The sequence below is a fragment of the Oncorhynchus masou genome, chromosome 6, assembly GCF_036934945.1.
Source record: "Oncorhynchus masou masou isolate Uvic2021 chromosome 6, UVic_Omas_1.1, whole genome shotgun sequence".
NCBI lineage: Eukaryota > Metazoa > Chordata > Actinopteri > Salmoniformes > Salmonidae > Oncorhynchus > Oncorhynchus masou.
Genome location: NC_088217.1, coordinates 55,589,376 through 55,733,554, shown reverse-complemented (window position 1 = coordinate 55,733,554; position 144,179 = coordinate 55,589,376). Strand labels below are relative to the sequence as shown.

At 41.6% G+C, this 144,179-nt stretch overlaps 6 protein-coding genes across 7 annotated transcripts; 3 read left to right on the top strand and 3 right to left on the bottom strand.

Moving 5' to 3' along the window:
* Positions 1 to 29,178: 29,178 nt before the first annotated feature.
* On the top strand, positions 29,179 to 33,762 carry LOC135541160 (trypsin-like). The gene is made up of 5 exons (XM_064967273.1): positions 29,179 to 29,233; positions 29,521 to 29,671; positions 29,925 to 30,066; positions 30,193 to 30,450; positions 33,610 to 33,762. Exons 1-5 carry the CDS (start codon positions 29,179 to 29,181, stop codon positions 33,760 to 33,762), a joined length of 759 nt encoding a protein of 252 aa, XP_064823345.1.
* A 2,295-nt stretch (positions 33,763 to 36,057) lies between these two features.
* On the top strand, positions 36,058 to 42,206 carry LOC135542318 (cytidine deaminase-like). The gene is made up of 4 exons (XM_064969199.1): positions 36,058 to 36,343; positions 37,306 to 37,417; positions 41,401 to 41,458; positions 41,646 to 42,206. Exons 1-4 carry the CDS (start codon positions 36,154 to 36,156, stop codon positions 41,784 to 41,786), a joined length of 501 nt encoding a protein of 166 aa, XP_064825271.1. The 5' UTR covers positions 36,058 to 36,153; the 3' UTR covers positions 41,787 to 42,206.
* LOC135542317 (dnaJ homolog subfamily C member 16-like) lies at positions 42,129 to 70,949 on the bottom strand. The gene is made up of 16 exons (XM_064969198.1): positions 70,851 to 70,949; positions 69,930 to 70,147; positions 64,466 to 64,532; positions 63,989 to 64,131; positions 63,444 to 63,622; positions 62,840 to 63,024; positions 59,883 to 59,987; positions 59,637 to 59,795; positions 59,349 to 59,479; positions 53,837 to 54,014; positions 53,543 to 53,725; positions 52,756 to 52,832; positions 46,164 to 46,244; positions 45,017 to 45,106; positions 44,746 to 44,916; positions 42,129 to 44,475 (listed from the first exon to the last, which is right to left on the bottom strand). The coding sequence occupies exons 2-16, from the start codon at positions 70,106 to 70,108 to the stop codon at positions 43,914 to 43,916; spliced, it is 2,490 nt and encodes an 829-aa protein (XP_064825270.1). The 5' UTR covers positions 70,109 to 70,147; positions 70,851 to 70,949; the 3' UTR covers positions 42,129 to 43,913.
* A 10,876-nt stretch (positions 70,950 to 81,825) lies between these two features.
* Positions 81,826 to 130,886, bottom strand: LOC135542316 (mitogen-activated protein kinase 14A-like). Its single transcript, XM_064969197.1, has 12 exons — positions 130,273 to 130,886; positions 109,123 to 109,252; positions 105,157 to 105,215; positions 99,644 to 99,755; positions 99,491 to 99,520; positions 98,993 to 99,040; positions 91,777 to 91,891; positions 87,489 to 87,560; positions 86,537 to 86,616; positions 85,459 to 85,537; positions 85,161 to 85,334; positions 81,826 to 85,018 (listed from the first exon to the last, which is right to left on the bottom strand). The coding sequence occupies exons 1-12, from the start codon at positions 130,389 to 130,391 to the stop codon at positions 84,951 to 84,953; spliced, it is 1,086 nt and encodes a 361-aa protein (XP_064825269.1). The 5' UTR covers positions 130,392 to 130,886; the 3' UTR covers positions 81,826 to 84,950.
* Positions 130,887 to 133,784: 2,898 nt separating this feature from the next.
* Positions 133,785 to 136,927, top strand: LOC135542315 (protein kish-B). The gene is made up of 3 exons (XM_064969196.1): positions 133,785 to 133,923; positions 134,572 to 134,703; positions 135,060 to 136,927. Exons 1-3 carry the CDS (start codon positions 133,914 to 133,916, stop codon positions 135,140 to 135,142), a joined length of 225 nt encoding a protein of 74 aa, XP_064825268.1. The 5' UTR covers positions 133,785 to 133,913; the 3' UTR covers positions 135,143 to 136,927.
* Positions 136,928 to 137,760: 833 nt separating this feature from the next.
* LOC135542314 (beta-1,3-galactosyltransferase 6-like) lies at positions 137,761 to 142,705 on the bottom strand. Of its 2 annotated transcripts, none has more exons than XM_064969194.1 (3): positions 142,343 to 142,705; positions 141,513 to 142,062; positions 137,761 to 141,337 (listed from the first exon to the last, which is right to left on the bottom strand). In XM_064969194.1, exons 2-3 carry the CDS (start codon positions 142,050 to 142,052, stop codon positions 140,858 to 140,860), a joined length of 1,020 nt encoding a protein of 339 aa, XP_064825266.1. In that variant the 5' UTR covers positions 142,053 to 142,062; positions 142,343 to 142,705; the 3' UTR covers positions 137,761 to 140,857. The 2 variants fall into 2 exon arrangements, with proteins under 2 accessions (XP_064825266.1, XP_064825265.1); XM_064969193.1 differs by having other exon boundaries at positions 142,392 to 142,705.
* Between the last annotated feature and the right edge of the window lie 1,474 nt (positions 142,706 to 144,179).

The window sequence follows — 144,179 nt, the reverse complement described above, 5'->3', positions numbered from 1 at the left end:
AGAATTACAATTTCATACTCATATCACAACACCCATAAAGCTAGCCAGCTAGCTGACAAATGTTAGCTAGTCTGAACTTTATGATTAAAAAAATTGCATAATCATTTGTCTCTACATTAACTAACATATTCCTGTCAACTGTACATTTTTTGCATGATTCGTTATGACATAATCACTAACCCATCATAGTATTTTGTCAACCATCTTTGCTGAAGAAAGTTTCCAGTGTATCATGATACACTTGCACAGGATGCCGCATGGTGAAACACCGCTTCCCATTCATTTCAAGTGAAGGAAAGCAATGAGAAGCGGAGAGGGCGGGACACCTTTGGGCGGTGAGAAGGTGGCGTGGGAGGCAGCGAATTTTTTTTACTTTTATGCAAATCACCAGGGGCGACCTCTGGGCAATGACCAATCATATCGAGTAGTTCCATGCCGAATTTGATGCTATGCGACCAAGGCTGGAGACCTTCTCCAGCAAAGATGGCTGACAAAAATACTTGGATTGAAGCAAATGTAAGTGATCGAACGGATCAACCCTTAAAGAGATGGGTGGGGCTAAGGCTTAAGAGAGTGTCAACAATGCTGAATGGATGTAGACAAAGAAGGACTCTCCAATAGTAGAACCAAAAACGTTGAAAGACGATTTTCTCAAAAGTGAGTTTACAAGTTGATCAACTTTCAAAGCAGAATGACTTTCCCATTGTTTCCTCAAATACAGTGTGTGATATACCAGTTGTAGTTCTGAGTATCTGCTTTTATCCAATGTAAAAAACAGAAAAAATGTTAAAATGTTTCTACATAAGACCGAATCCAGGTGGTGAGTCACATATTTTCACTCACACTCACACTCAGGGCCAGGTTAGTCCGCTCTATTGGGAGACGACAGTTTTCAAACGTTTTGTTAAGGCAAGCCTAAAAATATTCAGTGGTAAAATTGTGCTTAACAAGTCACATAAGTTGCATGGACTCACTCTGTGTGCAATAATAGTGTTTAACATGATTTTACCTCATTACCTCATTTTACTTCTACCTCATCGATGTACCCAACACATACAATTATCTGTAAGGTCCCATGAGCAGCGAATTTCAGACACAGATTCAAACACAAAGTCCAGGGAGGTTTTCCAATGCCTCACAAAAATACTTGGATTGAAGCAAATGTAAGGGCACCTATTGGTAGATAAAGAAGGGCACCTATTGGTAAAAGAAGCACTGAATATCCCTTTACCATGGTGAAGTTCAAAGCAAATCTAATTTTATTTCACACATCCACCAAATACAACAGGTGTAGACCTCACTGTGAAATGCTTACTCACAAGCTCAATTCAGTTCAAGAAATAGAGTTAAGAAAATATTTAGTAAATAAACTAAAGTAAAAAATCCACTGAAATCAAAAAGTAACACAAAAAAAGTTTTAAAAAAGTAAAAGTAACACAAGAAAATTATGAAAAAATAACGAAGCTATACACAGGGGGTACCTGTACCGAGTCAATGTGCATGGGTACAGGATAGTCGAGGTCATTTGTAAATGTAAATAGTCTGGTTGGCCATTTGAATAATTGTTCGGCAGTCTTATGGCCTGGGGGTAGAAGCTGTTAAGGAGCCTTTTGGTCCTAGACTTGGCGCTCTGAAACCACTTGCCATGCGATAGCAGAGAGAACAGTCTATGACTTGGGTGACTGGAGTCTTTGACATTTTTGGGGGCCTTCCTCTGACACCTCATTGTATATAGGTCCTGGATGTCAGGAAGCTTGGCCCCAGTGATGTACTGGGCCGTACGCACTACCCTCTGTGGCGCCTTACGCAGGCGATGATGCAAGCAGATGTTGCAGCTGAAGAACTTTTTTGAGGATCTTGGGACCCATGCCAAAACTTTTCAGTCTCCTGAAGGGGAAAAGGTGTTCTCGTGCCCTCTTCACAACTACAAACAGCACCCGGTTCAGACAAGGGAGGAAAGGAGGACAAAACAGACTGAAGACAGGAAGCAGAAGAAAGTGAACATGCTTGGAGCCAGACGAGGCTGGAACTTGAAACTCTCAATCCGGTCCACTTCAGCCCCGTCAATGTTAATGGAGGCCTGTTTGGCCCTCCTTTTCCTATAGTTCACAATCAGCTCCTTTGTCTTGTTCACAGTGAGGGAGAGGTTGTTGTCCTGGCACCACACTGGCACCACCCTATAGGCTTTTTCATCGTTATCGTAGATCAGGCCTAGCACTGTTGTGTTGTGAGCAAATATAGTGATGGTATTGGAGTAGTGCCGGCCACGCAGTTGTGGGTGAACAGGGAGTACAGGAAGGGACTAAGCACAAACCCCTGAGGGGCCAGGGTGTTGCGGATGAACGAGGTAAAGGAAAAAGGGATTAGGTGCCGGCTAGTAGACTGGCGACGACGACCGCCGGGCGCCGCCCGAACAGGCAGGGGAGCCACCTTCGGTGGGAGTCGTGACAGTCTTATCTGCATAATATGCTTATATCATATGCTTGTTATTAAAATGTATCCCTTCGGACTCTGGAGTTGGCAGTTGCACTTCCTCCTTCAGCTGGGGCTCAGTCAACTGGGGCCCAGAGAGGGGAGAAGTCAGACTTGTCTTTCACATGTCTCTGGTGCTATGCAGAATATCCGAAAGAGAAGAGAACATTGTCTTCATACAGTATGTGAATGTGTCTTTACCTATTCTAAACCATGTGAAGGGATGGAGTGATTAATGGGGAACTACTGACTTGTCTCCACAATGTCAGTGAGCCAGTCACTCCCTCCTTTGGGGAGATAAGATCTGAGAAAAGATCGGTGGGGTAGTGTCTGGAACCATTGTATGTCATCTCTGATGTGGCACCTATCCTGGGGTAGTGTATGACCTAGAAGCTCACTAACCTCAGTGAGCTTGTCCAGGTGTGTGGTCAAGAAGGGGTTTTACTTGAGATGGGAGTATCTGGAGTTGACAATTGATTAATGCCATAGAATGAATTGGTGTTTCTGTGCTATGAAGTACCAGGAACAAGATCGGAGCCTCATCTTAGGGGCCAGACTAAACAATAATAACAGTCTTCAAAGCAAATGCTATCTGGCTGTGGGATACTCCTTTCTCATTTATCAAGTTTCACCTTGTGACCTATTCCATACAGTTTTTTGTTTATCAAGAAGACTACAAGGTCGTATCTTTTCTATAAAATATATTTGTGTTCTTCATATGTCAGAGATACTCGCCACACCACCTGGAAGTGTTGAGCCGACCAGCCTCATCATTATAGAAGCAATTGCTCTATGCTTTCGTTATTAATACGTTTTGATTAAAGTAACATCCTGATTGGTGATTGACCTTGTCTCTCCTCGTTGTTGATGAGAATTTCCACCACAGTATGCTTGTCATCGGCAAGGACTAAGCAGTTTTTTGGGGGATAAAAATAAATGGAATAGAGCTAAGCACAGACAAAATCCTAGAGGAAAATCTGGTTCAGTCCGCTTTCCAACATACACTGGGAGACAAATTCACCTTTCAGCAGGACAATAACCTAAAACACAAGACCAATTACACCCCTGGAGTTGCTTTGCAAGATGACATTAAATGTTCCTGAGTGGCCTTGTTACAGGTTTGACTGAAAATGGCTGTCTAGCAATGATCAACAACCAACTTGACAGAGCTTGAAGAACACTTCAAAGAATAATGCAAATATTGTACAATACAGGTGTGCAAAGCTCTTAGAGACTTACCCAGAAACACGCACAGCAGTCATCTCTGACAAAATGGATTCTAACATGCAATGACTCAGGGAGATGTTTGAGATATTGAGATATTTCTGTATTTAATTTTCAATAAATTTGGCTAAATTTCTAAAAACATGTTTTCACTTTGTCATTATGGGGTATTTGTATGTAGGTTTTGAATTCAGGCTGTAACACAACAACAAGGTGGAATACGTCTAGGGGTATGAATACTTTCTGAAGGCACTGTACCTGACCTTAAATGAAGACTAAAAAGCACATATTTGTTTTCATGATTGTGACTTTGGGAACTAGTGGAAGGAAACCCAAAAGAGCTGATCAAAGACATTTGGTGATAATGGCTACCACAAATTACAAAGGGTATGAATACTTTTTGAAGGCGCTGTACTAACACATGAACACTGGCAGTGGTATAAGTCTACCAAGTTTGGAACCAACACGCCCCTGAACAGCTTCTACCCCCAAGTCATAAGACTACTAAACAAGACTGCTATTCATATGGCTACCCAGAATAACTGCATTGTCCCTTTTTTACCCTCTTGCACTGACTCTATGCACACACTCACACATACTTACACTGACATCTCAATACACACACACACAGACCACATACGCCCACACACTCATAGCACGCACACACATGCAAACTGATGCAGCACACAAACAAACAAGCACACACACACACACTCAAAAACACATTCCCACTCACCACATATACCGCTGCTACTGCCTATTACATTTCTTTTATCGCTTTGGTACTATTTTCACAAGTATGCGGATCATTTTCACAACTCTTTGTACAAAACTCCAAACTGGTAACACTTGTAAGGTACGGTGGAAAAGGACAAACTCTGTTATGCACATGCGGTGTACAAGCCTTAAACCTGTACATTTCCACTGTCTGTTTGAAAGTCTTGTAAGAAGAAGCTGGTATTTTCCCACTCTGTTTCTGTTCGACTTAGTCACACGGCTAGAGACAAAGAGCGTCAGAGTGACCACAGTTTTTGGTCCATCCTTTTTGGTCATTGCTTGAGTAGCAGTGAGAATTCTATCAGCAGAAAGGATTAACAAAACTGGCGTTATGTTCCCGCCATGCTCTCGCACACCTGCTAAAACTACCACGTAGACTAATGTTATAAAAGCTGAGACACAACTCTTGTCGTTGGGCTCTTAACTTTGCGCCTTTTGAGTTATTGTAAACCAGCTCCTGATTTGCAAATCTTATAATAAAAAGTTTGGAAGAATCTACAGTCTCTCTTCCATTTGATTAGAATTTCCACGACAAACACAGCCAGTCTTTCATTCAACACCTGTCATTGGGCATACATTTGGATTTGTAAACCACACTCACCACACAACCACTGATTCAAAATGTACATTTACTGCAAAATGTAATGGAAACATTGGTTTAATCACCGAAACACAACCTGATTGTAATGGTTTTCTTTTGGTGAAGGAGAGGCAGACCAAAATGCAGCGTGGTTTCTATTCATGGTTCTTTAATGAATGAAACTATACATGAACAGACTAACGAGAAAACCTAAACCAGCCCTATCTGGTACAAACACAGAGACAGGAACAATCACCCACAAAACCCAACACCAAACAGGCTACCTAAATATGGTTCCCAATCAGAGACAATGACTAACACCTGCCTCTGATTGAGAACCATATCAGGCCAGACATAGAAATAGACAAACAAGACATCCAACATAGAACGCCCACTCATATCACACCCTGACCAAACAAAACATAGAAACATACAAAGCAAACTATGGTCGGGGTGTGACACTGATATCTTTTCCATTTGGTTGTTTTAACTACCAGTTAATCCAATAGCAAACAATGGAAGATATGGTTCGCCCTTAGAAGTGCTGAAACTAATATGCTACAATATTGTCAATTACAGTGGATTAAACAGTTTTTACATTAGGCAATACACGTACATTACCCAACAAAATGGACAGAAAATCTATAATTTCAATAATATCTAGTAATATCTGTAATCAAAGATTTAGATTTTTTTCAGATTGGGGTGAATTAATCTGGCAGCCTCTGCCATGGTAGGGCCTCTGTTTACCACATGGTCAACGACGATGGCCCAGACTTCATTAGACACAACAGTTCCCTGCCGTCTGCCTCCCTCTCTCTGATGTCCACCTCTTTGATGGGGCCCATGCCCACCTCTCTGATGGTCCCCTTGTTCACAAACACTTTGATTTCTTCCTCTCACTTGCTGTCTATTCTGCTCCATGTTGAAATAAATTGCAAGTGTTCACAACACCCTTTTTATATGGTGACCAATTGCGCTTACCACTTTATGAAATCAATTAGCAATAATGTGAGGTCATTATGTATGGTTATCATGTATCATACATGTCATGTAGATGTTTATACTTTCTATGTTTATACACACACATTTCATTTTTGTAGTTCTCAAAATCTATTTATAGTAGACAAACCAGTTCAAAATCTATAGGTTTACCAAACGGTTTAGCGATTAATCATTAAGTGGAATTAGGTGATGTTCAAATGTATTTAAATAAATGAGAAGAGAATCATATGAAAGTATTGTGAGCGTTGCATTGTGAAAGGCAATTACTTTATATGAAAGGTATTTCTAGATGAAATACAGATTAGGTTGGTGTAAGAGTCACCTTATATCTCTGCACATCAACTCAGGACTGGTACCCCCTGAATATAGCCATGTTACTTTTACTCATTATTGTTATTCACTGTATAATTATTCCTCGTCACTATTTCTATTTTCTTTTTAATCTTTATTTTAAATCTGCATTGTTGGAAAAGGACCCATAAGTAAGCCTTTCGCTGCTTGTCTACACCTGTAGTTTACGAAACATATGACAGATAACATATGATTTGATTTGAATGCATGCACGCAGTTATGAAACCTTGAGATGGCGAGCGAGAGGGAGGATTTAGACAGAGAATGAGAGAGACAGAGGTATGATGGTGAGTAAATCACAGAATATCATTTCTCCCTCCAGAGTTCCAGTACAATTCCCCTCTCATTGTGTCTCTATTACACATAGGTATTGTTTTACAGACCTTATGGAGTGGGAGAGGTGATGAAACCACACACGCTAAAACCCAGACACCTTCAATATGCCGTCAACTATTCATAGGAGAGGCCCAGCCCTGTCCCCTAGGACCCACAGGAGTCAGTTGAGAGCCCAGAGATTGGAGAGATGGCTACTGTATCTGATGTCTGTTTTATAGCCTACTATACTAAAAAGAAGGGTACTGTGAGTACCATGGTGGTCATATTGTGTATCATCCAGTATTAATGTATGAGTGGATTATTCATGTGTTATAACTTATAGCATTTCGTAATGTATTATATTAGTTAGTAGATAACTTAGTACATGTCTTATTAAGGATGTGGTGTCACGGCCGTCAAAAGAACTGGACCAAAGCGCAGAGTGGTGAGCATACATTTTTCCTTTAGTAAAAATGACGCCAACAAAACAATAAATAAATACAAAACGACCGTGACGCTTAAGGGCTATAGTGCCACAAACAAAGACAACTTCCCACACAGAAAGGAGGGGAAAGGGCTACCTAAATATGGTTCCCAATCAGAGACAACGATAGACAGCCGTCCCTGATTGAGAACCATACCCGGCCAAAACAAAGAAATACATTAACATAGAAAATAGAACATAGAATGCCCACCAAATCACGCCCTGACCAAACCCAAAATAGAGACATAAAAAGGTCTAAGGTCAGGGCGTGACATGTGGTTAATTCATGGTTTTATACATTGAATATGTACTGTACAATACTACCACCATCCATGATACCATTGGGACTACACTGTACCTGAAGGCTAACTGCAGTTAATTCATTCACAAACAAGTAAAAACTATTTTGAAAAGTGAAATTAAAAAGAAAAATACGTTTTTCGATGTGTTCATTTGTTGTTGTTTTTTAAATGATGACGATATAAAAGTAATAAAAAAGCAAAATAGTGAAGAATCCACAAGGTACCATTTCAATCATTCAAAGAATATATTAATCAAAAGATACAGTCACACAGGCACTTCTGACTGGAGCCTTTCTCAAGTACCATAATCACTACCTCATTTCATTAACCATGAGTATACAAGGACTTGCCTGAGTTGTCTCTAGTAGCATCAACACCTTGTATAAGTCATTATACACTTCTTCTCAATGAGAAGAATAATGTGGAACATTTTCATTGAAACTCCCATGAACTTTGACACTGCCATGTAAACGCTGGGAAAATTAGTGTCTCCACAGCCGTTATCCCGGGATACCACGCCATAGACAAATAGGACATTTTACATTCAAAAGTAATTGTTTGGTTTCATCAGGTTGGATAAGGCAGAGGTTTTCAAACCTCTCCTTGGGGACACCCAGCCATTCCATGTACACTGAACCAAAATATAAATGCAACATGTAAAGTATTTGTCCCATGTTTCATGAGCTGAAATAAAAGAACCCCAAAATGTTCCATACAAAAAGCTTATTTCTCTTTCATTTTGTGCAAAAATTAGTTTACATCCATGTCAGTGAGAATTTCTCCTTTGCCAAGATAATCCATCCACCTGACAGGTGTGACATACGAAGAAGCTGATTAAACAGTGTAATCATTACACAGGTGTACCCTGTGCTGTGGGCAATAAAAGGCCACTCTAAAAGGTTCAGCTTTGTCACACAACAAAATGCCACAGATGTCTTAAGATCTGAGGGAGCGTACAATTGGCATGCTGACTGCAGGAATGTCCACCAGAGCCGTTGCCAGAGAATTTAATATTACATTTCTCTACCATAAGCAATGTCATTTTATAGAATTTGGCAGTACGTCCAACCGTCCTCACAATCACAGACCATGTGTATGGCGTGGTGTGGGCAAGCGGTTGTGAACAGAGTGCCCCATGGTGGTGGTGGGGTTATGGTATGGACAGGCAACGAACACAATTGCATTTTATCTATGTCAAATTGAATGCACAGAGATACCGTGACGAGATCCTGAGGCCCATTGTCATGCCATCACCTCATGTTTCAGCATAATAAAGCACAGCCCCATGTCGCAAGGATCTGTACACAATTCTTAGAAGCTGAAAATGTCCCAGTTCTCTCATGGCCTGCATACTCACCAGACATGTCACCGATTGAGCACAGACATTGAAGAGGAGTGGGAAAACATTCCACAGGCCACAGTCCACAACCTGATCAACTCTATGTGAAGGAGATGTGTCGTGTTGCATAAGACAAATGGGGGTCACACCAGATACTGACTGGTTTTCTGATCCATGCCTTTACCTTTTTTTTAAGGTATCTGTGACCAATAGATGCATGTCTGTACTCCCCAATCATGTGAAATCCATAGATTAGGGCCAAATTTATTTATTTAAATCGTCTCATCCTCTTATATGAACTGGAACTCAGTAAAATCTTTGAAATTGATGCATGTTGTGTTTATATTTTTGTTCAATATACTGCATTTGAACTACTCTAGAACTAGCACACCTGAACCTGAACTAATTATCAAGCCCTTGACTAGGTGAGCTATACTGAACAAAAATATAAATGCAACATGCAAAAATGTCAAAGATTATACTGAGTTTACATAAAGGAACTCAATCAATTGAATGACATTTTTTAAAAGTGCCCTTTTATTGCCCCCAGCACAAGGTGCACCTGTGTAACGATCATGCAGTTCAATAAGCTTCTTGATATGCCACACCTGTCAGATGGATGGATTATCTTGGCAACGGAGAAATGCTCACTAACAGGAAAGTAAACAAATTTGTCCACAGAATTTGCAAGAAATTTTGGGGATTTTTTTTCCCAGCTCATGAAACATGGGGCCAACATTTTACATGTTGCGTTTATAGTTTTGTTCAGTGTAGTTCAGGGCTACAACAAAAACAACATTGTGAAACATCTGAGGAGAGGTTTGTAAACCACAAGGTTTAGGGATATTTGTATGAGGCACCAGCAGAGGCCTTTCATATATAGGCCAAGTTCCATTTCAATCCCTACTAGCCCCTTCCATGCACCCCTACCAGTTCAATAACTCACTGTAGTTCTCTTTCATAAAACATGGTGTCAGCTCTATCAGGTCTAATACCCCCCAGCATTGTAGTCAGCACAGATCATGTTGGAGTTGATGTTCCCGTTGAACGACTTTCTGCTGTTGCACCTGGCCGACTACACTATGGACAGTTTGACCATCCGCAGAGTAGGGGTGATCTCTGAGAGAGGGTTACCCCCAGCCCGACATCACCCTGTACCCTGTCGAGGGATGGGGGCCAGGGCCAAGTAGCTACCCATCGCCATTGGTAACCCTCAGCTGCACAGGGAAGGACAAAAGAGATAGAGCGGGGAGTTGAATTAATTGAGTTAAGTTTTGTTGATTTGACTTGAATTCATCTTAATTGAATTGAATTGACCTGAAATGCATGTACTTATTAAGTTATTACAAGGTAATTACAAGTTTACTACTGTTAGGTTCTAAATAAGCAGTGAAATTCATGGATGACTAGTAAAGCTCAAACCAAGTTTATTCACCCACTGGGTCACACAGCTGCATAAGACAAAGACATGTTTACACAAGCACTGGTATTTATACCTTCCTCCCATGCTAAGTCTCCCCCTTACACATCTGGACAGCCAATACATCTCTGTTGCTAGACAGGACTTTAGTGATGCCTGTTCTTTCTCACTTCATCTTACCCGACCTCGTCACAAATTCCTCACTCCTCCTCAATTCACGGCGGTCCTGTTGACTTGTACCAGACTGTGGCCGTTCTCCTCTCCATGGGATACTTGAGATTTAACAATGACATGTTCTGACAGAACGTACACTTTCTTCATTCCCCTCTCTCCCTCGGTAACATGAATAAGGACATTTCATATTTCAAGTTTAGAAGTCAGTATAACCATCACTACACAGGTACACTACCGTTCAAAAATTTGGGGTCACTTAGAAATATCCTTGTTTTTGAAAGAAAAGCTAATTTTTGTGCCCATTAAAATTGATCAGGAATACAGTGTAGACATTGTTAATGTTCTAAATGACTACTGTAGCTGGAAACGGCAGATTTTTTAAATGGAATATCTACATAGGCGTACAGAGGCCCATTATCAGCAACCATAACTCCTGTGTTCCAATGGCACATTGTGTTAGCTAATCCAAGTTGATAATTTTAAAAGCCAGTTTGCGCTGTTCTGTGAAGGGAGTAGTACACAGCGTTGTACGAGATCTTCAGTTTCTTGGCAATTTCTCACATGGAATAGCCTTAATTTCTCAGAACAAGAATAGACTGACAAGTTTCAGAAGAAAGTGCTTTGATCTGGCCATTTTGAGCCTGTAATCGAACCCACAAATGCTGATGCTCCAGATACTCAATTAGTCTAAAGAAGGCCAGTTTCATTGCTTCTTTAATCAGCACTACAGTTTTCAGCTGTGCTAACATACTGTAATTGCAAAAGTTTTTTCTAATGATCAATTAGCCATTTAAAATGAGGAACTTGGATTAGCTAATACAATGTGCAATTGTGACACATGAGTGATGGTTGCTGATAATGGGCCTCTGTACGCCTATGTAGATATCAGACAATGTGTACACTGTATTTCTGATCAATTTGATGTTATTTTAATGGGCAAAACATTTGCTTTTCTTTCAAAAACAAGGACGTTTCTATGTGACCCCAAACTTTTGAATGGTAGTGTAATGCCATACATTCCCCAGCTCATTATCCCTGCCTATTATAGAGCAAAAGTGTCTCCATGCATTTCTCTTGACTTAATGACCCAACCTACTGAAGCTCTCTTCCTTTGGAAATCAACTAAATTCTCAGGAGTGATAGCCGCAGTGCACTCTTCAGTCCGCCAAGGAATCACCTTCCTTTTCTCACCCACTTCACTCACTGGTACATATACATTTGCAGCACTCAAAATCAAGAGAGGTCACAGAGGCAGCACATACATCAATCAACCTCTCGGAAGACAACTGTCAAAAAGACTTTTAAGCAATGACCACCAAACTTTTACCAGTCTGCTATGTGAAAGCCCCATCTTCTGAATGGTACTCTATCTGGGATCGTACATCACAGTTCATGGTACACCAAATCAGGAAATGATCACTTCCAGCAGTAGAATCATTCCTTCCATTGCATTCACACATAGACACAATAGAGTCAGAAGCCATTGTGAGGTCCAGGCAGGATCTAACCCCTCTAACAGCATCAACTCCTTTACCACGTCCGTCGTTAAGACATACAAATGCTTTTGTTTCCATCCTATCTTCCACAATAGTACCACTAGCATCTGTATGTGTGCTTCCCCAGAAACTACTATGTGCATTAAAGTCGCAGCAAGAGAGCCCAATTCTCCTGATATTTCATCAAACATCTCTACAGATAGTGGACGACAAGGGTTGTACAAATTGTGTAACTAAATATTACCTCCGGCACTGTAGATTTCCACCATCACACATTCATATTCAGATGGGACAGTTATACTACGATATACAAGGCCTCTTATGAACGTAGCATAGCCACCACCCTATCCAATTGATCTATCAGTTCTGATTGAACAACAAACTGGAATAATAAAATCAAGATGTGGTCTAAGCCATGTTTATTGAACAAATATCACATCAGGTTTGTTCTGTAAAACTATTTACATATTTCTTAAACTCCTGACCGTAAGCAATAAGGCTTTTGGCATTCCACTGAAGGATGACAAAAACCATGACTCTAATTATCATACTGAGACATTCCATCATTAGCATTATTAGGAGTCAACATACCAACAAACATGGTGACAGTAACATCTGTTACTCCTAAAAACTCTGCTGCTGCTTCCACAGTGATCTTCAACGTGACAGTTGTTCTTTCCACAAACGCAGTCAGGTTGATAACCTTTCCAATGAAGGCTACAAAGTAAATTTGATTAACTATTAAGGTGTCTTTGAAACAACACATTTGTGAGAGCAAGATTTCTGAACAGGTCTCGTAACCATGTCAGGACTAGCATAAGCAACCTTTCCTACAGTAGATCCACTTATTCCAGGAGTAATCCTGGAATAATCCTATTGTCTACATCATTCTGCCTAATAGTTTCACCAATCTGCCTGGCAGCCTCTGCATAAGAGACATTATGAGTGAGTTTCTATCTTTGGGCCTCTCTATCTTCTTTCTGCACCTGGCATCTACCAAATGCTGCTCTGTGTTCCCCCCACGATTACAACATTTACCGTTGACATTGTTCCCACATTCCACACAATCATGTTCCCCTATACATTTGGCACGTCTTTTCCTTCCTTTGCACAGAGCCGCTACATGTCCCATTCTTTGGAATTTAAAACACCTTAATGGAGGTGGGACAAACTCTTTAACAGTGAAATCCAGGAAGCCCATCCAACAAATTTACAAAACTTAAAATGTATTAAAATGTCAAGTTACAAGTTTGCAACCATTGTTAAATCTTTCACAAATCACAAGGTTGCAAAATTAAATTACACAGTTGCAAACCTGAAAGTGCGACCACGAAATTCAAAATACAAACTCACATAGTTTTGCCGTCATTATAATCCAATCATTTTCTCGTCTGGATCCTCTAATGTCTAGAAAACATAATTTTTACAAGCCCCATGTTATGGAATAGGGGCACACTTAACATTGACAGAAAGAGGAGATTGAGCTGCAGCAACTGCAACAAACGGTAAGTCTAGCATAAACACACTGCGAGCTATTAAGTATTCAAAATGAATATTGCACTGGTGCATCAATCAACTCTACAGGGAACTGACCCTCTGGGATCACTCCCTCAGGACTTCCTGGATCCACAGCACCAAGCCTGAGTTGACATTTAGGTCACTAAGGCATTTCAGTAGCAGGAAAGGTTGCACTGAGGAAATGGCGGAGGAAAAGCCCGTGAATAAGACAATTTTAAGGCAACAATATTCATGTTTCGGGGAAGATCTATTGACAGCATGGAAGATATTTGTCAATTCGTCTATTTAAGATTGTTTTTGCTTGTTATCGGAATTACATGAGGGGAATCACAGCTTTCCAACAGTGTCTTAATATTGAGCGTTGAGACACTTTTTTAAAACCAGAGTAGGCCTATGTAGCATTGGTTTATTAACAGTCCCATTCATCAACTGCTTGTCAGGCATTAGCGTTACCAGCCTCAGAAATTCAACCCAAATAAATGCTTCACAGAGTTCAAGTAACAGACACATATCTGAATCACATCTGATTCACGCAGTCTCCTATTCAGAGAAGACTGCGTGACTCAGGCCTTCATGGTCGAATTGCTGCAACGAAACCACTACTAAAGGACACCAATAATAAGAAGAGACTTGCTTGGGCCAAGAAACACGAGCAATGGACATTAGACCAGTGGTAATCTGTCCTTTGGTCTGATGAGTCCAAATTTGAGATTTTTGGTTCCAACCGCCGTGTCTTTGTGAAACGCAGAGTAGGTGAATGGATGAGCTCTGCATGTGTGGCTCCCACCGTGAAGCATGAAGAAGGAGGTGTGATGGTGTTCAGGGTGCATTGCTGGTGACACTGTCAGGGAATTATTTTGAATTCAAGGCACACTTAACCAGCATCGCTACCACAGCATTCTGCAGCTATACACCCTCCCATCTGGTTTGCACTTAGTGGGACTATAATTTGTTTTTTAACAGGACAATGACCCAACACACCTCCTGGCTGTGTAAGGGCTATTTGACCAAGAAGGTGCTCAGCATATGTGGGAACTCCATCAAAGACTGTTGGAAAAGCATTCCAGGTGAATCTGGTTGAGAGGATGCCAAGCGTTTGCAACTCTGTCATCAAGGCAAAGGGTGGCTAATTTTTATGAATCTCAAATATGAAATATATTTGTTAAACACTTTTTTGGTTACAATGTGTGTTTTTGTGTTGTTGTTTTTTTCAGAGTTTTCACAAATTTTTTTATAAAGAAAAACCCTTGAATGAGTAGGTGTGTCCAAACTTTTGACTGGTACTGTATGTGAAAGTTGTGTGATTGTGTGATATGATGTATCAAGCTGATTGAAATTTGGATAATAAGATGATTGATTGAAATTTGGATATGAAGTATTATGTATAATGGGTTACTAGAGATAAAGTAAGACAACATCCAATTTGTAAGTCGCTCTGGATAAGAGCGTCTGCTAAATGACTTAAATGTAAATGTAAATGTAACATTGAGTATAATGGGTTACTAGAGATCTGATGAAGTAACAATAGAAAAAAGTATAATAATACACACTTTGCACACCCACACTTAGATGTATGTGAGTGGTGTAAAAAGTATTCTGAGAAATGTTCAGAGTGGTCTCTTTATGGATCATTTGTATGATAAGGTTAAAGCATTTTGCGGGACTTGACTTACCCCTAACCAATAAAAACTATAAATTCTTATGAGATTTCCTCCACCCTGCTATTAGATTTGGAAATAATCCCCATACCGTGTTAAAAATCCGCAATAATGTTCTGTGTTCACCGACTCAACTGTTTAACTTTCTAGGTAGAGACTTGTTATGGACAGAGCACCATGCCATCTACAGGGGACTGATAGAAGTGCCAGCCCAGTTAAAAGATATTGATCCCTCCAAGGCATTACATATGAATCTTAAAATATTAGACATTCAATAAGTGTGAAGTAACAAAATGAATGATAATTGGCTTTCAGATAGCACTCTAATAATGCAATGTCTTAGTAATTTGAATAATTAAATGTTTCAATACTAGGTCACATGATGAACAGAGGGATTGAGCTTTGGGACTGATATTAAATGAGGCCGCCATCTGGTGTTTGGGTCAGAGATAAGCTTCCTGTGGAACAATAGATCGCCGCCAGTACACACTAAACTCAAACAGGCAGTGGGGGAATTTGGGACAGAGGTATGAATGATTGAAAAAGACACGTTTTTGACAATTTACTACTCAATTATATAGTTTGGGTAGCACCGGTGATGTAAGTAAGAATGTCATGTCATCTAAAACAATAATCTGTTTCCATTACATGGAACTGTGTCCAGAATGAGTACATCCAAGTAAATGTTTTAATACTGAATATTGAGCTGATAAGCCAGCACCAACTCTTTGAAGGTCCTAGCAGATTTGTTAAACAACATGTTTCCTATTTTGACTAGTTTATGTCCCCGGGACAGTTTGTACAGAACTGTATGTCAATGGAACAGGTCAAAATGACAATGATTACAAGAGAGGGGCTCTGGGTTTGTTTACTTTAGAAGGTGCATATTCGCCTGACGGGTAAGGCCTGGCCATTTTATTAGTTTTTTTACCCTGGGATTCTTACCACACACATGCCAGCACCCACACACAACCCACCTGTTAAGGAATATTTGTTAGTGGTTAATACTCTGTTTGATTTATTGTGTGGGATCTTTTTATTTTAGTTTTAGTGGGTTTTTCACAGTTTAGAATGGATGCAACTTAAAAGGGCACACAAATGAAATTCTCTGAAGTTTGTCAGAGTTTTGGTTGCACATATATACACATTCTCGTGATAAGAAATGTACTGAAAAACCCAATGTAATCCTGATACACAAAATGCTTTGAAATATCTTTAAATAATGTCTGGGGTACAGGGAAAGAAACACTCACTTAATAGGGCTGACTGACCTCTGTTCTGACTTTCTGGTGAGGCCTGATCACCCTCACTAGAAAGACTAGAGACACTGAGTGAGATTTAAATGGGCTATGTAAACACTAATAATTGGAAGAAGTTTATAATGTATCAATAGTCCTATTTGTGATTCTGAGAGAGAGAATGAGGGACACCTGTCTTTAGTCCATTCTTTGAATGGTGCAGGATACCCAGCCAGCACATAACATTCCGAGAACCATATGTTTCTTAGGTGGGAATTTCAGTACATCAGCATAAGGTTTCCTACAGGTTTCCTCATGGTTCGTTTTAAAGTTATGTTCTCAAATTGTTCAGAGAACAATGTTCTTCTGTGGAAATGTCAATACTTCAGCAAACTTTACAATATTATTCATGATACATACAGTTGAAGTAAGAAGCTTACCCTACACCTTCGCCAAATACATTTAAACTCAGTTTTTCACAATTCCTGACATTTTATCCTAGTAAAAATTCCCTGTCTTAGGTCAGTTAGGATCACCACTTTTTCAGGATCACCACTTTATTTTAAGAATGTGAAATGTCAGAATAAACCATTATTCATTATAACCATTATATCATAGAGAATGATTTATTTCAGCTTTAATTTCTTTCATTACATTCCCAGTGTGTCAGAAGTTTACATACACTCAATTAGTATTTGGTAGCATTGCCTTTAAATTGTTTAACTTGTGTCAAACATTTCGGGTAGCCATCCACAAGCTTCCCACAATAAGTTAGGTGAATTTTGTCCCATTCCTCCTGACAGAGCTGGTGTAACTGAATCAGGTTTGTAGGCCTCTTTGCACGCACACGATTTTTCAGTTCCGCCACACACATTTTCTATAGGATTTAGGTCAGGGTTTGTGATGGTGACAACTTTGTTGTCCTTAAGCCATTTTGCCACAACTTTGGAAGTATGCTTGGGGTCATTGTCCATTTGGAAGACCCATTTGCGACCAAGCGTCCACTTCCTGACTGATGTCTTGAGAGGTTGCTTCAATATATCCACATAATTGTCCTCCCTCATGTTACCATCTATTTTGTGAAGTGCACCAGTCCCTCCTGCAGCAAAGCACTCCCACAACATAATGTTGCCACCTCGTGCTTCACGGTTGGGATGGTGTTCTTCGGCTTGCAAGCCTCCGCCTTTTTCCTCCAAACATAACGATAGTCATTATGGCCAAACAGTTCTATTTTTGACCAGAGGACATTTCTCCATTTCCCCATGTGCAGTTGCAAACCGTAGTCTGGCTTTTTTTTATGGCGGTTTTGGAACAGTGGCTTCTTACTTGCTGAGCGGCCTTTCAGGTTATGTTGATATAGGACTCATTTTACTGTGGATATAGATACATTTGTACCTGTTTCCTCCAGCATCTTCAAAAAGGTCCTTTGCTGTTGTTCTGGGATTGATTCCGCACCAAAGTACGTTCATCTCTAGGAGACCGAACGCGTCTCCTCCCTGAGCGGAATGACGGCTGCGTGGTCCCATGATGTTAACACTTGCGTACTACTGTTTGTACAGATGAACATGGTACCTTCAGCCGTTTGAAAATTGCTCCAAAGGATGAACCAGACTTGTGAGGTCTTGGCTGATTTCTTTTGATTTTCCCATGATGTTAAGCAAAGAGGCACTGAGTTTGAAGGTAGGCCTTGAAATACATCCACAGGTACTCCTCCAATTGACTCAAATTATGATGTCAATTAGCCTATCAGAAGCTTCTAAAAGCATGACATACTTTTCTGGAATTTTCCAAGCTGTTTAAAAGGCACAGTCAACTTAGTGTATGTAAACTTCTGACCCACTGGAATTGTGATACAGTGAATTATAAGTGAAATGACTCCAACCTAAGTGTATGTAAACTTCCGACATCAACTGTATGTTGATGTTGGGGATGGTGCTGGAGATGATAAACAGCTTTGTATGAGTAATAAAAACATAGCTAGCTCCATCCTGGTGGTGCAGTGGACTAATTCCATGGATAGAGAACAGAAGATCCTGTATTCTAAAAAAAATTTTTTGCATGGTTAATGTCGAAGCAAATTCGTTTCCATGTGTCATATCTGTGCTTGGAGTTCTAAACAGTTAAAATAAGCTAACAGTGTACCTGAAAGTCTTATAGAAACATGGTTTTAGAAAGTTATTTAAATTACCTTCAAATAACCTAAATGTTTTGCTCTCAGAATGCTAATAAAACGTTGCAGGAAAACCTTCAGGGAACTGTAGTAAAATGAACCTCCCTGCAACCTAAACATGTACATTCCCAGAACAGGTGAAATGTTCACTTCTGTTCTCAGAAAACGTATGGCTTTGTTCCCAGAACTAATGGGAAACCAAAAACATTCATTCCCACAACATCCAAGGAACCAAATGTGATAGATTGGACCATTTAGTTTCTTCAGAAAGTATTCATACACCTTGACTTATTCCAGATATTTTTTTCTCTCACCCATTTACACACAATATCCCAAAACAACCAAGTTACATGTTCTTAGACATTTTGGCAAATGTATTGAAAATGAAATCCAGAAAAATACATTTCATAAGTCAATACTTTGTAGAAGCACCTTTGACAGCGATTACAGCTGTGCATTTTTCTGGGTAAGTCACAAGCTTTCCACACCTGGATTGTGCAACATTTACACATTATTCATTATTCATCAAGCTCTGTCAAATTGGTTGTTGATCACTGCTTGACAACGATTTCCAGATCTTGCCATAGATTTTCAAGTAGATTTAAGTCAAAACTGTAACTCAGACACTCAGGAACATTCACTGTTTTCACAGTAAGCAACTCCAGTGTAGATTTGGCCTTGTGTTTTAGGTTATGAATGGTGAATTCATCTCCCAGTGTTTGGTGGAAAGCAGACTGAACCAGGTTTTCCTCTAGGGTTTTGCCTGTGCTTAGCTCCATTCCGTTTATTTTTTTATCCTGAAAAACTCCCCAGTCCTTAACGATTACAAGCATACCCATATGCAGTCATCTATGCTTGAAAGTATGGAGAGCGGTACTCAGTAATGTGTTGTATTGGATTTGCCCTGAACATAAATTTGTGTCCTGACCACAAAGTGTTAACTGCTTAGCCCCATTTTATTGCAGTATTACTTTAGTGCCTTGTTACAAACAGGATGCATATTTTGGAAGATTTTTATTCTGTACAGGCTTACTTATTTTCACTGTCAATGACATTAGTCTTGTGAAGTAACTACAATGCTGATCTATTGATCACATCCATTGAACTCTGTTTAAACTTTTTAAAGTCACCCTTGGCCTCATGGTGAAATCCCTGAGTGGTTTCCTTCCTCTCAGGCAAATTAGTTTGGAAGGATGCCTGTATCTTTGTAGTGACTGGATATATTGATGCACCATCCAAAGTGTAATTATTAACTTCACCCTGCTGGGTGTATTGATACACCATCCAAAGTGTAATTATTAACTTCACCCTGCTGGGTGTATTGATACACCATCCAAAGTGTAATTATTAACTTCACCCTGCTGGGTGTATTGATACACCATCCAACGTGTAATTATTAACTTCACCCTGCTGGGTGTATTGATACACCATCCAAAGTGTAATTATTAACTTCACCCTGCTGGGTGTATTGATACACCATCCAAAGTGTAATTATTAACTTCACCCTGCTGGGTGTATTGATACACCATCCAAAGTGTAATTATTAACTTCACCCTGCTGGGTGTATTGGTACACCATCCAAAGTGTATTTATTAACTTCACCCTGCTCAAAGGGATGTACCCATCTTCGAGAGGCACTGGAAAACCTCCCTGGTCTTTCTGGTTGAATCTGTTTGAAATTCACTGCTCGACTGAGGGACCTTACAGATGTGTCGGGTACAGAGATGATATAGCCATTCAAAAATCATGTTAACCCCTTTAGGTCGATGTCCGCGCCCCCACGGAAATCTACTTAGCATAATAAAAAAAATCCCTGAAGAAGACCTAAGTGTCAAAACATTGTTATAAATATCACCTGGGAGCATGAGCAGCAGTGCACAGCGTGTGAATACTTTCTGAAGGCACTACAGTGGGGAGAACAAGTATTTGATACACTGCTGATTTTGCAGGTTTTCCTACTTACAAAGCATGTAGGGGTCTGTAATTTTTATCATAGGTACACTTCAACTGTGAGAGACGGAATCTAAATCAAAAATCCAGAAAATCACATTGTAATATTTTTAAGTAATTAATTACCATTTTATTGCATGACATAAGTATTTGATCACCTACCAACCAGTAAGAATTCCGGCTCTCACAGACCTGTTAGTTTTTCTTTAAGAAGCCCTCCTGTTCTCCACTCATTACCTGTATTAACTGCACCTGTTTGAACTCGTTACCTGTATAAAAGACACCTGTCCACACACTCAATCAAACAGACTCCAACCTCTCCACAATGGCCAAGACCAAAGAGCTGTGTAAGGACATCAGGGTTAAATTGTAGACCTGCACAAGGCTGGGATGGGCTACAGGACAATAGGCAAGCAGCTTGGTGAGAAGGCAACAATTGTTGGCGCAATTATTAGAAAATGGAAGAAGTTCAAGATGATGGTCAATCCTCCTCCATGCAAGATCTCACCTCTTGGGGCATCAATGATCATGAGGAAGGTGAGAGATCAGCCCAGAACTACACGGCAAGACCTGGTTAATGACCTGAAGAAAGCTGGGACCACAGTCTCAAAGAAAACCATTAGTAACACACTACGCAGTCATGGATTGAAATCCTGCAGCGCACGCAAGGTCCCCCTGCTCAAGCCAGCGCATGTCCAGGCCTGTCTGAAGTTTGCCAATGACCATCTGGATGATCCAGAGGAGGAATGGGAGAAGGTCATGTGGTCTGATGAGACAAAAAAATAGCTTTTTGGTTTAAACTCCACTCGCCGTGTTTGGAGGAAGAAGAAAGATGAGTACAACCCCAAGAAAACCATCCCAACCGTGAAGCATGGAGGTGGAAACATCATTCTTTGGGGATGCTTTTCTGCAAAGGGGACAGGACGACTGCACCTTATTGAGGGGAGGATGGATGGGGCCATGTATCGCGAGATCTTGGCCAACAACCTCCTTCCCTCAGTAAGAGCATTGAAGATGGGTCGTGGCTGGGTCTTCCAGCATGACAACGACCCGAAACACACAACCAGTGCAACTAAGGAGTGGCTCCGTGAGAAGCATCTCAAGGTCCTGGACTCCAGACCTGAACCCAATAGAAAATCTTTGGAGGGAGCTGAAAGTCCTTATTGCTCAGTGACACCCCCGAAACCTGAAGGATCTGGAGAACTACAGGAAACGTATGATCTCTGTAATTGCAAACCAAGGTTTCTGTACCAAATATTAGGTTATACTTTTCTGATGTATCAAATACTTATGTCATGTAATAAAATGCAAATGAATTACTTAATCATACAATGTGATTTTCTGGACTTTTGTTTTAGATTCCGTCTCTCGCAGTTGAAGTGTACCTATGATAAAAAATTACAGACCTCTACATGCTTTGTTAGTAGGATAACCTGCAAAATCGGCAGTGTATCAAATACTTGTTCTCCCCACTGTAAATATTTGTCTTAATATCGTTGTTTTTCTTTTATACACATTTTGGGATTATGTGGGTATTGTATTGAGATATTGTTGCATTGTTTGAGCTAGAAACATAAGTATTTCGCTGCACCTGTGATTTCTTCAAAACTGTGTAAGTAACCAACAAAAGTTTGATTTGAAATAGTGTTGGGCACACGTACGCATCCCAAGGCCACCACACAGACAAGGTTAAAGGTTCAAGGCTATTCAAAGATTTGCAATGTATAAAATATCAGGTTCACAACATTCACCCACACACTCCACACCGTCCAAACGCTCAGTCCCAGTGATAAGTTCATGCTGCTGGAGGTCCACCACCCATCAGTCACTCGTTGGCCATCCAACGTTCACCCATTGGTAGTCGGTGGCCAGTCGTTCCTCGCCATCCGTTGTCCTCAACAGTCGGTTGGCTCCCAGCCCTTGGTCTGGTCCAGTGAAGGCGACAGAGGGCAAGAGGAAAACATGTATTGAGCAGTGTAGAGGCTGCTGGGGGGAGCTATAGGAGGACATGCTCATTGTAATAACTGGAATGCCATAAATAGAACGAAGTCAAACACATCAAACACATGGAAACCACATAAGACTCTGTTCCAATTATTCCATTCCAGCTATTACAATGAGCCCATCCTCCTATAGTTCCTCCCACCAGCCTCCTCTAGAGCAGGGAACCATTCTGAACAGACGTATTCGACCACACTCACACACGTTTGGTCCCCCTCTGGCTGCAAGTCATCGTCGGCTGGTTGTTATGTGGTCCCAGTGACGGTAGCGGCAGTAGTGTGGTGAGGTAATCTTTGATATGTACACCTCACATGCAACTCGAAATAAGACTATGCAATTAGCCTATTAAAATGTTTATCTAAATCCATAAAGATGATTTAGCAACATGCAAGAGACTATAGTTGAGTTACAGGAAGTTGGAAGGTAAAAGAAATGTCTGAATGGAATTCTGAAAAGTGTATTTAATTACTTTGTAAAATGAAGCATTAACAAGCGTTACAAGGGGTAGGAGAGAGACAGAAAGGGAGAGCGAGAGATTTCAGCAGGTCAGGAACAAAGAGAAACAGACAATGAGGCCCTTTATAATACCTGAATATTCCATATCTGAGTTGCTGACCAATAGCATTACTTTAAAGTTAACCTCTAATCAGATATCAGACCTAAAGGATGCAATGACAACAGAACCTCTGCTACCCAGAGGCGAGACAGTGAGGGTGGTGAGATGATGAGGCATTCCTAAGACAACACAAAGGAATCCTTGCATGCAGCTGATGAGTGACTTTGGGGACGGGGCTACAGTAGCAGCAGTAGGGGTTCGGAGTTGGTGTTATCCATACAGCAGCATACCAAGAGTCTTCTTTTTCGTTGGGGTTTTATGGCGGACGACATCCCAACTGTGCAGGATGAAAATAAGGATAAGGATAAATAAGGATAAAAATACTAATTAACTACCTGAAAACACACTAATCAAAATGCTCCCCTACTTCCTCGGTTAAAACAATACTCCATGAATGATCCCGACACAGACTCAGGAGCCTGGGAGGGCATCACATCTTCCGTGGCCAATATCCCTTGCAAATCTTCCGGTCTGAATTTCTGAGAGCCCCAGATGCTTTTCTGCCTCAGCCAAAATGATGACCAATTTTGTTGGACTTCCTTGATACTTGAGCCGTGCAGTTTATCGCAGTTGCAATGAACACCACAAATCCACTTTCTTTACATACAGCTTGTCCTGTTCTTTTGGTTGACACATTCACTAAAGGCTGTGGTGCATCCCCGACCATTATCTTCAACACGAGTGTCACTAGCTCCCTCAACTCTGTTAATTGTCTCCACATAAGAGATCCGATGGACCGCCCTCACTTTTGCCACCCTTTATTTATTTAATTTAACTAGGCAAGTCAGTTAAGAACAAATTCTTATTTACAATGACTGCCTACCCCGGCCAAACCCTAACGACGCTGGGCCAATTGTGCGCTGCCCCAGCTCAACCCCCGTCATCCTTACAGGGCACTCCCACAAAGACTGGGTCATGGTCCCCACTACAATTACAACACGGCCACTCTTCACTTTTATCTTCAGTATACGCCTTCCGTCTGCACACATTTGAAACATGGCCAAATTCTTTACAGTTTTTGCATTGCAGTGGTTTGGGGATAAATCCTCGTACTTAGTACCTCATATATTCTATCTTTACATGCATAGGGAGGTGTTCACTATATATATATTTTTTAAATAGCCCAGACAAACTTTCTTATTTTTCTCCATGCGGGTCATTCGACGGGCACTAACCACACCTGGGATTCTCGTCACAGGAAATCCCTTCTTCATTTCCACCAACAACCCACAGATGACTCCCTTAGCAGGTGCCTTAGTCCAGAGTTGGAAACCCGATACTTTGGATGCCCACTGCCTTCTTCCTCTTTCCCCCAGACACACAATTTAATCAACTCAAGTCCACTTTTGGTCACTCTGATTGATCCCACTTTTCCCAACACAAGATTCACCTCCAAACAGATCTCCCTGGTAAACATCCTTATCCAAACGTATCCTTGGTCCGACACACACAAGACTCATTTCGCCCTCGACATCAACTTCCGCCATGATCTCTCGCTAGTTCAGCTTCTCAGGCCAAGAGTGAACTGGATGCTCCATTTTAAGATTCTCAGGCAGACCTGGGCAAACTCCCGTCTTCAAGCCAAGACGGATGAGTCTACAAAAAATCTATTAGAAAACACAAAAGGAGGGAGAGGCACAGCACACCATAGAAATTCATGCAAATTAGAATAAGGTAGACATAATAAAAGATCACTGAAAACTCAAAATAAGTAATAAACACACTCAAAAAGGGGGCTCGTTTCCGACTGGGGGAAAAACAAGGGAGGGTAGCACGTGACACATACACACACCCTGTTTTTGCCTGCAGCCAAGTTCTCTGAGGAGAGGGGGACACACTGTCACCTTTCACCTTCACTATAAGGAAGACACTTGGGACACGACACGGCTTGCACACAGCCAGCTAGTTTGTATTGTATTGACCCATGATGGGAACAGGACATGGGAGAGAAATATGGGGACCCACAGAGCACAGACACAAAATAAAACCACCTTCTGCATAAAAACGTAACGCTTTTACTTTAAAAATGGAAAGAAAAAAATGTCACATATTTGCCTGGACTAAGTGACTTGTGTGGTATTTGTATACAATTTCAACCGTAACACAATCACCATTACTTTTCAGATCATAGGCAATCTAAGGAAGGCTGAAGAGAAGACAATGCAGAGGGTGGAATGGATTGAGCAAAGAAGGGACTAAAAGACGGAAGATTGAGATGTCAAATACATTTGTAGAAGATACAAATAGTTCAGGTGGTCCCTCTCCAAGTCTTTCCAGATTTGTGACAACTCAACCTCCTCCTTGGATTAAAATGAGGGGCGTGCAAACGTGATAACAGCAATTAATTAATCCAATAATGCCACTGTCCTTTTCCCCTCCTCTCTCTCACACTGACACTCATACATCCGACCAAACAACACAATAAACAAACAAGCCTGGAGACTGAGGCGACGTATTCAGTTCCACCTCTCTAAAGAATCTATTTTTCTCCTCACTAATAGCAGACAATGAATGACAGAACACAAACAATCAAAGGTGAGTTCCTAGAAAGGACAAGGGGGAATAATAAAAGGAGAATATGGCTGTCTTTGTGATGTACTAGGTCAGTCTCCGTTTTGTGCCTGTCACATAACCATCTCAGACCCAGGGGCATTTTCATTAGGCACCAAATGGGAGAAAACAGACTGAAACAGGGAGGACCTACCTGCACTTGTCTAATAGGAAACAAAAATGTTTGTTTATCGTTGCAAAACGTTTTGTTACGGTGTGCCCTGATGAACAGGACAGGTAGATAGATACGGTGTAAGGTAGGTAGATATGGTGTAAGGTGGACAAAAGCACTAACAATAGGGGGGAGCAGGCGTGGTTACAATATAAAAGGCGGTGGAGGTTTTTCAGGCATTATGTCTGGGGTGTGAGAGGAGTGTGCATGAACCTGTCTGCAGTGCTTGGCTTAATCTCGTAAAGGTGAGTAGGCTTGAAGACAATATAACTTCTGTTGTTTGGTCTTGGGTGAAAACTTACAGAATTGTAGAATACTGAACACATTATTGATATAATATTGAATGCACCACAGATAGATCCCAATTACTGTATTTTCTAGATGCACGGAGTCTGAGCATGCCCAGAATGTTCTATTATCTCCAAAATGTGATATGTTATGGATGTGGTCGTATGGTTTTATGGATATGAGAATTACAGGTAGCACACTGTAATAACTCCATGTAATAAACCATTTGTAATGTAAATACTTTATTGCTCATTACTCCATTCATAATATGTTTAATATAAGTCCTTATGAACAATTGACTAATCATTAAGTCTTGTTGCATGGCCTCATCTAAAGTGTGGGCTATTTATGCTTCAGAAATGTTTTGAGTGACCCGGGTGTCATTTATCACAAAGAAAGATGGACATGCCATTGGGAGACATTCCAGCAGCACCTGATGCTCGTTAAGGTCTCAGAACAGTCATGATAATGTTGTGAACCTCGAAGGCAAGCTGATCATAAAAAAAGGAAGATGTAGCCGACGCAAAACAGATGATAGAAATGTTACATGGGTAACATTTAGACGCTTCCAGGGCTTCAGTCGTTTAACCACAGACTATTTTCACACATGGCTTTGTTTGGCAGCACATTTACTGGACCTTTATAAAGGTATAAGCTCTTTAAACATACCAGGCAGTATATGGACTGCTCTTAATGTCTTGTGGACAGATTCTGTGCATATTCTCCTCTTATTCTGTTTTGTTTTAAATGCAGGTTGGCAACCAAAATTTGCATTACTGCCACCAACTGGACTGGAGTGTAAATATATTACACTTTGTGATACAAAAAAATAAATAAATGGAAAAACAATTACCCTGCCAACTAACCATTCACATATTAAATAAGCTAAATAAAACCCACTACCTCATTCCACTACTTTGACCCTTTCTGATCCTACACCAGGCCAACAGCCTGGGAGGACGGGATACTACAATTCAACACTCCTTGTAACTCCTCTGCAGTAAAATCTCGTAATCCCAAGTACCTCTCACAGCTGCCGCCACCACCACACCTATTTCCTGTGATTTATGATCCATTTCGGTGGTACAGTTCATAGCCATGGCAATGAACACTAATATTTCATCAACCACTCTGCCACCGGGCCTGCATCGCACCAAATGGCAGGCGTCACTGACACAGAGAATCTTCAACTTGAGTTGCTCAACCTCCACCCACACCCCAGTAACTCACTTCTTCCAATAGTTCCCTTTTGCTGAAAGCAAGGTAAGTAACAGGTATTATCACAATTTACGTGGCGCAGAGCACCTGCTTCCTCTGGGTGGAAGAAACAGTCCACTTCGGGTTACCTTCACCGATTCAACAGTGCCCAAATCCTTTTTCACCCAACCTGAAACCACGTATGGGTCAGCCAAAAGGCAGGGGTCCACTTGAAAAAAAAAAAAACTCCTGCCGGACCAGATTCTTCACAGCACCTCAAGTACTTCATCCTCATTCTCTTCTAATTCACCTCCAGAGCTACTGGAGAAGAGCTCATTCTGTTTGGGCTTGAAGTCTATCTTCCTCAAAGCCCAACATCTCTGTCATTACTGCTAGCTTTTTCTGAAAACACGTAACCTACTTCCAGCCATCTCTTCATTAACCCCAAACCTGGGTTTATCATCACTGATTAATTGGATATATTAATTGGCGAGGGAGGTGCTTCGCATGTGTGGTGAAATTAGTGAAAGTGGGGGGCGGCTTTGACAGAGTTCCCTTTTGCGAGGGTGGAGACGCCAACTCCCAACCAGTGTTAGGAAGTAGTGAACTACATGTTGTTCAACTAGCAATTAAACTTTATTTTGCAGAAGCTTAGTGGTAGTTGATCATAATTAAAATCTTGGTAGTGTTTTCAGTAGTTAATAGTTGTTTTTGTTGCTATGTAGCGGGGAAGCTAACTACTGGACCTACACACTAAGAGAAGGGTGAAATAGGCAAGCATTTCCTTTCTTTTTCGGCATTTCTCTTTTTCGGCATGCCTAATCCTCACTGGAACATAGTTTTTGTGTTTAATGTTTAATAGACACATTCTCTTAACATCTGACTCCAGAGTGATCTGTTCATTCAATATGCAGTCTGACATTTCTGATTAAGATATGATACATTTTTCACAGGAGGTTGGTGGCACCTTAATTAGGGAGGACTGGCTCGTGGTAATGACTAGAGCAGAATAGGTGGAATGGTATCGAATACATAAAACACATGGTTTACATGTGTTTTGATGCCACTCTGTTTGCTCAGTTCCAGTCATTACTACGAGCCGTCCTCCCTTCAGCAGCCTCCACTGAATTTTTCCCGAAGTAGCTAGCATGTAGTGTACTACTTTTTTTTAAAGTAGCTCTAACTATATTTTTCTTAAGAGTCGCTTTGGTGTATCTTAACTTCTTCTAGTGTGAAGTAATTGGTAGTTTGATAAACTATGATTTCACTTATGGACTTTACACACAATTTTAGTTCTGGGTTACCCAAGATTACACTGTTTTAAAGAGTGACTGCTTATGTTAGCCTTTTCGGACAAACCCCCCCGCTATTTTACTCAGCAAAGAGGGTGTCTGAAGTTACACATCCCACTACTATTACAACAGCGTGACTATTTTAGAGAAAAAAAAGTTCAATATATTTTCTTAAAACATCCTCTGTATTGTGTGCTTAATGTTTTATAAGGACCTATATTAAACATCTTATGAATGAACTTGTGAATCATTATTAAATACTTTAAAAGCTGTTTATACTATAAATGTGTGAATAAGGTTCCTAACGGGTACAATTAAATGGTCCATAAATAAATAAACTATTTACTAACCAAATATAAATGCTTTAATACGTGGAGTTTTTATTACGTGCTACTGAATTGCACAAATATGTTATGTCTACATTAGTGGTACATTTAGAAATATATAGTCTTTAATGTGGCATGTTCCTGAATGTTTAATGGCAGTAAAAATATGGAGTAAAATATTTCCCAGTGTGCTTTTCTGTCTGCTTTAGAACCGACCAATCCAGTCCAAATAGACCAGACAAGCCAGATCAGACCAGATAACCATGGCAGAATCATGTCATGTATCACTGATCCTACTGGTCATCCTCACAATCAGAGGTATAGAACCAATGTATGATACTGGGCATAGAAATTGTTCGGCAGATGTCAATCTTACCTTTAAGAACCTCCTCCTCTCTCTCTCCCCCTCCTACCGTCCTTCATCTCCCACTCTCGCTCCACCTCTCTTCCCTCCTCACCCCCTATCCTCTCTTCCTTCCTCCCCCCACCTCTCCTTCCGACCACCTACCCCTCCCTCACTACCTCCCCCCCCCCTCCCCACTACCACTCTCTCTTGACCCCTTTCCTTTGTCCCTCCTCCACCATCCCTCCCCCTCTCCTTTTAGGAGTACTGGGCCAGAGGATCATTGGGGGTCTGGAGGTAACACCCTACTCTATAACCTACCAAGCCTCCATCCAGTACAACAAATTACACTACTGTGGAGGGACCCTCATACACCCTCAGTGGGTGGTGTCTGCTGCCCACTGCTGGAGACCGTGAGTAATTCAACTTCTATTTCACCTTGTACAGTTTCTTTGACAACCTCTTGTACTACACCCACTATGGGTTATGATGGGATAGAGTAGGGCATTTCTAATGTATATTCTTCAAGAATCAATAGATATACTATTTATTGAAATAACCATTGAACAGCAGGACATCTTACAGAGTGTGTTTTTAAAATTAAGTGGAATGATTCATGCTAGTTGCCAGATTGGAGTCCTAACTTCCGCTTCTCTCGATCCACAGGGCATACCTGATCAAAGTGGTACTGAGTGAGCACAGTCTATCCAGAGTGGAAGGCCTTGAGCAGGAGTTCAACGTCTCCAATGTGCTGGTCTACTACATGTATAACTACAGGACGTTCGACAACGACATCATGCTGCTCAAAGTAAGCTGATGCGATGGACAGTAGCTTTGGTTTCCCTGTACTCCCTCTCTGTATATTATCTATTTGTCTGATTAATTGATGGATAAATTAATGAACACGTGAATCAATTCTCCATCCCTCCATCAGCTGGAGAGGCCCGTGAATCTCAACGCCAACATCAAGCCCGCCATCCTGCCCAGAGTGGACATGTCCCCGTTACAACAGGGAATGACCTGTACGGTAAGCGGCTGGGGGGTCACCAATATCTTCAGCTACTACCTGTCCCCCGTGCTCCAAGCTGTGGATGTTGACGTTATCACCAACTGCCAGAACTACTACTACTTCAGGATCACAGACAACATGCTCTGTGCCGGCTCTCCCTTCGGAGGGAAGGACTCCTGTCAGGTGAGAGAGAAGATATCTGTGGCTCTATTTCAGTGTCCATAATACACACAACTATACTACTTAGAATTAAGCAATGTATCGGCATACTGTACATTCTAGTATAATGCTAGTATGGAGACAGGAATGTGTAGCCTGTCTCTGAATGTCAGACTGTAAGGTACTTTATGTCGTGACGTATGAAGACCTGGGTTCAAATACTATAAGGTATTTCAATTATTAAGTAGTTGAATATTGGAATGTATTTGAAAATACACTTGGAAAGTATTTGAAAATACTCAAATACACTCTCATGCAATTAATACAGGTAATTGAAAATAGTATTTAAAAAAAAAACATTAAAAAGTTACCCTTTAAGATAAAAATGTAGTAAATATTTTCACGTGACCAAATAAATAATTTATTAAAACACACTGTTTTGCAATGGTCTACAGCAGCCTTAGCAGCACTCTGTAGCGTAGCACCATGGTGTAGCCGGAGGATAGCTAGCAGTCTGTCCTCCTCTGGGTACACTCCTCTGGGTACATTGACTTTAATAGAAAACCTAGGAGGCTCATGGTTCTCAACCCCTTCCATATTTACACAGTAATTATGACAACTTCCGGAGGACATCCTCCAACCCATCAGATCTCTTGCAGCATGAACTGACATGTTGTCCACCCAATCAAAGGATCAGAGAATTAATGTAGTACTGAAAGCATAAGTTACAGCTAGCTAGCACTGCATAAAATGTGGTGAGTAAACTTAGCAATAAAAGAAACATCCCTTTTTCAGTACCCAGTTTTTCAAAGATAATTTGTAAAAAAACAAATAACTTCACAGATCATTGTAAAGGGTTTAAACACTGTTTCCCATGCTTGTTCAATGAACCATAAACAATTAATGAACATGCACCTGTGGAACGGTCGTTAAGACAGCTTACAGACGGTAGGCAATTAAGGTCACAGTTATGAAAACTTAGGACACTAGAGAGGCCTTTCTACTGACACTGAAAAACACCAAAAGAAAGATGCCCAGGGTCCCTGCTCATCTGCGTGAATGTACCTTAGTCATGCTGCAAGGAGGCATGAGGACTGCAGATGTGGCCAGGGCAATAAATGGCAATGTCCATACTGTGAGACGCCTAAAACAGCACTACAGGGAGAGAGGACGGACAGCTGATCGCCCTCGCAGTGGCAGACCACGTGTAACAACACCTGCACAGGATCGGTACATCCGAACAGCACACCTGCGGGACAGGTACAGGATGGCAACAACAACAACTGCCCGAGTTACACCAGGAACGCACAATCCTTCCATCAGTGCTCAGACTGTACGCAATAGGCTGAGAGATGCTGGACTGAGGGCTTGTAGGCCTGTTGTAAGGCAGGTCCTCACCAGACAACACCGGCAACAACGTCGCCTATGGGCACAAACCCACCGTCGCTGAACCAGACAGGACTGGCAAAAACTGCTCTTCACTGACAAGTCACGGTTTTGTCTCACCAGGGGTGATGGTCGGATTGCGTTTATCGTCGAAGGAATGAGTGTTGTACTGAGGCCTGTACTCTGGAGCAGGATCGATTTGGAGGTGGAGGGTCCGTCATGGTCTGGGGCAGTGTGTCACAGCATCATCGGACTGAGCTTGTCGTCATTGCAGGCTATCTCAACGCTGTGCGTTACAGGGAAGATATCCCCCTACCTCATTTAGTACCCTTCCTGCAGGGTCATCCTGACATGACCCTCCAGCATGACAATGCCACCAGCCATACTGCTCGTTCTGTACGTGATTTCCTGCAAGACAGGAATGTCAGTGTTTTGCCATGGCCAGCGAAGAGCACGGATCTCAATCCCATTGAGCATGTCTGGGACCTGTTGGATCGGAGGGTGAGGGCTAGGGCCATTCCCCCCAGAAATGTCCGGGAAATCGCAGGTGCCTTGGTGGAAGAGTGGGGTAATATCTCACAGCAAGAACTGGCAAATCTGGTGCAGTCCATGAGGAGGAGATGCACTGCAGTAATTAATGCAGCTGGTGGCCACACCAGATACTAACTGTTACTTTTGATTTTGACCCACCCTTTGTTCAGGGACACATTATTACATTTCTGTTAGTCACATGTCTGTGGAAAAAATATTTACACATGTTAAGTTTGCTGAAAATAAACAGTTGACAGTGAGGATATTTCTTTTTTTGCTGAGTTTAGTTGAATCAAAGAGAAAGACAATAGTTGAACAGATTTGAACAAGTCAATTCCTTCCAAAAGTGAGGAGAAGCAAGATAGAAAGAATGCTAGCTATATTTTGTAGTATATTTGTTTTCCACCTTCACTTGGCTAGCATCAATGCAGCTAGCTAGTTTAGCCTACTCAGAGAGCTTAAACAGAGAGGGATGCTATGTTAACTAGCTGGCTATACAACACTGGAACTCTTCCGAGTCAGCTTTTGGTTTAATCCATTTTTTGCTACTGGGATGCGCCAGAGTAACTGCTAAACTGCTTTCTGACTGTAGAGGGTTGACTAACGTGTTAGTTTTAGTAGCTATGTTGACTATGAGATGACTAATGGTTACACCCTTGACCAGCTGGACGCAGCTAAGTGTGCAAAGTTTTATTGAATGTGTCACTGTCTGACACCTTGATTACTCAACCTGTGCACTCATGTAAACTTTCATTCATCGGCTAGGTTGTAGCAACCTCATGATGGATAGAGGGAAAATACGAGTATCATGTAGTAGCCTGAACCTATCGATGTTACATTGAGCTGGGTGAATGGAATATGAATGACAGTCATCCAATATGCTGTTATAGAAATAAGGCCATGTTCATGTTCCTCCCTCATAGTAAACGGCACTGACCGCCCCTATCCACTAACCCTAGCTCTACCCCTAGCCTTAACCCTTGCCCTTATTCTAACCCTAACCCTCGCCGGAACCTTAACCCTTATTCTAAAGCTAACCCTAACCTTAGCAAGCAGTTGCTTATCAACAGATAGTATGACCATCTGTAGAGCATCTACAGACAAAAATCCAGACTATCCAAATAAAGTGTGACCATAAATAATTATATATAAAAACACATGTATTTGAACCCAGGTCTTGGACATATGTGATGTGCGTATGCCAAGTATATCTGTACGGCAAGCAAATTTCTTGATGCGGATATTAAAGCACATCAATTCTATCAGGGTGACTCAGGCGGCCCTCTGATCTGTAATGGGCACTTTGAGGGCATCGTGTCCTGGGGCATCAGCTGTGCCAACCCCTACTTCCCTGGCGTTTACACCAAGGTCAGGAAGTACATCAGCTGGATCAAGTGGATCATGCAGAATGACAGCTAGCGACGCCGTCTCCTCCTTTGTAAGGATCACAATGGGATACCATGTACAGAAACTGTTAGTGTATTGATATGGGACATAGATACCGAACTACCCACTGTAAACCATTACCACCAGTTCTCTTTACTACATAGAAAACACACAAAAAATACACTCAGGTCTATCATCTCTCTTATGGCTACTGAATGCTGTACTGAATGTCAAAAGTGAGTGATAGTCTTTTTGCTGATAGAAAGCATCTAGGTAATAATGTTATCAGCAGACAGATGGATTTACTGTATAGATGTGATCAACCTTACAGCCCATGTAATCATTTGTTGAATAAGAAAAACCCACGTACACTTTACAGCCATTGAAAAACATGGTTTCTTTTGTCCGGTCACCTAAACAGAAAGAGAGTTTAAGACACACTAAAGCATCTGTGTCTGCACTGTTAGTTGACATATTTCCCTCCATATCATATTTTCATTAATATGTTATTTTGTATGTCTTGTCAAACACATACAGTGAGGGGAAAAAAGCATTTGATCCCCTGCTGATTTTGTACATTTGCCCACTGACAGAGAAATGATCAGTCTATCATTTTCATGGTAGGTTTATTTGAACAGTGAGAGACCGAATAACAAAAAAAATCCAGAAAAACACGTCAAAAATGTTATAAATTGATTTGCATTTTAATGAAGGAAATAAGTATTTGACCCCCTCTCAATCAGAAAGATTTCTGGCTCCCAGGTGTCTTTTCTACAGGTAATGAGCTGAGATTAGGAGCACACTCTTAAAGGGAGTGCTCCTAATCTCAGTTTGTTACCTGTATAAAAGACACCTGTCCACAGAAGCAATCAATCAATCAATCAGATTCCAAACTCTCCACCATGGCCAAGACCAAAGAGCTCTCCAAGGATGTCAGGGACAAGATTGTAGACCTACACAAGGCTGGAATGGGCTACAAGACCATCGCCAAGCAGCTTGGTGAGAAGGTGACAACAGTTGGTGCAATTACTCGCAAATGGAAGAAACACAAAATAACTGTCAATCTCCCTCGGCCTGGGGCTACATGGAAGATCTCACCTCGTGGAGTTGCAATGATCATGAGAACGGTGAGGAATCAGCCCAGAACTACACGGGAGGATCTTGTCAATGATCTCAAGGCAGCTGGGACCATATAGTCACCAAGAAAACAACCGGACGCGACCGGGAGGTCCTTGGGGCGATGCACAATTGGCCTCGCGAGGTCCGGGTTAGGGAGGGCTTGGCCAGTAGGGATATCTTTGTCTCATCGCGCACCAGCGACTCCTGTGGCGGGCCGGGCGTAGTGCGCGCTAAACTAAGGTTGCCAGGTGCATGGTGTTTCCTCTGACACATTGGTGCGGCCGGCTTCCGGGTTGGATGCGCGTTGTGTTAAGAAGCAGTGCGGCATGGTTGGGTTGTGTATCGGAGGACGCATGACTTTCAACCTTAGTCTCTCCCAAGCCCGTCCGGGAGTTGTAGCGATGAGACAAGATAGTAGCTACTAACAATTGGATACCACGAAATTGGGGAGAAAAAGGGGTAAAATTCAAACCAAAAAAATAACAACTCCAAAACAAACAAAAAAATCCTCCTGAACTACAAGAAACGTCTGACCTCTGATTGCCAACAAGGGTTTTGCCACCAAGTACTGAGTCATGTTTTGCAGAGGGAGGGTCAAATACTTATTTCCCTCATTAAAATGCAAATCAATTTATAACATTTTTGACATGCGTTTTTCTTGATTTTTTTGTTGTTATTCTGTTTAAATAAACCTACCATTAACATTATAGACTGATCATTTCTTTGTCAGTGGGCAAATGTACAAAATCAACAGGGGATCCAATAATTTTTTTCCCTCACTGTACTTCTTATCCATTTCATCTGTGGATAAATAACATTTGTAAGGTTATATGGGGTTTTCTCTGTGTTTTCCCAGTAAAACAATAAAGATACTAATTTTTACCAAGCTGTCTCTTCACTAAATCAATAGCTACTCATCTACAAAAAAATATATATTTTACCAGCACAACAAACCTCCTTCTGTGAACTTTATACACTGCCACAAAGAAAACATTTACAGTAAGCCAAGGCAACAATATGCAACATCCTACTGGTTGTGCAACAAGAGTTCGCTCAGCACGCAGCTGACTCACCCCCTTCCCGCTACACACACACCCTACCCACCCAGATTCATCAGAGAGGGGGAGGATATACAAGTAACAGGGATTGGCTATAAAGAAATAAACCACCCCCCAGCTACCCTCCCCCGATTTATTACAGTACAAGACATACTCATACCTCCACAGAAAGTCAGAGAAACTCAACAAGAACAGACACAGGCACCAACACCCACAGATTCACACCACAGACAGACTCAGAGACAGCATGGGAGACCTGCAGATCGAGATGCTCCATGGTAAGGACCAGGGGTTGCAGCTCCTCCACCACCCAGACAGGGTAACGGTAGAAGGGCTTATCCATCAGTCCCTGGAGGCCAAGGAGTTTTCCTACTGTCCCTACAGCAATTTCAGGGTCGGGGCTGCCCTCCTAGCCCACGACGACAGAGTGTTCACAGGTGAGATATCATCCATCACTTCAAATCTATTGATTGAGTTTACTTGATCTTCTTAAAAGAAAATACCTACAGCTGACAATCAGTATACGTTTAGTTTGATCTATTTGACCAGGTAAGTTGACTGGGAACGCGTTGTCGTTTAGCTACAACATTGAACTGGGAAGACTTAGTGGAGAAGGATCCGACGTTAGACGCACGTGTTACAGTAAAGTAAAAAATGTACAGAACGTCTACATTTTATTCAAGAACTTTAGAATAGATCGATAACCAGGAAATAGGCATATCCCACACTCTGAAAAATACATTATTACCCTGTAACGTTTACACTGTAAAATGTGTGACAAAGATTGCTTCTAATCACGAGCAGGAATATGTACGTGTGTAAAAATCCAATGTTTCAACATTCCTGAACCAAGGAATAACCACATATGAAGCAGGCCTGTGATGTTCAGAATGATGTAACTGTCTGTGTTCTACAGTTCTGTAGATTATTCACACTTGTTCCCTCAGCGTTGGAATTTACTCAGCCAGAAATTAATCAGTTAGTCCGTTAGAATCTAGTCAGAAAGGAATTTAGCGCAAGTGGGCAAGAAGCCTTTTTGTGCACAAGCATAACTAGGTTATTTAACAACACATGAACAGTCAGTAAATTCAAAGGACTTCAATAACTTTGTTGAGTACTCTGTGCTCTCAACTGACTGGTTTTGTATAACCTGTTAATGATTAATTAGGGGAAAACTATCGAAACCAAGTAATCTCCTTGGCCTAAAGACACATTTTTTGCAAGAGGATGCTTGGTATTTTCAAATCAACCAATCCATCAATTGACCAATTATATAAGATCTTTAGAGGGAACAGGGGAGACGTCTTCAGCTCTGTCTGCTTTGCCTTTGTTTTAAGCCCTTTGAAACCAAGTGAAAAGCGCTGTGCATGACAGTAAATGTGATCTGTCATCTCTTCAGGTTGCAATGTGGAGAACGCGTGTAACAACCTGGGTGTGTGTGCAGAGAGGAACGCCATCGCTAAAGCAGTGTCAGAGGGACGCCGTAGCTTCAAGGCTATCGCTATCGCCAGGTAGTTCTACACTGAGTGTACAAATGATTAAGAACACCTGCTCTTTCCTATGACATAAACTTAACAGAAAACGAAAGGAGACAGTATGTGTTTTTTACATAAATAACAACTGGTCTCAAGCTTTCGCTCACCTGATAAAGAATATCTCATGGTAAACTGCAGACTTATCTACCAATCTCATCCATAATTACACGGCTGTCTACATTCCTCCACAAGCCAACACCACTCTGGCACTCAACGAACTGTATGGGGCAATAAACAAACAAGAAACTGCTCACCTCGGCGTTTCTGGTGGGTGGTGACTAACACAGGGAGACTTAAAACCAATCCTACCTCACTTAGCTCCCCTATTGGTGCGGGATAAAACTCTAGACCACTTTTATTCTCCCACAGAAACGCATACAAGACCCTCCCTTGTCCTTCCTTCCAAATTTGACCATGACTCCATTCTCCTGCTTCCTGATTACAAACAAAAGCTCAAACAGGAAGTAGCAGTGATAGACTCAATACGGAAGTGGTCAGGCGAAGCAGACGCGAGGCTACAAGACTGTTTACTAGTACAGACTGGGATATGTTATGGAATTAATTCAATAACGTTGAGCCATTTACCACAGTAGTCACAGGCTTCATCAATAAGTGCATAGACAATGTCGTCCCCCACAGTGACTATAAGAACGTGTCCCAACCAAAAAGCATTTGTTGCAGGCAACATCCGCTCTGAGCTAAAGCCTAGAGATACCACTTACAATGCTAGGGGGCATGCTTTCATTCAGCCACAAGAGCATTAGTGAGGTTGGGCACTGATGTTGGGCAATTAGACCTGGCTCTCAGTTGGCGTTCCAATTCATCCCAAAGGTGTTCAATGGGGTTGAGGTCAGGGCTCTGTGCAGGCCAGTCAAGTTCTTCTAGAGTCAATCAACAATCCATTTCTGTAAGGACCTCGCTTTGCGCAGAGGGGCAATGTCACGCTGAAACAGAAAAGGGCCTTACCCAAACTGTTGCCACAAAGTTGGAAGCACAGAATTGTCTAGAATGTCATTGTAGCGTTAATATTTCTCTTCACTGGAACTAAGGGGCCTAGCCCGAACCTTGAAAAACAGCCCCAGACCATTATTCCTCATCCACGAAACTTTACAGTTAGCGTCCTCCTGGCATCCACCAAACCCAGATTCGTCCGTCAGACTGCCAGATGCTGAAGCGTGACTCATCACTCCATATGAAGCGTTTCCACTGCTCCAGAGTCCAATGGTGGCGAGCTTTACACCACTCCAGCCAACGTTTAGCATTGTGATCTTAGGCTTGTGTGCAGCTGCTCAGCCATGTAAACCTATTTCATGAAGCTCCCGACGAACAGTTATTGTGCTGACGTTGTTTCCAGAGGCAGTTTGGAACTCGGTAGTGAGTGTTGCAATTGAGAAGATTTTTACGCACCACGTGCTTCAACACTTGGCGGTCCTGTTCCATGAGCTTGTGTGACCTACCACTTGGCGGCTGTTGCTCCTAGACGTTTCCACTTCATAATAACAGCACTTACAGTTTACCAGTTTACCAAGCTTCTAGCATGGCAGAAATATGACAAATTGACTTGTTAAAAAAGTGGCATCCTTTGATGGTGCCATGTTAAAAGTCTTCAGTCAGCTCTTCAGTAAGGCCATTCTAATGCCAATATTTATCAATGGAGATTGCGTGGCTGTGTGCTCAATTTTATACACAATGGGTGTGGCTGAAACAGACAAATCCACTAATTTGAAGGGGGTATCCACATACCTGTGTATATACAGTGCATTCAGAACGTATATAGACCCTTAGACTTCATCCAGATGTTATGTTACAGCCTTATTCTAAAATGGATTTAAAAAATAATTCCTCATCAATCTACACACAATACTGCATAATGACAAAGCAAAAAACAGAAATATAAATACCTTATTTACGCTACTATTCAGACCCGTTGCTATGAGACTCGAAATTGAGCTCAGGTACATTCGGTTTCCATTGATCGTCCTTGAGACGTTTCTACAACTTGGAGTCCACCTGAATTCAATTGATTGGACATGATTTGGAAAGGTCTCACAGTTGACAGTGCACGTCAGAGCAAAAACCAAGCAATGAGGTTGACGCAATTGTCCGTAGAGCTCCGAGACAGGACTGTGTCAAGGCACAGATCTGGGGAAGGGTACCAAAACATTTCTGTAGCATTGAAGGTCCCTAAGAACACAGTGACATCAATCATTCTCAAAATGGAAGAGGTTAAGAACAACCGAGTCTCTCCTTAGAGCTGGCCGACTGACCAAATTGAGCAATCGGGGGAGAAAGGCGAAGAACCAGGGAGGTGTCAGGGAAGAACCTGATGGTCTAACAGAGCTCCAGAGTTCTGTTGAAATGGGAGAAACTTCCAGAAAGACAACAGTCTCTGCAGCACTCCACCAATCAGGCCTTTATGGTAGAGTGGCCAGACGGATGCCACTCCTAAGTAAAAAGGCACATGACAGCATGCTTGGAGTTTGCCAAAAAAGCACCTAAAGGACTCTCAGAACATGAGAAACAAGATTCTCTGGTCTGATGAAATCAAGATTGAACTCTTTGGCCTGAATGCCAAGTGTCACGTCTGGAGGAAACCTGGCACCATCACTACGGTGAAGCATGGTGGTGGCAGCATCATGCTGTGGGGATGTTTTTCAGCAGTAGGGACTTGGAGACTATTCAGGATGGAGGGAAAGATGAATGGGAAAAGTACAGAGATATCTTTGATGAAAACCTGCTCCAGAGTGCTCAGGACCAGGAAGGTTCACCTTCCAACAGGACAACGACCCTAAGCACACAGCCAAGACAATGCAGGAGTGGCTTCGGGATAAGTCTCTGAATGTCCTTGAGTGGCCCAGCCAGAGCCAGGACTTGAACTGATCAAACATCTCTGGAGACCTGAAAATAGCTGTGAAGCGACTCTCCACATCCAACCTGACAGAGCTTGAGAGGATCTGCAGAGAAGAATGTGAGATACTCCCCAAACACAGGTGTGCCAAGCTTGTGGCGTCATACCCAAGAAGACCAAAGGCTGTAATCGCTGCCAAAGGCCCTTCAACAAAGTACCGAGTAAAGGGTCGGAAAACTTATGTAAATATGATATTTCCATGATATAAAAATTAGCAACAATTTTTTTTTTTACAGTTTTTGCTTTGTCATTATGGGGTTTTGGGTAGATTGATGAGGAAAAAATGTGTTTAATCCATTTTAGAGTAAGGCTGTAACGTCACCAAATGTGGAAAAATTCAAGGGGTCTAAATACTTTCCGAATGCACTGTATCATGGATCTCCCTCGAGTACCTCTGCACATTGACCTGATACTGGTACTCCCTGTATGTAGCTCCATTCTTGAGTATTTTATTCCTTATGTTAGTTACTATTTTTTTTATTTTTTTTAAAATTACAACTCTGCATCGTTGGTAAGGTTAATAAGCCAGCATTTGAATGTAAACTCAAAGATTGTTGTATGAGGCAGATGTGATGAATACACTTTGATATTTATGTGCATTCCTCATCTCAATAATTGAAGTCTAATGCTGACTCCTAGTGTCAGGATAGTGTTATAACATCTTGGTAACTATCAATGTTCTTATACAAATGTGTTCGAGGCAGGTTGACGTTTATCGTCACGAGTCTCACCCTGGAGGCAGAACTGAGTAGTTTCCGCTAGATGGGCCAGCTGCAGTCAAAATTGGCTATATTGTAAAAATGAATTTCAGAAAAAAGACAAATTGGTTGACATTTAGGGTTAACAGTGTGGTTAAGGTTACAGTTGGGTTTAAAATGAGATTATACATGACTTTGCGGTTGTGCCAGCTAGTGACCACTCGGAAGAGCTGCCTCCAGTATGAGTCATCCCAATAAATGCCAACCTGCGTGTTGCATAGTGCAGTGCAAGGACAACAGCATTCTTCTCATTGCCGGTGTTGTAAAATGTCTTCATATCAATTTGTTTGCAGTGACTTACATGACCAGTTCATCTCACCATGCGGTGGCTGCAGACAGTTCATGAGAGAGGTAAGCATCATTCAAGCCTTGCATCATCGGGGGAAGAGAAATTGTCTGTCATTCATCTATACTGTAGGTGTAGGAGGTCTACTTCTGTTACATTGCCTACATTCTGATGACCAAAGTAGTTATAGAGCAGGAAACTTAATCTAAAGTTTTGCTGATGCTCCATATACAACAACGTGTTTTTCTTCAGTTTGGGGCCAACTGGGACGTGTACCTGACCAAGCCAGACGGCTCATACATAGAGATGAAAGTCAGCGAGCTGCTTCCTGTCTCCTTCGGTCCAGAAGACCTATCCATGAAGAAAGTCGTGAAGATCCCCAACGAGTATTAACCCGTTATAACAACCACTGGAGGGGGGTGGGGGGGAGGGGTGGTGGTAGATAAATACACTTAAGTTTTAAATGATCTATATTTTTTACACACATCTTTGATATAAGGTAGATTGGGGGTAACGGGATAGAGAACTCCAATCCAGAAAAATGACATTTTATGTAGCACGTGAGGACTGGACAGTAGTGCTATGTCAACAATGTATATTTATGCATTTTCATTGTTCATGTATAATCGAGAGTTCAGTATGTTATTGACAGTACATTGATCAATTTGTATCCATGTATAATATTTTGTCACACTTTGCTGGTATCTTTATTACACATCAATCTATTACTGTGAGTGATAAAGATTTAGAAAATGTTTATTCATGTTAGGAAGCATAGTTACATCAAATAAATAGCAACAGCACATCAAATAATTCTATATTTCACATCATTTCATACTAATCGTTTAAAAATGGACTACAGTACTACCGACTCTACCAAACAGTTTAACTCCTCAAATTTACATTGGATAAAATCTCTCATCAGCACCAATATTGGACATGGACATGAGAAACACATTCAAATGAAAGGCAGGCAAAGTGAAATATCTACGTAGTTTATATCTATAACTTAGCGAGCGGGAAATCATTCTGTAGCAAGAATGCAAGTAAAGGACATCTTATGCAAACCTTGTGTGCAAGTGTGACCGACTGGGTTTGAACCATGGACCATACGGTTTCAAGCACAGACTGTTTAGCTCGCTAAGCTAAAGCCTTAACCAAAGTCTTCAGGTCTCAGGCAAGGTTACTCACCATCACACAAGCATGGTTCACAAGCACATCATGAGGTACAGGAAGGAAAGAGTTGTGGAATAAAGTTGATGGAGCTTTGCAAATCTCACGGTGACAAAACACCGAATATTCTTCTGACAAAGACATGCAATAAAATCCATAGCGGTATATTTAAGGGCACAGACTCAAAACGAAAGTAAAAGAAAAGAAACGAGACAGAAGGATGATTCAACCTTTCTGCCTGATCTGCAAAGGGAAATAAATATTTATAAAAGAGTTGTACGGAGATCTCCAGCTTGGGGACCTGGCCCTGAGCAGCAGCAGAGAACACCAAGGGCTCTATTCAACCAGCTACGAACAGTTTAGCACCCCCAAGTCCTAACCGTTAGGAAAGAATAAGCCAAACTGACCTTAGTCCAGTGTTACTGTGGTAAAAGTTCAGTACGCATGAAATAGGAGGAAATGTCGTGAAAAGGGATACCTGAATTTGTGCTACAAAAACGAGTTTGCTTTTCCTGTTTCAAACATGTATTCCTTTGAACAGGACCCTAGTTTAAAACTGTACATGAGATTTTTTTTTTGCTTCACATAATTTTTGTTCAGTACATGGATCCTAACTTAAGTAATTTCCCCCCCCCCCCCCCCTAGGAGGCAGCTGGTGAGAGGAGCTAACGGAGGAAGGGCTCATTGTAATGGCTGGAATGGAATCAACGGAATGGTACCAAACACATCAAACACATGGAAACAACGTTTGACTCCATTCCTTTGATTCCATTCCAACCATCACAATGAGCCTGTCCTCCTACAGCTCAACCCACCAGCCTCCTCTGAATTGCACATAATATACTCCCCCCCCCTTCTTTAAATCCTAAGAGCCGGTGGTTATTGAATAGGGTCCTTGGTGTTTATTTACAACAAAATATCCAAACATACAGTAGTCAGTGCTTTACAGTGCAACACGTCAATTGTCTCAAGCCCTAATTCCGGGTTAACAGCTTCCTATGAAAGACAATGGCAAGATCAGTGCATTTGAAGCTTCACCTACTACAGTCCCTAAAGCTAAAGTAAAAAATGATTGTTGTGATAGGGTAAATGGAGCTTCAGTTTCTTGCCTGGTCCCGGATCAGTTTGTGCCGTCTGGCCAACTCCTATGACCATTGTCACACCTGAAGTTGGCATTCGCAAGAAAGCACAAACAGATCTGGGACAGGGTTAGTATACTTTATAGGGTTATATTAATCTTCTGTATTATTCATTGGCTTTGCATAATGACTACTAGCTACGTTTAAGCTGCAGAAATCTCATTTACACTTCATATGGGTCCGGTCGGGTACAGTCCAGTGTGGTTCCTCAGTTCTGGGGAGCGGGGCTGGAGCTTGGGGAGGTGGTGTCCAACCCAGGCCAGCCAGGGACACTGTGCCTGGGCAGAGTCCCCTCCATCAGCCTCTCCATCCACAGCCCCAGCCTGTCCAGCTTATGGTGCACCTCCAGACTGGTAGCCCTGGAGGCCCGCCCACCACCCCTCCCACCCCTACCCGACAAACCCCCCTCCTCCCTGGACCTTGAACGTGAGCTCGACTGGGATCGCGACCTTGAACGAGACTTTCTTCTGGAGCCTTCGTCAAATGATGAAGATGATGAGCTTGAGCTCTCTCCGCCAGTGTCCGTGTCCCCAGTGAAGACAGGTCTGAAGAGACAGAAGTACTTCTTGTGCCCATTGAGTGCCAGAACATGGCCTGTGAAGTCTCTGAGACGACCTGAGAAGGGAGAGGAGTATTCATCCCCCTCTCCTCCTCCCTCCTCCTCTCCATGGGTCAGGACCCGGGCTGCAGTAGGACAAGACTCCAAGAGAGATGGCATCCACTGGCTGTGTTTGTCTGCATTCAGGAAGGAGAAGTGTAGAGTCTGGGTCCTGAGGGTGGGCATAGAGAGACAGACACAATCACAGACAGAGACAGAGTGGGTGTGGCACAAAAATACACTAATCACTAGCGCAAGTGTGGCATAATACAATATAACACAGAATGCATTTAATTTCTGACACAAAATAAAGTGTTGAGGTTATTTTCTAAAGCAGTACATTTTCTGGAACCATTATTTATAGATTTTTGTCTCATTCATTTATATATGACAAAAATGTATATATTTTGCACGAGAGGCTAAGCAGTGTGTAGCATCTTACCCGGAGAAGGAGAAAACCTCTTTGGCGTACTTCCTGAGCAGAGCATTCTTGGAAGCGTCAGTGAGGACTAGGACCACGTTGATGTGACCAGGTCTCAGCTTGACCAAGTTACTGATGTAGGTGATGTTGGTCAGCTCCGTCACCTCCACAAAGTCCTTCTTTGGAGGACGACTGGCAGGGTGGGGAGAGAGGAGAGAAGAGGGTGAATACTCGTTGTGTTACCGAAGAGAAATATCCTTGCGAATGCATGCACGCATTATTTTATTGTTACCTGGAAGTATTGGCTCTACCAGGTGAGTCTTCAGTCTTTGGTGGGTTCTTTGGCTTTGGTTTTTGGGGAGGCTTCTCTTCACCCGAGTCACTAGTGACGAAGAAACGGTGTGAGAACAGCTGTATGTCTGTCCGCTATCAGAAGACATATGACTTATCGCTCGACTACTGACACTGACTGAAAAGTCTATGTTTAAGGTTGAGTTAACTCTCCAAACATAGAAATATGCAGCATCATGTGCTTTCCAAGTATATTTCAGAAAGACAAATGGGATTCTACATGTTTCTATTGTAAATACTGTCTCAACAAATCCTGATAAAATAATATATGTCGGGCTTGTGGAGCCTACAAAGAAGAATTAATGAGTTAGCTATTGATTTCCTGGTTCACAAAAAAAGCTCAACTTAGATATAGTTAGTCAAGTTTGGACACACCTACTCATTCAAGAGTTTTTATTTGTACTATTTTCTACATTGTAGAATAACAGTGAAGACATCAAAACTATGAAATAACACATACGGAATCATGTAGTAATCAAAACATATTTTATATGTGAGATTCTTCAAAGTAGCCACCTTTTGCCTTGAGGACAGCTTTGCACAGGCTTGGCATTCTCTCAACGAGCTGCATGAAGAATGCTTTTCCAACAGTCTTGAAGGAGTTCCCACATATCATGAGCACTTGTTTCCTTACCTCTGCGGTCTAACTCATCCCAAACCATCTCAATTGGGTTGAGTACGGGTGATTGTGGAGGCCAGGTCATCTGATGCTGGTTGAGAGAATGCCAAGAGTGTGCAAAGCTGTCCTCAAGGCAAAGGGTGGCTACTTTGAAGAATCTCAAATATATTTTGATTTGATGAACACTTTTTTGGTTACTACATGATTCCATGAGTTTATTTCATAGTTATGTCTTCACTATTATTCTACAATATAGAAAATAGTAATAAAAAAGAAAAGCCCTGGAATAAGCAGGTGTGTCCAAACTTTTGACTGGTACTGTATGCGTTTTTGGTTAAGTCATTTAGACCATGACTATTTCAAGCTTATTTTTCATGTATATATTTACATATTTAGGCCAGTTAGCATTCCTACGATATGTAAACTAACTTTGATTCCCAGCCCCAGAGGCGGAGGCTCCCATGCTCACCTGAAGGCCTGGATGATGACAGTACCAAAGAGGATGAACAGAGCAGAAAAGATGAGAGACAGGATGGGCATCATCTCCCGCCTAGAAGACAAACATCAACAAGTTTAGATGATAGATTTATAGTATATGATACTTCACTGTCAATTTTGTTCTACCATAAAACACCAACAACAGGTTTAATACATTTGTTGCAGAATTGTGTCAATCACCATCTAACCCAGAGGTAGATAAACTTTTTTTTGGCCCACATCAACAACCATGTGAAATTTTTTTTATAATCAACAGCCAATGTTTACTTATATTTGTTTTGGGCTGACAGTCAACTGCAAAACATTGTCAGTATTTCTGAGTCTCCTCAACTTACTCACTCTCATACTTTTACAACTATGATTAGGGCAGTGGAGGTCATAAAAATGTCTCAGCCAGTTACTGTCATGCAAAAGTCTGCCGGTCTCACTGTAATTGACCATGAATTAACATAAAAACGTTTAGCATATCCAGGCCACCACGCATACAAGCTGCATTCAAGCCGCTGAGCTGATGTAGATGTTCCAAAGGAGCACATTTAAAAAGCCTCATAAATCAATTTAATATACTGTACACCATCACAATAAAGCCATAATTTATTTTTAGCCAGGTCTAAAGAAACAAAATATGAAGAACATTTATTTCAGAAGAACAGAAAATGGAGTTGGCCTACTGTATGTTATCTGGCTAAACTCCATGCCATAGGGCTGTATGTTTGTTCATTTAACTAACAAGATACCAGTGCACTCAGAAAGTACTCAGACCCCTTGACTTTTTCCACATTTTGTTACGTAACAGCCTTAGTTTAAAATTGATTACATGTATTTTTTCCCCTCATCAATCTACACAATATCCCATAATGATGAAGCGAAAACAGGTTACATATTTTCTCAAACGTATAAAAATAAAATACTTAAATCACTTATTTACATAATTATTCAGACCCCTTGCTATGAGACTCGAAATTGAGCTCAGGTGCATCCTGTTTCTATTGAACATCCTTGAGATGTTTCTACAACTTGATTGGAGTCCACCTGTGGTAAATTAAATTGATTGGACATGATTTGGAAAGGCACAAACTTGTCTATACAAGGTCCCACAGTCGACAGTGCATGTCAGAGCAATAACCAAGCAATGAGGTTGAAGGAATTGTCCATAGAGCTCAGAGACAGGATTGTGTCAAAGCACAATTCTGGGGAAGGGTACCAAAATATTTCTGCAGCATTGCAGGTCCCCTAGAACTCTCCATTTTTAAATGGAATGGTCTCCATTTGGTCTCCATTTTTAAATGGAAGAAGTTTGGAACCACCAAGACTCTTAGTAGAACTGGCCGCCCGGCCAAACTGAGCAATCGGGCGAGAAAGACCTTGGTCAGGGAGGTGACCAAGAACGCCATGGTGAATCTGACAGAGCTATAGAGTTCCTCTGTGGAGATGGGAGAAACTTACAGAAGGACAACCATCTCTGAAGCACTCCACCAAACCAGGCCTTTATGGTAGTGACCAGGCAGAATCCATCCCTCAGTAAAAGGCACTTGACAGCCCGCTATCCCTACGGTGAAGCATGGTCGTGGCAGAATCATGCTGTGGAAATGTTTTTCAGCGGCAGGGACTAGTCAGGATCGAGGGAAAGATTCACTGAGAAAAAGTACAGAAAGATCCGATGAAAACCTGCTCCAGAGCCCTCAGGATCTCTGAGGCGAAGGCTCACCTAACAGGACAACGACCCTAAGCACACAGCCAAGACAACACAGGATTGGCTTCGGGACAAAACTCTGGATATCCTTGAGTGGCCCAGCCAGAGCCCGGACTGGAACCTGATCAAGCATCTCTGGAGAGACCTGAAACTAGCTGTGCGACACTTCCCATCCAACCTAACAGAGCTTGAGAGGATCTGCAGAGAATGGGAGAAACTCCCCAAATACAGGTGTGCCAAGATCATAGCGTCATACCCCAAAAGACCCGAGGTTGTGATCGCTGCCAAAGGTGTTCCAACAAAGTAGTGGCCCCAGCCGACTTGTAAGTCGCTTTGGACAAAAGCGTCTGCTAAATGGGATATATTATATTATTATTATATAAAGTACTGAGTAAAGGGTCTGAATACTTATGTAAATGTGATATTTCAGTTGATTTGTAATACATTTGTAAAAATGACAAAAAAAACTTTGCTTTGTCATTATGGGATATTGTGTGTAGATTGACGAGGGAAAGAAAACATCAATTTTAGATAAAGGCTGTAACGCAACAAAATGTGGGAAAATTGAAAAGTCAAGCGGTCTGAATACTTTTCACTTTCCACTGTATGCCTATAAGTCCCGTGCCATTATCTCATATGATTTTTTAATAAGAAGAATATAATAGAAAGGATATTTCCCCCATTCTGGAGCAAGACCGCATATGAAGTGACTATGTTGAGTGTAAAAGTGATAATTTGAAACAGGTCCTGTAAGCTAGATTTAGAGTTATTTTGCAACTTAGTTCTGAACAATGTTCCCTCTAAGCTGCGCACTTGCGCAGACACGCAGGAGCCCCGAGACTGCAGTGCAGCTCCCAGGGACTGCAGAGTGCAGAAGAAATATCAGCCCACGGAGAGAAGCACGAGATTGAACTCAAATTTCTAGTTTTCCCTGTCAGTTAATATAAATGTTATCGATTGAACGTATTTTTAGCCAGTTTCAATGAAACATACCAAAATGAACTACGTAAGAGATTTTGTTTTTGGCAGAACGCATCGGAGTAGGATTCTATTGCCCACGACTCAGGCCGTCCTCTACACAGACCAGTGTGGCATCACACATTTTTTTTCATAAACAATCTATTTGCCTATATGCAAATAAGCAATAGGCATATATGGATCTGTGTCATTTACTTTGAACTGGACTGTGTTTACAGCTGTAGTCATGAATAGATGCACTTGTTTTGAGATCAAAGCAAGAGCTAAATGTAGCCATGTGTGCACATTTTGTTAATATCCTTTGCCAGCTAAGAGTTATTAGCCCAGGTATAGAACATTTGTAGTCAGCAATAGGGGGAGTGATTGCTTCCAACAAGAACACAAAAGGTGTAGATTTCTAGACATCTTTGAAAAGCGGGTCAGGTAAAGAGCTTTTTTTTGTCTTAATGGGGCAGTGTTGTATTTTGAGACAGGCTTGAATAAGTAGCCAGTAGGCAGAGGGTAGCACAACTTGTCTGATTCTCTGTAATAAATGGTATGGGAATAATAATGCCTTTTATTTTGTAAAGTGGTTTCTTGCATCAAACAAAATTTTCAGTCACCTTACAAGTAGATAAATAGGTAAATGTCAAGTCCTGCGTGTTGTTTTCAAAAGTCTCATAGGCCTACATTGAACACCACACATTGGCTGCTGCTGTAGGCTGAATGATAGTACAGCCATGTTAAAATGTTATGTGATGCATTTTCTACACTGTTTTTGATGGTAGGCCACTCTGGTAGGCCTACATTATGACCAAAAAGCCATAGTAGCCTACTTGGCCACTGTTAAAACTAACTTAAAGCGGGTACAGCCTCAGTGTTGACAGTCAACGCATGCTGGAATTTTCACAACGTTCGAGTTTGCACAGCATTGGTTGTTTGAGGGAACACTGGTTGCGAATGATACAAACCTTAGAATGTCTTAGAGATCAAAACATATATGGGCTGTGTGGTAGCAAAATTACAATATTATGATACCGTTTTAATTAATGGTTGTTTTCATGCAATGGAGTAGCTTTCATAGAACTCTCTTCATTCTGATTGAACAGAGGAGACTTTGAAGCTTGGATTGGCAACTGATTAAGTGATGGCTTGGTGATAAACTTTCCAGCCACATTCCATTCTGTGATTAGTGGTGCATGTGAGACATATGTCTCTGATCGGACTAAGCCTGCGTTCATAGATAAGATGTGTGTGACCCGAGATAGCCTGAAGGAATAGAACAAACATTTCCGTGTTGGCTCTCATCCTTGCTCATGGGAAACTTTGAGGAGTAAATTAACACCCATGTGCAGATAAACGACAGGATGAACCCAGAATGGTTTATGGTGCCCAATCTGCATAAGGGGGGGTGCAGCCATGATTAAAGCATTTTGAGGTCCCCTATATAAAAAAGCCCATGTATTATATATATGATTTTAAGCACTCGGCAACACACACTTCGGAGTGTGGGGTCACCGGTTTCATTATTGCAATAATTTATATTAAATCAAGATGATTGTTTGAAGAAATGACAAAGTCTCGCTCACTTGATTCGAATATTCCACCACAGCTGCATGACGTGACTATATGCTATTGATGATTTGAGAAAGTCTGTTGCTTGCCTCAGGCTGCACAGCAGTTCTCTCATCAAGTGATGATATTTTCACCTGTCAGACTATTCTCAATTGAATTTTGTCTTTACTAATATGTCACATTAGCCTAGATTTAGAAATGCCCCATTATCAAATTGGCAGGAACAGGGGGAAAAAAGACATGTCATCTGTATGCACTCAAATAGCGAATGGAGGCCGCGGGATTTTCTGACTGTCCGTTTCCCAATGATGCTCGATGGGCTACTTCGGTATATTAGTTGAGCTGTGGATAATATGAGCAGCTGAGAAATAATAGAACATTTATTTCACTCCATGCGTCAACTGCTTTGAGGAGCATGCGCTCGCTGTAAGACAGGTGACGATAGTAACATGTTTTGCACAACAAGGCACATTTCACTGTTGACAGACCCTCTGCGCCCTTGAGAAAGGAATAAAAAGAGAGGAGTTGGAAACGCATGGCGGTGAGATATTCTGTAGCTAAAAAGTCATGTCAGACTATTGATTATGAAAATATTACAAAAACTCAGATTACTAGGCTATTCAGAATCAGATACAAATTCACTACAATTATAAGCTAACTGTAAGCCGCCCTGCATAATCAATGAACCAACAGCATCGACTAGGGCTACACTTTCTAATATGCAGTAGGCTACAGTTGAAGTTGGAAGTTTACATACACTGAGGTTGAATTCATTAAAACTTGGTTTTCAACAACTCCGCACATTTCTTGTAAACAAACTGTAGTCTTGGCAAGTCGGTGAGAACATCTACTTTGTGCATGACAAGTCATTTTTCTAACAATTGTTTACAGACAGATTATTTCAGTTAATTACAACTCCAGTGGGTCAGAAGTTCACAAACACTAAGTTGACTGTGCCTTAAAACAGCTTGGAAAATTCCAGAAAATGATGTCATGGCTTTAGAAGCTTCTGATAGGCTAATTGACATCATTTGAGTCAATTGAAGGTGTACCTGTGGATGTATTTCAAGGTCTACCTTCAAACTCAGTGCTTCTTTGCTTGACATCATGGGAAAATCTAAAGAAATCAGCCAAGACCTCAGAAAACAATTATAGACCTTGACAAGTCTGGTTCATCCTTGGGAGCAATTTCCAAACGACTGAAGGTACCACGTTCATCTGTACAAACAATAGTACGCAAGTATAAAAGGAAAAAGGGGGAAGATTGCAAGCCGAAAAACACCATCCCAACCGTGAAGCACGGGGGTGGCAGAATCATGTTGTGGGGGTGCTTTGCTGCAGGAGGGACTGGTGCACTTCACAAAATAGATGGCATTATGAGAAAAAGAAAATTGTGGATATAGTGAAGCAACATCTCAAGACATCAGTCAGGAAATTAAAGCTTGATCGCAAATGGGTCTTCCAAATGGACAAAGATCCCAAGCATCCTTCCAAAGTTGTGGCAAAATGGCTTAAGGACAACAAAGTCAAGGTATTGGAGTGGCCATCACAAAGCCCTGACCTCAATCCTATAGAAAATGTGGGCAGAACTGAAATTACACGTGCGAGCAAGGACGCCTACAAACCTGACTAAGTTACACCAGCTCTGTTAGGAGGAATGGGACAAAATTCACCCAACTTATTGTGGGAAGCTTGTGAAAGGCGACCCAAAACGTTTGACCCAAGTTAAACAATTTAAAGGCAATGCTACCAAATACTAACTGAGTGTATGTAAACTCCTGACACACTGGGAATGTGATGAAAGAAATAAAAGCTGAAATAAATCTCTCTCTACTATTATTATGCTAGTGAGGTAGGTTTATTTGAGGTAGGTTTCATCATGTTTGAGCACGATTTCTGCTTTTGTGATGGCGAGTTGCCTCGGCTTCACTTAATGTAGTAGCCACCGAACTAACGGAGGATGGTGGTGTAAGGAAACAGTCCATTTTGCAGCAACGTAGCGGACCTAGCCATTCACTGTCGGTATGATACACGTACCGCCTTCTCCCATGATCTAAGGGTGCTCTCAGTGGTTGAATTATGTATTTTAGATTTGAATCATTTTAAATTTTTATTTCTAAGGTGAACCACATTACAATGACTGAGATACAAAGACAATATTACATATACATATATATATATACATATATATATATTCTTAAATTTCATCCGGCTTTTGGACATTTTCCCGTGACCCCATTTTCATATCAGGCAACTGCCATACGAGGTCACATCCCCTAGTTTTTGGAACCGCTGACCTAACCCAAATGAAAACGGATCAAATACAGAAATATCTTACCAGTTGGAGAAGAGAAGGTCATCATAGATTTGAAGGAAATAATCGTAAGCTGCATTGATCCACTGAATCAGAAACATCTAGAGTTGGGTAAGGAGAAATTGCGGTTTAGTTCAGGTAGAGACCTGTCATAGTAGGTAGGTGTGTGTGTGTACCAGGTGTGCATGTGTGTGTGACTCACAGGGGTCAGTTCGTTGTTTAGTTCAGGTAGTGTAGCATCATACAGTTAACCATTATTTTGGCAGTTAACACTTGAGTAAAAAAGGTACACAGAATATTGAAAGCAGGTGATTCCAAATGTGTGGTTCCTGAGTTAATTAAGCAATTATAACCCATCATGCTTAGGGTCATGTATACAAATTCTGGGCAAACCATTATTTTGGCTACCATGGCTATGCCCCCATAGGATGACAATACGCCCATCCACAGGGCACAAAGTCACTGAATGGTTTGATGAGCATGAAACGATATAAACCATATGCCATGCCGTCTCAGTCACCAGATCACAACCCAAGTGAACACTTATGGGAGATTCTGGAGGGTCGCCCAAGACAGCTTTTCTTCCTCGATCAACAAAAACACCAAATTATGGAATTGCTCGTGGAATAATGGGTATCGCATCCCAGATACTTGTAGCATCTATGCCAAGGTGCATTCAAACTGTTCTGGCCCAATGCCCTATTAAGACGCCCTATTTCCTTTAATTCTGGCAGTTACCTGTAGCTCAGGTAGGCAGGTGTGTGTAGGTGTGTGTGTGTGTGTGTACCAGGTGTGTGAGTGAGAGACTCACAGGGGACAATTCGTTGTTTAGTTCAGGTAGCGTGGTGTCATAGCTCAGGTAGGAGGGGTCTCTCTGCAGGAGCTCCAGCTGCTCGTGGAGGCGGGTCTTATCATCGTCACTGCCGTTCCATCCACCAATCACAGACCGGTACACAGCCTTACCTCCCGGGCTCCTCCTCTCCAGTATCACCACCTGTCATGGTGCAATCAAACACGAGCGCATAATGTGTGCGTACTGTACGATATACCTTATTGCCCATTTGGTGGGTGTGTATTGTAAGCAAAGCATGTGTTTATTACTAACCTGTGCGAACAGTGGGGCCTGGTTGTGGAGCAAGGCCTGACACAGTGGTTGTTGCTGTCTCTGGTAGACGTATGTGAAACGCAGGACGTCTTTAGTGTTGGACGAGGCGAAGGTCAGGAAGGCCTGGTTACCAGGGACAAACCCTGGCTCTTCACCAGTGATCAGCAGCACACAGTACCTGAGTGAGTGAGTGAGTGAGTGAGAGAGTGAGTGAGAGAGTGAGAGAGTGAGAGAGAGAGAAGGTTTACTTTATTTTCCTTAAGGATCAGAAACGTGTCTTTCTGCTTTGTTCCAATAACCACACTAGCATACCACTTAGAACTCAGAATGCATGCCAATCCGAGAGTCTTTATTGCAGTCATGCTGCAAAGATGATAAGATCTCACAACACGTATAGAAGTGTTGAACATCTCAGGAACCACAAAAAAAGTTGTGCAGTGCACAGTGAGGCTGCAATAAAACGACCTAAGACAGAGAGGCGAGCTCTGTCCACATTAGCATACCACTTAGAATTAAGAATACATGCCCAAAACATGAGTTCATTCTAAGTCAGGCCTGGGCAAACGATGGCCCTTGGGCCATATGCGGCCCGCGACCTGATTCAATACAGCCAGTGGAATCCTGCTCAGATCAAAGAATTTGTGATAGTAAAGTTTTGAAAAAAGTATTTGTTATTCAAATTAAAAGCCAAATGACAACTCGCCTTTGTGTAAAGATTTAACTACCATGGCTTGTGGGACATTTATCTTGAATGCACATATAAATAACAACTGCACGAGGACCGACAGTAACTGACAGGCTGACACACACACACACACACATCAGTTACAAATAGTAGCTAGATAGAAAATGCGCAAAAAATTGCTTTATCAAAAAAAAGGAAAGTAGACAATGAATGTAGCGTGTTCCAGCAAGAGTGGACGTTGAAATATTTCTTTATTGAGGTATCAGGGAAAGCTATGTGGTTAGTGTGCAAAGAGAGCATCACTGTCTTGAAAGACTACAACTTGTCCCGACACTTCCAGATGAAGCATGCAGAGAAATATAGGAATGTGTCTTCTGAGCAGAGGGCAAGTACATTGAAAGAGTTGCTTTCTCATTTGCAAAAGCAGCAAGGACTTTTTACAAAACTGAATTCAGCAAACAGAATTGCGAGAGCTAGCCATGTACTGTCCCACAAAATTGCTAAACATAGCAAGCCATTCTGAGGGTGAGTTCATTAAAGAATATTTAAAAATCGACTCTGCAGCAATACTTTGCCCCGCCAAAAAAGAGTTGTTTCCCTGTCAAGGCGAACAGTGACACGGCATGTTGAGGACGTCGCAGAGAATATGGAACAACAGTTCCAAAAGCTCATCAAAAAGCTAAAGGACCCTGGGATGAAACACCTCCCTCTGCAACTGGATCCTGGATTTCCTGACAGGCCACCCCTAGGTGGTAAGGGTAGGTAGCAACATATCCGCCATGCTGATCCTCAACACGGGGGCCCGTCGGAGGTACGTGCTCAGTCTCTGCCTGTACTCCCTGTTCACTCATGACTGCACGTTAGGCATGACTCCAACACCATCATTAAGTGTGCCGATGTCAACAGCGGTAGGCCTGATCACAGACAACGACGAGACAGCCTATAAGGAGGTCAGAGACCTGGCCGTGTGTTGCCAAGACAACAACAACCTCTCCCTCAACAGGATCAAGACAAAGGAGATGATTGTGGATTACAGGAAAAAGAAGACTGAGCACACCCCAATTCTCATCAACGGGGCTGTAGTGGAGCAGGTTGAGAGCTTCAAGTTCCTTGGTGTCCACATCACCAACAAACCAAGCACACCAAGACTGTCGTGAAGAGCACGACAAAACCTATTCCCCCTCAGGAGACTGAAAAGATTTGGCATGGATCCTCAAAAGGTTATACAACTGCACCATCGAAAACATCATGACTGGTTGCATCACTGCCTGGTATGGCAACTGATCGGCCTCAGAGCGTAAAGCACTACAGAGGGTGGTTGGTATTTTTTATTTTTTTTATTTTACTAGGCAAGTCAGTTAAGAACAAATTCTTATTTTCAATGACGGCCTAGGAACAGTGGGTTAACTGCCTGTTCAGGGGCAGAACGACAGATTTGTACCTTGTCAGCTCGGGGATTCGAACTTGCAACCTTTCGATTACGAGTCCAACGCGCTAACCACTAGGCTACCCTGCCGCAGTGATGTACAGTACATCACTGGGGCAAAGCATCCTGCCATTCAAGACCTCTATACCAGGCGGTGTCAGAGGAAGGACCTAAAATGATCAAAGACTCCAGCCACCCTAGTCAGAATGTTCTCTCTGCTACCGCACAGCAAGCGGTACCAGAGCACCAAATCTAAGTCCAAGAGGCTTCTAAACAGCTTCTACCCCCAAGGCATAAGGCTCCTGAGCATCTAATCAAATGGCTATCCAGACTATTTGCATTGCCCTAACCCCCTTTACACCACTGCTACTCTGTTATCATCTATGCATAGTCATTTTAATAACTCTACATACATGTACCTCAATTACCTCGACTAACCGGTGCCCCCGCACATGGACTCTGTACCGGTACCCCCCTGTATGTAGTCTCGCTATTGTTATTTTACTGCTGCTCTTTAATTATGTGTTACTTTCATTTCTTATTTGTACTGCATTGTTGGTTAGGGGCTCATAAGTAAGCATTTCACTGCAAGGTCTAGACCTGCTGTATTCGGCACAGCGAAAAGACAAGGTAAAGGATTTGACCTATTTCTCCTTGGCCCTGGACGAGAGCAGTGAGGCACGTGACACGGTGCAGTTGTTGATATTCTTATGATGCATATCCCCAGACTTTGAAATTACAGAGGAGCTTGCTTCAGTGCAGTCAATGAAGAGCACAACCACAGGGAAAGATTGATTGGAGGAGGTTAATACGTGTGTAGCAAAGCTGGGACTGAGTTTTGAAAAGTTTTCCAGTGTGACCTCTGATGGGTGACAAAACTTGACAGGAAAAAAAAACATTGGCCTTTTGAAAAGGATACAAGATCAAGTAGCAGAGCTGAACCCAGATCCAAAACCTATTTTCCTGCATTGCATTAGTCATCAGGAGGTGCTCTGTAAATGTGTTCTGAAAATGAGCCATGTGGATACAGTCACTAAAGTGGTAAACTTCATAAGAGCAAAATCTTTAAACTATACAGGCAGTTTGTCTCACTGTTGGAAGAGAGTCGGGTCATGCAGATCACCCCGACCACGCAAACGAGAGATGGCGGAGTTTGGGGAAGGTGCTTAAAAAGGGTGGGGGACCTGAAGTCGGAGATTTCCTTTCTTTTGCAAAACGATTTCCCTCAACTGCAAGATCAAGAATGGTTGGCTGATTATGCCTTCACCGTGGACATCATGGCCCTCATGAATGAACGGAATTCCAAACGACAAGGGAAAAGCCTTTTTGCACATCAGATGTATAGCCTTGTCAAAGCCTTCAGGGGAAAATTACTCCTCCTGACCCGCCAAGTAGAAGCCAACAATCGCACCCACCTTCCGACACTACTAGTCTGTTCCCCATCAGATGACCAGTGGGAGAAGTTGTACATCGCTGCTGCGTGCTTTGAACGGTCAGTTTTCCTGTCGTTTTGAGGATTTCAAGTATTGGAAAATGACATCCTGTTGGCTTCTTCTCCTTTCTCCTTCAATGTGGAACACGCACCCACTCGTCTGCAACTTGAGCTTATCGATCTTCAGTCTGATGCAGTGATTGGAGAACTATTCAAAACAATGTCACTGACGAGGTTCTACGCATCTGTCGATGAACAAAACCTTTCAAAGATTAGGAGTCATGCTCAGAACATGTTTGTACTGTTTGGGTCAACCTATGTATGTGAACAAACATCTTCAGTGATGAAATATAACAAATCAAGGCACAGATCCTCTCTTACTGACTCTCACCTTTCAGCAATCCTGCGCAAAGCGAAGAAACTATACCTGACTCTACTGCTCTAGTCAATGCCCATCAGAGACTTTCCCTCCGTGTAGTTCATTGCATGATTAATAATGAAATACCTTCCAAAAGGAAAATATGGATGTGGTTTATTTCTGTGCATGTTAAAGTAAAATAATTGACATATCTCTTCTGTAAATCACATCCAGATATGCCAACAAAATCACACACATGATGTATAATCCTGTTATATGATTCTGGCCTGCGATGGCAAAAATATATTCTAATGTGGCCCTCCATGGAAAATAATTTCCCAGGCCTGTTCTAAGTGGTACTAGTGTGGATATTAAAGCCCAGTGCAGTCAAAAACGTGATTTTCTTTCCTACCGGGTAGGACCTCTTTTCCTCCAGAACAGCCCAAATTATTTGGGGCGTGGATTCTACATGGTGTGGCGTTCAAACGTTGCTCAATTGTTATCAAGGGACCGAACGTGTGCCACGGAAACATTCCCCACAACATTACACCATTGACACCATGCTGGATGGGTCCATGGCCTCATACTGCTTACACCAAATCCAGACTCGGCCATCAGCATTACGCAACCAGGATTTGTCGAACCAGGAAATGTTTTTCCGCTCCTCAATTGACTAGTGTTGGTGATTGCATGTCCACTGGAGACACTTCTTGTTTTTAGCTGATAGGAGTGGAACGCAGTGTAGTTGTCTGCTGCAATAGATGCCGTTCTGCACATCACTGTTTTACTACGCAGTTATTTTCCTGTTTGTGGCCAGCCTGTTAGCTTGCACGATCCTTGCCATTCTCATTCGACCTCTCATCAACAAGCTGTTTTCGCCCACAGGACTGTAATGTTTATTTATTTTTTGTCGCATCATTCTTGGTAAACCCTGGACACTGTCGTGCGTGAAAAGCCCAGGAGGCGGGCCTGAGATACTACATCCGGCGCGCCTGGCACTGGCGATCATACACACTCAGTCGCTTATGGCACTCCTTTTGCCCATTCTAACATTCAATCGAACAGTAACTGAATGCCTCGATGCCAGTCTGCCTGCTTTATATAGCAAGCCACGGCCATGTGACTCACTGTTTCTAGGAGGGAACCATTTGTGAACAGGGTGGTGTACCAAATAAACTGTATATTTTATTGAATATTTCCACAGTGAGGTTGGAATAATACTGTGAAATTTGAAAAAAGATGATAATTCCCTTTCAGTGTGAGAGCTGTTTGAAAAGACATCCTAAAATTTCACCCAGTTTTGAAGGGATGGAGTTTTGGGCCAAGCCTGACATCACCAATTAATAGACCAATAAGAAAGAGAGTTCCAAACCTCTCTGCGAATAACAGCTAGTTTTCAGTTTCCCCCTCAGACTACTCCCATATAGTCCTCGCAAAATTATTGGTTGAGAAATTGCGCTTTGCTAAGAAGCAATTCTTGTTAATTTTTGACCATTTTAATAGAAATCACAATAAGGTACTAAATTGTTATCCCAGAAATTATTTGATATGGAGATAGAAACGGCTGCATTGGACCTTTAAGATCAGAGGCCGGATTTAGTTGGTTCTTACTTCCTGCGCCGGTGGAACTGCTTGATGGGGCAGAGCTCATCGAACAGATGCTGGTTGACCAACCGAGGGACACACAGGTACTTGTTGTTGGACACAAACTCCTCCATGATCTGTCTCTTCATCCCTTTAGCCTGGAGGGGGGGGGGGGATAGAGAGAGAGTGTATTCAATGATCAGGTATTCAACTGGCAGTCTTGTGGTTCTGACCCATTTATCTCTGACACCAAAACAGAATAAGTCATCTAGAGCCAGCGCATGCAACTATTTTAATACTGGTCCATGAGTTTACCTGTATAATATCAGCAGGTTGCTCAGTGTTCTCCTTGAACAGCAGCATTGTGGGAGCATAGCTGTTGATGTTGAACTGATGCAGTAGTCTGGATGTCTCTGTCAATCCCTGGTCCACGTAACCAAACCGCACATAGTCCTTAAAGGCAAACGCTGTGAGCTGGAGAGAGGGAGAGAGAAGGGTAAGCTGTTGGACTGATGACTAGATAGATACCCATTTTCCACAGACACGCTCGGTGTGTGTTACCTTGTAGAGCAGAGGCACTGCAGGCACTTGGTCAAACAGCAACACACTGGGATTGTTCTCTACATGCCAGCTGCCCAGGAAGGACACATAGTTCTTATCTGTTACCTGACAAAGAAAAATAAAACAAGATCAAATGGAACAACTTATTAAGTTCAGGAACGATTAAAATGCTTTATATATATATATATATATATATATATAATATTTATATTTATTCATACAGTGCATTCGGAAAGTATTCAGACCCCTTGACTTTTTCCACATTGTGTAACGTTGCAGCCTTGTTATAAAATGTATTAAATAAATAAAAATCCTCAATCTACAGACAATACCCCATAACAACAAAGCGAGAAACTAAAAAAAAAATGTATTTACATAGGTATTCAGACCCTTTGCCATAGCAAGAAATTGAGCTCAGGTGCATCCTGTTTCCATTCTTGAGATGTTTCTAAAACTTGATTGGAGTACACCTGTGGTAAATTCAATTGATTGGACATGATTTGCAAAGGCACACACCTGTCTATATAAGGTCCCACAGTTGGCAGTCCATGTCATGTTTTTCCAGAGTCAGGGACTGTGAGACTAGTCAGGATCGAGGGGAAGAACAGAGCAAAGTACAAACATCCTTGATGAAAACCTGTTCCAGAACGCTCAGAACCTCAGATTGGAGAAAAGGTCTGAAGAGACCTGAAAATAGCTGTGCAGCAACGCTCCCCATCCAACCTGACAGACATTGAGAGGATCTGCAGAGAAAATTGGGAGAAACTCCCCAAATACAGGTGTGCCAAGCTTGTAGCGTTATACCCAAGAAGACTTGAGGCTGTAATCGCTGCCAAAGGTACTTCAAAAAAGAACTGAGTAAAGGGTCTGAATACTTATGTAAATGTGTAAATGTAAATGTGATATTTATTTATATGTTTAATACATTTACAAAAATGTCTAAAAACCTGTTTTAACTGTGTCATTATCGCGTATTGTGTGTAGATTGATGAAGGGAAAAAAACAATTTAATCCATTTTAGAATAAGGCTGTAATGTAACAAATTGTGGATAAAGTCAAGGGGTCTGAATACTTTGCAAATGCACTATATTTTATGGCATGCAGTGCAAAAAAGGAAACCTACAATATGTATTACAGATACTGCGTAATTGTAGCAATTATACACAATATATGAGTAAAGTATTCACATATCCCTTTGCATAACTTTGGAATGAAAAGCACCGTAGCTTAAAGAGCAACTGTGCCACTTTTCAACCTCATATTCATCATCTCCAGCACCAAACCAGTGTCTACATATGTGAAGATGGAGCATATACACTACGTTCAAACATTTGGGGTCACATAGAAATGTCCTTGTTTTTGAAAGAATATTAAAAAAATGTCCATTAAAATAACATAAAATTGATCAGAAACACAGTGTAGACATTGTTAATGTTGTAAATGACTACTGTAGCTGGAAACGGCTGATATTTGGAATATCTACATAGGCATACAAAGGCCCATTATCAGCAACCATCACTTCTGTGTTCCAATGGCACATTGTGATAGCTAATCCAAGTTTATCATTATAAAAGGCTAATTCATTATTAGAAAACCGTCAGCTATGTTAGCACAGCTGAAAACTGCAGTGCTGATTAAAGAAGCAATAACACTGGCCTTCCTTAGACGAGTTGAGTATCTGGAGCATCAGCATTTGTGGGTTTGATTACAGGCTCAAAAATGGCCAGAAACAAAGCACTTTCTTCTGAAACTCTGTCTATTCTTGTTGAGAAATGAATGCTATTCCATGCGAGAACTTGCCAAGAAACTGAAGATCTCGTACAACGCTGTGTACTACTCCCTTCACAGAACAGCGCAAACTGGCTCTAACCAGAATAGAAAGAGGAGTGGGAGGCCCCGGTGCACAACTGAGCAAGAGGACAAGTACATTAGAGTGTCTTGTTTGAGAAACAGACACCTCACAAGTCCTCAACTGGCAGCTTCATTAAATAGTACCCGCAAAAAACACCAGTCTCAACGTCAACAGTGAAGAGGCGACTCCGGGATGCTGGCTTTCTATGTACACCTATTCCATTCCATTTTTTTTATTTTTTAAATCAGCCGTTTCCAGCTACAGTAGTCATTTACAACATTAACAATGTCTACACTGTATTTTTGATCAATTTTAAGCTATTTTAAAAATGGACAATTGTTTTTTCTTTTCTTTCAAAAACAACATTTCTTAGTGACCCCAAACTTTTGAACAGTAGTGTATATGCTTTGTAGAAAAAAACTATGTTAAAAAGTTACTCGATGACATCAAAAGTAACATTAAAAAAATGTATTTTCAAACACTATGAGATTCACAGTGATGTGGGGAACAAGGAAATACCCTCCCTCTTGCTAGAAAAAAATCATTGCAGGTTCTGAAAATGCTTCTTACTTAACCTTACCCTGTGACGTCACAGAGAAGCATTTTTTAGGACCTTATCTTTTAACACAGATCAAATAAACATATATGTAGACATTGGTTTGGTGCTGAAGATAATGAGTGAAGTTGAAAAGTGGTGGAGTTGCCCTTTAAGCTATTATTTTGGACCTGTTTGCCTCAGAGGCAACAGGTCCACTACAAACTGTCTGAGGTGTTTCTGACTATTGATTATAATGGTGCTGATTAACTGAACACTATAGGTGGCAAAAAAACATCGGAAGCCATTCATTTTCAATGGAGGGAAGTGAAATGGGCAGGAGACTGTTGGGCGATCCGAACATGGGCGAGAGAGTGTGAATAGGGCTGGACCTAAGTTGGGGAAAGCTGAATTCTCAGCGATATTGCATCAGGATTGACCAATCAAAGCCTACTATAGCGTCTAGCCTCTACTGGATTGGCTGTTGACACCCAGCTTGCTCGCTAGCATCCATTATTATTACTATAAATCATACTGGATACGTTGCAATATTGTTAACAGCAGGCCTACCTTTTCCACCAGCCTCTGAGGTAGCAGGTCTTCTACAAACTGTCGCAGGTGTTCTCTGACCACGGAGTAGTGGAACACGGTCACTCTACCATTGACCACACCCAGGATGGATGGCGTGCGATGGACACCCAGCTGGTTGGCTAGGCGACGCTCGTAACCAATGTCAACAATGCCGATACCCACACCTGAGTGATGGACACCATTCATTAGGTTGTTACATACCAGTGGACAGTAGAGGGAAGCAAAGAGACAGTTGTATTCAACAGATTACAATGTACTGTATGTTTTGATTCATTTGAGTCACCACTGACTAATAGGTTTCAGCCCATTTCCCCTGTTGTTCTCCTGTCAATGGTTAGTTTCTCCACCAGTTACAAACCACACATCAGTGAATGAATTTAAGAACCTTCAAATCATGATTTGACCCCAACGGATTCTTAGTGAAAGACATGTACTGCATCCCAAATGGCACCCTTTTCCTACAGAGTCCACTACTTATGACCACAGCCCTATTGTTCCAGGTCAGAAGTAGTGCAGTATATAGTGAATAAGGTGCCATTTGGGACACAACCATGGACTTCCTGGAAGTCTGCCGACTTCATACCCAGTGGCTCTAGCTCCTGTACTGCCTCCCTCCAGACTGGCTCGATGTGAACGCAGGCAAAGCACCACTCGGAGGTGATCTTGATCAGGTAGGGCCGCTTGAAGCTGTCAGGCAGCACCTTACTGTTGAACCCTGCGTGGTCGAGCAGATACTTGCTGTCGGAGAAGTCTCGGCCTGACCTGGGGGAAGAGAAGATTTAGCCACTCTTGGAGGACAATGGAAGTTGATTAAATATGCTTCTTTACTACTAAACCCAATGCGTGTTTTGCATGTAGCCTTCGTCATGGATACCCCAGACAGAAAAATAGAGGCGGCTTTGATACGGTATCTTTCAAAATGGCCTCAGGGACCAATCAATTCAGGGACCCCTCAAAGTGGGAATATATTTACGTTTTGGTCATTCAGCAGATGCTCTTACCCAGAGCAACAGTGCAATTAAGGTATGTAAAAACCAGCACATATCACAGTCATTGCAAGGGATACAACACAACATGATTGGCAAATGAGTTGCAAAAATTGCGTGGTATCTTTTCCTTTGCACTGACCTAGGGAAATTGAAGAATGACTCGTCGAAATAGAAGCTGTTGTGGAAGTGTCGGTTGAAGCCCTGCTGGTGCTGACCCTGCTTGTTTTCCTCCATCTGTCCGTAGCGGTCGTAGTTATCACGCCGCTCCACATTCCCCAGGATCTGAGGGAGGGATCCAATCAAACTTTGTTATGAACTCCTCTCCTCCTCCTGACTATAGAGTTTAAATAGAGCAGTGTTCTACAATTCAGATCCTTGGAGACCCACAGGGTCAGGATGTGCAGGCTTTTGTACAAGCCCAGCATTCACACAACACTTCAGCACCAGCATAGTCAAGCTCTTGATTAGTTGAGCCAGGTGTTAGATTTGTGCTGTGTTAAAATCTGTAGTGCACACACCCAGTGCATGCCATGTAGCCATGTTAGTTGAATAAACAAGAATCTAAACATTTAAGATTTTTGTCTGCATGTGTGTCTGGTAAGTGAAACTAGTTTACCTCATAGGACTTAGTGATCTTGATGAACATATCTTCAGCCCCAGGATCATTGTTCTTGTCTGGGTGCCTTGAACACAGAGCAAAGAGACACTTATAGCAGAAGGACATTTAAAAACGCCCATACCAGTAGAAATACACTTTTTCGAGCTGAAAGAAAACAGCCAGAGTCAAGAACGTCAAGAACAGCTCAAATAAGCAAAGAGAAATGACAGTCCATTACCTTAAGACATGAAGATCAGTCAACCAGGAACACTTCAAGAACATTGAACGTTTAAGGTGCATTTGCAAAAACCATTAAGCACTATGATGAAACTGCCTCTCATGAGGACTGCCACAGGAAAGAAAGGAGTTACCTCTGCTGCAGAGGATAAGTTCATTATAGTTACCAGCCTCAGAAATTACAGCCCAAATAAATGCTTCAGAGTTCAAGGCAAAGGGTAGCGACTTTGAAGAACGTAAAATCTAAAATATATTTAGATTAGTTTAACACTTTTTTTGGTTACTACATGATTCTTTTATGTGTTATTTCATAGTTTTGATGTCTTCACTATTATTATGCAATGTCGAAAATAGTCAAAATAAAAAGAACTCTTGAATGAGTAAGTGTGTCCAAACTTTCACTGGAACTGGATATACAGTGCATTTGGAAAGTATTCAGACCCTTTCACTTTTTCCACGTTGTTACATTACAGCCTTATTCTGAAACGGATTAAATAAAAAATGGTTCTCAATCTACACACAATCCCCCATAATGAAAAAGCAAAAAACAATTTGGCAAATGCATTAAAACAAATACCTTATGTCCTTGCCGTGTCTGAATCCTGGCTTAGAAAGGCCACCAAAACATCTGAGATTTCCATACCAAACTACAACGTTTTCCGTCAAGATGCAACTCCCCTTTGGCAGTTCTAATGTACTCCAGAGATAGCCTGCAAAGTTCTGTCATACTTTCCAGGTCTATGCCCAAACAGTTTGAGCTTCTAATCTTAAAAATTAATCTCTCCAGAAATAAGTCTCCCACTGTTGCCGCCTGTTATAGGCCCCCTCAGCCCCCAGCTGTGCCCTGGACACCATATGTGAATTGATTGCCCCCCATCTATCTTCCGAGTTCGTTCTGTTAGGTGACCTAAACTGGGATACTCTTAACACTCCAGCAGTCCTACAATCTAAACTAGACACCCTCAGTCTCACACAAATTATCAAGGAACCCACCAGGTACACCCCTAAATCCGTAAACATGGGCACCCTCATAGATATTATCCTGACCCTTACCCTTATATTATCCTGGCCCTCCACATACACCTCTGCTGTTTTCAATCATGGTCTCAGCGATCACTGCCTCATTTGCATGCATCCGCTATGGGTCCACGGTCAAACAACCAGCCCTCATCCCTGTCAAACCCTCCCTAAAACACTTCTGCAAGCAGACCTTTCTAATCGACTTGGCCCAGGTATCCTGGAAGGATATTGACCTCATCCCGTCAGTCGAGGATACCTGGTCGTTCTTTAAAAGTAATTTCCTCACCATCTTAAATAAGCATGCCCCTTTCAAAAATATTTAGAACTAAGAACAGAAATAGCCCTTGGTTCACTCCAGACCTGACTGCCCTCGACGAGCACAAAAACATCCTGTGACGGACTGCACTAGAATCGAATAGTCCCCACGATATGCAACTTTTCAGGGAAGTCAGGAACCAATAAACGCAGTCAGTCAGGAAAGCAAAGGCTAGCTTTTTCAAACAGAAATTTGCATCCTGTAGCTTTAACTCCAAAACGTTTTGGAACACTAAAGTCCATGGAGAAAAAGAGCACCTCCTCCCACCAGCCCACTGCACTGAGGCTAGGTAACACTGTCACCACCGATATAAATCCATGATAATCGAGAATTTCAAGAAGCATCTCTCTACAGCTGGCCATGCTTTCCTCCTGGCTAACCAACCCCGGCCAACAGCTCCGCACTCCCCGCAGCTAATTGCCCAAGACTCCCCAGCTTCTCCTTCACACAAATCCAGATAGCAGACGTTCTGAAAGATCTGCAAAGCCTGATCCTTAAAGATTGGAAAGCTGCTGCGGTCATCCCCCTCTTCAAAGGGGGTGACAATCTAGATCCAAACTGTTATCGACCTATACCCATCCTGCCCTGCCTTTCTAAAGACTTCGAACACCAAGATAATCAACAGATCACTGACCATTTCGAATCCCACCATACCTTCTCCGCTGTGCAATCCGGTTTTCGAGCTGATCACGGGTGCACCTCAGCCACGCTCAAGGTACTAAACGATATTACAACCGCTATCCATAAAAGACAGTACTGTGCGGCCGTCTTCATCGACCTGGCCAAGGCTTTCGACTCTGTCAATCACCGAATTCTTATCGGCAGACTCAACAGTCTTGGTTTCTCAAATGACTGCCTCGCCTGGTTCACCAACTAATTCTCAGACAGAGTCCAGTGTGACAAATCGGAGGGCCTGTTGTCCGGACAGCTAGTAGTCTCTATGGGGGTACCACAGGGTTCAAATCTCGGGCCGACTCTCTTCTCTGTATACATCAATGATGTCGCTCTTGCTGCGGGTGATTCCCTGATCCACCTCTACGCAGACAACACCATTCTGTATACATCTGGTCCTTCTTTGGACACTGTGTTAACTAACCTCCAAACGAGCTTCAATGCCATACAACATTCCTTCCGTGGCCTCCAACTGCTCTTAAACGCTAGTAAAACCAAATGCATACTATTCGTTCGCTGCCCGCACCCACCCGCCCAACTACCATCACTACTCTGGACGGTTCTGACTTAGAACATGTGGACAACTACAAATACCTAGGTGTCTGGCTAGACTGTAAACTCTCCTTCCAGACTCATATTTAACATCTTCAATCCAAAATTAAATCTAGAATCGGCTACCTATTTCACAAAAAAGCCTCCTTCACTCACGCCGCCAAACATACCCCCGTAAAACAGACTATCCTACCGATCCTCGACTTTGGCGATGTCATTTACAAAATACTCAAAAAAAATACTCTACTCAGAAAACTGGATGCAGTCTATCACAGTGCCATCCGTTTTGTCACCAAAGCCCCTTATACCACTCACCACTGCGACCTGTATGCTCTAGTCGGCTGGCCCTCGCTACATATTCATCGCCAGACCCACTGGCTCCAGGTCATCTATAAGTCTATGCTAGATAAAGCTCCGCCTTATCTCAGCTCACTGGTCACAATAACATCACCCACCCGTAGCACGCGCTCCAGCAGGTATATCTCACTGGTCATCCCCAAAGCCAACACCTCTTTGGCCGCCTTTCCTTCCAGTTCTCTGTTGCCAATGACTGGAACGAATTGCAAAAAAATAAAAAATAAATAAAAAAAATAAATCGCTGAAGCTGGAGACATATTTCCCTCACTAACTTTAAACATCAGCTATCTGAGCAGCTAACCGATCGCTGCAGCTGTACATCCAATTTACCTACCTCATCCCCATATAGTTTTTATTTACTTTTCTGCTCTTTTGCACACCAGTATTTCTACTTGCACATCACCATCTGCTCATTGATCACTCGTGTTAATTTGCTAAATTGTAATTACTTCGCTACTATGGCCAATTTATTGCCTTACCTCCTCACGCCATTTGCAAACTTTTTTCTCCCCATTGTGTTATTGACTGTACGCTTGTTTATTTCATGTCTAACTGTGTTGTTTGTGTAGCACTGCTTTGCTTTAGCTTGGCCAGGTCACAGTCGTAAATGAGAACTTGTTCTCAACTAGCCTAAATAAAGGTGAAATAAATCAAAAATATTTACATAAGTATTCAGATCCTTTGCCATGAGACTCGAAATTGAGATTAGGTGCATCCTGTTTCCATTGATGATCTTTAACATGTTTCTACAACTTGACTGGAGTCCACCTGTGGTAAATTCAATTGATTGGACAGGATTTGGAAAGGCACACACCTGTCTATATAAGGTCCCACAGTTGACAGTGCATGTCAGACCAAAAACCAACCCAAGAGGTTGAAGGAATTGTCAGTAGAGCTTCCAGACAGGATTGTGTCGAGGAACAGATCTGTAGAAGGGTACCCAAAAAAGTCTGCAGCATTGGTGGTACCCAAGAACACAGTGGCCTACATCATTCTTAAATGGAAGAAGTTTGTAACCACCAAGACTCTTCCTAGAGCTGGGTGCCTGGTCAAACTGAGCAATCGGAAGAGAAGGGAGGTGACCAAGAACTGACAGAGCTCCAGAGTTCCTCTGTGGAAATAGAAGAAACTTCCAGAAGGACAACCATCTCTGCAGCACTCCACCAATCAGGCCTTTATGGTCGAGTGGCCAGACGGTAGCCACTCCTCAGTGAAATACAAATGACAGCCCGCTTGGAGTTTTCCAAAAGACACCTAAATGACGCCTAGACCGTGAGAAACAAGATTCCCTGGTCCGATGAAATCAAGATGTAACTCTCTGCCTGAATGCCAAGTGTCATGTCTGGAGGAAACCAGGCACCGCTCATCAATATGCCAATACCATCCCTACGGTGAAGTATGGTGGTGGTAGGATCATGCTGTGGGGATGTTTTTCAGCAGCAGGGACTGAGAGACTCGTCAGGATCGAGGGCAAGATGAACGGTGCAAGTACAGAGACATCCTGGATGAAAACCTGCTCCAGAGCGCTCATGACCTCAGAATGGGGTGAAGGTTCACGTTCCAACAGGACAATGACCCTAAGCACACAGCCAAGCCAATGCAGGAGTGGCTTCAGGACAAGTCTCCAACAGTCCTTGAGTGGCCCAGCCAGAGCCCAGACTTGAACCCGATCAAACATCTCTGGAGAGACCCGAAAATAACTGTGCAGCGACGCTCCCCACCCAACCTGGCAGAGCTTGAGAGGATCTGCAGAGAATGGAAGAAACTCCCCAAATACAGGTTTTACAAACTTGTAGTGTCATACCCAAGAAGACTGAACCCAAGAAGGCAGTAATCGCTGCCAAATGTGCTTCAACCAAAGTACTGATTAAAGGGTCTGAATACTTATGTAAATGTGATACTTCAAGAGAAAGAAAGACAGGGCTCGACAGTGCTTCCATTTTAGTCGCATATGTTCCAAAATATTTTGCTGTGTGACCTGGAATTTTAATTTAGGAACAGTGCGCCTAAAAAAATTAAGGATTCCAGCTTTATTACCTTATTACATTTCTTTGTGTGTGTGCATACATTTTTCCAACTTAGGTGCACACACGCTGCTTGTAAAAAAGGTCAGTGTAGAATTGTGCATCTGCCGGCCGAAAGTACTTAGTGGTCCCTATAACACTCTGGCCCCTACTATGCAGACCGACAATTGGTCTGGTAATCGCCCTACCCTATTGACAGACATTATTGGAGACAAACACACATCCATCTGTAAGAGGCCCCACACGTTACACAAACCTATTCATAGTATGATAGACAAAAAGTAGCAGGGTGTTTCCAACTCACCATTCTCTGACCAGCCTCTTGTACACCTTCTTGACCTCTGCTTGACCAGCGCTCTTGGTGAGCCCCAGGACTCTGTAGGGGTCAAACTCCTGGGCTGTGTTCACCATCTCCCCCAGCAGCAGAAGGAGAACGGCCAGCCAGACCATAGAGGCCTGGAGTGGCCTACACAATCCCCCCATCTCCTCTCCTCCCTGTCCCAACGTCTCTAAATCTGCAACCTGAGTCAGGAGGAAGAAATGAAAGTAAAAAGATACATTCATATCATATGACTCAGTTCTGTTGGACCTCTAACTGAAAATATTTGTAATCACTTTCATTTCAATACAGCGGTGCAGTTCTGCGGTGTTGTTAAATGGTTTCAGTTGTGTCGTTGAGACACTTCACCTGCATCAACTCGGTCAATGAGTTTCTCTAATGAGCCACGGTTTGGCACTGAACAACAATCAAAAGTTTTGCTAAGGCTGGCATAAATGACCCCACCTGGCCAGCAGCTAGTTCCAATCTATCTAGCCAAAGTTAGCGAGGTATAATTATTGACATGATCAACATTAGCTACTACAGCTAATATAGCTAGCTGCATTTGGTCGATGTTTTGCTAGATAACGTTAGATTCCTGACAGCTGGCCAAACAAAATACGAGTGTAGCTTTTATAACTAGTTAGCTATACACATTACTCTGATAGCTAACTAAATAAGGCAGAGTGAAAGATAATGAATGTGCTAGCTCGCTCGCTGGCTATTCCAGCTCTTTGCCCAGCTAGCAGCAAATATTTCATCTGTATTAGCAGTTTTTGCCTTTACTCTGGCTAGCCAACGTTAGAAGGCCAAGTCATGTCTACACTACCTATTTATCTAGACAGCGATGCAACATGAAAATATATTGCTAAATAGCTACAAAATATGTTGTAAAAAATACTAGACCTGAATCAGTCACAAAATCAACTTGTCATCATGTCGACTGATATAATTTGATTTTGGATACTAGTTAACGTTTACAGATGCTGCTGCTTCTTCACATTTGTATACAGCGCCACCTACTGTACTGGAGAGTGAGTTCTTCTTCTTCTTTGGGGTTAACGACGGGTGACATCCAATATGTTGTCTGACAGGTGTTGTGCAGAAAATCTTCCTCCTGACAGAATTCCCCCCCCCCACTTCTAATTTCCTTAATTTTGTGGCTAGAATCAAATACTTATATGGCACACACATTTGTTCTATAGAACAAACTTCACGTCAGGATAGGCAACCGAAATTAATAATGAATGTATGTGTGTTATATTAAACATAGAGGTACGGTCGACATGGGCGGCCGCCCAGGGCGGCATCTTACCGGGGACAGGACGGGGCCGCTGAAGGTGGAGTTCGCCCAGATTATTGATGATTTAATATTATATTTTTCTAAATGTCATAGCACGCTGATAGAAAGAGAAATCTAATACCTCCTCAGCTAGCAATGCTCAGGCATCATCCAATGTCGTTACACAGGAGGCAAATGCTTTGATTGACAACTGCCAAACCTATACTGGCCTGACAGACTCTATGACTCTTACAGTGTCAGACGAGGATTTTCTTTTCCAAGAAAGGAATGTTTGATGCTGCTGCCAATAATGATGCTATCTCCACTCTTTCCAGGCTCATCAATACAAGGTCTGATGCCAGAGAAAATGGTCAGCGACAACGCTATGAAAATATTGACTTTGCAGGCATAGAAATCAAGGATGTTAAGAAGGTCGCCCACATCCTAGATATCCCTCTAGTGGTGTGGGGGCTGTGCTTTGGCAAGGTGGGTGGGGTTAAATCCTGCCTGTTTGGCCCTGTCCGGGGGTATCGTCAAATGGGGCCACAGTGTCTCCCGACACCTCCTGTCTCAGCCTCCAGTATTTATGCTGCAGTAGTTTATGTGTCGGGGGGCTAGGGTCAGTCTGTTACATCTGGAGTATTTCTCCTGTCTTATCCGGTGTCCTGTGTGAATTTGAGTATGCTCTCTCTAATTCCCTCTCATTCTTTCTGTCTTTCTTTCTCTCTCTTGGAGGACCTGAGCCCTAGGACCATGCCTCAGGACTACCTGGCCTGATGACTCCTTGCTGTCCCCAGTCCACCTGGCCGTGCTGCTGCTCCAGTTTCAACTGTTCTGCCTGCGGCTATGGAACCCTGACCTGTTCACCGGATGTGCTACCTGTCCCAGACCTGCTGTTCTCAACTCTTTAGAGACAGCAGGAGCGGTAGAGATACTCTGAATAATCGGCTATGAAAAGCCAACTGACATTTACTCCTGAGGTGCTGACCTGTTACACCCTCGACAACCACTGTGATTATTATTATTTGACCCTGCTGGTCATCTATGAACATTTGAACATCTTGGCCATGTTCTGTTGTAATCGCCACCCGGCACAGCCAGAAGAGGACTGGCCACCCCTCACAGCCTGGTTCCTCTCTAGGTTTTTTCCTAGGTTCTGGCCTTTCTAGGGAGTTTTTCCTAGCCACCGTGCTTCTACACCTGCATTGCTTGCTGTTTGGGGTTTTAGGCTGGGTTTCTGTACTGCACTTTGAGAATTCAGCTGATGTAAGAAGGGCTTTATAAATACATTTGATTTGATTTGAATCACACATAGATTTTTGTCTGGTGTCTAAATGTTTTGATAAACAGGGTATTTCTGTTAACATCCTGGCCACTCCCCTTACTGATTGATCATAGAGCTATTTATATTGACATTAAACTGTTTATCTCTGATAATGGCCTTGGCAGAGCATCTTACTGGAAGCTTAATAGTTCCATATTAAAACATGAGTTGGTCAAGAGGGAGATAAACAATTTAATTACACACTTCTGGAACAAAGCTATAAATGACAATTCACACAATAATAACTGGGAGCTTTTCAAATATGAGATTGGAACATATTTAAGAAAATATGGGAGTATTCTTGCCAAGACGAGGAGAGCTGAAGAAGAAAGTGTAATTACAAAGACCACCTCTCTTGTTCAAAAGCCTGTTGAAAGTCTCTCAGAGGAGGAATAATGTGTTCTGTGTGAGCTTCAACACAAGTTGGATGATATGTACAAACTGAAAGCAGAGAGGGAGCCTTTGTCAGATCTAGGAACAAGTGGCTAGAGGAGGGTGAATAAAATTCATCTTGTTTTTTCAGGTTAGAAAATACCGCTCTAAAAAATAATACAATTCAACAATTAAACATTAATGGTCTCATCACAGGTGATCCCAAATTAATCTCTAACTTTAGTTGCAACTTCTACAGGAATTGATATGGTTCTAAGTATTGCGAGGTTTCCTCTCTGTGTGATGTGAAATCAACTGGGGAGGCTGAAAGGGAACAGTGTGATTTTTATTTTATTTTACGTTTATTTAACTAGGCAAGTCAGTTAAGAACAAAATTAACAGTGGGTTAATTGCCTTGTACAGGGGCAGAACGACAGATTTGTACCTTGTCAGCACGGGGATTCAATCTTGCAACCTTTCGGTTACTAGTTCAACGCTCTAACCACTAGGCTACCTAGTGTAGAATTTTTTCTGTTGTACACATTCAAAATAAATAAGTCTTCTGGGACTGATGGTATATCTGCTGAGTTTTACTAACCTTTTTCTCAACAGTCAGACCCATTGCTGTTGGAAGTCTTTTCTGAAATAATTTCAAATAATGCACACCCTCCCAGTTTGATTCAAGGTCTGATTACATTAATACCTAAGCCCAAGAAAGACTTGCTTCTCCTCGATAATTGGCGTCTAATCTGTCTGCTCAATAACAACTACAAAATATTAGCCTCTATATTTGCAAAAAGAATGAAGGCAGTATTGGACTCAACTAGACACTCTATTGTACTTGTCCTCTTGCTCAGTTGTGCACAGGGGCCTCCCACTCCTCTTTCTATTCTGGTTAGAGACAGTTTGTGCTGTTCTGTGAAGGGAGTAGTACACAGCGTTGTATGAGATATTCAGTTTCTTGGCAATTTTTCGCATGGAATAGCCTTCATTTCTCAGAACAAGAACAGAATGGTGAGTTTAAGAAGATAGTTATTTGTTTCTGGCCATTTTGAGTCTGTAATCGAACCCACAAATGCTGATGCTCCAGAGACTCAACTAGTCTAAAGAAGACCCGTTTTATTGCTTCTTTAATCAGAACTACAGTTTCCAGCTGTGCTAACATAATTGCAAAAGGGTTTTCTAATGATCAATTAGCCTTTAATAATTATAAACTTGGATTAGCTAACACAACGTGCTATTGGAACACAGGAGTGATGGTTGCCGATAATGGGCCACTGTATGCCTATGTAGATATTCCATAAAAAATCTGCCGTTTCCAGCTATAACAGTCATTTACAACATTAACAATGTTGTATTTCTGTATTTCTGATCAATTTGATGTTATTTTAATGGACAAAAAAATGTGCTTTTCTTTCAAAAACAACGATATTTCTAAGTGACCCCACACTTTTGAACGGTAGTGTATGTCTAATAATATCCAACTGGTGTTTGACCTTATTGACTGTTCTGATCTAATCTTTTAAGATTAAAGACAATAAAACAGACTTTTATAAAGCCTTTGATACAGTGGAATACGAGTTTCTGAGAATTGTTTGCTGTTAAATACTATGTGATACCCTCTATTTGCAATATTCTAGTCAAGGAAAAAGTAACATACCTTGGGATTACCATATCTAAGGATCAGCAGGGTAGATGCTCATTAAATTTCATACCTATTATTGATTTGTCCTTGAAAGGTTGGGCATTGCTTTCTAAAGCTGAAGGTATCTCCAGACTTATGCAGCCCAGTCAATCTTGACAACAAAATAGGTAAAGTGTTTGACCCGATATTTTTCAACTTCATTTGGAAAAATCGTACACATTATATGAGGAAATCTGTCATTATGAATACATGAATATGGTGGTCTCAATTTTTTGGATTTTCCTACTTTGAATAATACTTTAAAGATACATTGGCCTGAACATTTCTCAAAGAATCCCACTTCAATTTGGAATTTTATCCCTCATTATGTCTTCTCTTGTTTTGGTGGCTTCAATTTTATGTTACTTTGTAACTATAACATTGATAAGATTCCTACAAAATGATCTGCTTTTCATAGACAAGTATTTTTAGCGTGGTTGTTAAAATACTGTATATAAACATAATTTTTCCCCGCATAGGTATTTCATTAGGAACAATAAGGATATTTTGTATAGAAACAAGTCTTTATTTTTTAAGAACGTGTTCAATAATCATATCCTGCTGGTGAGTCAACTTTTTAATGCAGTAGGATTGTTACTCAATTATAAGTAATTTTTATCTCTTCTGTTACACCTAGAGAGTTCACCATAGTCTTTGATGCTATTCCATCTGGAACTCTCATGTTGTTTAGAGGTGTAGCCAGACCTCATCTTCTTGACCTACCCTAGCTTAATCCAGTTGACTCTCCATTAGGAAAACATTGTTTCTCTTTGCTCCCTCAGAACAACAGATCTATAATGCTTTATTTCAAAGGGATATTGTATCCATTCCTTATGTCACAACTTACTGGAATACATTTGTCAATAATGTCTGTAGAGAAAAAGTCTGGTTATTACCACACAAATACCAAGATCAACGAGGTATCCTTCAGAATGATCCACAAGTATTACCCTGAGAATCATTACCTGAAGAAACTCAAAAAAGACATTAACATTAACTGTACTTTTTGTGTTGACCATCCCGAAACAGTTTAGCATTTATTTTGGCATTGTTTACATGTAAATAAATTATGGAAAGGTATTCATAGTTTTATAATTGTTAATATTCTTGATGACATTTGTTTTGTTTTTATGGGAGAATGTGCTGCTCGGTTTCCTTAACTATAATAAGGAAAAAGAAAAACAATTTTACCTCCTAAATCTAATTGTGCTAATGGGAATATGTCATCTTCATAAATGTAAATTCAAGGATAAAAAAACACTCATCCGTGTTTTCTATAAGGAATTCGAGCAGTACATTAAGACCATTCTACATTCTTCTAATAAGAAAGCTGTTAAAAGAAACACATGGATTGTTTTAAGGTCTTTGTATAATCTGTAATTTGTTGTACCCACTAGCATATGTTATCATTGTCTGTTTGCACACTTCTTGTATGTATACTGTTTTAACCATTATACGTTGTGATACAAAATGGTAAAAGGGAAGAAAAAAACACAATTATAAAAAGAATACACCCTTCCAATTAAACCTACTCTGATTAAAAACCCACTACCCCATTCCACTACTTTGACCCTATCTACTCCTGCACAAAGCCAATGGCCTGGGAGGACAGCACACCACCACTCAACACAACCTGAAGTCAAATCTTGTATACCCAAATACTTCTCTGCAGCTGAAACCACAACATCTATTTTCTGTGATTTACGTTCCATTTTTGCGGTACAGTTGATAACCTTACTGAAGCATTGCCTTTGGAAAGTATTCAGACCCTTTGACTTTTTCCACATGTTCTTACATTACTGCCTTATTCTAAAATTGATGAAAAAATTCAATTCTTTATCAATCTAGACCCAATACCCCAAAATGACAAAGCAAAGACAAGTTTAGAATTGTTTTGCTAACTTATAAAAATATCACATTTACATAAGTATTCAGACCCTTTACTCAGTACTTTGTTGAAGCACCTTTGGCAGCGATTACAGCCTCGAGTTTTCTTGGGTATGACGCTACAAGCTTGGCACACCTGTATATGGGGAGTTTCCTCCATTCTTCTATGCAGATCCTCTCAAGCTCTGTCAAGTTGGATGGGGGCGTCTCTGCACAGCTATTTTCAGGTCTCTCCAGAGATTTTAGGTCGGGTTCAAGTCCGGCTCTGGCTCGGCCACTCAAGGACATTCATAGACTTGTCCAGAAGCCACTCCTGCATTGTCTTGAGTGTGCTAAGCATCGTTGTCCTGTTGGAAGGTGAACCTTCGCCCAAGTCTGTGGTCCTGAGCACTCTGGAGCAGGTTTTCATCAAGGATCTGTCTGTACTTTGCTCCCTTCATCATTCCCTCTGTCCTGACTCGTCTCCTAGTCCCTGCAGCTGAAAAACATCCCCACAGCATGATGCTGCCACCACCATGCTTCACCGTAGGGATGGTGCCAGGTTTCCTCCAGATGTGAAGCTTGGCATTCAGGCCAAAGAGTTCAATCTTGGTTTCATCAGACCAGATAATCTTGTCTCTCATGGTCTGAGAGTCCTTTAGGTGCCTTTTGGCAAACTCCAAGTATGCTGTCATGTGTCTTTTACTGAGGAGTGGCTTCCGTCTGGCCACTCTACCATAAAGGCCTGATTGGTGGAGTGCTGCAGAGATGGTTGTCCTTCTGGAAGGGTCTCCCATCTCCACGGAGGAACTCTGGAGCTCTGTCAGAGTGACCTTCGGTTTCTTGGTCACCCCCCTGACCAAGGCCCTTCTCCCCTGATTGCTCAGTTTGGCCGGGTGGCCAGCTCTAGGAAGAGTCTTGGTGGTTCTAAACTTCTTACATTTTGAGAATGATGGATGCTGCTGTGTTCTTTGGGAGCTTCAATTCTGCAGAAATGTTTTGGTACACTTCCCCAGATCTGTGCCTCGACACAATCCTGTCTCGGAGCTCTACGGACAATTCCTTTGACCTAATGGCTTGGTTTTTGCTCTGATATGCACTGTCAACTGTGGGACCTTATATAGACAGGTGTGTGCATTTCCAACAATTACCATTGGAAACAGGATAAACCTAAGCTCAATTTCGAGTCTCATAGCAAAGGGTCTGAATACTTATGTAAATAAGGCATTTCTGTTTTGTTTTTTTAAATATATATATATATATATATTTTTTTCTTTACAAATAATTAAACCTGTTTTCACTTTTTCATTGTGGCGTATTGTGTGTAGATTGATGATGAAAAAAATATAGAACTGTAACGGAACAAAATGTGGAAAAAGTAAAGGGGTCTGAATTCTATACGAATGCAATGTATGATTGTTTTTTTTTACGAGTCTCTCCCTTCTCATGTGAAGCTGAACTTTATGAGATACCCTGTAAGAGCTCTTGTGCACAAGCCCCTCCAGTGTTATGAATTAAATAATATTTGGGCATGTATCAAGTGTATGCAGATGGAAAGAATATCGTATGCCAGCTGAGGTTATATGCTCCAACTATGGTGTTGAACACTCAACACCACAGTTTAAGGGCTGTCCAGCATGTCTCCTATTTGGAGGCGGTGAGAAGAGTGGAAGGAGCGAGTGGCATTGAAGACACAATGGTATTTGGGACTGCACAAGTTAATGTTTCTCGGTAATCAAGTGATTCTGATATGTTACAGGTGAAAAAGGTGGACTTTGTAGCATTTATTTTAATGGTCACAAACTGCACAGCACAAACAAATAAGAAATCAGAGAACATTTGAATTACTGGTCAGCAGTATGCTTTTTGGGACTGAGTTTACAGCCGGGGCATTGCAAGAAATCCTGTCAAAGGACGATCCGCCCTCACAAACCCCTGAGTCTGTGTAGGGATGTGATTTGAATGGCAATGTGACTGAAGGAGTGTCTATTTTTATATTTCGTATGATGTCGGTTTTTCCTACAATGGTTCTCAACTGTACCGCAGAACTGGAACGTAAAAATCAGAAAAAATGGATTTGTTGTGGTGTCAGCTGTAGATAAGTACTTGGGTGTACGGGATTTTACTGCAGAATAGTTACAAGGTGTCCTGTCCTCCCAGGCCGCCGGACTGGTGTAGGATCAGATAGGACCAGTGGAATAGTGGTGACATTTTTAATGGTTGTTTTGTCTTCCCTTTTCTCCAGCCCTTCCCTTTTTATGTCACAAAGTGTAATGAATTCACACTCCAGAACAGTAGGCAGAAACACAGGGCTAGATAACAGAAATAGATTAATAGGATGGCCGACCGTTTTTTTAATTTTCTTTTTCCCCCGGTAATGATTGACGAGTGTCGAGGAGAAAGAGAGAAGGGAGAGAGGTCGTGCCTCTGCTCATGCTCTCAAAATGTCGGTGCCCGGAGAAGACATGTTTCCAAGGTGAGCAGGACGATTATGGGATGAAAGCAAAGTCAGGAGAAGATGAATATTGGGACAGGGATACAGAAAGGTGGGTTTCTGAGGATCTAAAACCCTCACACCGACTATAAACAAAAAATCTTTCCATCACCACTTTGCTTCTTTTGATTCCTTTCTTTTTCACGACTGTAGCCCAATCATTCTCAATCTCATCTTCACCCGACCCAGCATCAGTTTCGAACAGAACAGCCGTTCCCGCCACCTTCCCAAATCCTCCTTTAACCTCTTTAAGGTTTATTGGCAGACTAAAACCTAAGGTGTATTGCCGTCACATACTGTGCGAGGTAGCAAAATATCCCCCCATAAATAAGACGTTTTGGATTAAAATATTCAAACCAACTACGATCTTCAATATGCTCCATCCGTTTGCAAACATTTGCAACATGGGCAAATCCTTTACAGTTGTTGCATTGTAGTGTTTAGTGGACAAATGCTCTTGCTAAGTACTTTACATAAGCTAGCTTTACATGCATAGGGATGCGCTCTAGGGATGTGCTCTTAATCAAAAAACAAAAGAACTGACAGACTTTCTTCCTTTTTTCTATTCACTATTCAGTTTAGGCGAAGGCCACCAACCACACCTTGGATTCTCTTGAAGTATTCAATCTCAACATCCATCGACACCCCGACGATGACTGCTTTAACAGGTGCTCTATTCTGCAGTTCAAAGCATGACACTTTGGAATTTGCAATTCTTGTGATTCCCAATGCTTTCTTCTGCTCTTCAGAAACACAATTAACTAGAACAAGCCCACTCCTGGTCACTCTTTTCCCAACGCATGCTTCACCTTCTTTTATACCTCAAATGGGTTTAAGGAATGGGCCCTTTTTTTCAATTTTCGCCTAAAATGACATACCCAAATCTAACTGCCTGTAGTTCAGGCCCTGAAGCAAGGATACACATTTCCTTGGTACCATTTGAAAGGAAACATTTTGAAGTTTGTGGAAATGTGAAAGGAATGTAGGAGAATATAACATATTAGATCTGGTAAAAGATAATACAAAGACAAAAACAACCGTTTTTTGTATTGTTTTTGTACCATCATCTTTGAAATGCAAGAGAAAGGCCGTAATATATTAATCCAGCCCAATTGCAATTTAGATGTTGTCGGCTAGATGGCGGAAGTGTGTGTGCAAAGTTTCAGACTGATCCAAAATGTTGTATCAAGACTGCCCAAATGTGCCTAATTTGTTTATTAATAACTTTTTCAGGTTCAAAATTATGCACTCTCCTCAAACAATTGAATGGTATTCTTTCACTGTAATAGCTACTGTAAATTGGACAGTGCTGTTAGAGTAACAATAATTTAAGTTTTCTGCCAATATCAGATATGTCTATGTCCTGGGAAATGTTCTTGTTTCTTACAACCTAATCGTATTAGCTTACATTAGCTCAACCGTCCCACAGGGGACCCACCAATCCTGAAGATGTTTTTAAAGTAATGATGGACTGTCATTTCACTTTTCTTATTTGAGCTGTTCTTGCCATAATATGGACTTGGTCTTTTACCAAATAGGGCTGTCTTCTGTATACCACCCTTACCTTGTCACAACACAACTGATTGGCTGAAACACATTAAGAAGGAAAGAAATTCCACAAATTAACTTTTAACAAGGTACACCTGTTAATTGAAATGCATTCCAGGTGGCTACCTCATGAAGCTGGTTAAGAGAATGCCAAGAGTGTGCAAAGAGGAGGAAACAGGCACAAAAGTATCTATATCCACAGTAAAACGAGTCCTATATTGACATAACTTGAAAGGCCACTCAGCAAGGAAGAAGCCACTTCACAAAATAGATGGCATCATGAGGGAGGACAATTATGTGGATATATTGAAGCAACATCTTAAGACATCAGTCAGGAAGTTAAAGCTTGGTCGCAAATGAGTCTTCCCAATGGACAATGACCCAAAGCATACTCCAAAGTTGTGGCAAAATGGCTTTAAGGACAACAATATCAAGGTATTGGAGTGGCCATCACAAAGCCCTGACCACAATCCCTTAGACAATTGGCAGAACTGAAATTGCGTGTGCGAACAAGGAGGCCAACAAACCCGACTCAGTTACACCAGCTCTGTTAGGAGAAATGGGCCAAAAATTCACCCAATTTATTGTGGAAAGCTACCCGAAATGTTTGCCCAAGTTAAACAATTTAAAGGCAATGCAACCAAATACTAATTGAGTATATGTAAACTTCTGATGTGATGAAAGAAATTAAAGCTGACATAAATCACTCTACTATTATTCTGACATTTCACATTTTTACCATAAAGTGGTGATCCTAATTGACCTAAGACAGGGATTTTTTTTGCTAGGATTAAATGTCAGGAATTGTGAAAAACTGAGTTTAAATGTACAGTATTTGGCTAAAGTGTATGTAAACTTCCGACTTCAACTGTATATATTGTTTTTGACCAAGCGTGCATGCACCAAATCCACCTCTTCGGCACCATAGAATTAAAAATGTTAATACTATAATGGACATGAACATGATAGGATAAAAGGTCAGCCATTTTGGTCAGGGAGTCAACCATAGTTTGCCAGTGCTGTGATAAGATAGTGTAAAATAATGAATTTTAAAAATTCATCCGCACTGTATGTTTTTTAGCAACCATTCAGACAGTTTTTATATTCCATATTATTTTTTATTAACTGCCAATACATCAACATTCCATTCATACAATGCAGTCAATCCACAGCCATACACTGGTTGAAATCAGTTCATGATAGGATAAGTAAATGCAACAAGCAGGGTAACGTGGGGTAACTAACCCCCCCCCCCCATAAGAACAATGTCCAATTACTGACACAAGATGAAGGAACAAGGAAACCACACACTGCTCTTGATAGTATCACTGATCTTTAATAAGCTTACGTTTCAGCCTCACGGCCTTCGTCAGAGCTTTTGTGAGTTTTTTTCAATTTAGCACCTTTATGTAGACCTAGCCCCACCCACATCCGTTCCACGCATCGAAGGGGGTTGGAGGCAAAGGAAAAATAAGTAAGTGCTACCAAATATAACAATATGCATTTCATAAATATTCAAATAAAGTGTGTAAATAAGACGTTTTAAACACGTCTGTAAAACCACAATGAGGACATAGACCTACCGAGCAAGTTTTTAAAAAAAATCATTGGGGGTACATCGTACGAAAAACATCAAAGTAATCTTAAATAGGGGCATAATTCATGTTCAAATTCACAACATAACATACATAGGCATTTCATCTTTAAGACCTTGAGGAAATAATGTCTGGAGGGTGAAAATCCCAAAACATTCTCTTTTACTCAGAGTATTATTAATGTCACCTCCACTGTCTGATATCTTAACATTCTCTATGCCACAAAATCTAAAAAAGGTAGAAATGTCATGCTTTAGGTCATTAAAATGTACTGCGACTGGATAATCCCTTTCGTTTCTCCTGATTGAACTTTTATGTTCACTGATTCTCTGTTTGATTGAACGAGAGGTTTTACCGACATAGCACAGCCCACATGGACATTTAATAATGTAAATAACATGGGTGGTGGAACACATAATAATGTAATTTATTTGAAACCATTTCCAAGTATGTGGGTGTCAGAAATATTCACACTTCATCATATTGTTACACTGTGCGCATCCTCTGCATCTATAGCTACCATTTGGAAGGGGGCGTAAAAGAGCCTGGCTGATTTTCTTTTGTGACTGGCAGTTGGCATGAACCAATTTATTGCGTAAATTGCGACCTCTCCTATACACAAATAAGGGGTGGATTTTTAAATTCAGCCGGCAAAGCTGGGTCCGATGATAAAATATGCCAGTGTTTCTTCACCGCATCTCCCACTTCTCGCGAGTTCAAAGTATATGTGGTTGTGAACATTACAGAGTGTTCAGGTTCATTTCCCAGACTGCTCTCCACACACACACACACACACACACACACAACTGTAGGGCTCTCCAGAGGGTAGTGAGGTCTGCACAATGCATCACTGGGGGCAAACTGCCTGTCCTCCAGGACACCTACATCACCCGATGTCACAAGAAGGCCAAAAAGATCATCAAGGACAACAACCACCCGAGCCACTGCCTGTTCACCCCGCTACCAACCAGAAGGCGAGGTCAGTACAGATGCATCAAAGCAGGGACCAAGACTGAAAAACAGCTTCTATCTCAAGGCCATCAGACTGTTAAACAGCCACCACTAACATTGAGTGGCTGCTGCCAACATACTGACTCAACTCCAGCCACTTTAATAATGGAAATTTATGGAAATTACTGTAAAAATGTAACACTAGCACTTTAAACAATGCCACTTAATATAATATGTTTACATACCCTACATTACTCATCTCATATGTATATGTATATACTATACTCTATATCATCTACTGCATCTTTATGTGATACATGCATCACTAGCCACTTTAAACTATGCCACCTTGTTTACATACCCTACATTACTCATCTCATATGTATATACTGTACTCGATACCATCCACTGCATCTTGCCTATGCTGTTCTGTACCATCACTCATTCAAATATCTTTATGTACATATTCTTTATCCCCTTACACTTGTGTGTATAAGGTAGTAGTTGTGGAATTGTTAGGTTAGATTACTCGTTGGTTATCACTGCATTGTCGGAACTAGAAGCACAAGCATTTCGCTACACTCGCATTAACATCTGCTAACCATGTGTATGTGACAAATAAAATTTGATTTGATTTAACAAATATCCTTTTGTGACAGTGAGATAAGACCCCCCCCCCCCTCACTTCTAATAGACTACACACAGAACAGAGGACAGGACAGCGTAACAAGTGTTCGAGGAGGCAATGATACAAAGATGGAGTGAAAAAGAAACACAGAGATGGGTAGAAAAAAAATAGATGAAATAAGTTAAAAGGGGCAGGATAAGCAAATACAAAACTCCCCAGTCCTATACCCCCTCTCTCTTTCTGCGTGATTGAATTAGAGAGAAAAGATGGACATCAAAAGGTTGTATCGTCATTTTCATAAGGGACACACCATTCTAAGAAAAATCCACCTGATTGGGCATGGAACCTGCCAGTCATTCCTAAACGGTTCCTGTCACAAGGGGCAGTGTTCTAATCAGTGAGAGAAGGGTGGGTGGGGCTATGTGCTTGATTATAATAGCGACTTCTCGGTAGTATTACTGTGTGCATAGTATCATTTATTTACAAGAGTGCAGCCTTATTTACATATGTAAAACCCTGGCAGGCATAAAAACAGCGTACAGTTTGACTGTAGAGACAGAACTTTTGTCAGAGAAGGGCAGAGGTGATTTACACTGTTGGGTTTCCTACTGAATTCCATCCAAAAGGAGGTAAAATAACATCTGGCTATACACTAACCAACCTAAAATCATAAATAAATGTTTGAAGGTACCAGTGGTTTGTGAAATTAAATAATGTGGTTGATTGTTTTTGCCATATGGAACTGAGCACCATTTCCAGGAATTTATTTAATAAGATACTTTTTCGCAAATCATGTGAAAATCTGAAGCTAACTTAACAGATATTCTAAACACACAAACAGTAGATACAATATTACAAAGTAATTTCCCCAGTTCGGCCCAGAGACCAAAACATAGACAATATAATATAATACAGCAAGCGGGAGGGTGGGGTCGGTCACCTTTAACCCTTGATCTCTAACCCGAGAATGACCCCGGAAATGAACGACAACAGACACTTGAATGTTGTGGTTTCCCATTTGTTTGTTAAATAGTCCGGAGAGTTGATGGTCCTCACACAAGGTTGTGTACTCTGGGAGGAAGTTGCCTCTAAATTCTGATCTAAGATAAGCTCAACCTACTCCAAGAACCTAACCTAAACCATTAGTGGAGGAAACGCATAACTGGTCCGAGTTCAATGTCTACATGCCATTTCCTCCTCAACACAATTCCATAAGAGAAGGAGAAGGCAGCAAGATTATCAATGACATCACCCTAGTTCCCTCAGGACTCCATCTCGTCTCCGTCGAATGGCAGGGGCTCGAAGCTGCAAACCTCCTCATAGGTCAACCCTGAGAGAAAGAGAGAGATCAGAAGTGGCCAGAGTAGACATCTACCTAGTTTAGTGTGAGTACCATGTTATGTTAAACCTAAATGGTTTTATCATCCTCCCTCCACACACGGAGCCATTTCCCTCTCTCCCCCATCACATACTTTTCCACTCCTCTATCTCCAGTTCACGGCTCTCAAAGCTCTGGTCGTATGGCTCAGACTCTGGTTCATCGTCTGGGTCGTGGTACTGGGAGAAGTAGGGGTGGGCCAGGGCCTCTGACGCTGTGATCCGCTGATCAGTGTCCAGAACCAACATCTTCTCTAATAGATCCACCGCTGGAAGGGGGAGAGAGAGAGAGAGATTGTAAACGGAGTGTCTGTTTAGACAGTGTGAATGTGTGTGTTTGTGAGACACTAGACAGACTACCCCATTATTACCTAGTAGACTAGCCATTATTACCTAGTGGGTTAGCGCCAATGAACACATCAGCAAAGTTCCTCTTGGGCATCTGGGGAAGGGAGTTAATGTAGTTTCTGGCCTGTTCGAGAGATACACAGAACGGTTCAACACACATTGGACACACAGGTGACTACAACACTTGAACTGCTTCTGAAATCAAGCGATACCCCATTTCGGCAGTGAAGACAGATTATTTCTGTACACTTAGGGCTCGAATCCTAACTTGAGATCAGAATGTGTAAATCCCGCATTGATGCCAATAGGAGACTCAGTTATGTGCTCTGTGGACGTATGTATCAAGCGGCTCAGTGTAGGAGTGCCAAATTATGATCAGTTTAGCCTTTTACATCACATTGAATAGGATTACATGGTCAGGGGAACCTGATCCTAGATCAGCACGCCTATTCTGAGACGCTTCAGAAAAGATAGGAATCCCATAGAGCACATCTAAAGGGTTATGAAGAATGCAGCAGTCTGGAGCTGTAGTTAGGAAGAGAACCACTGTACACAACGACCAAACCCATCATATACCATCAGAATACTCCAGATCAGAGGGGCAAGGCCATAAAAAGCAGTCAGGAATTAGGGATTGCAAGGCACTCTGGGAAGTGGTTAGATTACGTCAGAGATGCATGTCAGACAAAAAGCAGTCGGGGAGGGTTGGAAGAGCTCTGCATGGCCTAACAAAAGACTGGGGACATCATAGAGATCCTATTAAATTACTAGAGGGGCTATGTCATAAACCCTCAAAATTCCAGGATGGGGTAGCCATAATGGTCAGGGAGAAATCCAAACCAATCTAATCGGAAAGGATGGCAGTAGAGGCATAATCCTGATTTAATTATGCAGGAAAATAAAGTAAGACATGTGATATCAGAAACTGTGTAATAGAATTTGAACTAAAATATTATCATACAATCATAAATACAGTTCATACGGTTTTATATGCATTTTCTGTATAAATAGTATCTAAAATATGAGTCAACGACCATAAATGTCGTATTATATAATACAATATCAGTGCTTGTTGCATTTATAATTTGGGCGACCCTGGGAAGGACATTTCATAGTGTCTCACCTCGTGGCTGGGCATCCGGCTAATGACAGAGGCCGGGGGTGTACCTGTCAGCCTCATGATCTGCTGCAGCTGGTTAATATCTACAGCAGCCCAGGGTAAAGGGTCATAGGTCATACTGTCACACGTGAGAGGGTCACAGGGATGTCAAAGTGTCCCTAAACTAAATCATTTTGTTTCGTGGGGAGAATGGGGGGGGGGAGAGAAGATAAGGTGGTTGAGAGGGAAGGGTAAAAGTTGACATGCTGTATGAGGTATTATTGAATAGACACAACAAAATGCTTTTAGAACAAAGCCAGAGGAACGAGTGACAGAAGAACAGAGCAACTCAAGACGAGAGGGCTCAAGGGGGCAGCTCTACTCAATGACAACTAGGTCAAGGTTCTCTTGGCTTCTGAAACAGCAGCCCATGTAGCTGTAAGTACACAAGAAGTGGTGTTGAGTTACAGTGGCTATATAAATGGCAGGACAGGAAGAGAGTATAGTAGTAGCGTCTCACTAAGGAGGTTGTTATAGAAACGCAGAAGCACAACCCAAACGCAGGCAGGCAGACGAGGGCGGATTGGAACAGAACATGGTGGAACACGACAGAACACTCACAGAGCTCAGGTTCCGGGGTTCCCATGAGGAGCATTATAAGCTTCAACTGACCAATGTCTATACCATACCATACCAACATCAAGGGAAAACTGAGGAATGGGATGGAAGGAGGGTGAGAAAGAAGGGATAGGAGGGTAGGGAAAAGTAGGAGGGAAAGATCGAGGGAGAAGTAGGAGGAGGGATACATCTATGAGAACCTCAGACATATACTACCTGGTTTGCCCATGCATGTAGTTAGCTAAATAACTAAGTGCACATTTCAACTGGGTGTAGGGGATAGGGGTCAATTTGGAATTGGGCCATGACAACAAGTGCTACAATTTTCTATGTCACCGTGACAACAGTGAAAGGATACGGTCGGTGCCGGGGAATAACGTCCTTCCGGTTAGCAGCTCCGCCATTATGCAGCCCACCGACCAGATGTCAACTACAACAACAACACTGTTAGCTAGAAACACATATCCGTAAAATCATTTGGTATAACCATTTACACCTGCAAAATTATTTTTGGGGTGTAAAAAATACAATAAAACCCGGCCTATAGAATATACACCATATATTACTTATAGGTCATACCTGTCATATTGCAGAGATAGTGTAATATACAGTGGATTCGGAAATTATTCAGACCGCTTCACTTTTTCAACATTTTGTTACATTACAGCCTTATTCTAAAATGGATTAAAACAGTTTTTTCTCATTTCTCAAACAATACCCCATAATGACAAAGCAATAACAGTTTTTTAGAAATGTTGGCAAATTTATTAAAAATAAAAAACTGAGATCACATTTACATAAGTTTTCAGACACTTTACTCTACTTAGTTGAAGCACCTTTGGCAGCGATTACAGCCTTGAGTCTTCTTGGGTATGACGCTACAAGCTTGGCACACCTGTATTTGGGGAGTTTCTCCCATTCTTCTCTGCAGATCCTCTCAAAACCCACTTCTGCATTGTCTTGGTTGTGTGCTTAGGGTTGTTGTCCTCCAGTCAGAGATCCAGAACACTCTGGAGCAGGTTTTAATCAAGGATCTCTGTACTTTGCTCTGTTCATCTTTCCCCTGATCCCGACTAGTCTCCCAGTACCTACCGTTGAAAAACATCCCCAAAGCATGATGCTGCCACCACCATGCTTCACCGTAGGGATGGTGCTAGGTTTCCTCTAGACGTGACGCTTGGCATTAGGGCCAAAGAGTTCAATCTTGGTTTCTGTCTGGCCACTCTACCATAAAGGCCTGATTAGTAGAGTGCTGCAATGATGGGAGAAACTTCAACTAGCTTTTTCAAACATAAATTTGCATCCTGTAGCTCTAACTCCAAAAGGTTTTGGGACACTAATGTCCATGGAGAATAAGAGCACCTCCTCCCAGCTGACCACTGCACTGAGGCTAGGAAACACTCACCACCGATAAATCCACGATAATCGAGAATTTCAATAAGCATTTCTCTACGGCTGGCCATGCTTTCCTACTGGTTGTCCCAACAGACAGCTCCGCACCACCCGCAGCTACTTGCCCAAGCCTCCTCAGCTTCTCATTCACCCAAATCTAGATAGCAGATGTTCTGAAAGAACTCTAAAACCTGGACCCGTACAAGTCAGCTGGGCTAGACAATCTGGACCCTCTCTTTCTAAAATTATCCGCTGACATGTTTGCTAACCCTATTAGCAGTCTGTTCAACCTCTCTTTCGTATTGTCCGAGATTGGAAAGCTGCGGCGGTCATCCCCCTCTTCAAAAGGGGGTGACACTCCAGACCCAAACTGTTAGACCTATATCCATCCTGCCCTACCTTTCTAAAGTCTTTGAAAACCAAGTTAACAAACAGATCACCAACCATTTCGAATCCCGCTGTGCAATCTGGTTTCCGAGCTGGTCACGGGTGCACCTCAACCATGCTCAAGGTACTAAACGATATCATAACCACTATTGATAAAATACAGTACTGTGTGGCCGTCTTCATCGACCTGGCCAAGGCTTTCGACTCTGTCAATCACCGTATTCTTATCAGCAGACTCAACAGCCTTGGTTTCTCAAATGACTGCCTCGCCTGGTTCACCAACTACTTCTCAGACAGAGTTATGTGTGTCAAATCGGAGAGCCTGTTGTCCAGACCTCTGGCCGTCTCTATGGGGGGTACCACAGGGTTAAATTCTTGGGCCAACTCTTTTCTCTGTATATATCAACATCGTCGCTCTTGATAAGGGTGATTCCTTGATCCACCTCTATGCAGACGACACAATTCTGTTGTACACACCTGGCCCTTCTTTGGAAACTGTGTTAACACACCTCCAATCGAGCTTCAATGCCATACAACACTCCTTCCGTGGCCTCCAACTGCTCTTAAACGCTAGTAAAACTAAATGCAGGCTCTTCAACCAATTGCTGCCCGCACCCACATCACCACTCTGGACGGTTCTGGCTTAGAACATGTGGACAACTACAAATGCCTATGTGTCTGGCTAGACTGTAAACTCTCCTTCCAGACTCATCTCCAATCCAAAATTAAATCTAGAATCAGCTTCCTATTTTGCAACAAAGACTCCTTCACTCACCCTGCCAAACATACCCTTGTAAAACTTACTACCCTACCCATCCTCGATGATGTCATTTACAAAATAGCCTCCAACACTCTACTCAGGCAAATTGGATGCAGTCGATCACAGTGCCATCCGTTTTGTCACCAAAGCCCCATATACCACCCACCACTGCGACCTGTATGCTCTTGTCGGCTGGCGCTCGCTATATATTCGTCGCCAGAACCCCTGGCTCCAGGTCATCTATAAGACTTTGCAAGGTAAAGCTCCGCCTCATCTCAGCTCACTGGTCACCATAACAACACCCACCCATAGCACGCGCTCCAACAGGTATATCTCACTGGTCATCCCCAAAGCTAACACCTCCTTTGGCTGCCTTTCCTTCCAGTTCTCTGCTGCCAATGACTGGAACAAATTGCAAAAATCGCTGAAGTTGGAGACTTATCTCCCTCACTAACTTTAAGCATCAGCTATCTGAGCAGCGAACCGATCGCTGCTGCTGTACACAGCCCACCTGTAAATAGCCCATCCAACTACCTCATCCCCATATTGTAATTTTTTTGCTCTTTTGCACACCAGTATTTCTACTTTCACATCATCATTTGCACATCTATCACTCCAGTGATAATTTGCTAAATTGTAATTACTTCACTACTATGGTCTATTTATTGCCTTACCTCCTTACGTCATTTGCACACACTGTATATAGACTTTTCTATTGTGTTATTGACTGTACATTTGTTTATTCCCTGTTGTTTGTGTCGCACTGCTTTGCTTTATGTTGGCCAGGTCGCAGTTGTAAATGAGAACTTGTTCTCAACTGGCCTACCTGGTTCTCAACTGGTCTAAAAGGTGAAATAAAATAAAAACTTCCATAAGGACAACAGTCTCCACAGGGGAACTCTGGAGCTCTGTCAGAGTGAACATTGGGTTCTTGGTCACCTCCCTGACCTTGGCCCTTCTCCCCCAATTGCTCAGTTTGGCCGGGTAGCCAGCTCTAGAAAGAGTCTTGGTGGTTCCAAACTTAAGAATGATGGAGATGACTGTGTTCTTGGGAACCTTCAATGCTGCAGAAACGGTTTGTACCCTTCCCAAATCAAATCAACTTTTATTGGTCACATACACATGGTTATCAGATGTTAATGCGAGTGTAGAGAAATGCTTGTGCTTCTAACTCTGACAGTGCAGTAATATCTAACAATTCCCCAACAACTACCTAATATACACAAATCTAAAAAGGAGTGAATGAAAATATGTACAGATAAATTACTGGATGTATGGGTGGTCCATTTCAGTTGGTCTGTGATGTGTACGCCGAGGAACTTAACTTTCCACCTTCTCAACTGCTGACCCTTCGATGTGGATAGGGGGGTGCTCACTCTGTGGTTTCCTGAAGTTCACAATCATCTCCTTTGTTTTGTTGACATTGAGTGAGAGGTTGTTTTCCTGACACCGCACTCCGAGTACCCACACCTCCTCCCTGTAGGCTGTCTCGTCGTTCTTGGTAATCAAGCCCACTACTGTTGTGTCATCTGCAAACTTGATGATTGAGTAGGAGGTGTGCATGGCCACGCAATCGTGGGTGAACAGGGAGTGCAGGAGGGGGCAGATCACGCACCCTTGTGGGCCCCAGTGTTGAGGGTCAGCGAAGTGGAGATGTTGTTTCCTACCTTCACCACATGTGCCTCGACACAATCCTGTCTCGGAGCTCTACGGACAATTCCTTCGACCTCATGGATTGGTTTTTGCTCTGCTATGCACTGCCAACTGCGGAACCTTAGATAGACAGGTGTGTGCTCCTTTCCAAATCCTGTCCAATCAATTGACAATCAAGTTGTAGAAACCTCTCAAGGATGATCAATGGAAACAGGATGCACCTGAGCCTCATAGCAAAGAGTCAGAATACTTATGTATATATAAAAATATATATATATATAAATAAAAATTCTAAAATCCAGTTTTCACTGTCATTATGGGGTATTGTGTGTAGATTGATGAGGATTTTTGTTTTGTTTTATCTATTTTAGAATAAGGCTGTAATGTAACAAAATGTGGGAAAAAATGAAGGGGTCTGAATATATTCTGAATGCACTCTATTACAGTATATTACCTGTCATGTTGTAGTGCATCCAGTTAAGCATGATCTCTGGGGCGCGGTACCACCTGGTTGCTACGTAACCCGTCATCTCATCATCAGTGTGTCTCGCCAAACCAAAGTCCAGGATCTGACGGGTAGAAAGAGAGAGAGCTCAAAAGTGAGTGTGTGTGTATGTATGTGTGTGCAAGAGAGAGAAAGAGAGATGGTTGTGTGTATCAAAAGGTGTGGACTCAAGTCACAGACTTTTTGTAATTCATAATTTGTAACTCAAGTCAGACTCTAGTGACCTGGACTAAATTTGAGTTACAAATTTCATAACTTCAAGACTTGATAGAAAATAAAATGACTTGACTTGAACTTGGAGCCTAAAGACTCAGGACTCGACTTGAATTGGCAACAGACAAACGGAGAACACAGGTATAAATACACAGGGAACAACACATTGCATGTATAGATAACTTGTATTACTTGACTTGAAAAAAACAACAACGTATGACTCAACTTGCTCTTAGAATGCATGGCTTGGCCTTGACTCGAGACTCAACCAGTTCTACGTGGGACTCGGACCTTGCTTGTGACTCGAATAATAGTGACTTCGTCCCACCTCTGGTATTTACAGTGCCTTTAGAAAAAGTGTTCATACCAGTTGGCTTATTCCACATTTTGTTGTGTTAGAGTCTGAATCTTCACACAATACCCCATAATGACATAGTGAAAACATGTATTTATTGTTGTTGTTTGTTTTGTATTCACACCCCTGAGTCAATACTTTGTATAAGCACCTTTGGTAGAGATTACAGCTGTGAGTCTTTCTGGGTAAGTCTCTATGAGCTTTCCACACCTGGATTATGCAACATTTGCTTCAAGCTCTGTCAAATTGGTTGGTGATAATGGCTAGACAACCATTTTCAGGTCTTGACATAGATTTTCAAGCTGATTTAAGTCAAAACTGTAACAGCCACTCAGGAATATTCAATGTCTTATTGGTAAGAAACTCCAGTGTAGATTTGGCCTTGGGTTTTAGGTTATTGTCCTGCTGAAAGGTGAATTCATCTCACAGTGTCTGGTCGAATGCAGACAACCAGGTTTCCTCTAGGATTTCACAATTGCTTAGCTCCATTGTGTTTCTTTCCTATCCTGAAAACTCCCCTGTCCTTAATGATTACAAGCATAACATGATGTAGCCACCACCACACTTGAAAATATGTAGTGTTACTCAGTAATTTGTTGTAGTGGATTTGCCCCAAACAGTTTGCATTCAGGACAAAATGTTACTTTCTTTACCATATTTTTTTGGTATTACTTCAGTACCTTGTTGCAAAACAGGATGCTTGTTGTTTAATATTTGTATTCTGTACAGGGTTCCTTCTTTTCACTCGGCCAATTAGGTTAATACTGTGGAGTAACTATGTTGTTGATTTATCCTCAGTTTTCTCCTATCATAGCCATTAAACTCTAACTGTTTTAAAGTCACCATTGGCCTCATGGTGAAATCCCTGAGCGGTTTCCTTCCTCTCTGGCAACTGAGTTAGGAAGGACTACTGTACTTTGTAGTGGCTGGGTATATTGATACACCACCCAAAGTGTAATTAATGACTTCACCATGCTCAAAAGGGTATTCAATGTTTGCATTTATTTTTATCCATCAACCAATAGGTGCTATTCTTTGAAAGACCTTGGAAAACCTCCCTGGTCTTTGTGGTTGAATCTGTGTTGGAAATTCACTGCTCGACTGAGGGACGTTACAGATAATGGTATGTGTGGTATAGAGTAGAGGTCGACCGATTAATCAGCATTTTTGGACGCTGATTAAGGCCAATTACAATGCATTCCACGAGGAAACTGCGTGGCAGGCTGACCACCTGTTACACGAGTGCAGAAAGGAGCCAAGGTAAGTTGCTAGCGAGCATTAAACTTATCTTATAAAAAAAACAAATCAAACTACACATGGCTGATGATATTACTAGGTTAACTAGCTTGTCCTGCATTGCATATAATCAATTTAATTTATAATCGAATCACAGCCTACATCATCGGGGGATGATTAACATAAATGCACATTTGTGAAAAAAGCACAATCGTTGCACGAATGTACCTAACTATAAACATCAATGCCTTTCTTAAAATCAATACACAGAAGTATATATTTTTTAAACCTGTATATTTAGTAAAAATAAATTGTTAGCAGGCAATAATAACTAGTGAAATTTTGTCACTTCTCGTGTTCATTGCACGCAGTCAGGGTATATGCAACAGTTTGGGACGCCTGGCTCGTTGCGAACTAATTTGCCAGAATTTCACATAATTATGACATAACATTGAAGGTTGTGCAATGTAACAGCAATATTTAGACATAGGGTTGTCACCCGTTTGATAAAATACGGAACGCTTCTGTATTTCGCTGAAAGAATAAACTTTTGTTTTCGAACGGCTCGTATTTCTGTTTATTATATTATAATTAAGTCTATGATTTGATAGAGCAGTCTGACTGAGCTGTAGTAGGCAGCTGCAGGCTCGTAAGCATTCATTCAAACTTTACTGCGTTTGCCAGCAGCTCTTAGCAATGCTTGCTTCACAGCGCTGTTTATGACTTCAAGCCAACTCCTGAGATTAGGCTGGCAATACTAAAGTGCCTATTAGAACATCCAATAGTAAAAGGTATATGAAATACAAATGGTATAGAGAGAAATAGTCGACGTGTTATAATTCCTATAATAACTACAACCTAAAACTTCTTCACTGGTAATATTGAACCACCAGCTTCCATATGTTCTCGTGTTCTGAGCAAGGAAATTAAACGTTAGCTTTTTTACATGGCACAAACATTGCACTTTTACTTTCTTCTCCAACACTGTTTTTGCATTATTTAAACCAAATTGAGCATGTTTCATTAGCTTTTTTACATGGCACAAACATTGCACTTTTACTTTCTTCTCCAACACTGTTTTTGCATTATTTAAACCAAATTGAGCATGTTTCATTATTTATTTGAGACAAAATAGATTTTATTTATGTATTAAGTTAAAACATAAGTTTCATTGTTCATTCAGTATTGTCATAATTGTCATTATTACAAATATATATATATCAATAAAAATGGCTGATTAATCAGTATCAGCTTTTTCTGGTCCTCCAATAATAATCGGAGTTGAAAAATCATAAATCGGTTGACCTCTAGTACAGAGATGAGGTAGTCATTCAAAAATCATGTTAAACACCATTATTGCATGTGACTAGTTATGAACATTTTTACTCCTGAACTTATTTAGGCTTGCCATTAAAATGTGGTTCGAATACTTAAAGTTCAAAAAACATAATTCCACTTTGATATTATGGGGTATTGTGTGTAGGCTAATGACAACAAATCTTTAATCCATTTTAAATTCAGGCAGTAACAACAAAATGCGGAAAAAGTCAAGGGGTGTGAATACTTTATGAAAGGGGGGGAGGGGTTTTGAACCTTTATTTAACTAGGTAAGTCAGTTACGAACAAATTCCTATTTACAATGATGGCCTACCCCGGCCAAACCCGGATGATGCTGGGCAATTGTGCTCCGCCCTATGGGACTCCCAATCACGGCCGGATGTGACACAGCCTGGATTCGAACCAGGGACTGTAGTGAAGCCTCTTGCACTGAGATGCAGTGCCTTAGACCCTGCGCCACTCGGGAGGAAATACAGTGCCGTCTGAAAGTATTCAGACCCCTCGACTTGTTCCACATTTTGTTACATTACTGCCTTATTCTAAGATGGATTAAATAAAAAATGGTTGAAGTTCGAAACCCCCAAGACTCATCCTAGAGCTGGCCGCCCGGCCAAAACGGAGCAATCGGGGGAGAAGGGCCTTGGTCAGGGAGCTGACCAAGAACCCAATAGTCACTCTGACAGAGCTCTGCAGTTCCCCTGCGGAGATGGGAGAAACTTCCAGAAGGACAACCATCTCTGCAGCACTCCACCAATCAGACCTTTATGGTAGGGTGGCCAGACGGAAGCCACTCCTTAGTAAAAGGAACATGACAGCCAGCTTGGAGTTTGCCAAAAGGTAAATAAAGACTCTCAGACCATGAAAAACAAGATTCTCTGGTCTGATGAAACCAAGATTGAACTCTTTGGCCTGAATGCCAAGCCTCACGTCTGGAGGAAACCTGGCACATTCCCTACAGTGAAGCATGGTGGAGGCAGCATCATGCTCTGGGGATGTTTCCGAAGCAGGGACTGGGAGACTCGTCAGGATTGAAGCAAAGATGAAGGAAGCAAAGTACAGAGGCATCTTTGATGAAAACCTGCTCCACAGCGCTCAGGACCTCAGACTGGGGCGAAGGTTCACCTTCCAACAGGACAACAACACTAAGCACACAGCCAAGAACACGCAGGAGTGGCTACATTGGGTCAGTTACTGAAAGGTTACTGGATCGAATCCCCAAACTGACAAGGTAAGCAAGACAGTTAACCTACTGTTCTATACAGTTGAAGTCGGAAGTTTACATACACCTTAGTCAAATACATTTAAAACTCAGTTTTTCACAATTCCTGACATTAATCCTAGTAAAAAAATCTGTGTGTTAGGTCAGTTAATATCACCACTTTATTTTAAGAATGTGAAATATCAGAATAATAGTAGAGAGAAATATTTATTTCAGCTTTATTTTCTTTCATCTCATTCCCAGTGGGTCAGAAGTTTACATACACTCAATTACTATTTGGTAGCATTGCCTTTAAATTGTTTAATTTGGGTCAAATGTTTCAGTTAGCCTTCCACAAGCTTCCCACAATAAGTTGGGTGAATTAAGGCCCATTCCTCCTGACAGAGCTGGTGTAACTGAGTCGGGTTTGTAGGCCTCCTTGCTCACACGCTTTTTCAGTTTCTGTTCAACCCACACATTTTCTAAATGATTGAGGTCAGGGCTATGTGATGAGCACCCCAATACCTTGACTTTGTTGTCATTATGCCATTTTGCCACAACTATGGAAGTATGCTTGGGGTCATTGTCCATTTGGAAGACCCATTTGCGAACAAGCTTTAACTTCCTGACTGATGTCTTGAGATGTTCCTTCAATATATCCACATAATTTTCCTACCTTATGATGCCATCTATTTTGTGAAGTGCACCAGTCCCCCCTGCAGCAAAGCACCCCCACAACATGATGTTGAAACCCCCGTGCTTCACGGTTGGGATGGTGTTCTTCAGCTTGCAAGCCCCTTTTTCCCCCAAACATAACGATGGCCATTATGGCCAAACAGTTCTATTTTTGTTTCATCAGACCAGAAGAAGTGTCTCCAAAAGTATGATCTTTGTCCCCATGTGCAGCTGCAAACCGTAGTCTGGCTTTTCTATGGCGGTTTTGGAACAGTGGCTTCTTACTTGCTGAGCGGCCTTTCAGGTTATGTCGATATAGGACTCGTTTTTACTGTTGATATAGATACTTTTGTACCCGTTTCCTCCAGCATCTCCATTTCATCCTTTGCTGTTGTTCTGGGATTGATTTGCACTTTTCACACCAAAGTACATTCCTCCCTAGGAGACAGAACGCTTCTCCTTCCTCAGTGGTATGATGGCTGTGTGGTCCCATGGTGTTTATACTTACATACTATTGTTTGTACAAATGAACGTGGTACCTTCAGGCATTTGGATATTGCGCCCAAGGATGAACCAGGCTTGTGGAGGTCTATAACTTCTTTTCTGAGGTATTGGCTGATTTGTTTTGATTTTCCCATGATGTCAAGCAAAGAGGCACTGAGTTTGAAGGTAGGCCTTGAAATACATCCACAGTTCCACCTCCAATTGACTCAAATGATGCCAATTAGACTAACAGAAAGCCATGACATCATTTTCTGGAATTTTCCAAGCTGTTTAAAGGCACAGTTAACTTAGTGTATGTAAACTTCTGACCCCCTGAAATTGTGATACATTGAATTATAACTGAAATAATCTGTCTGTAAACAATTGCTGGAAAAATTACTTGTGTCATGCTCAAAGTAGATGTCCCAACCAACTTGCCAAAACTATAGTTTGTTAACAAGACATTTGTGGAGTGGTTGAAAAACAAGTTTTAATGATTCCAACCTAAGTGCATGTAAACTTCCGACTTCAACTGTATATATATAAAAATAACCAGTCAAAAGTTTGGACACACCTACTCATTCAAGGGTTTTTCTTATTTTTTTTACTATTTTCTACATAGTAGAGTAATAGTGAAGATATATAAACTAAGGAACACAAAAAAGTGTTAAACGAATCAAAATATATTTATATTTGAGAATCTTCAAAGTAGTCACCCTTTGCCTTGATGACAGATTTGCACAATCTTGGCATTCTCTAAACCAGCTTCACCTTGAAAGCTTTTACAACAGTCTTGAAGGAGTTCCCACATATGCTGAGCACTTGTTGGTTGCTTTTCCTTAACTCTGCAGTCCGACTCATCCCAAACCATCTCAATTTGGTTGAGGTCAGGGGATTGTGGAGCCCAGGTCATCTGATGCAGCACCCCATCACTCTCTTTCTTGGTCAAAAAGCCCTTACACAACATGGAGGTGTGTTGAGTCATTGCGCCCAAGTTTAATTCTCCTGGCAAAGGTAACCGGGTTTTTGGCTAAAATGTACACTGGTACTTGGTAAAGTTCACGATGCAATTGTCCTTAACAAGGGCCCCAGGACCAGTGGGCGCAAAATAACCCCATAACAGCAAAGATCCACCACCACATTTTACAGTACGGATGAGTATTTTCTGCATATGCATTGTTCCTTCGAAGGCCAAACCCACCACCGGTGTACGTGGCCAAATATGTATATTTTCATGTCATATGACCATAGCACTGGTTCCAATCCAAGTACCAATGCCATTTAGCAAACTCCAAGCGGTGCTATGCTTAGATGACATGAAAATAAAGCCCTTTGGCCACTCACACAAATGGTGGGTTTGGCCTTCGAAAGAACAATGCAAATGCAGAAAATAACTAAATACAGTGGGCAGACTGTAGCATTCTGCACGTTGCAACTTCATGAACAGCCCACCACTTCAGGCGTGCATTTTTCACCAGTTTGAACGAAATATATAACAGCTGTAAATGACTGAGCTTTACTGTATGTTTCATGTTGGTGACCATCGTGTTGAAAATACTGTATAAAATAAAATTTCTTACTAGCTCGAGAGGAGAAGCAGTTCAGGGTAGTTGAACTATCCCTTTTAGTTAGGCAGACTGGTTTAATAAATCGAAAAACTTTCTCACCTTGAGCTCACAGTCCTCATTCACTGCCAAGTTACTGGGCTTCAGATCCTGCAGAGGGGAAGGAGAGAAGGGAGAATAAGGCAGGTACTAACACTGTCAGGTATTCCAATTTCCGCCCTCCACCAAATTCAAGCATCTTGACGTAAAGAATGATGTAAAGTACCAGTCAAAATTTTGGACACACCTACTCATTCAAGGGTTTAAACATTTTTATTTATTTTTTAATATATATATTTTCTACAATGTAGAATAATAGTGAAAGACATCAAAACTATGACATAACACAGATGGAATCATGTAGTAACCAACAAAGTGTTAAACAAATCAAAATATATTTGAGATTCTTCAAAGTAGCCACCCTTTGCCTTGATGACATCTTTGCACACTATTGGCATTATTATTCTACAATGTAGAAAATAGTAAATAAATTGTAAAAAAAATTGAATGAGTAGGTGTGTCCAAACTTTTGACTGGTACTGTAAGTTTGATGTAACTTACTCTGTGGATGATGTCTGCTGAATGGATATACTGCAAAACAAAATCAGACAACTATTTACAATTGCATAGCTATGAAAACCTATAGCTGCACCTATGAACACACACACGCACGCACACACACACACACACACACACACACACACACACACACACCTTGAGACCCCGGAGGATCTGGTATATCAGGAACTGAACGTGGTCGTCCGTCAGTTTCTGACACTTGACAATATTGTTGAGGTCCGCCCCCATCAGGTGGGTCACCAGGTACCTGCCAATCACAACCAAAAAAAGGTAATGGGAAAATTTGTATCATTGCAGGAAATGTGCTTTAAAACAGTGGTGTGGTCAGAGACTGCACCATTGGCCACCCACAGCCCCACACCGCTACTGAAAAAAATCCTAGGGGAAACACAATAGGTGTAGAGAGAGAGAGGTCTCAAATTAAACTACAAATTACAAGCAGTAAACACCGCTAAGTGCTTTACAGCTCATTAAGGGTGAACCAGGGATAGAGAAGGCAAGTCTAAAGAAGGTTGGTTCTTTAAATCAGAATAACAGTTTTCAGCTGCCTTTTAAAATGATAAACTTGGAATAGCTAACAACATGGCATTGGAACACAAGTGATGGTTGCTGATAATTTCCAGCTACAATAGTCATTTCCAACATTAACAATGTCTACACTGTATTTTTTATCAATTATGTTATTTTAATGGAAAAAATAGCATCTTTTATAAACTAGGGCATTTTTTTAAGTGACCCCAAACTTTTCGATAGTAGGTAGTGAGTGAGTGAGTGAGAGAGAGAGAGTGAGTGAGTGAGAGAGTGAGAGAGAGTGAGAGAGTGAGAGAGAGTGAGAGAGATCATATCCTAGCCCAATGAGAAATGAAGGTTAGTACTTCAGTATTCTACACACATTTATGCTGGAAGCCACAGAGACAGTGGAATGCTTGTTACCATGGAAATAAGGAATAATGTGCAGCATGTGTGCAGTGGTAAACCTGCATGTGTCTCAGTGAGATAAATCACACGACCAAACACATTAAATAGAGACCTGCAGAAACATATATAATACGCCTGGGATTTGCCAGGGACCTCACAATACGACATTATCACGATACTTATGCATAGATATGATATTGCGATTCTATATTATCACGATTCTATATGTAATTGTGAGTCGATACGGATTTGATTGTGATTTGATGTTCCAAACATATTGGAACATCCTATAGAACAAGCTATAGGATGAAAAATAACAGAGTGTTGGAGCAGGTACAGCAGACTCGCGCTAGCTAACAAAAAAAAGTAGAAAATAGAATGTTTTAAAAATCGACACTTAAGAGTCACAGGGCTCTATACATAGGTGCAAGTGTTGTATGCACCTTAGTTTGCAATTTTGTGATGTAAAATCTGGTGCACTGGCATTTTCACCCCTTCTGCAATTTACCTGTCCAATATCAGCTCACTTGCACAGAGGTGGGAGGGGTGGCAAGATTTGATGTGTGTCCTTAAAAAAAAAAAGTGCAAAAGTGGCAATTTCATACAGCGCAAAATGAAAGTTTTAAGACCCATCAAAAGCAGGTAACGTATTTGGTCATGGCATGGATTTTAAGATCGGAAGTGCAACCTATCCAGCCGTGACATACAGTGCCCATGGAATCTCGTATTTAAAAACATTTAAAAAACGATTGCCCCCCCCCCCCCCCTTTTGTTTAATTTGATTAAAACCAAGCACATCCTACCCCACCTTTAATCAAGGCAGGTTTAGCAGCTTTGCATGGGTGTGTCATTTTATCCTGGCCATGCATTAGCCAAGTAGCCTACGAGTTAACAGGCTTTTCAAAAATGGCTTAGTGAGAGTGCCCTGAAATATTTGAGGTTTCATGATTCACAATTCACATACCTACATACTTTATTTTGCTTGTTCAAGTCGGCAATCCCATCCCCATTTTCAAAGAGCGCCTCTCGTCCAATTACCAAAGATGCGCTCCTCCAAACTATTCAGTCTCCCTATAATGCCATATCAAAAGCCAATGTTTTTTGAGAATGTGCCTCGGAATGACACAAATTACGATTCTCCTGTCAATTGTATAGACGTGCAAATGTTGTACGTAAAGACATTTAGGACTGTGTGCACACAGTGCCATGGAACAAGAGAGGTTATTTAAGATATCATGCTTCTGACTCCATCCGATTTTGAAATATTATAATTTTATCAAATGAAACGAAAAACAAGAAATCATAGCCTCCCCTCAATGAAGGCTGTTTTTTTTGTCATGCTCAATAGAGGGTTTGGCTCGTGAGAGTGCTTTGAAATAACTATCAATCACCAAAGCTTTAGTGAAAGATCAAGTTTGGGAGCAGCAAAACAGTGAGTGGACCTCCCCTTTTTATCATTATTTTAGTCAGCTCCCATTATTATTTATTTTTGATGAGTGTAAAAGCCTCAATAGTCTTAATATTATATGCCAACGGGGAGCAATTATGGTGCCTGTATCTGTATTTAAACATAGACCATTTAAAACAAGTTGTTTTATTTTGATTCTAATTGGATTCGAAATATTAACTAATTTTAAGCCTCATCAATAGTGCATTTAATCTTGCTTATTCACAACGTTTGGCATATCCATGGCTCAGACATTAAAGACATAATGCAATTTCGGAAACTATTCAGACCCTTTTACTTATTCCACATTTTGTTACGTTACAGCCTTATTCTAAAATGGATTACATAAATATTTTTCCTCCTCAATCTACGCACAACAACCCATAATGACAAAGCGAAAACAGGTTGACTTTCTCGCAAATGTATAAAAAAATTTTTTTTAAACATACCTTATTTACATTAGTATTCAGACCTTTTGCTATGAAACTTGAGCGCAGGTAGATCCTGTTCCAGTTGATCATCCTTGAGATGTTTCTACAACTTGTTTGGAGTCCACCTAAATTTAATTGATTGGACATGATTTGGAAAGGCACACGCCTGTCTATATAAAGATCCCACAGTTGACAGTGCATGTCAGAGCAAAAACCAAGCCATGAGGTGGAAAGAAGTTTTTAGGAGCTCTACGGACATGATTGTGTCGAGGCATAGATCTGGGGAAGGACACCAAAACAGCTTCGAAGGTTCCCAAGAAACTCCATCATTCTTAAACAGAAGACGTTTGAAACCACAATGACTTTTCCTGAAGCTAACCGCTGGAGAAGGGCCTTGGTGTCGGGGAGCTGACCAAGATCCCAATGGTCTCTCTCAAAGAGCTCCAGTGTTCCTCCGTGGAGATGGGAGAACATTCCAGAAGGACAATCATCTCTGCAGAACTCCACAAATCAGGCCTTTTATGGTAGAGTGGCCAGACGGAAGACACTCCTCAGTAAAAGGCACATGACAGCCAGCTTGGACTTCGCCAAAAGGCCCCTAAAGACTCTCAGACCATGAGAAACAAGATTGTCTGGTCTGATGAAACAAAGATTGAACTCTGGCCTGAATGCCAAGCGTCACACCTGGAGGAAACCTGGCACCCTCCCTATGGTGCTGTGGGGATGTTTTTTAGTGGCAGGGATTGGGAGACTAGTCAGGATTGAGGGAAATGGATGGAGCAAAGATCCTTGATGAAAACCTGCTCCATAGTGCTCAGACTGGGGAAGGTTTACCTTCCAAGAAGACAAGGACCCTAAGCACACAGCCAAGACCATGCAGGAATGGCTTTGGGACAAGTCTCTGAATGTCCTTGAGTGGCCCAGCCAGAGCCTGGAATTGAATCCAATCAAACATCTCTGGAGTGACCTGAAAATAGCTGTACAGTGACGCTCCACATCCAACCTGACAGAGATTTAGAGAATCTGCAGAGAAGAATGGGAGAAACTCCCCAAATACAGGTGTGCTAAGCTTGTAGAGTCATAACCAAGAAGACTAAGCTGTATTTGCTTCCAAAGGTGCTCCAACAAAGTACTGAGTAAAGGGTCTAAATAATTATGTAAATGTAATATTTCAGCTTTTTATTTTAAATAACTTGCAAAATTTCCAAAAAAACTGTTTTTGCTTTGTCATTATGGGGTATTGTGTGTAGATTGCTGAGGATTGTTTATTTAATCCATTTTAGAATAAGGCTGTAACAAAATGTGGAAAAAGTCAAGGGGTCTGAATACTTTCCGTATGCACTGTACAGTAGGCCTAGCCTCTAGATCACAGCGAATGCTATGTTTAACAATATATTTCCATATTGAAGTCATGCAATTAGACATCTTACAATGTGGATTTAGCAAAGATGGGATAGGCTTACAAACATTTTGTTATTTTTGTTTCTGTAGGTTATTTAACAAATTGGGCTACAATGGACTAACATTCGAATTGGAGTTGACAATGCAATTCATAAAATACTGTAAATACACAACTTGAAGCAACCAAATATTTAGCCACGGAGCACATTCTGATTGGCCAGTGAGGGGGTCAAGCCTCGACACATCTACAACTTTATATTCACCAAAACCCAGCACTTGCACACCGCCAGCATACCGCCAGCATCTGTTCCCATAATTCCGGTTGTGAAAATAGCTAAAATATTTGACACACCCCCGAACCTATGGCACTACCACCCGCTCTTACATGTACCATTGCGTTAAGTTTGTTCAAATGGAGCCCACAGTATCGACATAAAATCATCAAAAATAATATCTCAATACTCTACTGTTAGCTTGGGTGGTATACTGTATAAACCGTATACCGGGGTATTTGGGAAAAGCCACGGAATGGTTTTTCAATAGAATCCAAAGTTTTCCAATATATTTGAATATTTGTAGCTACTTAAGTTATTACCTTGCAGTCAACTTGTGCAACACCTTAAGGAGATAAAAAATGTAAAAACAGATTGCGTACTTCATTTCACCAGTCACATTATTTTAAATGATTAAGCTTTCTGTGGATTCCCAAAACAGTTGAGCCAGTCACTTGGTGTTTGTTTGTAAATAGCACAACGGGAGAAAGCGAGCTGCTGAGTCCATACCATTCGATATCTATTGGAGAGTCTCTCTGTGTGGCGCACACAAGGTGATAAAGTTACACTTGTACTGAATTCACAACTAAATGTTTGCTATCAGATATCTTATAACGGCTTCCTGCCAGAAGACAAAGAGTTCTGGATGAGTTATTTTCCCCCTGTGTGTTTCCTACTAGCGTTTTTTCCCCCCACCTCAGTTCTTCTCCATGTACACACGCTGCACTTCCTTCAGAAAATGCATGCGTCACAACTTTGTTCATTTGCACAATTTATCTCATTCACTTTCGCTGGATTTGCCCGTCTTTGCAATTTGTTTGTTAGTTTTCGCTCGTTAGCATTTAGCTAACAGCGTCTATGTGATTTCGTTATTAGTTTGTGCCAAGTTTGTTAGCAATCTGGTAACGGAGGCCCAATGGGCTTTTACTTTAGTGCCCACTTGTGTGCAAGGCTGGTAATACCACAAAGTCCGGTATGAGAGAAGGACAGTACAACAATATTAAAATCTGGAACCGCCCAAGCCTACTGCATCGATCCCACCCCCCCATCCCTATAACATATACATTTGCATGTGTTCTGCTAAGCAACTTAAACTCCTATACAACAGCTATTTGAAATGCCAGAGCGAGGGGTTTAAAAATGGCGAGCAAGAGAGAGAACAAGAAAGTTGTTACTCACACATCGTTGAACTCCTCTAGGCTGGTAGCGGGCGTAAACACATCCAACAGGCCGATCACCTGACAGAAAGAGGAGGTCAAAGGTTAGACAACATTCTAAATACAACAGACACAATTCACATTGCAAACATAACTCATACTACAGAAAAAGCTCACACTACAGACAAAACAATAACCACAACATGTGGTCTTCTTCCAACTGCTAAAATCCCTCAGGGGGATTGAGGCAATGTGCAGAGTCCACAAATAGAGGAGAATGGTTTATGCATTTGTCTTTGTGCAAAGAAAAGTAGAGCCTTAGTGTGAGACTGTGCTACCGCCCGTCGTCCTTGACATGGTCTTTCACTGTTTTAATAACCATCAGATAAAGGTTGCTTTGACAACAAACATCACGTTTCATCAAACAAAGTTTAGGGATTTTTGGCAGGTCGTTCTAAAGCTTTGGAACAGAGCCTAAACCACTGTTCTGCTCTCAACACAGGACAGACAGTACACAGTGACAGTCGGGGCTCTGTGACACAGGCTAATGCACTCATAGTGTGTGTGTGTGTGTGTGTGTGTGTGTGTGTGTGTGTGTGTGTGTGTGTGTGTGTGTGTGTGTGTGTGTGTGTGTGTGTGTTGCTGTTAACACAGGAGAAAGTGATGACTGAACTCCTTACAGGAAATCATGCAGAATACAATAAACAGAAAGAGAGAGCCAGAGGGAGAGAGAACAAGGGAAAAGGAGAGAGAAAGAAGAGCTAGCATGCAGGCACTGTGTGGGTGGCTAGAGAGGAGTTGAGGAGAGCGGACAGAGGGAGGAAGTGGAAATCGGTGCCAGACCCAGTGTGCCCCCCTCTGGAGAAACTGACTGTTGTGGGTGGGTGTCATAACAACACGACTCAACACCGTCCACGCAGGGCAGAGCCCTCTGCGATTGGTGGACTCAAGCCAAAACAAAAAGTGATTGGCTGACTCAGGCTTTCCAAAAAAACATAGCCTGCAGTGTAACCAGGCAACAGTGGGGAAATTCACTCAGAGAATAACAGATAATAAATGGGTCGGTCAAGACTCAAGAGCTGTGATCAAACTGACGCGTGTATCTACTCTACTGTTCCCTTACCTGCTGCTAAGCGCTAATTGTTACCTGAACTCAAGAGAAGTTTAAACAACTCAAACCCACACACTCTCTGTGGCAGGTGGATCCTGCTGTTGCCTGAGCGTTACCTAAAGTCACAGAGGGATAAGATTTAGTTTTCGAAAAAAGACCTTGTGCACAATCATTACTGTCAGCCTTGTCCGATTAATATGAATTTATTGCCATTTGCCACACACAACCACAGTTTGGTGGTATTTGCTTACAGTGCAGCAGCATGGTGACTCTTAAGTTGGACTCTGGGTCAAACTCCCTATCATCTTCAACTTGACCATGAAACACAGCAGTTGACCTAGTGTGTTCAGCTTCACCACCACTGAATCATTCAGTGAAACCCCACACCCCTGAAGGAAGACATTTGCTCCAGTGTTGTTTACACCACTGGTTTATGCAGAGTTAACCTCCCTTCACACCACAAGCATAACAGGCATACTATTGGATGTAACCAGTGGTTGTAAAGGTGAAGTGTTGGGGTTTGCAGCACCATACCACCGTGAGAGTGAAATCAGTGAGCAGGACTGATGTTTGAATAAGCGCTGAGGGGCCTCTTCACGTCCTACAACTTAGCTCTCCTATGGTGACTCAATGTTAGAGAGGGGATGTGACCATAGAATTAGAACAACTAGAATATTCTATCATTTCCACTTAAGTCAAGGTACTCTGGTGCGTGGCCAAACAAACTAAATGGCGATCGCCCCGTAGCACTCACTGCTGTCATCATGAAGTGCTTTGAGAGGCTAGTTAAAGATCATATCACCTCTACCTTACCCGACACCCACTTCAATTTGCTTTCCGCCCCAATAGATCCACAGACGATACAATAGCCATCGCACTGCACATTGCCCTATTTATTTATTTATTTTATTTTACCTTTATTTAACTAGGCAAGTCAGTTAAGAACAAATTCTTATTTTCAATAACGGCCTAGGAACAGTGGGGTTAACTGCCTTGTTCAGGGGCAGAATGACAGATTTGTACTTTGTCAGCTCGGGGGTTTGAACTTGCAACCTTCCGGTTACTAGTGCAACGCTCTAACAACTAGGCTACCCTATACTATCTGGACAAGAGGAATACCTACGTCAGAATGCTGGTCATTGACTAAAGCTCAGCATTCAACACCATTAGTACCCTACAAGCTCATCATTAAGCTCAGGGCCCTGGGTCTGAACCTCGCCCTGTGCAAGTGGGGCCTGGACTTCCTGATGGGCCTCCCCCAGGTGGTGAAGGTAGGAAACAACCCCTCCACTTCGCTGATCCTTAACACAGGGGCCCCACAAGGGTGCGTGCTCAGCGCCCTCCTGTTCTCCCTGTTCACCCATGACTGCGTGGCCACGCACGCCTCCAACTCAATCATCAAGTTTGCAGACGACACAACAGTAGTAGGCCTGATTGCCAATAATGACGAGACAGCCTACAGGGAGGAAGTGAGGGCCCTGGCAGAGTGGGGCCAGGAAAATAAACTCTCTCTCAAGGTCAACAAAACTAAGGAGCTGATCATGGACTTCAGGAAACAGCAGAGGGAGAACGCTCCTGTCCACATCGACGGGTCCGCAGTAGAGAAGGTGGAAAGCTTCAAGTTCCTCGGTGTACACATCACTGACAATCTGAAATGGTCCACCCACACAGACAATGTGGCGAAGGCGGCACAAAGGTACCTCTTCAACCTCAGAAGGCTGCAGAAATTCAGCTTGACCCCTATGACCCTCAGAAACTTACACTAATGCCAAATTGAGAGCATCCTGTCAGGCAATATCACCACCTGTACGGTAACTACACCGGCCGCAACCGCAGGGCTCTCCAGAGGGTGGTACGGTCTGCCCAACGCATCACCGGGGACACACTGCCTGCCCTTCAGGTCACCCAGCACCCGATGTCACAGGAAGGCCGATCATCAAGGTCCTCAACCACCCGAGCCACCGCCTGTTCAGCTACCACCTGGCTACACAACCCTGCATCTTAAAAGGCTGTTGGACTATATACATAAACTGGCCACTTTAAATAATGGAACACGAGGCAATTTAATACTTTTTACATACATGATGAGTAAAGTAGTATCTACTGTAATCTACTGTATTTAGTCAATGCCACGCCGACATTGCTCGTCCTAATATTTATACATTTCTTAATTCCATTTTTTTACTTTTAGATTTGTGTGTATTGTTGTGACTTGTAAGATAATACTGCACTGTTGGAGCTAGGAACACAAGCATTTCGCTACACCCGCAATAACATCTGCTAAATACGTGTATGTGACCAATACAATTTGACTTGACATTGAATGTCATGGTCCAAAGGGCCAGGGGCCTTTTGTCGGTTCAAGTGAATGTCATTCTATGGATGTGACACTGACCTGTTGATCCCTTCAGAGAGAAGCTCCAGTACACTTACCACAGGAGCCGGAGGATCATATGAAAACACATACTTTGTCCACTCGACTCCCTTCACACGCACTCGTGTGCACACACAAAAACAGACACATCTACTCCATCTGCTCTTTAGATTAAGAGATGGCGATCAATAGCCTTTCATAGCACACAGATACAGGACCACAGTCTCACTCGAGGTCAGGTCTCCCCAGAATTGAGGCAGATGGCGCGTGCACACACACACACACACACACACACACACACACACACACAAGATTTTTCAGAAATCGGAGTTGGAGGATTATTGGAACTTGAATAAGCAGCGAGGGAATCCTCTAGGCTCAAACTGGGACTCGTGAAAAATCCGGTAACTTCTGCAAAGTTGGACTGATCGATCAGTAAAAAGGTCAAGGAAAGGTTAACTCACATGCTGCGGGAGGTGTGTATGGGGACGGGGTTAACTTACGTTCTCGTGTTTCATGTGTTTGAGGAGTCGTAGTTCTCTGTAGGTCCTCTTAGCGTGGATGACGGACTGGAACGGCCTCGACAGCTTCTTCACCGCTATCTTCAGTCCCGACTTCACGTCATACGACGAGCTGCGCAGTGTCAAAGAGCACACACACACCTTGGTAATTATAACATTCATATCACATGTATAATATTACTGTTATAACATAACATTCATGTTATCACAGTAATGACGTTACATCAATAATTCAACACTACATTCCTCTTATTTCGATTGCATGCTACTTTCAACCAGACATTTAAATAAACCATTCTTAAATGTAATATTGTGTGAAGTGGTCCTTGGGACCTGGAGAGGCGCTGTACACAAAGGTGTTTTATTAAACATCATGATTGTTGTAGCCTCGGTAATTTTGCAGTACTCCGTATCAATGCAGTAGCCATCCCTTCCGGCCGCATGTAACAAAGAATAGTTAGGGCAAATCTACAGCAAGGCAACAGTACACGTCATCCCCCACGAATGATGCAGCGCATCATTTGACTTCGATACCGATACCAGTCTTAGTATCACGATACTCGGTTACCACAGCAACTAAAAGGCGTATTAGCCAAAGTCACAGTCAAAATGGCACTTGAGCCAGACAGATACTTTCAGATTAATATATCATGACATTTTAAATGTTAGATGTCACTTTTTCTGAGATACAACCAATTTGTCTTTGTTCTAACCAATCTACATAAAAACATAACGGTTATAATATACTTTAAATGTTAAGTCTCTATTGATAAACTGGGTAAATCAAGATGTAGCCTAGGCCAATTCACAATAGAGGTGAATGCGTATTCAATAGGAATGTGTGCATGCATTGAGGTATATGGAGCTTGTTTTGGCTGATTTCATGGTGCTACAGATGAAAAACAAATCTGTTTCCCTTCCATTTGAGACTTATTTTATTGTACTGATCAACAACATTTGAATAGAAGAAGCAATCTCTTTTAGAAAAGTGCACGCTGTCTCAGCCCTAATGATGTCATTCACACACATGGACAGAGAGATGTGACTGATGCGAGGGAGACGAAGTGAATGAATCAAGTTTTGGCAATGACTACGGTTTTTGGTGACACTCAGCTTTGAAATAAGGATATTTTGCATTTTTGTTTGCATTTTATGACAAAGTACTAGGGTAGTGAATTGATGTTAGCTTCAGCTGTGAGCTAGCCAGGAAAGTTATCCTACAAAGCTGGAAGCTACCTGTATTTTCTTGCATTGTAAAGTGTTCTAGCCTGTAATGGACATTGTTTTGAGAACAGTAATTAACAGTTGCAACATTTCTACATGATGTGTCGCATGTGTCGAAGTGTGTTAACTTCTGTGCAGCATGAGGGGGGAGCTAACATGTTGTAGCACACACACCCCAGTGAGTGCAGCAGTTGCTCAGGACAGGCTAGAGCTAGAATTGAGTAAGTGTAGCAGGCACGATGCGCTCGATCTATAAAGGGGACATCCGCTGCGCTGATAGACAGACTTGATCCTCTCAAATCAGTAGAAGACATCAGACACATTTGATAGAATTACTGAAAGTAACAAATTCTGTTACCGAACAGTTTCATGTTCTGGTATTGAAAAAGTACAAAAGTTTCAGTATACCGTGCAACACTATTCATTTGGTTTTCTTATGGGAAACATTTTACTCATGAGGGGCTGTATATATAGTGCTTTCAAAGTATTCCCACCCCTTTACCTTTCACATTTTGTTGTGTTACAAAGTCATTTTTTTTGTCAACGATCTACACAAAATACTTGAACGTTAAAGTGGAAGAACATTTTTCTATATTTTTTTATGAATGGGAACAAAAACACTAAAGTATCTCATTCACATAAGTATTCACACCACTAAGTCAATACATGTCAGAATCACCTTTGGCAGTGATTAGAGCTGTGCGTCTTTCTGGGTAAGAACTTTGCACACCTGGGTTTTACTATATTTGCCCATTATTCTTCAAAACATTTGCCAAGCTCTGTCAAGTTCTTTATCATTGCTAGACAGCCCTTTTCAAGTCTCACAATAGATTTACAACTAGATTTAAGTCCAAACTGTAACTAGGCCACTCAGGAATAGTCAATGGCATCTGGTAAGCAATTGCAGTGTATATTTGGCGTTGTGTTTTAGGTTATTGTCCTATTGAAAGGTGAATTTTTTTCCCAGTGTCTGTTGAAAACGATTAGACAACCAGGTTTTCCTCTAGGACTTTGCCTTTGCTCCTTAGTCCTTGCCGATGACAAGCATACACATAACATGATGCAGCCACCACCATTCTTAAAAATATGAAGAGTGGTACTCAGTGATGTGTTGTGTTGGATTCGCCCCAAACAAATTGCTTTGTATTTGGGGATTTTTTTGTTTGTTGCCTTATTGCAAACACCTATCACAGCCATTAAACTCTAACTGTTTTAAAAGACACCATTGGCCTCATGGCTGAAATCCTTCGGTGGTGTCCTTCCTCTCCGGCAACTGAGTTAGGAAGGGTGCCTGTATCTTTGTAGTGACTGGGTGTATTAATACACCATCCAAAGTGTAAAATAAATGACAGCACAATGCGGCCACTTCTTCCATGACCTCCAACTGCTCTTAAATGCTAGTAAAAAAACATTGCTTCAACCAATTGCTGCCCACACCCGTCCGCCCGACTAGCATCACTACTCTGGACAGTTCCGATTTAGAATATGTGGACAACTACAAATACCTAGGTGTTTGGTTAGACTGTAAACTCTCCTTCCAGACTTACATTAAGCATCTCCAATCCAAAATTAAATCTAGAATCAGCTTCCTATTTCGCAACAAAGCCTCCTTCACTCATGCTGCAGAACATACCCTCGTAAAACAGACTATCCTACCAATCCTTGACATCAGCGATGTCATTTACAAAATAGCCTCCAACACTCAGCAAATTGGATGTAGTCCATCACAGTGCCATTGGTTTTGTCACCCACCACTACGACCTGTATGCTCTCGTTGGCTGGCCCTCGCTACATATTTGTCACCAAACCCACTTGCTCCAGGGCATCTACAAGTTTTTGCTAGGTAAAGCCCCGCCTTATCTCAGCTCACTGGTCACCACAGCAACACCCACCTGTAGCATGCGTTCCAGCAGGTATATTTCACTGGTCATCCCCAAAGCAAACACCACATTTGGCTGCCTTTCCTTCCAGTTCTCTGCTGCAAATGACAAGAACGAATTGCAAAAATCACTGAAGCCTTATATCTCTCTCACTAACTTTAAGCATCAGCTGTAACAGCAGCTTACCGATCAATGCACCTGTACACAGCCCATATATAAATAGCCCACCCAACTACCTCATCCCCAGATTGTTAATTATTTTTTGCTCCTTTGTGCCCCAGTATCTCTACTTGCACATCTATCACTCCAGTGTTTAATTGCAAAATTGTAATTATTTTGCCACTATGGCCTATTTATTGCCTTACCTCCCAAATCTTACTACATTTCCACACACTGTTTAAATATTTTTCTATTGTGTTATTGATTGTAAGTTTGCTTATCCCATGTGTAACTGTGTTGTTGTTTTTGTCGCACTGCTTTGCTTTATCTTGGCCAAGTCGCAGTTGTAAATGAGAACTTGTTCTCAACTGGCCTACCTGGTTAAATAAAGGTGAAATAAACAAATAAATGCTCAAAGGGATAGTCAATGTCTGCTTTTTTTTTTAGACCCATAAATAAATATGTGCCCTTTTTGTGAACCATATGAAAACCTCCCTGGTCTTTGTGGTTGAATCGGTTCAAATTTAAAATGCACTGCTCGACTGAGGGACCTTACAGATAATTGTATGTGTGGGGTACATAGAGAAGGTAGTCATTTAACACTATTATTGTCCATGCAACCTCAGTTTTACTCTTAAACTTATTTGCTTGCCATAACAAATGGGTTGAATACTTATTGACTCTTGACATTTCAGTTTTATATTTTTTATTAATTTGCAAACATTTCTAAAAACAGATTTCCCCTTTGACATTACAGGCTATTGTGTGTAAATCAGTGAGACAAAATCTCAATTTAATCAATTTAAAATTCAGACTTTAAGACAACAAAATATGGAAAGGTCAAGGGGTCTGGAAGCACTGTGAGTACAAAATGTAATGACTGTAGGGACAGGAGATATGCATGTTCAAAGTTTTGGAATTTCAGTTGATTACTACAGTGCTCCCTTGGGACAACCAGTCATTTTGTAAATGTCGGATTTCCATGGCAAGACGCATTTTCAAACCCAAGTTTCATTGTACATACGGGGACAGATCCACAGTCCCACGGGGACAATAAAAGTGATTATGAAAAAAATATATAAAAAAATATGAAAACCAACATTATTGTCAACTGTATCTGTATGGAATTACACTGCTTACAGGTAGTCACCCTTTCAAAATGTTCACCTTTTGTGAATGGGCGGAGCTTATAGATCCTTATGGGAAACTTGTAAAAATATTGAAAAATATAATTTCACTCTGACATTATGGGTTATTGTCTGTAGGCCAATGACAAAAAAATCTCTAAATCGATTTTAAATTCAAGCTGTAACAACAAAATGTGGAAAAGGTCGAGGGGTGTGAATACTTTCTGAAGGCACTGTGTGTGTGTACACAGTGCATTCGGAAAGTATCCAGACCCCTTGACTTTTTCCCCTTTGCTACGTTACAGCCTTGTTCTAAAATGGATTACATAAAAATTCCCGGAAATCTCCAACAAAATACCTCATAATGACGAAGCAAAAACAGGTTTAGAAAGTTTTGGAAGCAGAAACAAATGGAAACAGAAATACATACTTAAGTATTCAGACTAGAGGTCGACTGATTAATCAGGGCCGATTTCAAGTTATAACAATCAGAAATCGGTGTATTTGGGCGCCGATTATGCCGATTATTTTTTTGGACACTTTTATTTAATCTTTATTTAACTAGGCAAGTCAGTTAAGAACACATTATTATTTTCAATGACAGCCTAGGAACGAGGCAGAACAACAGATATTTACCTTGTCAGCTCGAGGCATTCAATCTTGCAACTTTACAATTAACTAGTCCAAAGCTCTAACCACCTGCCTCACGAGGAGCCTGCCTGTTATGCGAATGCAGTAAGCCAAGGTAATTAAAAAAGTATTTAGTCAGCCACCAATTGTGCAAGTTCTCCCACTTGATGCCTGTAATTTTCATCATAGGTGCACTTCAACTATGACAGACAAAATGAGAAAAAAAATCCAGAAAATCACATTGTAGGATTTTTTATGAATTTATTTGCAAATTATGGTGGTAATAAGCATTTGGTCAATAACAAAAGTTTATCTCAATACTTTGTTATATACCCTTTGTTGGCAATGACAAGAGGTCAAACGTTTTCTGTAAGTCTTCACAAGGTTCACACACTGTTGATGGTATTTTTGCCCATTCCTCCATGCAGATCTCCTCTAGAGCAGTGATGTTTTGGGGCTGTTGCTGGGCAACACGGACTTTCAACTCCCTCCAACGATTTCCTATGGGGTTGAGATCTGGAGACTGGCTAGGCCACTACAGGACCTTGAAATGCTTCTTACGAAGCCACTCCTTCGTTGCCCGGGCTGTGTGTTTGGGATCATTGTTATGCTGAAAGACCCAGCCACTTTTCATCTTCAATGCCCTTGCTGATGGAAGGAGGTTTTCACTCAAAATCTCACGATACATGGCCCCATTCATTCTTTCCTTTACACGGATCAGTAGTCCTGGTCCTTTTGTAGAAAAACAGCCCCAAAGCATGATGTTTCCACCCCCATGCTTCACAGTAGGTATGGTGTTCTTTGGATGCAACTCAGCATTCTTTGTCCTCCAAACACGACGAGTTGAGATTTTACCAAAAAGTTATATTTTGGTTTCATCTGACATTCTCCCAATCTTCTTCTGGATCATCCAAATGCTCTCTAGCTAACTTCAGATGGGCCTGGACATGTACTGGCTTAAGCAGGGGGACACGTCTGGCACTGCAGGATTTGAGTCCCTGGCGGCGTAGTGTGTTACTGATGGTAGGCTTTGTTACTTTGGTCCCAGCTCTCTGCAGGTCATTCACTAGGTCCCCCCATGTGGTTCTGGGATTTTTGCTCACCGTTCTTGTGATCATTTTGACCCCACGGGGTGAGATCTTGCGTGGAGCCCCAGATCGAGGGAGATTATCAGCGGTCTTGTATGTCTTCCATTCCCTAATAATTGCTCCCACAGTTGATTTCTTCAAACCAAGCTGCTTACCTATTGCAGATTCAGTCTTCCCAGCCTGGTGCAGGTCTACAATTTTGTTTCTGGTGTACTTTGACAGCTCTTTAGTCTTGGCCATAGTGGAATTTGGAGTGTGACTGTTTGTGGTTGTGGACAGGTGTCTTTTATACTGATAACAAGTTCAAACATGTGCCATTAATACAGGTAACGAGTGGAGGACAGAGGAGCCTCTTAAAGAAGAAGTTACAGGTCTGTGAGAGCCAGAAATCTTGCTTGTTTGTAGGTGACCAAATACTTATTTTCCACCATAATTTGCAAATAAATTCATTAAAAATCCTACAATGTGATTTTCTGGATTTTTTTTCTCATTTTGTCTGTCATAGTTGAAGTGTACCTATGATGAAAATTACAGGCCTTATCTTTTTAAGTGGGAGAACTTGCACAATTGGTGGCTGACTAAATACTTTTTGCCCCACTGTATATATTTTTAAACCTGCATATTTAGCTAAAAGAAATCCAGGTCAGCAGGCAATATTAACCAGGTGAAATTGTGTCACTTCTCTTGCGTTCATTGCACGCAAAGTCAGGGTATATGCAACAGTTTGGATAGCCTGGCTCATTGCGAACTAATTTGCCAGAATTTTACATAATTATGACATAACATTGAAGGTTGTGCAATGTAACAGCAATATTTAGACTCATGGATGCCACCCGTTAGATAAAATACGGAACGGAATAAACCTTTTGTTTTCGAGGTGATAGTTTCCGGATTTGACCTAAGGCTCATATTTCTGTGTGTTTATTACAGTTAAGTCTATGATTTGATAGAGCAGTCTGACTGAGGGGTGGTAGGCAGCAGCAGGCTCGTAATAGTCAAAGGCATGTGGTTTAGAGAGAAATAGTCGACGCGTTATAATTCCTGTAATAACTTGCGGCTGAACTTGAAAGGGGTTCCTTTGTTATTTTACCGTTCATGTCTTTCAAAGAGAATGTCTTGATCAACTTCAAATAAGGTCTGTGTTTCGTGCAGGCTGAAACCGCCACGGTGTTTTGATTCCCGTGTAAATCTCACTGGGATAAGGTAACGTTTGTCAAAATATTTTCATAAATCCACTCTACAAAATTTTTTATATTCGCTTATATTTAGCCAATATTGATCAGAGTTACCTTGTCCTATGGATATCTACACACTTATAAAATTGGCAAGGTGGTGTAAGCCTACACGAAACACAGACCTTATTTTAAGTGAATCTAAAAACATCCTATGGAATAAATGAAGAAACCGCTTTTCAGATTTTGATAGGTGTCATGGGAATTATGACTCGCACTTTGGTAGTCAATTCTTACCATGTCCATTATTAAAATAGGATTTCCTGCATATAGAAAGTACAGTTTTTGTTTTCAACATTCATCACAGGGAACTTAAAAACAGGTAACTTGAGAGCATTTGTCTCCAAAGCAGACTCTTCAGGATCATTGTCACTTCAGAGCTGTGTGTGTGTTCTACAGATGGCAGAGAAAAGCAGAGCACCAGTGTGGGACTGTTACATGGAATTGGCACCAGGGAAAGCAAGGTGTCTTATTTGTGATAAAGATGTAAGCATGGGGTCAGCAAAGGCTAAATCATAAAATACCACCAACCTGTGGAATCACCTTAAGAACACCCATCCAAAAGCCCATAATGTATTATATTAAGTTAAAATAAGTGTTAATTCAGTATTGTTGCAATTGTCATTATTACAAAAGTGTATATATAAAAATAAAAAAATGGTCAGATTAAGATCGGTATCTGCTTTTTTTGTCCTCCAATAATCGGTATCAGTGTTGAAAAATCATAATCGGTCGACCTCTAATTCAGACCCTTTGCTTTGAGACTCTATTTCCATTGATCATCCTTGAGATGTTTCTACAACTTGATTGAGTCCACCTGTGGTAAATTCTATTGATTGGACATGATTTGGAAAGGCACACACCAGTCTATATAAGGTCCCACAGTTGACAGGTCATGTCAGAGCAAAAAACAAGCTGAGGGCAAAGGAATTGTCCGTAAAGCTCCGAGACAAGACAATTGTGTTAAGGCAAAGATCTGGGGAAGGGTAACAAAATATTTCTGCAGCATTGAAGGTCCCTAAGACCACAGTGGCCTTGATCATTGTTAAATGGAAGAAGTTTAGAACCACCTAGACTCTTCCTCAAGCTGGCTGCCCGGTCAAAATTGAGCAATCGGGGGAGAAGGGCCTTGGGAGCTGATCAAGAACCTGATGGTCTCTCTGATAAAGCTCCAGTGTTCCTCTGTGGAGATGGGAGAACATTCCAGAAGGACAACCATCTCTGCAGCACTCCACCAATCAGGCCTTTATTGTAGAGTGGCCAGACGGAAGCCGCTCATCAGTAAAAGACTGCTTGGAGGTTGCCAAAAGGCACCTGAAGACTCTCAGACCAAGATTCTCTGGTCTGATGAAACCAATATTGAACTCTTTGGCCTGAATGTGAAGCGTCACGTCTGGAGGAAACCTGGCGCCATCCCTACGGTGAAGCACGATGGTGGCAGCATCACGCTGTGGGGATGTTTTTCAGCGGCATGGACTGGGAGACTAGTCAGGATTGAGGGAAAGATGAACAGAGCAAAGTACATGGAGATCCTTGATGAAAACCTGCCCCAGAGCGCTCAGAACCTTAGACTGGGGCGAAGGTTCACCTTCCAACAGGACAACAACCCATAGCACACAGCCAAGACAATGCAGGAGTGGCTTCGGGACAAGTCTCTGAATGTCCTTGAGTGGCCCAACCCAACCAAACATTTCTGGAGAGACCTGAAAATAGCTGTGCAGTGATGCTCCCCATCCAACCTGACAGAGCTTGAGAGGATCTACAGAGAAGAATGTGAGAAACTCCCCAAATACAGGTGTGCCAAGCTTTTAGTGTCATAACTCTTTTTGGGTGAGGCAGTAATCGCTGCCAAATGTGCTTCAACAAAGTACTGAGTAAAGGTCTGAATACTTATGCAAATGTGAAATCCGTTCGATTTTTTAAATATATTTGCACACATTTCTAAAACCTGGTTTTGCTTTGACATTATGGTGAATTGTGTGTAGATTGATGAGGGGAAAAAACTATGGAATCCATATGAGAATACTGTGGTAACGTAACTCAACAAAGGAAAAAGTCAAGGGGACTGAATATTTAACAAATGCTATGTATGTAGCACGGAGTTCCAATATGATAAAAAACATCTACAGGCGGGTTATATAGACCAATGAATTTTTTTGTATTAGTCATCCCAGGGATCCTACTTGAAAATGCAACAGAGAAGCAATTTGCAGTTTCGCAAATCACTGAACAGTCAATAGACATGAAATCATAAAATTACACAAACTGTGTAGGACACTAAATACTTCATAATAACAACACAAATGTTATAAGTGGTGGAGTTCAAGTCATATAATTAGTCTCCCATTGACAGCAATGCATGACTTAGGACTCAACTCATGTTACTGTCTGTCTGTATGGAGCTAAGGGGATGATGTGTATGATAGTGAGTCAGCTTCATCAAGTGGTAGTCCTTGAGCTGCTGTGTCCACATGTATAACAATAAATGGCTTGGCTGTGACACATCCACACGCACGCACAGTGACACATCCATGCTACAGTGATTCCTCAGCAGCACATGCCATGTCCACACCCTGATACAGAACAAAGAACATGGAGAGCAGTGGGTGTTGAACATTCCCTGCCCTTCTCTGCCTAGCCCCATCTGAGTCACACACACACACACACACACACCTGATATTTATCAGTGACATAGCCTATTGCTGCAATGACTGCTATGGCATTTCCCAACAAACATTTTCCTATACATTACATATACCATGTAGCTTAAAGTAGAACTGAGCAATGTGACCAAAATATCATATCACAATATTTCTCTAATTTTTTTATCCTCTCATTTAGCTAGCTTTGATGTAGCTAAAATATTAATGCTCACCTATTGGTCTCCGATTTAGAAAATACCATTGCACAAACAACACGCTGATCTAGGCCTAGACCAGAACTGGTGTCAGGCTGTATTAGCTAGCTAAACTCAGCAAAAAAAGAAATGTCCTCTCACTGTCAGTTGTGTTTATCTTCAGCAAACTTAACATGTGTAAATATTTGTATGAACATAAGATTCAACAACCGAGAAATAAACTGAACAAGTTCCACAGACATGTGACTAACAGAAATGGAATAATGTGTCCCTGAACAAAAGGGGGGATCAAAATCAAAAGTAACAGTCAGTATCTGGTGTTGTCACCAGCTGCATTAAGTACTGCAGTGCGTCTCCTCCTCATGGACTGCACCAGATTTGCCAGTTCTTGCTGTGAGATGTTACCCCACTCTTCCACCAAGGCACCTGCAAGTTTCCGGACATTTCTGGGGGGGAATGGCCCTAGCCCTCACCCTCCGATTCAACAGGTCCCAGACGTGCTCAATGGGATTGAGATCCGGGCTCTTCACTGGCCATGGCAGAACACTGACATCCCTGTCTGGCAGGAAACCACGTACAGAACGAGCAGTATGGCTGGTGGCATTGTCATGCTGGAGGGTCATGTAAGGATGAGCCTGCAGGAAGGGTACCACATGGAGGAGCATGTCTTCTCTGAAATGCACAGCGTTGAGATTGCCTGCACTGACAGCAAGCTCAGTCTGATGATGCTCTGACACACCGCCCCACACCTCCAAATCGATCCAGCTCCAGAGTACAAGCCTCGGTGTAACGCTAATTTCTTCGACGATAAACGCAAAGCTGACGATCACCCCTGGTGAGACAAAACCGTGACTCGTCAGTAAAGAGCACTTTTGCCAGTCCTGTCTGGTCCAGCGACGGTGGGTTTGTGCCCATAGGCGACATTGTTGCCGGTGATGTCTGGTGAGGACCTGCCTTACAACAGGGCTACAAACCCTCAGTCCAGCCTCTCTTAGCCTAGTGCGGACAGTCTAAGCACTGATGGAGGGATTGTTCTTTCCTGGTGTAACTCGGGCAGTTGTTGTTGTTGCCATCCTGTACCTATCCCGCAGGTGTGCTGTTCGGATGTACCGATCCTGTGCAGGTGTTGTTACACATGGCCTGCCACTGCGAGGGCGATCAGCTGTCCGTCCTGTCTCCCTGTAGCACTGTCTTAGGCGTCTCAGTACAGACATTGCAATTTATTGCCCTGGCCACATCTGCGGTCCTCATGCCTCCTTGCAGCATGCCTAAGGCACGTTCACGCAGATGCGCAGTGACCCTGGGCATCTTTCTTTTGGTGTTTTTCAGAGTCAGTAGAAAGGCCTCATTAGTGTCCTTAGTTCTCATAACTGTGACCTTAATTGCTTACCGTCTGTAAGCTGTTAGTGTCTTAACGACCGTTCCACAGGTGCATGTTCATTAATTGTTTATGGCTCATTGAACAAGCATGGGAAACAGTGTTTAAACCCTTTACAACGAGGATCTGTGAAGTTATTTGGATTTTTACAAATTATCTTTGAAAGACAGGGTCCTGAAAAGGGGATGTTGCTTTTTTTTGCTGAGTATGTTTGCTCGGACTAAGTACATTTAGCTAGCTAACTAGCGTTTAGCATTAACGGCTAACACAATTTATTTTAGCCACAACTTACTGAGAAAAGACAAACTAGCTGTTTGCAGACAGTAAGATACAAAAACTAAGTGTAATTATAGACCTCTTGTGGATTTATATTAAGAAGCAAAATGGAAAGCAGCATCCGTGTTACCAACACCTTGTTGCATCTTCAGAATTGACCATGCAGATTGCAAGTGGTTGTGACTCCTGGTCGAGCAGAAAAACTGCTCTCCTTGTGTGTGGAAGAAGAGAGACGAGTCAAGTAGCATAAAAACGGACATTTACATGCGGCGGAGTGGTTTAACATATTTAACAAATCAAACATTGAAATACTGTTATACAAGGTCAAGTAAAAACCCAAACCGGTCCGTGCATAAATACAGGTATTTAGTACAATACAGTACTAAAATACCAGTATTAATAAACAGCACTAGCCTAAAACAGACCTGCTAAACATATTATAATTCACACAGGTACTACTGATTTGATGGCAATGAGAGGGTGTGTAGCTCCTGCAATGCAGCAAGTGGCAGCCAGAGAGCAGCAGGGAGATTCCCTAACACCAAAATCACTATGTCCACCCTGTTGCCATGTGGAGATGTGCCCCTCCCACATTATTCAGACCAACAATGCAGCACTAAGTATTTGTAAAATTATTCTTGACAAAATGTTGACAAACATGCAGCTGCTAAGAAAAAAACTCACTAAGAACTGTTAGAGCCCCCTGGATCGATGATGAATTAAAAAAATTGCATGGTTCAAGGGATGAAGAAAAAAAGAGCAAAGTGGCAAAAAACATTCAGGCTGCTCAGCTGATTGGTTGACATTTTATCAATTGAAAAATTGTGACAAAAAAAAAATCAATAATAATAATAACCAAAACAATATAAAATGGGAAAAAACTTGAGCACCTTATACTATGGGCAGACAATTATTTAATCTCCATCGTTAATTGAAGTTGATTGGTCTTTTATAACAAAACCTATTGATATAGCCAATCATTTAAATTAATATTTCACTGGTTAAGTGGACAAACAGAAGTGAAATGACAACATTGACCAATGAACCATCATATTTGATTATTTAAGATCTAATAATGAAAAAGAAGGATTGCCATATTGAATTTGGGTGGAAGAGGTGGAAAAACAGTTGTTATCCATCAATAATGATAAGCCACCTGGTATAGACAACCTAGTTGGGAAGTTATTGAGAATGGTAGCGGACTGTATTGCCACCCCATTTGCCATATATTTAACCAAAGCCTAAAGGGTTGTGTGTGTCCACAGGAGCGGAAGGAAGCGAAAGTAATTCCACTACCTAAAAATAGAAAAGCACCCTTTGCTGGCTCTAACAGCAGCTCAATCAGTGAAGCTGACTGTTCTTAGTAAACTGATGGAGAGAATTGTGTTTGAACAAATACAAGGGCATTTTTTAAAGAACAAGTTAGTTACTGACTTTCAGCATGCATATAGGGAAGGGCACTCAACTTGTACTGCACTGACTTAGATGACTGATGATTGGCTAAAATAAATTGATAATCAGATGATAGTTGGAGCTGTATTGTTAGATTTCAGTGCGGCTTTTGAGACTATTGATCGTCACTTATTATTGGAAAAAATACTTGTTGTGGCTTTACGTAACCCGTCATCACATGATTGGAGAGTTATTTATCCAATTGAACTCAGAGAGTATTCTTCAATGGAAGCTTCTCTAACATCAGAAATGTACAGTACGGTATTCCCCAGGGCAATTGCCTTGGGCCAATACTCTTCTCTATATTTACAAATTATTTGCCACTTGTCTTACAAGCTAAAATGACTATATATGCTGATGATTGCACACTACACATCAGCACTTAGAGCCAGTGAGCTCACTGAAACTCTTAGCAATGAGTTACAGTCAGTGTTAGAATGAGCAATGAGCAATAAACTGCCCTTAAATACATCTAAAACTAAAAGCATTACATTTGGCTCAAAGCATAACTCTTAGACCTAAACCTCAACTGGAGTTGTGTATAAAAGGTGTGACCATGGAACAAGTTGAAGAATCTGAACACCTAGAAGTAACACTGGCTGTTCAGTTAATATTGTCAAGTCATATTGACAAAGTTGTTGTGAAGATGGGGAGAGGCATGCCTGTTATAAAATGATGTTATGCGTTGTTTTTTTAACACACCTGTACTAGTTGTTCAGGCTTTGATCACAACTTGATTAATGTCCGGTAATATGATCAGGTGCAGCAAAGTAAGACCAAAGAAAGCCGCAGCGGGCTCAAAACAAAGCAACACGCCTTGCCCTTAACCGCACACACAGAACTAACATCAACAACATGCATGACAGTCTTTCATGGTTGAGGAGAAATTGACTGCTTCCCTTCTAGTCTTTTTAAGGAACATTTGTGTGTTGAAAATGCCTAACCAGTTGTATAGTCTATTTGCATACACTTCAGGCATACATACCCCACTAGACCCGCCACTATCGGTTTCTTCACAGCACCCAAACCAAAAACAGATTTAATGCGTCACATTATATATAGTCATGTTATCGTGGAATGCTCTGACACCAGTGGTTACTCAGGCAAACAGCTAGTTTAGCTTAAAAAACAAAAATATATTGTATCACAGTGCCTCTCCTCTTTCTAAAGACCTAATTTAACTGTACTGTATATAAGAATATGTACAGTACCAGTCAAATGTTTAGACACACCTACTCATTCAAGGGTTTTTCTTTATTCTCTACATTGTAGAATAATAGTGAATATATCAAACTATGAAATAACACATATGGAATCATGTAGTAACCAAAAAGTGTTAAACAAATCAAAACCCTTGAATGAGTAGGTGTGTCCAAACTTGACTGGTTCTGTATATATGAAGTGTGTAAATATAATTTTTGTTGTCTTCCCTATATATACACACTTTTTAAAAATTGCATAATTATTTAATGTATTATTATCTTATGTTGTTCTTGTATATTACTGTTCTGTACTTTGTAATGTATTTGTACATTTTATGTGGACCATAAGAGTAGCTGCTGCATGTGCAGTAGCTAATGGGATCCTGATAAACTAAACTACTACGTGTAGAGTTTGCCCTCCAAATACCAAGGAATAAGGAAGCAAGTTCCTACGAAGTCAGATAAGTATAGAAGCTGGTTTCCCCTCAGAGTAAACCTGTTACCACAACTACATATGGTCTTATCAAAGAAGGCAAACTTTTCCGTGGTCATCTTAGTACCATTGTTTTGTTATGTATTATAAATGCATTTGTGTCTGTGTAAGCTTGGCTTAGTGGCTGGCTGAGGGCACTGCATACCATAGCACTCCCCACTGAACCAACACCAGCAAACTACTCTAATGAGGCTGAAGCAATATCTGTTTACACGTTTTTGTTTTTTATAAACTTCATATTTAACCAATTATTAACTGTCTATGAACTACCTTCAATAAAACATTTACAACCCACCTCTTAAAATGTCTTAAAGTAAAGTCTTACCAATATATATTATTAATAACTCTGAACACTCGTTGCATAAACACTCTTAGCATGGAACTCCTGGATGGCTTCCACATTCTAAGAACCAATTCTAGGAACAGAGCAGGAATAGAGTGAGGTCTGTGATGAGAGTGGTTTTCTCAAAAAGGCTTGGAATGACAGATGGGGTCGAATCTAGAATCCCTAACATGGTGCTTTACCATCCTTTATTAAGCAGAGTTCACACTGAGGCCTGGGAGGGAGGGACCACCTGGTGGCAGGAACAAATACATACATTAACTCTAACCAACTGGCTGAAAGGTTGGCATCCCAGCTTGTCTTTCTTTGCCGTCCTGCTGGGCATATGATAAGATCCATTCGCCGTATCAGGAACCACTTTAACATGATATGCTAGACATTTCTCCGGGCGATGTGAGATCTGATCATCTGAGTAGCGGGACTGCAAAAAATAAAACTAAGAAACGCAGCCACTGATTGACTGACTTCCCTGAACAACGGTCTGATTGGCCTGACTGGCCGGGCAACCAACTGACTGACTGCAGACAGGACTACAGGAACTGACTCAAGAAATAGCCAAGACAACTGGAAGGACGGACTGTGTCCCAAATGGCACCCTATTCCCTACATAGCGCACTACTTGACCATGTGTCTCTGGTCAAAAGTAGTGCACCATCTATAGTGCCATTTCAGGCACATATCTACTCTATGAATACCCCACTACTCTCCCATTATACAGTACTGCACTGCCACACTCTCTCAACAATGTCAATGCACTCTCAAAGTATGTTTCACTGCACCGCCCAAGAAGGTACAGTACTTAGGCCTGTAGAGTATACTCTGAGGCTCTGAGCAGTGTAGTCCTATGACAACATTTTAGCTCACGCCTGCCAGCACTATAAGTCTAATTTAGCCTAGTGCAGTGTCCCACAATTTACTGCAACTGCACTGTCCAGGAGACCAGTGAGACGCAGCAGCTCATCAATATTTGGCTATAATACAGAGACAGAAGTTCAGAGCTTTCAACCGCTGACACTAACTTAACATTAACCCTTACCGCTACCCTTACCACTAACCCTAAATGCAAATTAAAGTACAAATAGCTCATATATTTTCTGCTCACTTTCTGATGATCAGTGGTATAAAGTACTTAGTAATACTTTAAAGTATTTGTTACTTAAGTAGTTTTTTGGGGTAACTTTTACTTTACTACATTACTAAACAAAATAAGGTACTTTTTACACAATTTCCCCTAACACCCAAAAGTACTCATTACATTTTGCATGGCTAGCAGGAAAGGAAAATGGTCAAATTCATGCACTTATCAAGAGAACAACCCTTGTCATCCCTATTTCCTCTGATCTGGCAGACTCACTAAACACAAATTCTTCAATTGTAAATCATGTCTGAGTGTTGGAGTTTGCACTTTGCTATCCGTAAAAAAAAAAACGATGCTGTCTGGTTTGCTTAATATAAGGAATTTGAAATTATTTATACTTGTAGACTTTTACTCAAGTAGCATTTTACTGGGTGACTTCCACTTTTACTTGAGTAATTTTCTATTAAAAGGGTATCTTTACTTTTACTCAAGTAGGACAATTGGGTACTTTTTCCACCACTGCTGATGATATTGCCATTGTCACCTTTGTCCTTTCTAGCATGGCCATCTAGTGACAAAAGGATCAATTCATCACTTTCCAACTGAAAGCAAAATGATGCATCAACAGCTGCTACTGTACAAAACAACTTAACAGTGAGACACACACTTAGCATGTCCAGAAGAATAACTATTCTCACAGGACAGGAGCGGCTGTGTTATAATTACATTATAATGAAGTCTTCTTGTCAAAGGGACCTTCAGGAGACTACAGCAGGATGACTCAATCGAAACAGAGCTGAAGAGACTAGGCTACCTAATCTCGCAGTTATGACTCATCAGTGTACACACACAATGGGAAAAGATGACATCATTCCAGGCTCATCACCGGCAGGGCAGCAGATGCCAATAGAATAGAACGCTCATTACTCTGACTGGGGAGGTGGGGCTGCTTTCTGCCCGGCAACCACGTGAATTTCTATCCGTCACACTGCCTGCTGGCCTGGGTTAGAGTGCGCTACTAGAACATGCAGGGATGTAAAGGGAGCAAGGGGCTATTGGGCACAAGGTGATGTAACTAGAAACTTCCGTACAGTTTTAGTCACTTTTTGATTACATTTAGATGTTTTATTTTTTTATTTTACCTTTATTTTACGAGGCAAGTCAGTTAAGAACAAATTCTTATTTTCAATGCGGGCCTAGGAACAGTGGGGTTAACTGCCTGTTCAGGGGCAGAACGACAGATTTTGTACCTTGTCAGCATAATGATTCAGCCAAGTTCAAGCAACATCATGTGGGACCATTGGAATACCCACCCCGTATGCCTAGCCTACATTGTTATCATCATGCATAACATGTTTTTCATTTAGTAGCCTAATCATGACCATGCATGCCAAAGACGTCACATTTTGATTTGGGATAGGCACAAGAACCATACACAGTCGGGTTTCCACAACTGACAGATGATGCATTAACGTTGTTGTATATGTGCTTTTTAGTTGAGAGGCAGTAGTGAATAGGCGACTGAAGTCTTTCGTCTAGACTGTTAAATTCTTGTAAATGAAAAAGCTAGCTAATCTATTTTTGCATACAGGATGATGTTCACCAGGAAAACCATCCTGAGAGGCTCATTTTCTATTCTATCTGCACAAAAACAAAGATAATCTGATGTATGAAAGACAGTCAGACCCAAATCACTCAGAAGAGTACGTAGCACAGCAATCTGGTTACAGTAACTTCATTTTTACACTGACTGACACTTCGTAGGCAGCTATCGTAAAATGCTGAGAAGCAAATTATCCCCCGGCCTGATTTTGTGATTTGAAACATTGCAGATTGCTTCACTCTGCAATAGTTCAGAAAAAAATGGAATACAATTTTATTTGTCACATAACATCTGCTAAACATGTGTATCGCGGGTGTAGCGTCATGCTTGTGTTTCTAGCTCCAACAAGAGTGTGCAAAGCTGTCATCAAGGCAAAGGGTGGCTACTTTGAAGAATCTCAAGTTGAAAATATATTTTTTGACCTATTAACCTTTTTTGGTTACTACACGATTCCATGTGTTATTTAATAGTTGATGTCTTCACTATCATTCTGCAATGCAGAAAATAGTAAAAATAAGAAAGAAAGAAAAACACTTGAATGCATGTAAACTCAGCAAAAAAATAAACGTCCTCTCCATGTCAACTGAGTTTATTTTTCACCAAACTGAACATGTGTAAATATTTGTATTTTTATAACATGATTCAACAACAGACGTAAACTGAACAAGTTCCACAGACATGTGACTAACAGAAATGGAATAAAATGTGTCCCTGAACAAGGGGGGGGGGGGGCGCAAATCAAGAGTAACAGTCAGTATCTGGTGTGGCCACCAGCTGCATTAGATAGTGCAGGGCATCTCCTCCTCATGGACGACAACAGATTTGCCAGTTCTTCCTTTGCCGCTCTTCCACCAAGGCACCTGCAAGTTCCCAGACATTTCTGGGGGGGAATGGCCCAAGACCTCACCCTCCGATCCAACAGGTCCCAGACGTGCTCAATGGGATTGAGATCCGGGCTCTTCGCTGGCCATGGCAAAACACTGTCTTGCAGGCAATCACGGGCAGAACGAGCAGTATGGCTGGTGGCGTTGTCATGCTGGAGGGTCATGTCAGGATGAGTCTGCAGGAAGGGTACCACATGAGGGAGAAGGATGTCTTTCCTGTAACGCATAGCGTTGAGATTTCCAGCAATGACAACAAGTTCAGTCCGATGATGCTTTGACACACCACCCCAGACCATGACGGAACCTCCACATACAAATCGATCCCGCTCCAGAGTACAGGCCTTGGTGTAACGCTCATTTCTTCGACGATAAACGCAAATCCGACCATCACCCCTGGTGAAACAAAACCGTGACTCGTCAGTAAAGAGCACTTTTTGCCAGTCCTGTCTGGTCCAGCGAAGGTGGGTTTGTGCCCATAGGCGACGTTGTTGCCGGTGATGTCTGGTGAGGACCTGCCTTACAACAGGCCTACAAGCCCTCAGTCCAGCCTCTCTCAGCCTGTTGCGGACCGTCTGAGCACTGATGGAAGGATTGTGCATTCCTGGTGTAACTCGGGCAGTTGTTGTTGCCATCCTGTACCTGTCCCGCCCGCAGGTGTGCTGTTCGAATGTACCGATCCTGTGCAGGTGGTGTTACATGTGGTCTGCCACTGCGAGGACGATCAGCTGTCCGTCGTGTCTCCATGTAGCGCTGTCTTAGGCGTCTCACAATAAGGACATTGCAATTAATTTCCCTGGCCACATCTGCAGTCGTCATGCCTCCTTCAGCATGCCTAAGGCACGTTCACGCAGATGAGCAGTGACCCTGGGCATCTTTCTTTTGGTGTTTTTCCAGAATCTGTAGAAAGGCCTCTTTAGTGTCCTAAGTTTTCATAACTGTGACCTTAATTTCTTACCGTCTGTAAGCTTTTAGTGTCTTAATGACCGTTGTTTATGGTTCATTGAACAAGTATGGGGAACAGTGTTTAAACCCTTTACACTTTTTACGAATTATCTTTGAAAGACAGGGTCCTGAAAAAGGGATGTTTCTTTTTTTCCTGAGTTTATGTATGTATGCATGTACACACACTACTGTTCAAAAGTTTGGGGTCACTTAGATATGTCCTTGTTTTTGAAAGAAAAGCAATTTTTTAGTCCATAAAAAAAACATCAAATAGATCACAAATGCAGTGTAGATATTGCTAAATGTTGTAAATTACTATTGTAGCTGGAAAGAAAGATTTTTTATGGAATATCTATTTAGGCATACAGAGGCCCATTATCAGCAACCATCACTCCTGTGTTCCAATCGCACGTTGTGTTAGCTAATCCAAGTTTATCATTTCAAAAGGCTAATTGATCATTAGAAAACCCTTTTGCAATTATGTTAGCACAGCTGAAAACTGTTGTTCTGATTAAAGATGCAATAAAACTGGTCTTCTTTAGACTAGTTGAGTATCTGGAGCATCAGCATTTGTGGATTCGATTACAGGCTCAAAATGGCCAGAAACAAAGACCTTTCTTCTGAAACTTGCCAGTCTATTCTTGTTCTGAGAAATGAAGGATATTCCAAGTGAGAAATTGCCAAGAAACTGAAGATCTCGTACAACGCTGTGTACCGTGTTATTTTTTTAATTTCACTTCACCAATTTGGACTCTTTTGTGTATGTCCATTACATGAAATCCAAATAAAAATACATTTAAATTGGAGGTTGTAATGCAACAAAATAGGAAAAACGCCAAGAGGGATGAATACTTTTGCAAGGCACTGTAAGTCATGGCAAAATGTGTAGAATTGCAGGAAATTAACTTTAAAAATTCAATTTCTTTCTGCTGACAAGGGGGGGGGTCACTAAAAATGTTTTGCTACAAGGTGGGAGCCCCCAACAAAATCTTATTTACGCCCCTAAAAGTAATTTAACCTTTTAGTAATTTAACCTTTTTTTTAACTGATATGAAAATTATGTTCCTTATCTCTCCAAAACCGTACCGCAAGGGAAAGCAAAACTTCGTCAGAATATTTATACCGTCAATAGGGGCATACACGTCTATGAACGGGGTAACTCTATAGTAGCTCTAGTTTATATACTTGTAATATGGATGGTATATATTTCGTAGGACGGAGCAGAGTTCACTAAGCAGGCTATAGTTCTCGTAGATATAGTTGATTTACTGGAAAGGTACCTACCAGACGGACCCGTAGGCTCCCGAGCCGACCGGGGACAGGGTCTGGTACCGCTCCGGGACCTCCCATATCGTCTTGTTGAGCTCCTGTCGGTAGAAAGTGGGTCTCTCCTTGGGAAACATTCCCTGCAGAATGCAGACAAACAAGCCCGTCGTAACTTCGGTTTCCTCGTTTGCGTGGTACTAGTGATGCTGGTGGTGCCTAAAACTCAATACAACGATAAATATTGTTGACCCAACCAATAGACGAATTTGGTCTCGCGCATTCCGGACCGTGCAAACTTTATCCAGTGCACTACATGAGAATAGCAGAGCCTGAACACAGTGAGCTATGACTGAACAGCAGAGCCCGAAACACAGTGAGCTATGATTGATTTCTCCTCTCTGCAGATTGCGATCCTGTTCATGGGTACGTTCAGCGGATCACTTTTGTCAAGTCGACTTTCAAAATGCATTGCATTAAGTGGTTAAAAATTGCCCGATTTGCGCCTACATGCTGACAACATGAACTTCACAAAAATTATGCGATCAAAGGTCATGACGTTTTGACTGCAGTCAACTGCAAGTTTTTGCAGTTGCTCTTCACCATAGAGAATAATAGAGTCCTCGAGTGGCCAAAGGGACGCTTTGGCATTGTCAGCCCCATTTTTGTTTTATTTAACGAGGCAAGTCAGAACAAATTCGTATTTACAATAACGGCCTACATTGAGGGCTTCCACCATGCTTCTGCCATTTTAAAGTATATATACAAAAGTAAATATATACAAATATAAAGATAAGTCCTCTATCTCTATGCTCTTCACCAACTTCATCCTGAAGCCACCCCTGCATTATTAATTAACCAACGTTGCTGCCATTCATGTCGAACAGTGGATATATACAAATAACAGTGATATTTGGGTTTCTCTCTCACTAATTGACTGTACAATGTAAAAACACTTTCATAAACAATTGCAACACTGCCATGTTGAAAAACCACATTAGTGTCTGACTGCGGCTGTCACCGCTGCACCTTCCCCAACTTTACTCCTCGACATTTTTCTACTGTCGTTTACTTCAGCCACTCAAACGGGCCCCTTGACTGTGTTGAGAGGGACCGTGAACTGGGTGTAATCATTAGTCCAAACAGTTGAAAAAAAAAACATGTTTTTCTATTGAACAAACTCAGGTAGGGCCCTACCTGTTTTGTTCAGGTTACTTCCGTTTAAGAAACGTTTTGCAACAGAATCAGTTTTAATAAGCCCCTGAAGTGCTACCCCGTCCCTATTCACACATCTCGCGGGATTTGAGTTTTGCCTATAGGGAAATCCCACTGAAATATGTAGTAATTCCTAATATCCTTTGCCCTTTACTGTAGGCTACATGTTGAAATCAAAGACAGGTTTAGAAACTGTGAAATGTTGAAAAAAATATATGTATGCAAGTGACTGACCCGTTGGGCTTATTTAATATATCACAGTGGTATGATGGCCTTACTATCTTGATGTTTCCCCAATATTTTGAATTGTCATCTGAACGAGCCTGCTGCATACATTTTTACTTGCAGTAATCATAGGCCTAGCTGTTAGTTTAATTAGGTTGCAGCTAACGATTAGCATACGCATGCTATACATTTATATCAGAGACACTCATTACACCCTATTTGTTTAGCTTTATATACAGTATGTAGAAAATCCACACATTTCCTGATTGACATTTCCACCATTCACCCCCATTTCCAGGTTTCTACAGGGGCTGTATGTCCTCCTAGCCTCATACAAACTATCCTGATCTCGCTAGCTCACATTCCATTTCGCTACACGGATAGAGCAAGATCAGGATGGTTCGTACGAGGCTTGCGTCCTCCCCCAACACACCTTAATTAGGCTCACGTGCTTCCAATTAGTGACGGGAAGTTTGCTCTTTTTACTGACTCAGATCTTTTCAACTCGTTCAGTCAAAAGAACAAAACGTTCGACTCATTTCTTTAATTTGATTCAGTAATGCTCAGAGCACGCAGGACCCCCTACCGGCGAACGATGAATAAAAATTAATGAATTGAACGAATTCTACAAGCCTCTTGTTCGCCATAGGGGGCTTATTGGAGCTGTCATTTGTGAATGAGAATCATAAAAGTGTGTTTCAAACAATGTACATTTCTGATCTCTAGGCATAGCCTACAAATAAGACTATTTATTGATACGTTTCAAACAAGGTCTATGGCCACAACCGGACTAGAATGTGAATGACTCTTGGCGGAATGCAATTGCTTGACCAGGGAGATTAACACAATATTGTTTGCAAACTGCAGCCCCCCAAACGACTCGTACTAGAGTTCGAGTTGAGCTGTGTAGGCCATGTTTTGGTTCTACAAAGCTGTGTCCATCGATAATAATCAATTCATTGCATTAATTATTGCACCATGCGATCAATTATCAGTTCTAAACATGTCTTTTTCTTCTCTACGTTGCCTGGAGCATGATTTATTTTTCTGTGCTTATAGTTGGTCGGATAGACAGTGGGTCAGAGCAAGTGCTGTATCCTGAGCCACTGAGCCAGAGGAGCGCATATTAATGCTGCTGTAGAATTCATTGCAGCCACAAGGTCAAACAAACTAATGACCAAAAATAACATGTCACTCGGAAAAACGCATCAAATCGTTTGCGAACTGCACATCACTACTTCCAATCAATCAGTCTGGCAACCTCATAGACTGGAAGCATGTAGTGTTTGAACATGTTGAATGTGTAATATAGTTCATAGTCCTTACCTTCTGAAGTTCATCCCCTGTTTCACCTGGATGCATTATTGCTTAAAAATCATCCATCCATCTTTATGGGTTCTACTAAGCTAAGATATGGAAACACAGAGAAAAAAAATGTATCATAAGGAATAAGGTTTGGAAGTGTCTGTCCTATATCTAGAAGCTATAAGAAAGATGAGGAAATATTTTTGTTTTTTAACAGATATTTAACCTCCATACTTCCATTCATTTTTTAAACCGGTACCTTCATACCAGTCCTACTGGGCTTTGTGAGAGTCTCATCTTTCCATAGAGGGGTCATATTAGTTAGTAGGCCAAAACGTCCAGCACATATGTGAAAGGCCAACATAGGCTGATTAAGTGGATTGAGACGCAGCCCATGCAGAAAAACAAATATCTCTAGCTTTAAACTGACAGATTTTTATGGGTGCAACAATAGTCCGCTGAGAACTGAGATCCTAGTGTTCTTACAGACACTCCACTGTGAAGCTCCATAACCCTCCAAGATATTTTAAATATACTGTATCTCTCCTTGATACACAGTTGGCTGGGACAAAAATCACCTGACCAACTTTGATTTTGGTGTGAATTGTCCCTTTCATGTGGAGGAGACCGTAGATTAAAAATACAAACATTTAAGAAAAATACATTACTAACCCAGTTTGTCCACAGAGTTTCTAAACCATCTTTGGTTTGGCTTTGTTACTCACAATATCTGAGTTCCATTGCTCTGTCCTGATGAACCCGGATATGTCATTTGTTTTCCATCCATTAGTTGTCACTCGATTGGTCATGCTGGCTGCTGACGAACACAGGGAAGGAGGACAACATTGGACAACAACATGGACCTTTGAAAATAACTGAGACTTCAACACAGTCTTGGACAACAGCAAACTGCAAACATGACAAATGGTAAGTTTGATGTGACGTTTTATAGGTCATCTTACAGGAGATGCACTGTTTTCAAAATAAAGAAGCAGACGTTAGCGATACTGTAGCTTTAGTTAGCTAGCTCTCCCTTTGTGATTCGATTAATTATCATTGTGCCAGCTACTTTGCTAGCTAGTTACCATATGGTTCTGTAGACGTGGCTACAGACCGTACTGTAGCTAGCCAACATCAATTTGCTAACAGTTTGATTTATGAACTGAAAAGTGCATCGTCAATTTGCATTCTAATACGCCCATTTGGTAGCTAGCTATCTATGTTGTGACATGATTGGTGGGACGTTTATAAATCACCTAGCTATTATTGGCATCAACCCTGCTTGTGTAATTGATGTTGACATAGCTAGGTATCTAGCACGCTAATCATACAGGTATCAAGTGTAGCCTAGCTGTCAAACTGGTTTCACTGGCAATGGTATTTCACCATTGCTGTAGACATCAAGAAGTGATTGTGTGCTAGCTTCAACAAGAAACAATCTGTCAATCTATTGTTGTCAATAAAATATTAAAATATCCAAGGCAATGGTAGTTCATCATCGAAAATTGAACCACCATCCATATCTCCAGATGTCATCTTCAGACCAAATGATGTTTTTTTTTCTCCTCTCCTCAGTGTACTCGTTGGATGGGATTGTGGTATTTGGGATTCTGTTCATCTGTACATGTGCATACCTCAAGAAGGTGCCTCGCCTCAACAGCTGGCTACTCTCAGAAAAGAAAGGTGTGTGGGGGGTGTTCTATAAAGGTAAGCCATCAATCAATCAAGTATTAATTTCCATCTATGTAATAGAAGAATGGGATATAAATACTGGGTTTGTGTTTCTAACTACAGCCAAAAAGCTATGCTACAGTTTCATCGTAGTCTGAAGCAGAGAGGTACTGTTTTTTTTCTCCTTCATTCCCTCATTCTATTTCCTCCCCTATCTGTCCATCCCTCCCCTCTCTGTATCTCTCTCCCCTCTGTATCCCTCCCCTCTCTGTATCCCTCAATCTCTTTCTGTCTTGCACCCCCATTCTCTGTCTCCCTTCTGTCTTCCTTGGTCTCTTTTGCTCTCTCTCTCTCTCTCTCTCTCTCTCCTCCCTCTCTCTTTCGTCTCTCAGCTGCAGTGATTGGGACTAGACTCCACCATGCTGTGGCGATAACCTGTCTGACGATGGCATTGTACCTGGTCTCCTTAAAGTGACAGTGTCAGGCTGGGATGGACCAGACTGGACTAGGATGGACTGGAGTGGACCGGACATGGCCAGGCTTGGCTGGGCTGGATTGGCCTGTGCTGGTTTGCCACCCATGGACACTGTTTGGACAATGTGTGCCCAACACTCCCAATTTATTCACCCAGGACCTGTAAAGGATAAGGATAAGCCAATAGTGCCCCACATTAGGTAAATAAGATCCCTGTAGCTCACTGCACTCTTCTAAACCTGACATCATCAATCCCTGCATGACACAACTGTCATCCAGTTTACCCTGAGTTTCCTGTACAGATCTTATAGAACAGTGTTTCTATTCTTGAGGTGCACATTCTTTGTTCTTGATTCTACTGTTCAATTGCTCAACCAGTCACCAAGCCATTGATTAGTTGAATCGGGTGTGTTAGCTCTGGGCTGAAACAAAAACGTGGTCCACCTGGAATGGATTAGGGATCACAGTGATGGAGATGTCAGCATGCTAAGTAGTGTCAGCATGCTGATGTACTCAGCACGCTCATGTGTTGAGTAGTATCTTTATTTAATACTGTTGTTAGCAGAAATAATAGGTTTTTTATTATTTTTATTATCATCTAATTACCATTCTCAACGGTTTATTCTGGGGAAAGGACTGGTATACAGGAATAGCCTAAAATAATGTGGAAAATATTAATTCCTGTTTAAAGTCAGACTTCGGTTGTATATATTTAGGGGGGAAAGTCAGTATAATAGATTTGAAAAAGCTGTTTTCTGTAGAGCACCATAGAGAAGAGCATCACATGCATTGTTGTTAAGTCTAAATATCTCTTTGTTTATTCAAAGGTATTTTTTAACGTTAAAGTGGTTGTACGTTGTCATGATTATCGTCACTATCATTTTTCAACAACCAGGAATAACCTTGGGCCATAGTTAAAAGCTATAAGGTCACATGTTCAGGTAAACTCTTGGTTCCTTGCCAAATTTTCACAAACAAAACTAATATAGGAGAAATGTCTTGGTGTCTAGCTTAACCTCTTATTTTCTTTCAACCTCTGTTCTTCTTTTTTTGCTCTGTAATTTATGTATGATTTCCCTGTTTGGAAAAACCACTACAGATTTCTGCACCAGTGCTTTGTGACTGGCCCGCTGTATGTTGTGTGACAATAGCACTCGTCATCTTTGGGGAAAATAAATTTGAAAAAATTACTTAAAATAACTTAACAGTGCAGCATGTTACATTTTAGTGAAAGATGCAATGAGAACCTCTGTCAATGAAAGTGTGCAACTCATGACCACAGCTCAATAACATGTACATTGTGGCGTTGTCTTAATCTACAGTAAGTAGTAGACATGTATGTATATATATATATGTTATATATATGTTTTTTAAACCTTTATTTAACTAAGCAAGTCAGTTAAGAACAAATTATTATTTACAATGATGGTCTACACCGGCCAAACCCGGACGACGCTGGGCCAATTGTGCGCCGCCCTATGGGACTCCCAATCACGGCTGTTTGTGATACAGCCTGGATTCAAACTAGGGTGACGCCTCTAGTACTCAGATGCAGTGCCTTAGACCGCTGCGTCACTCGGGAGCCCATTGTTGGAGAGATAGCAACCATTAAAGCACTCTTGTATGATAATGGTGGGTTAAATTGTGGATGAGGGTAGAATAGACTGACAATATCCCTTTTCATTGCTTTCACCATTATGTTTTGTATACTTTAGAAATTATTATGTTAACTGGTGTTGATGATCCATTGACTGGGATTTTTTTTTAAAAGGTGCAATGAAAGATCTCCTTTGTTTCTTTCTGATTGTTTTACAGAATTATGTTCACACTCCTCAAACGAAACAAACCTAGGGCTTGATTCAATCCGTATCGCCGAATTGCGTTTACCGTGAATGCAGTCTCCGCAAACGCGGGAATATTACCTTATGTAGGCCAGGGTTTCTCCAAGAATCTCAATATCCATATTTGGTTAACTCGCTTGAAATAGATGTTAACTGCTGTCTGCGTTCTCAGGTGGATAATTCCCCATCTGCTCTCACCCCACATTCCCCCCCCCCCCCCTACTGCTCTCTCTTGAGCTGAGCAGCTGTGACACCAGTTTCTCCTGCCGGAGGGAGAGTGGGAGGAAGCGACAATTAGACAGGGAATCAGATTTGACCTGCATAGAGCTGTAAGATGCACCTGTTTAACATAACACCACATTCACATACACCGCTGCTGATTCAACTCCGAGTGATGGGATAGCTTGACCTGGAAACAAGACCAAGATTTTACTTTGGCGTGCATGTCTGAGTGTGTGCGAGAGCTTCTCCCTCAATCAAGATTCATCCCGAGAGAGCACAAGCTTCCCTCTTTCTTCAGAGCAGCAGTTCAGCTGTTATGTGACTATCCCTGCACACAGGTAAGGCAGGTTTTTTTTTGTGAAGTGGGGGTTTATCATGATACAGTGAGTGTGTTTCAAGGAGAGTTATAAAGTTGACTTCACTATAAGATAAATGTTTTGACATCACTGCGAGAGATATTGTGATTTCCCTACTGTTGTGTGAATTTCTATATATTGCTTATCTTCCACTCTCAACAGGTGTTTACAGGAAATGGATATCAGAAGCCACAGGAGAGGTGAGTTCTTTTATTGTGCATTTTGTTGGCAATAACATTTCATCTTGCCAAAAAGCATGAATAGTAATGGAAAACAATAATTTATTACCTTAAAGATGACTCGTACAATACCTCAATGAAGTGTCCTATTCCTTTCCCCAGCAATTACTACATAATAACCATTTACTTTGTAATCTTCAGTAAATACTAAGGCAATTATGGTTAACAAAAAATAGGGCTGTCAGAGTTAACCAGTCAACTTGAGTTAACCTTTTATGTAAATTTAGTGCAACATATTTTTTTGCTGTGAATAATCGTATTGTCTGAAAGCATTTTAAATACACTAAACATTATTTAGAGCTAAAAACAGTTGATGTTGAGGTTAAATAAAGTGTGCTTTATCAATGTACCTGATTTTGGACCAAATCAAGACAAATGATTGTAATGATTTTCAATCTTAAATTACAGCTTACTTTTAAGCAAATTCTGAATTTGCAATAAATCGGGATTAATAACAGCAAATCCTGCGATTAATCCGATTGCATTTATCGTTTGACAGCCCTATAAAAATTGTAACAATCTCCTCTTCCTCTGTCAGGGAGCTACATCTGTCGAAAAGGCCCATTTAATTGTCTCTGTCTGTCAAGGGCCACGATGACATTATCCATGACCTCATCCATCCTGGAATCTGACCAATCCCATCCTGGAATCTCCCCTATACCGTGACCACCAGTGCGAGCTGATGCTCAGTCACAGATGGTGGAAACAGTTAACAGTCAACACGACCAGGTTATAATGGGAGACCAGATTTAACTGTCATATTAGGCCCGCTGAGACAATGTTGTTATATAGCTTACAGTAGTAGAATAATACTATTTATTCCTAAATTAAAGATATACAGTACCAATAAGTATAGGTGTATACATATTGATATGAGTACCATCTCAGTTCTGGAAAACTGTGCCAAAACAGCTCTATGTCTGCTGGCTTTTGTCTTAGTAACAAAGGTAGATGGCATTTTATTCCAACAAATAACTGCTTAATTAATAAAGATTTTATTACAAAAATACACTTTTCAAAAGCATTTCAATGAAATGCTCAATAGGTCAAAATGTTTTAAACAAACGATGAGGAGAAGACAGTCATACAATTTCTTTCAACATCTTTAATGGAAGCAGTTATTTTTTCGTTTGTTGAAAAGTAACCAAATGCCAGCTGGAAAATTGCCAATACAGAAGCTCAGCTGAAAACACACACAGCTCTGTTGGGCATCACTGGGCTTTGCAAATACGTCTACCAAACACAGACAGCAGGTGGGTTAAATCTCCCAGCAGAACAGAACAGGCTCTCAATGATCAGGGGGAGAGGAGAGAGGCCAACATTATACATTTTTAACCTCAATTACAACTCTAAACACCATCAAGCTCTGAATGTATAATTCTGGGCCATTGTTCCTCATCAATAGGTAATAAGCACCATATTCATATCAAGATAATCACTTTCATCACATTCACCAATAGGTCCACTTTCACTCAAAGACAGACCCAGGAATTTGTAAATATAGACAAGAATGAGGTGGATGAAATTATACCTTGAAGACAGAACGAAGTGTGTCATTCAGTTAGCAATGAGCTGTCGCCCACACTATGATGTGGGCGTGCCCCAAGGTTCGATACCGGGGCTCCTCCTATTCAGCCTGTACATTAATGATCTGCCTTATGTCTGTACTTGGTCTGAAGTTCAAATGTATGCAGATGATATAGTGATATGTGCCTGCAAAGAGCAAACAACAAGCTGCACAAGAACTCACTACTGTAATGGTCCAGGTTACAAAGTGGCTCAGTGACTCATGTTTGCATCTCAATGTGAAGAAAAAAAAACAGTCTGCATGTTCTTCACAGAGGGCAACTGATGCTACTGAACTAGGTGTTTATGTGTCAGGGGAGAAGCTCCAAGTGGTGTCCGATTTTAAGTACATTGGCATCATACTTGATTCCAAACTCTTTTAAAAAGCAGGTGAAAAAGGTAACTCAACCTAGCTATTTTCCGATTCATACCAAATTGTGACTACTGAGGTAGCAAAACTGTACTATGATACTCTCCCACTTAACATACTGCTTGACTAGTTGGGCCCAAGCTTGCTGTACAACATTAAAACCCATTGTCTATCTACAAACAGCCTCTCAAAGTGCTTCATAGGAAGCCCAATAGCCATCATCACTGTCACATCCTCAGAAAGCATGAGCTCCTGAGTTGAAAAAAATCTTGTGCAAGATCCTAAATGGCCTGGCTCCCCCTCCACTCAGGACTTTTGTTAATTCAGAAAACCCAAACCCATGGCAGTTGAAGGAAAAACACCTTTCGTCAATCTGCTTTTTCTGTGAGAGCTTCCCATGTCTGGAATACACTGCCATCAGACACACACAACTGCACCTATCACAACTTCACAAAAAACACGAAGACATTGCTCAAGGCCAATTACACTTGTGAACATAATCACATGGCTGCTTTCCATGTTATTTGTAGCTTTTGTGGTGTGAAAACACTTTGTTGCTATTATGTATTTTGTTGCTTTTTGTGCTATTGCTCTGTCTGCATTCTACGTGTTGCTTGTCCTATGTTGCTCTGCGTGTGTTTACTGCTCAATGATTGTCTGTATTGTTATTGTTTTGAATAACCTGCCCAGGGACTGCGGTGGAAAATTAGCTAAAAATGGCTAAAATCGTCACTTTCACTGAAACGTTGATTATGGATATGTAAAAATAAACAAACTTGGGTCTCTTTATTGTCCTACCAGTAAGCTGAATACCAGTTCCTTTAAGTACACTCACTCCCAACATGCTGTTAATAATAAATACATCTACTCCTGTCCTATTCTGTGGTACCAGTTTGCTTCAGTCTGTGAGGGCTCCAGAATAAATAAACAAGTAAACATATACAATTATTTTCATAGGCGGGCTGCCATAACAGACACCTTCTATGGATGTCAACAAATGTTTCAGTTGAGGAGGGGCAACAGAACAAGAGGGGAGGTGGGGGACGACGGCAGAGCAAGGCTGAGGGAGAACACCATACTGCCTGGGGAAACATTGGTGAGGATGGACAGGGTCAGGGGTTATCAGGGTACTCCATCCTTCCTTTGGCAGCACTGGGATGGCGGGACGCTCCAGTCGTATACATAACTCAGTCTGAGTTTAACCTCTTCTTTACACAACCTCCCATCTCTCTGCAGTGTCTGCTGTTTCTCTAACATATCCTCCAGGCTCTGCTTGTGGGTCACCAGGTACTTATTACTACAGCCCCTTGACTTGAACTCCGTGTTGAAGCGTGGGTCGTGCGTCCGTTTGACGTCCACGGGGGCCAGCCAAGCCCCGAGCGACACGTCATCGCTCTGCCACACCTTGAGGAAGGCAGCGTTGATGCGCACGTAGTGGATTAGGTCGCAGGAGAGCAGATAGCCTCCACCCAGGGCGTAGGGTAAGTAGTAGTCACACAGCTCCCAAGCAGACTCCCTCCACTTCTCTGCAGTTTTGACACGACCGCAGCCTGAGAAGAACCCCCAGTACAGCCGGCTGGGTTCTTTAGTCTTCAGCTCCTCCTTTAGATGAGAAGAGATGATGTTATTGTGTGTTTGCACAGAAATGTGTTTCTATCCATATCACACAATATAGAAACGTTTTAAAAAGGCAACACTGTAAAGAAAATCACATAACATACAACACCCCAGGGCTGCGTACCAACAGCAGGGACGCATCCCATATCAAAATACACACCTTCAGCAGGTCCAGGCGAGCAAAGGTGTCGTCATCTGCTTTTAAAACAAACTTAAAGTCTACATTGTGATCCAGCCAGGAGTACATGTGCAGCAGCTTCAGGGTCAGGTTCTCATACGAGTCCCGCAGCTCGGGGAGTAAGAGCAGGTCTTTGTGTCGGCCCTGCTCTGTGTTGAGGTTCTGCATATCCTCGGCCGGTAGACCCTCTGTTCCCACCACAAACATAGCTAGAACCTCCGGGTCCTTCTTAGTCAGCCATGTGCTGCGGATAATGCTCCGCCGCTCTGTGTACTTGGGTCCTGTGGTGATGAGGACCACAAGGAAGGCTGAGAGGTCTTTGGGGCGTGGGGGGGGCTTGGGGTGCTCTGCTCTGGGCCGGGAGTGGGCAGCGTGGGGTGCTAGGCCTGGAGGGTCAACCTGGCCCTGTTTCAGGGTCTCTGAGGTACACTTGGCGAGGAAGAGGACGACTACAGCAAATAGGCAGACTCCTGCAATTGCCAGAGCCGTCTTGTGACGACACAGGAGGCGAACCAGTTTCATGGTGGGGAGACTGAGAAGGGGAGAGAGAGATCTGTAAACAACATGTCTGTGAACAACAGCAGTCAATGAATGTCTCCCAGAGAAAGTAGCTAAAGAAGTAGACATTCTAGAGTTGATCAACTGTATTTAACAGCTAGCTATTAAGTTGTGCTAACCAGACCACCAAGAGTTTGCAACCTGGCTAACATTACCTGACCAATCTAATACCAAGCGCCCGAGAGAAAGCATTCTTATTCAATCAAAATCAAAACAACGAAACAAAACACAGGAGGGAATATGGGCTACAGTACCTGACAGTGTCACACAACGCTAGGTGTCGAATGCATTGATGACAGTTACCTGGGCATTGCTTCTGTCTGTAGCTAACACAAATGCGAAACGTTAGCAGACTGACTAGCTCAACAGCTATCAAAGAACAATGATTTACTGCTCACAATTCGCTTGCTAACAAACAACGCGATCCATTTGGTTCAGTATACTCCCTGAGCTCTTTGATCGGTGGAAATGAATAAAATCGTTAACTGAAACAAACGAGCAAATCATTGTGTGTAGCCTTTACGTTCATTTCGCCCCTGTTCACACGCAGTCAAATTATCATTTTTTTTTATATCAAATTACAATACAATAGCAAATAAACATAGGATATCACTACAAATATCCTTTCTTCTTATGAAATAATAAAAATTAAAAAAATATATAAAAATCACTAGACATGATTTGCCAGCATGGCTAATTCTAGGATTAGAAGCAAATATAGGGCCAAAGCCAGTAGGGGGGTCCGGGGGCATCCTCCCAAGGGGGAAAAAAGAGCAGAATTTCAACAGAAATGAACATTTTCCAGTCAACATGGTGGGTTCGGGCCTATTCTATTTGAGAGTCGGGGAACTCGACATCGACTCGTACACAGGGGGCTTCATACTCTTCCCGAGTCCAGCAGAATCATATTACTCTCGGGTTCCGGGCTAATGGTACTCGAGTCAATTTCAGCATATCTGGCCTGATTAACTTTATCAGAAGTAGGGACATCTGAGGTTTGTATTCGGAAGGTGATGGAAGAATAAAAAATAAATAAATGTAATAATTTCACCTTGAATTTGCAAGGTAATTTGCAAACTAAGATTCAGTCAATTAGGCTATTAGATGGAGAAGGACACTAGAGAATCTATGATATAAATGAATTAGATTTTACTCCAGATTTTTTGGGGGGGAACACCACAAAATTGTATCTGATCCAATTGGTTGTATAATCAAGGCTTTATTTCCGCATTAAATTCAAAAGGACATTTGAGCTCTTATCCAAATTAGTCTACATCACTGCAGTTTACCCAAGACAATAATTGTGTACTAACAACAATACATTCCTCATTGCACTGTGTTGTTGTAGCCTAGAAGGTAGAATAATTGTATTTTCTAAAACCGTAGGCCTAATGATATCAATAGTGGAGCATGCCTGGGACCACAGAGCACAGCCTGGTGGAACGCATAGGCCTATATTTTCCATTAGATAATCTGCTACCTAGGCTGAAGGAGTGATGCAGCCTACAACCATGCATGTTGAATTATTGCAATAGCCTATTAAAATGTTACATATTTAGTCTATAGCCTATTGGGCTCCTGAGTGGCACAGTGGTCTAAGGCACTGCATCTCAGTGCAAGATGCATCATTAAGCCCCTGGTTCAAATTCAGGCTGCATCACATCCGGCCGTGATTGGGAGTCCCATAGGGCAGTGCACAATTAGCCCACTGTCATCCAGGTTTGGCTGGGGTAGGCTGTCATTGTAAATAAGAATTTGTTCTTAACTGACTTTCCTAGTTAAATACAAAAATATATCAACTAAATAAGGACCATGATTGTGGGTTCAATCCCTGGGGCCACGAACAGAATATTAATGCATGCTTAATGTCACATTTATTATTTTTGCACACCTCATATTTATGAGACATCGAAAACATTTCTGCATGGAACTTTTGACAGTAGCAGGGCTGCCTGCACATTCTGATAAGATGGAAGGAAAATAAAACAGAGCATCTTAACTCGGTAAGTTATGAATTGTATCACCAACTGTGTAACTTTGTCATAGTGTTTGTCATAACCCAAGATTGCATGCCACATTTTTGCTGAACAT

Excerpts from the sequence above, each read along its gene's own strand:
- LOC135541160 (XM_064967273.1), top strand. The coding sequence starts at position 29,179 with ATGGCAGAATCATGTCATGTATCACTGATCCTACTGGTCATCCTCACA. Across the intron at positions 29,234-29,520 it reads GGTCATCCTCACAATCAGAG|GAGTACTGGGCCAGAGGATC; the intron begins GTATAGAACCAA and ends CTCTCCTTTTAG. Across the intron at positions 30,451-33,609 it reads GAGGGAAGGACTCCTGTCAG|GGTGACTCAGGCGGCCCTCT; the intron begins GTGAGAGAGAAG and ends CAATTCTATCAG.
- LOC135542318 (XM_064969199.1), top strand. The coding sequence starts at position 36,154 with ATGGGAGACCTGCAGATCGAGATGCTCCATGGTAAGGACCAGGGGTTG. Across the intron at positions 36,344-37,305 it reads CGACGACAGAGTGTTCACAG|GTTGCAATGTGGAGAACGCG; the intron begins GTGAGATATCAT and ends TCATCTCTTCAG. Across the intron at positions 41,459-41,645 it reads GCAGACAGTTCATGAGAGAG|TTTGGGGCCAACTGGGACGT; the intron begins GTAAGCATCATT and ends GTTTTTCTTCAG.
- LOC135542317 (XM_064969198.1), bottom strand. The coding sequence starts at position 70,108 with ATGGGGGGATTGTGTAGGCCACTCCAGGCCTCTATGGTCTGGCTGGCC. Across the intron at positions 63,623-63,988 it reads TCATTCTTCAATTTCCCTAG|GTCAGGCCGAGACTTCTCCG; the intron begins GTCAGTGCAAAG and ends CTCTTCCCCCAG. Across the intron at positions 44,476-44,745 it reads GAGGTTTTCTCCTTCTCCGG|GACCCAGACTCTACACTTCT; the intron begins GTAAGATGCTAC and ends GCCCACCCTCAG.
- LOC135542316 (XM_064969197.1), bottom strand. The coding sequence starts at position 130,391 with ATGTTTCCCAAGGAGAGACCCACTTTCTACCGACAGGAGCTCAACAAG. Across the intron at positions 85,538-86,536 it reads GCCGGATGCCCAGCCACGAG|GCCAGAAACTACATTAACTC; the intron begins GTGAGACACTAT and ends TCTCTCGAACAG. Across the intron at positions 85,335-85,458 it reads CATTGGCGCTAACCCACTAG|CGGTGGATCTATTAGAGAAG; the intron begins GTAATAATGGCT and ends TCCCCCTTCCAG.
- LOC135542315 (XM_064969196.1), top strand. Across the intron at positions 134,704-135,059 it reads GTGGGGGGTGTTCTATAAAG|CTGCAGTGATTGGGACTAGA; the intron begins GTAAGCCATCAA and ends TTCGTCTCTCAG.
- LOC135542314 (XM_064969193.1), bottom strand. Across the intron at positions 141,338-141,512 it reads CTCGCCTGGACCTGCTGAAG|GAGGAGCTGAAGACTAAAGA; the intron begins GTGTGTATTTTG and ends TCTCATCTAAAG.